Here is a 143,776-nt window from a genome sequence, read left to right as displayed (position 1 = left end):
ATCTTATCGCAGCTTTTCGGTCGATTGCCCGGTCAATAGAAAAATGGGTCGGTGTTTTGGTAAGCCGCCATCGGTCCCACTACAAAAGCCTCTCTCTAAAAACGGTATCTTAAGCACGCCTCCTGTACAGACAAACAAGAAAAAACGCTTGCTTTTACTCGTTTTTACCCACTTGTCACTACACACAAAAGGTACATCCATTCTTTCTTCTCTTTAACCAAGTCCTAATTTTAAAACCTGGCTGAAAAACTTAAGTCGGCTTACGTGTTTTGAAGAGGAAAGCCTGGTGACACTTATCAACAACTCCTATACGGTTAGATCTTATTTTAATCTTGCCTTTTGGCGCGGCATCTTGGACAGTCTTATGTTCTGCTACACTCTGTTTGCGTGTCTTTCTTCGTCTTAAGGCGCAAATAACGTCAGCAAGCAGAATGGCACATGCTACAGATTACCTGAACTCTGGGTTCTGCGAGGCTGGTAGACACTTGTTCCACTCTCGTGGCGTCACGCCCAGGTGTCATGCGGTGCCCTTTACGTTTCCTGTACATAACCCAGTCAAGCCTCACGTTTTTTGGACACTCTTTCGAGCGGGTATGCAGCCACAAAAAAAAATGTGGTTGCTCCTTTTTCATACGAATCGGTAAAACACAAAAGTGAAATGGGCCTTCACAGGAGAATTTGAATGTTCATTTTGCATCGATATGAACTTGCGCATATCAATTGAGACAAAATACGCCTGCTGGGGGACTTTCATTTCTATGGTAGATAACAATAAACCCATTCATTCATTCATTCTCTAGTTCACGCTGCGCCAATTTTTAAACTTAGGCACACGTATTGGTTGCTGCCATGCGCGGGTATCGAATGAACAGTAGATGTGAGTTCTCGCGGATTAGTACTATTGCAGCTTGTCCCTCATATGCCTTCGTAGCCGGACAGTCTAATTGAAGTAGGCATAGCTCGGCAAAACTGGATGCCACTCACTCACACTCACTCAAAAAAATATGTTTATACTGAAGCACTCACTCGCACTCACGCTCGCCACTCCGCCCTCACCACTCGCTCTCACTCACACTCACGCTCGCCCCTCCGCTCTCACTACTCGCACTCACTCGCACTCACGCTCTCCACTCGTCCCTACCACTCGTACTCACTCGCGCTCACGCTCGCCCCTCCGCCCTCACCACTCGCACTCACTCGTGCTCACGCTCACCACTCGTCCCCACCACTCACACTCACTCGCACTCACGCTCGCAACTCCGCTCTCACTACTCGCACTCACTCGTGCTCACACTCGGCGCTCGTCCCCAACACTCACACTCACTCGCGCTCACTCTCACCACTCCACCCACACCACTCGCACTCACTCGCGCTCACGCTCACCCCTCGTCCCCACCACTCACACTCACTCGCGCTCAAGCTCACTATTCGTCGTCACCACTCGTACTCACTCGCGTTCACGCTCAACACTCCGCCCTCACCACTCGCACTCACTCGCGCTCACACTCACCACTCGTAGTCCCCACTCGCACTCACTCGCGCTCACCACTCCGCCCTCACCACTCGCACTCACTCGCGTTCACGCTCACCATTCGGTGTCACCACTCGCACTCACTAACGCTCACGCTCACGACTCGCATTTCCTATTTACACTCCCTCGCAATCGAACTCACCCCTCGCAATGGCCACTCACACTCACTCATACTCACCACTCGCTTCCACCACTCACGCACTCGCCACTCCCATCGCCCGCTTACGCTCACTCACAACCGCCACTAATTCACATTACAACTCGCTTTGTTCCTTTGCCGAACGGGAATTTAATTTTAACTTCGCTTTGTTTGTAAACCAGATGAATCGTTCCATTTTGTGGAGACCTTAAATGTGGCCATATTGACACCGACACCACAGTGATGTCGTTTCATGAAGCGAAAAGGAAATTCGTTGTTTTAAGAGCTTCACATTGGCTATGGGGCGTGCCCCATAACAATCGCAAACTCCGAAAAACTTGATTCAACTGACAAAAAATCAAACCGTTCTCTTAAGAGAATTAAAACTCGAAGCTTTCTCCCGTGCAAACTAAGCCAAAGCCTCAGTTTAAAATCCAAACGGATTCAACAGTGTCGAAATGGCGCAATCGGATAGACGTCGGCTTCATATCGCGGGGGACTCAAGCGCGATTCGCACCATGGGAAAGGTTTTTTTCTTGAGGCGCTTCATGTGCCTTCGCTTATCATCATCATTGCTTTGTGAAACCCACTATAAAGTTCGCTTTCCTGCGGTGCTTTTTACTCAGACGCCGACGCCACCAGTGAGGAATGGAGAGCTTCATTTCAAAAATGGCGAAGCTTGCATTAGGTCGTGAAAGGCTTGAACCACATCGAGCTGGGTGATTTCTTTCTATGAAAGCATTGATTGGCCCACTAACACGCATTGCATTAGGTTCGAAATTATTTATTTACATGTTGCCAGAATGCAATCCGGGAGTTGTTTTCAAGATGTGCGATTTATGACTCTTCGGAGCACCCAAAGGTAGTCGTGCGTACTAGGATTAGGTCTGAAGCCGGTTAGCGATGGATGAAACCAACCAGTGCGCTCGAGATGGAACTGATGTCGGTTGTTAATTAATCGGTCGATGACCTTGCACATGATAGGAGTTAGTGAAATAGGTCGCAGATTTTCAGGTTTTCGCGGGCGTCTTTACTAGGCTTCGTGATGGGATGAATGATGGTCGTCTTCAAGTGCTCGTGGACTTGTCCCGTTTCCCATGATTCGTTGACAACACTCAGAAGGGCTTCATGGCCGTGCGTTGGCAGATTGCGGACATCTTGCCAAGTGATTTTAGATCTAGATCCGCCTGGAGCGGATCTAGATTTGCCTTGAGCGATGGCAACGTGAAGTTCTCCCAGGGTAAAAGGAGTGTTGAGTTCGTCTAGAGGGTGTGGTATGTCTATGTCGGGAAGAGATTTTAGTGCCGTTTTATCCTTCGTAGCATGCGGAAAGAGAGTCTTGATAATGGTTTCTTCTACGTCATAATAGTCAGACTGCAGTCTCATTTGTCAATGATAGGAAGCTTTGCTTTACCGCAAAGGCTGCGAAAGATGCCCCATCATAAGTGAAAAAGGCCTCTCCCTCTTGCCGGAGCCGATGGCAAAGATTTTGCCAGTTTTCACTTTGTAATGTATTTTGGTAATCGTTGATTTTCTTGTATAGTCGTTTCAGTTTAATGAGGTCAGGGTGACGTTTGCCACGTTCTTGATACTACCTGGTGGGACATTGAGCCGTTCGGAGCAACCTATGCATATGGATATCTGGGTTGTCAACCTCAACAGTGCCGATGACTGATTCGGCAGGAGATGTACGAGCATAGGAGACGTTAAGTATAAACACATTAAAGAAGTCAGCACGAGTGAATGCAACCTTGCCTTTGATAACTTTCCATGCTTTCGCTTGGAACGCGTGGCCGAACTATGCACACTTCGGGGAACAAAGTAGGGCAGTAAGCGGGATGCCTATTGACCGTCTTGACATTGCTTTTGGCGTCACTCGCGAAGTGCTGTGAATGCATATTCTTGTGCCGCCTTTTGGTATCCATTCGGTGCCGTGAACCGTGAATGGCTCTAAAAAAAGGTTACTGCTGATAAAACAATAGTGGCGGAAGCGGTAATACCTTGTGTTATGCAACTACTACGACGGCATGCGCTATCGCAACGCGTGATGTGTATGAACACTGAAAGCAAACGTTTTAGTTTTACGGGCCTTCGTGTCTGCGCTCCGCATAAACGGTAATCGTACTCATAAGTTTACTCCTTCCACTGACAAAAAATGTCATGACTTTTTTTATTTCCTTGACTTTTCTTACTGCTAAAATCATTTCTTGCGACGCTTATTCTCCCACGGCTGCCCGAGCGAGAAACCTGTACAGAACGATGGCATGCTGCCTTTCGCGATTGTGGCTGTCCTTCGCGCAGCAGTAGCGGCGCTGCCACTAATTCTTTCCTGCAGCCTTTTGATCCTTTCAGACCCTGCAACTTGCAATTATAACTATGTTTCTTAAAAAACTTCCGCAACACAACGTCGAACCGCACGCAGCGCGTGTGTTTTTACGTGCGCTGAACGTCCGGTCGCGACATCCACGACCCAGAGTTTCTAAGCGGCGGCGATAGGCGGCGCTGGAGTCGCGCGCAAACTGCAGTGTCCGGTGCGAACGCGGGTTTTCTTCGGCGGCATACTGGGCATACGTCGCGTTGGCGATCGCGGAGGCGGCTATGTGGCGGCGGCGGTAGCGACCTGCACTTTCTCGTTTCTGCCGCGCAACAGATTGCCGCGCCGTCCGGGCGCCTGGTTGTAGCTTACGAGGGCTCTCCTACTTAGGTTGGCTTCCGAACAAATGCCGCCAACATCTCCTAAAGTTATTCTCTTTCTCTTTGTGTATGGAGGGAGGTGGGGGCGCACAGTTTATCGTGTACGACTGCGCGCTGGGCTGACCTGCAGGCCTTCGGCGACCGTCGACAAAGTCCCGGGCAAAGGCGTCCGTGTGTCTAGACGGGGGGGGACAGTATTGCAAAGGAGTATTGGGGAGGGGGGGAGGGAGGAGGCGAGGATACACGGCGCGCCAGCCAGCCCGTATGCGCGAACAAGCGCTGTTTCGAATATGCGTCGGTGTCGCCGACTACGAGAAAAGGAAAACAAAAAAAAGCAAAGGGTGGGAGAAAGCAGGCGCCGGCTTGTAGGCGCCGCCGAGGTAAAAAAAAAGAAAACTTCGTAGAGCGAAAGTGGTGGTGGGATCCCCCACGACAGATACCAACGGCATAGAAGCGCGGTTACGCGAAGAATAGACCCAAACTTAGGACATAATTGCAGTACGCGCGTTGCGCAGAAATGTACCGTGCTTTTGATCAGTTGAGCCATGTTAAAAATACTGCTTTACCGTTAAATTTGAGGTTGTGAAGGAATTATAGTACAGCGTGACGTCGTTATAACAAAAGCGTGTAGGAAGCTGCCAGATAATTCTAAGCGTGCAGCTGTGGCAAAACTGCAAAACAAGAAAATGTTAGTTGAACTTGCACAGTGCTTGCGATATATTAAACATTTAAAATTCTAATATCTGTACAGTAGAAAGATCTAAACAAAATAACTAACAACTGTGCGGCCGCTGCAAATATTTTAATTTATCAATGTGTCTTTTTTATGCTGTCCGTTTCTTTACCGATTTCAACAACTTATTTTTTACCTCTTACGCAACCTTTTCTTTACCCTCTGGTATTCTTTAAGAAAACGTGTAGTGAAAAGTTGAGTTTTATCTGTGCCATAACTGAAGTTGCTTGTGTATATCTTTTTTTCTTTTTCGTCCATACTGCACGTGTTTGAAATTGAACGGTTTGGTTCATATTTTGCTTTATACTGTCATTTTACTACCAACTATTATTGCATTAACAATATAATTTGCCAATAGGTTTTACATTTATTTGCATTTTTAAAAACAAATCCTTTCGTTTTTAAGCGAAGCTTTCTTTGCCTGGCTGATGGAGACAGTTTGCGAAAACGCACTGCAGAAAAGCCAACTTTTTGACGATGATGATCGTGGCGGGTGAAGTGAAAGGAGTTTGAACCCCAGCGATCAAAATTGAAACCCCCAACGATCAAAATGCACGCCTCAAAAGCTTCGCGTTTCAACCTAATTTGTCGTTAGACAAATGGCATTTGAGTTTTACAACAGCGAATGCTGTTTAAGCTGGTGGTTGGGCCGGCGAACCTGCGCAGAAAAACCTCGCCGAGCGAGGACGTCGTCGTGCGCGCCGACACCGCTCGACCTTGTCGAACGCTCTGCCCCAGACTGCCAGTCATGGAGAACTTTCAGCGGCAAGTTCGGAAATCCATGTGTGATGCAAAAGTCCGGTCTGTAATGAAGGGAGAGATGGTGCAACAGAAGGAGAGCGCCACTCCCAAAGACGAGCAAGCGCGGCGCGAAAGCCGCTACGCCGCTACTCGAGAACGGAGGAGACGACTTTGGTACAATCCCGAATATCGCGCCGGTGAAGCAGCAGCGAAACGTCCGATCCGGAGTTACGAGCTCACGTGAATTGTACATACATAATGACCGAGTGTTCATTGCTCTTTTGGGGCTAACCACGACACCACGCAGAGAGCTTGACCGTGTCTCAAAGCATAACCAAGCAAAAAACGTGGCCGAGCCTCCAACCATAATGGCGGATAAACTTAACCGAACCGAAAATAAGTCGGGTGGGGCCGCCAGTTTCGCTGTTTGTCCACTCTTCGCGCAACTACAGTGCGAAGCTGCTCCATTTTTTGTTAATATTCTGCATTAGGCTGTTAGCGTAACTTGAGCGGATTTTCGCATCTGACCACCGTTATGTAAAAATACCCTTTCACAAGGGAATTTATTGAATTGTAAAACAATAAAGAAGTAAATAAAAGTCGCTGGTTTTGTGAGCAATAACTATGCGTTCCTGATTACTTTGTGTGTGCATACACAGTAATCCCTCGTTATAACGAACAGAGCGCGACGGCTAAAAATTTCGTTATAAGCGGTATTTTGATATAAGCGACCACTCGAGAAAACTAAACTCGTAGAGCTTTATATGCGCCACAACTGCGAGGAATCAAAGCACAATGTATTCTTTGAAACACAAGTTTATTCAGGTGCAAGGAAGGCAGTGAACTTTGGCTGTTTCATGTTCTTGCTGGGCGCGAGCAACCCCTTCTCCAATGTGACCAAGCAGTGACTGGCGTCCGCACGCATTGTAGACTGTAGAGTGAAGGAAGAGGAGAAGGCTGTGGCCGCTTTTACAGGGGGGTGGGGGCGCCAAGGAACGCTACGAGAGTTTCGCGCTGGAAAGCGCCGCAAATTCCACAGCTGGAATCTGAGGTTGTGTTTGTTGAGCTCAAAAAACGTTTACCCGCTCATTGTGAGTACACAGCACAATCATGAAAACTGACCGGTTTTAGGGGCTCTGCATGATTACTGGGCAATTTTTTCCCGAGGTGTGCAGCCGTGAAGTTTGCAAAACGAGTTTTTGGGCACCCCGCTCTCGACGACACTTCGCGCACCGTCGCGTCCACGCCATGGACCAATGTCTCGGAAGAAAATTCAACCACCCTAACACGCATATCGACCATTTGTCTTAAATCGGATGGTGCAAAACGAGTATGACGGGCTCGAGAAAATCGCCGGGGAAACACCAGCTTGTCAACTCGCCATATTCACCGCCTGACTCGCCGCTGGGTCATCACTGCTCGGCGCCGCCTCCGCTCGCCACTTCACTCTAAGCGGGTCCAGCTCTTCGTGCGCTTCGAGTAATGCGGCCTAAAATGCATGCGTTTGGGTTGGGACCAGAAGAAATTTCGAATAAAGCGATATTTCGAGTAAAGCGATTTCGTCATAATGAGGGATTACAGTATATGTGCGCGCGCTTATATTTTGTACGCGTGGTTTTACCTCTTTCCTGTAGAATTCCTCAGAACAATCAGACTAGTCGTCAAAGATAAAGATGTTAATTACATTCATAGAGGGCTAAGACAGCCTTAATTTACGTGGCCGGTGTAGCAGCTCACATGGTTTGTGTAGATATTTCGTCAATAAAAGCTGCCTCTTCTGTCCCGTCCTATCTCGCGTGGTGAGCAGTAGGCCTTTATTTTATTTTTTTTTATTTTGTTTGTGTCGACGTCCCAGTAGGATTCCCCGATTTTCACAAGTATCAATGCATTGATTTTGTTATGAGCGGCATTAGCCTTTTTGGCTGTCTACGGAACGAGTTTTCTGGGCATAGAATGCGTACTTATTTGAGCTAGAATTTAAATTTATCATTAATGGGGTCTCACGTTTTCTTAAGTCTATATACGGTTATTATACCCACCTGTCTTAATACCCCACTTTCAACGGGGTAAACTTCGCTTTTGGCAAGTGAAAAAAAAAAAATTCTCGCAAATTTTTCGCAAGCCATGAATCAAAGCTTTTCAGGACTTATGTAACCTAGTTCGTTCACGCTCTATAAAACAAAAAAACACTGCAAATTCTGACAGCGGTAGCAAACATAAAAACAAAGATCCGTTCGGAAGGAAAACTCGGTAAAGCTGCTGCCATCTTTCAAAGAACTGGCTACCGTGTGCGATTAATCCTATCGCTTAGCGCGCTATCCACGGCACTAAATTTTCCCAATGAATTCATTACAGACAGCCCTCCAAACAGTTTATTCCAAAGAGCAATCCAAGCTGGAACAGGGCTCACAGCGGGGATGTCCAGTAAAACTGGTAAAACACCGCCACGAAAGGATAGAAAGATGGGAGCAAGGTGTAGCAAGGCGGGCTTGGCCTTGAGCGCCGTTGCTTGAGCGCTGGGCAGAAGAGGCGGTTGGAGGCAGGCGGCGCCGTCGTGTCGCGGCGGCGGTCATGATGGCGACGATGGCGACGAGCTGCCGGGCAGCCGCCACCCTCCCCCTTCCCCCCACATTTTCCCATCCGCAAGCGGCGCCAGCCTGCCGCACAGGAGCACAGCTTGATCCTAAACTACGCCGTCACGTGTTCATTTGGAAAGTTTCCGCGAAATAAGGGGAAGGACGGGAGGGAGGATCGGATTCACTAACACCACTAAAAAAGTTATGTGAGAGTACTGACACTTCGTGCACCAGGAAGCGTCTGGGGCCATTTTGTTTCTGTCTGTCGTGCTGCCACCTCTCTCAACGAAACCGCTGCTGGTTGTGACGGGCAGAGTGTGACCGGGCGCTCTAGCGTCCGCGCTGTAGAGTAAAAGAGAAAGGAGAGGCGCCCAGAAACAAAATGGCTGCGCCAATGTGTAAATAATTATCACGTGGTGCCGACCGACCAATGAAAATGCTGGCGGCACACAACAATCAGAGAAAAGAGTGCCGCTACACTAAAATCCTTTATTTAGTAATGTTAGAATTAACCCGGCAGTCGGCACCATAGCACCGCACATTTCGCGAGTGCACCCGCCACTCACGAGTAGCGAGCGGGGCTCACTACTTGCGAGTAGTGAGTGCACTCGCACTCGTGAGTGGGGAGAGCACTCGCACTCGTGAGTGGTGAGTGGGGCTCACCGCGAGTGGAACTTGCACTCGTGAGTGGTGAGCGGGGCTCGCCGCGAGTGGCACTCGCACTCGCGAGTGGCGAGTGGCGCTCACCGCGAGTGGAACTCGCACTCGCGAGTGGTGAGCGGGGCTCGCCGCGAGTGGAACTCGCACTCGCGAGTGGTGAGCGGGCGCGCCGCGAGTGGCGAGTGGCGCTCGCCGCGAGTGGAACTCGCACTCGCGAGTGGCGAGTGGCGCTCGCCGCGAGTGGAACTCGCACTCGCGAGTGGCGAGTGGCGTTCGCCGCGAGTGGCACTCGCACTCGCGAGTGGCGAGTGGGGCTCGCCGCGAGTGGCACTCGCACTCACTCGCACTCGCACTCACCAGCCCACAACGATGGCGAGGCTCACTCACCACTCACTCATGAGTGGTGAGTGGGGGGTGTGTGAGTGCACTCGTGAGTGAGTTTGCCGACCTATGGAAGTAGGTAAGTTTTGCTCACAGATCACAAGAATCTGAAAAAGGTTCTTCAATTCAAACTAGTAATTATCAGAAATGAGTTGTTTGAGACGTCTGGCATTCCACTGAAGAATAGGCGCTCCACTGACTTCCTACCGCCTATCGCTGCGCGCTAAAAAGATTAACCGAAAAAAGTTGAACCCACCATGGGCACTGATAAATTAGAAACCGAAGTTGAAGATGAACTGAAGTTCAAAGCTTTAGAGACCAACAAAACCTATTTGCTTCTCACAGAGGTCGAATCTACGCGGAACTGAAGGCCCAACAACAGGATATGGAAGAATGCTGAGAGAAAACCGGTACTTCAGACACGAATCAGAATAATGCAGCAGCGAATTACACGCGCCAACTTTGTGAAAAAAGAAATGAACGCGAATTTGCAGGGTGTAACGCTACTGGAAACTGGCTATCTGGTGTACACTCCCGAAGAGAATATATGACGATCTGCAGCGATGGCTGTGGGGGCCCCACCACCGCTGTTTTCTGGACGGTCTCCGGGAAACGGGTGCCAACTTGTGCATTTAGGACTTCACAAATTAGGACTTTAAAAAGAGACTCACAATATGGTATCCGATGCAAGCTAAAGAGATAATTAAGGACTCTACCACAGACAACCTCACGTTGAATGGAATGCCCGAGAGCATCTCAAGTCTTAGAGCACCTCAAGTTACCAACAAAAAATCCCGGGCCATCTCCACTAACGTGAGACCTGGGGAAGCGTGAAGCATGCAGTGTGTAAGTCTATTCAAAGATTGTAAGTCTCTCTCTTTCCACGCGGCGCGCACTGATTGTGCGCCGGAGAAAGGGTCGGTGGGAGGAGCAATCGCGTGCTTTCTAATTCGATGGCGCCCTCTCTCGTGTTGAAGCAGGTTTAAGGGCACAGGGTGAGCCTTATACTTCCCATGCATTTTTGGCCATTTTGAGGTACATTTTTCCCGGCATATAATAAAGATATCTACATAATGTATATACCAGCTCCCTTCAAATTTTATGCTCTTTTAACTGCAGCTTAGTTAAGAACATTCACCAAAATTGCAACTTTTTATTATTTTTTGTTCGTTAATACCTAAATTATGGCTTTATTTTAGTATTAAAAGTTGTGTAACAAAAAAACGGTTGCCTGCTTATTTCCAGTTCTGGTACAGTAGGTGTGACAACTTATGTAGATGACAAGGAAAAGAAATCAGCTTGTTGTCCTGAAGATGTAGGATATAATGGTACCTATGTAATAAAGACATTGCTTTGAGATAATTGAGTTTAAAGTAAAAAAAAGAGGTGAAAAACAATACTTTATTGCCAAAAACACCACTGGAGCCATTTATTTAAAAAACACAAGTCACAAGTTTCGTAATCACCATCGAAGTCTTTTTTTGCTTTTCAGCTTGTCGTCTGTCCTTCCTTGCCTATTTTGTGCACCATCGTAGATCTCTGTCCACGAAGTATTTTCCCTTGTGGTCAACCTCTTTCAGCCGCTTGATGGTTTCGATCCGAATGATTTCAAAATGCTGTCTCGTGCGTTGCTATCATCATTGAATAAAAGAACAGCATCCAATGTTGCAATCTTGAGGCTGTAAAGCCCAAAAAGTCGTTTTTTTTAGTGCGCAGCTCCGAAGGGCAAATGCGAAAAATACGTGCAACAACGTCTTTGCATGGCCCTCGCTGAAACATAAGCCATGCAATGGTTGCTAAGCAATTTCTTAATACAACTGGCCCCTGCAGAAAAGCGTTTTGATGTGGAACTCGAAGTTTCTTGATGAAGACAAAGGCAATAAACGCGGAGAACATTCTTAAAGCAGATGTGGTCACTTGCTACTTGCGTGCGGATAAACTGTTTTTAAGCGAGAAAAACTACTTTCTAAGAAAAGTGTGAATATGGAAAATGTGCACAAGGAACTGAACTCTCTAATTGCGAAGAAAAAAGTTATTTTTTTGAAATTTCGCCTTACCCTGTGCTCTTATGGGCTTCTTACCCTGGCCGTAAGCCATTGTCGTGTCACAGCCCGAAGCATGCTAAGACGTATGCATCACAGCGGAACAACCTGGCGTTTCAAACCAATTCAATTTCAAGACAGAATTTAGCAAATCTCTCGTATTAGTACAACTAATTTTTTATTTTTTGGTATTTTAAATTCCAGTAGAATGTCGTTGAACCGTACCAGCATAAGCCGTCGTTTCTTTTTGTACGTAGTTAGGACGAATCCCCGACTCGGTTTCCCTTTCACCTAATGCATGTATTACCCGTTTAAGCCATAGCGGTATATCGTGTACATATCGGTTAATGCAGACTATTCACTTGTCGAATGCCGATCACAGTCCTCCAGAGAGCAAGCTACAACTTGGCGGCGTCTCCAGGCAAATACCTACCCACATCCCACCCGCGTCCACCTCATCTTCCCCACCCAACAACCTTCCCTCTGCGCTTACTGTCCCCAGCCTGCACCCTCTACCACATCATATGGGAGTGCGAACGAACTCCAGACTTGCCCCCCTACCCCCTTTTTTCCAACCCAACCTTCGATCAGTGGAGGGCTTCCCTGGCCAGCCCGGACCCGGGTATCCAGCTTAAGTTGGTGACCCGAGCAGGGACGGCCAGCCGAAGTCGAGGCATCCCAGACTAGGGACGCCTTCCACGGAGCGAGGCCCGCACGTCAGCCTCTGCTGGAGAAATAAAAATATTTTTTTCTCTCTCTCTCTCTCTCTCAGTTGCAGTATCCCGCTCCTACAGCCAACCGATTATGCACGGAGTCAAAAAGTGTCCTGAACACTGGTCGACTGCTTCGGATGATGATTATGATGATGGTGATTGCTATTGGTTTCCCCTTTGTAGCGGGGTGATGACATGTCATCTTGCCAAAAAGGACTAATATACCAAAGTTTTATCATCGTCATCACCAGCCTATCTACTCCCACTGCAGGGCAAAGGCCTCTCCCATTAATCTTCAATTACCCCGGTCCGGCGCTAACTGCGACCAATCTAATCCCTATGTTTTATACTTTGGTTTAATACTAGTTCTACTTAGGGCAGGCACAAAAAGGTTATTAGGCCCAAAATACTTTTTTTTCTGTTCTGTTACTTTTTTTTCCCCTGTGATACCCTTAAATCCTAGGGCTTCTGGAAGCCCAATATTCCCTTCATGTAGATTTGGATGGATACCCTTACATTCTAACACTATGTGCCTCATAGTTTCTGTTTCTTTTCCGCAGACCACACATACCCCAAAATTTTGTGAATACTTCCCCACAAAACTCTTAGTTCGCAGGCAACCTGCTCTAGCCTCAAAAAGCAAAGCACTGCCCTGGGAATTGTCGTAGGAATTTTCCTTTCTAATGTTCAATTTCTCAGCCCTGTACATCTCTAACAACGTTTTGGCTTCCATTTTTTCCCTCCATTTATTCGTTTCAATCTGCCTTGCCTCTTTTTTGGTTACCTTGGCTGTTTTGGATTCTCCACTGTTCTTTCCGTATTTCATTGTTAGCCTTCTAGTCTTCCTTAGCCACTGCGTGTCCACGCTTTTCAAGTATAGGTACCTAAAAACCTTAGCTGCCCACCTTCGTTGATCCATTGCCCTCTACCTCATCTCAAAGCATATTTTACTCTGAGCTTCTCTAATTATACCGATTATACCGTACAGTGGCGCCATCTTTAGACGACAAAATGAACTAGATAACTTGCGCCACGGCCTCAGCGATCGGCTGCCGGCGCCGAGCAACGGCGCGCGCCGGCAGCCGATCGCGGAGGCCGTGCTTACGCTGCTGTTGCACGTCTCGGCGTTTCAATCTTACTCTCAAACATGCCGAGCTTGACGACCGGATTTTCGTAGTTTCGGGGAGTTTCGCAACTGCCTATATATCTGTCGGCTACAGTGTATTTGTGCTGAGCCTCTTGTGCAATGTTGTTGAATGTGCATCTGCAGACGCGGTGTCATTGTGACAGGACAGCACAATGTCGAATAGAGAAGAATAGCATCGTGTGCTGATCATCCAGGAAAGCTCGCCGTCGTGAATCTAGGCAAGCTGGCAGAGCAGGACAAACACTGGTGAAATAAAAGCGATATTACTGCTTCGAAAAATGCTTACATACACGTTCGCGAAATGAAGCCGGATTGGTGATAGAAGGGGGCAGTCAGGAAGCGATGCAGTCAGCAAGAGGATAAATGGTAAATCGTCCCGAGCAAAACTTATCCTGCTGTAACCAGCTGGTCGATCTTGGGCCCGCTGGAAGATGTAGAAAAGGAAGACGACGAGTGGATGGGCGGAGTGACGCGGCATCGGGGCTTGAGAGCTTTTTTTTCTTTTTTAGGGCGTTTATTTTGCCACACGGCATAGATATAGGGTATGAGTTGATGGTGAGGAAAGCTGATTTGATGAACATGAAATTTTCGCTTCGCGGACGAAGTCTAAGAGGGAACGATGATTGGGCCCATATATACATGCGTTGTATGCGGATGCGTCGTCTACGCGGAGGCCAGTATCCCCAAGATGTCGCAGTCGAGGAGGACGCAAGGTGAGGCAAGACCACAGCAAGTGGTGTATGTCGGCTATTGCATCGGTGCGGTGGCAAACTGGCCAACCGGGGCTTGTAAAACAATCTTGGAAGTGAGGCCATTGGCGGGTCACGGCGGGAGTTAAGGCCACCCCCGCCCGGATCCTCCTCAGCGCAACCTCCTCGGCACGGGTAAGACCCGGCGGGGGGCGTGGCAGCACACGTGCTGCACCGGAGGTGTTCCTTTCTAGTCAGCAGGAAATCTGTATCATCCAGCTCTAATGGGGAAGTCGGATATTTCTTCGATCGAAGACAGTAAGGACGCACCGTGAACATTGCTTCGTGAACGGCTCTGGAGCCTTGACTCGCGGTGGTTCCACTACAGATACCACCACTCTTTTGTACTCTTGAACCACCCGCCGCGGTGGCTCAGTGGCTAAGGCGTTGCGCTGCTGAGCACGAGGTCGCGGGTTCGATTCCTGGTTGCGGCGGCCGCTTTTCTGATGGAGGCGAAAAGCAAAAACGCCCGTGTGTTCGAGATTTCGGCGCACGTTAAAGATGCCCAGGTGGTCAAAATTAATCCGGAGCCCTCCACTACGGCGCGCCTCATCGCCTGCGTTGCGTTGGCGAGTTAAACCGTACAATCAATCAATGATCATGTACTCTTGAACCAAGTCGTGAATTTAAAACCGTTCAGGAGCACTGAAGTCTGCTGAGGTGTTTTGAAGAAGAAAGCCAGGTGACGCTTATCAACTACTTCCACTCCGCTACATCGTATCTGAATGTCTTTTCTTGCTATCGGCTGCTCTTTTTTTTTTTTTTTTTTTGGAGTGAACTTCTTGAACTGGCTTATTTTCTAAGAAACTACACCATTTTTTGTGTACTTCTTCGTCATTTGGAGCGAATTACGTCGGCAAGCAGGCTGGCACATTCCACAGACTACTTAGGATATGGGTTCTGTGAAGCTAGTCTACACCTGTTTTTCTCACGTGCCATCAGGTGCAGTTGTCACGCTGCACACACTATTCTACAAGTTTTATGTTTGCAGTTCATGGTTTTGTAAATTTTGTGATGCGGCCACATTTCCCCTCAGTGCTCCCGATTCTTGCCCGTTGTTCCAAGCGTGTATGTGCCACGAAGATGAAACAAATCATACACACTCCGTCCAATGACGACGATGGTTGAACGCGAGGCTTTCTCGTGGTGGATTCTTTGGTTGGCCAATCCCACAATGCGAGTATGTGCTCCTCTGGAGGTGCGCATCACTTCTCGAATACCCGCAGCAATTTTCGGGTGTCACTCCGCGGACCTAGCTTTTCTGTGTGGGGTGTAGGGCGCGAATCGGTACCTGCGGCTTGGCGTTCGCTTCGGACATGTCGAAATGGAGCAATTGGATAGACGCCGGTTTCATGACGTGAAGAACTCAGGTTGGTAATGATGATGATGATGATGATGATGATGATGTCCGCAATGTGTTTGGAGCGTACCCACTATGGGGGATTGGCCAGGCCGAATCACTTACAATTATTTGACTTTAATAGACTAATTTAAAGAGAGGCCGTGAAAAAAGTTTCTTGTGATTAAAACCTTAATTACACACTATTTACGCATCCTTCAGCAATTCAAACGACCTGCAGAAGAAAGGATAGCGTGAATATATATATATATGAAGGATAGCGTGAATATATAAGCCCAGTAGCCGGTAAATTCTATCTTCTCCCAAAGATTCACAAGGTGAACAACCCAGGGCGCCCCATTGTTTCTGGCATTGGCACTGTTACCGAAAACCTCTCGCGCTATGTGGATAATCTCATTTGCGACATTCCGCCCAGCTTTCCCTCCTTCATTAAGGATACCAATGACTTTCTCTCAGACATCTCAAAAATTGAAATTCCTGATAACTGCCTTCTAGTCACCCTTGATGTTGCGTCACTGTATACTAACATCCCCCATGAAGATGGCATCGCCGCTGTATCCCTTGCGTATGAGCAGTCATCGTGCGACAAACCTATCGATTCTTCTGCTCTCCAAACATTCCTTAGGCTTATTCTTGAACTTAACAATTTTGAGTTCGACGGAGTTCATTACGTGCAAGTCAGCGGAACGTCAATGGGAACTCGAATCGGACCTAACTACGCTAATATCTTTATGGCTCACCTCGAATCAAACTTTCTTGACACCCAAAATTTAAAGCCAATGTACTATAAAAGGTATATTGATGACATATTCATGATCTGGCAACACGGTGAGGCGGAACTCCTCACCTTCATTGAGGCATTTAATCTAGCCCATCCTAGTATTTCCCTTGCTCATTCCTATTCGGAACACAGTGTAAACTTTCTGGACGTCACCGTTACTACCTTCCAAGGTCGGCTTCAAACTAAACTGTATAGAAAACCGACAGACACGCGGCAGTATTTGCACTTCCGAAGTAGCCATGTCAGACACTGCAAGACAGCAATACCTTACAGCCAAGCCCACCGATTTAGAAGAATTTGCTCAAACCAAGCCGACTTTGACTCAAACTGTCGAGAACTCAAGACCTCCCTCCTGAATAAAAAATACCCGGAAAAAGTTATCAACGACGCTATTGTGCGAGCCAACCAATTAGACCGTAACGAAATCTGTAAGAAAAAAGCCCCGAACGGGAACCCGCAAACTAACTTAGTTTTAACCCACTCATCCTCCGCTCCAAGAGTGTCAACCGTGCTAAAAAAACATCACAATATCCTAATGCAAAGTGACCGCTTAAAAAGCATATTCCCCGAACCACCACGCGTTGTCTACCGGCGTAATAAGAATTTAGGGGACTTTCTTACTAACTCTCGTATCAACCGACCGGCAACTACTGGCTGCATGCCCTGCAATAAACCCCGATGTAATGTATGCCCACACATGACCACTACACAGCGCGCCACCAGCACGGCTTCAGACTACTACGTAAATATAAAAGGTAACTTTAACTGTGACTCCGCTAATGTCGTATATCTTCTAGAGTGCACTGTTTGTAGGCAACAATATATCGGCCAAACTGAAACGCCCTTCCGAATACGGTTCAATAATCACCGCTCTCATGCAAAAAGCTGCCCTTATTTGCCCCTGTCAAGACATGTGAACAGTCCCGGGCATGCATTTGATCATCTTAAAGCAACGATTTTAGAATCCGCCTTCAAAACGCACCACGACCGCGAGGTTCGGGAATCTTATCTCATTTATAAGTTTGGGTCAGCCACACTTGGAATTAATGAAAGTTACGGAAAATTAACGTGCTTATCCCTCGAATAAACTTAGCGGCTTCATAATTTTTATAACTATGTTCATTATTCCTACCCTCGAGTTTGCCATCAGAATTCGCAGAAACTCTCCTAATACAGCAGCTTTGTTAGCTTAATGCGGCTCAACAATGCCATTTGTCCGGGAGAAGGAGGCCTCGTTCCCACCACCACTTAAGAATGTTTAACTCTTTGTGATCTATTCATGTTTAACCTTTTGTGACCCTACCTATTTCCTGTTCGATTGCTAGCTTCTGTGAAATGCTCTTTTGTGCACCCTATCTATTCTCTTCATCCGCGGGGGGCACACCCATCTTCGCTTTCCCTAGAACCAGTCTCCCCAGCCACTGAATACCTTGCTGTATACTCTTCCCTTTCTTTACAAACCGCGGTTGACCATTTTCCCCCATTGTCTGAACTTGCAACCCGCGCGGCATACGTTGACCCGTCATGGTGCAACCTTGAACGCTGCATTGTTAACACGACCCCTTTTTCTCTCTCTTGCTCCCCCCCCCCCCCTTTTTTTTTTTCTTTTTTTTTTTGTTTGTTGGTTGATGTTGTAACGTAGGCGTAGCCTGACTGTATGCACACTCTCCATTTGCGAAACATTTTCCATTCCTTCTTACAGTTTTATGCAAACCTATATAAGAAATGTGTTCAATGTTTGCGACACCATAATCATGTAACTTTACTCTGATGAAGGCAAGTCCCATTGCCGCTACGTAAGTAAACATTGTTTGTTATTGTTCTTGCTGTGTATCCGACTCTTTACTTATACTATTTCTGCGCGCTTTGTGAGTTTATCTTTCTCTAGATTTATATATATATATATATATATATATATATATATATATATATATATATATATATATATATATATATATATATATTCAATTTTGTATATCGCTAAATTTCTGGCCCCAATAAATTTAAAGAAGTGGCAGATTATACTGATCAACCTTCATAAATGCTACACAGATTGTTGTACTGTTGACGCAACAATGGCCGCCACTATACCAGCGCTACAGTTGTAGTCATAGGAGACCCTTTTTGTTCGCTGTTTTGCATCGTGCAGCCTTTGCTTTGTCTAGGGGAAGATACGCTGTTTCTGTTTTGTGGGGAGAATCTTTGTTGTTGAAAAGTCCTCACTTCCATCACATAGGAGTCGTTTTCGACGACCCCGGTTCGATTCCGGCCACGGGGAGCATTTATTTTCTCGTTCACTTCACCTACGGTAATTTATCCTCATTGAAAGAAAAGATTGTATTTCCTGCACGGCGTAGTGGCGTACAACGGCATCAAGCACCACATGTAAGCTTCGCTTTTAAAGCGACAACTTTGGTTCAGTGCCGCAACGTGCTAAGATAGCACTGTTGGCAGAGAACTGCGCTGCTACTCCCACTCTACATCTAATAGCATAGCTTCGACTACCAAGCGGTCTTGCCCGACGAGTATAAAACCGGTCTGCTCCCTTTTTCCTATAACGACACCTAAAACACTCCATGGAGATACACTGAAGACTCCCGACAAGACAAAGGCCATCTCAATTTCTGCACCCCACTTGACCTTCCCCACCCTTTTTCACCGTATCCCAACGGACCTAGAACCCGCCTTGCCACGAATAAAGGCGTTTCTGTATCTCTGTTTCTGTGTGCAGACCCGGGCTCGAACTTAATCGGATAACACGTGTTTATTTGTTTACTGTTTACTGCGGCGGCCAGTTTCTTGACTGGGCAACCACTACCAGCAACCGCCACGGCGATTTAACGCAGAAAATGTACTTTAGGCGACAAAATAACGATAATCGTTTTATAAGTCACTAGCACATAGGCTCAAGATGACCAAAAGCACCAGGACATGGGAACCTGAGTTACATTACCTAGCTGAATAACACGCCAGTCACCGCAACGACCGAAAGAATTCCGGTCACAATGTTACTGTGGCGAAAGATTATCTGGAGGAGGTGGAAGTGATAACAGAAGCTTGACAGGGAAAGTAAAGCCGACTGAAGGTATCGGGATGGGTAGCTTTGAAGGAAAGGTGCTCAAAACTAACACTTTTTTTTCGCCTTCTCCTACCCTTCCTGCCCCTTCGTCAGATTTTAATCTTTGACTATTTATCCTTTTACTGTTTATCTTATCCTTATCATGTGGGTGCCTCATGCCCACGTTGCGAAATTGGCTAACGGCAAATTTTGGGGGAAAGGTTTATCGGTGAAATAAAGGGACGCGTAAGCATAAAGGAATAAAGGTTTTCAAGAATTTCATGGTTTCAAGATTTTATTGTGTAAAGTTTGAGTTCGTATGACACAGATTAAGATTGCGCGCGCAGCTTGTCGGGTCCCAAGCCTTCACAGTGCAAGACGGAGGCATGGCCAAGCGACAATACAGGTAGAATTGCTGAAGCGCGAATACAAAACTGATACGACAGACTCACCAGCGTAGACATCAAAACAGTAATTACTGTGTACACCCAAGAAAATAATAGCCACGAAGAGCAGAGCACGAAAGTGTTTTCGTTTAATGAAAAACAATAGAAATATGAGCAGTTAAAAAGACACAAATTAAAAAGGCAGTTAAATTAATATGAGCAGTTAAAAAGGCACAAACGGCGACTAATTATCCAGCACAGACAAGCGAAGTGAGAATCGAAGGCGGCAGCGAAAGCTGCCTTATTCCCTGAATAACCCGAGGGGCCCGGGTTGCGCACCATGTTCCTGTATTAACTGTAGAATCGGCTGCTGCTGCAGCATACACTCCTAGCTATGAAGCTTTGTCTAATCCGCCATTGCGTGTGTGTGCTACTACGCCGGTGGTATGCGACTGTTATTAAAATAACTGTATTCTCGCCACGTGTCACGGACAAAACGTGTCGGAAAGCCGCCATTGTGCTTCATCGTCCTCTAGTACACCTACCTACATGGTCTTCTTTCTCCTCTGAGGAAAAATCCAGGAACACGCCATATCCCCTTCCTCGACCGCGTTTTTGGCAAAATAAAGTTATTGTCATTATCGCCAAGTTTGTATAAATTAAGGAAACGCCTTAATTGTATAAATTAAGGAAATGTTCCTACACTTTACCTCGGTTAGCCTGCCAGGACGTTTATTAGTTTGCATTCTTTTAGAACAACGGGAAAAAGGTAAGCGCGGGGGCGGGGGGGGGGGGGGGGGTCTAGGCGGCCAAGTTTGTACAACCACCTCGCGATAATAAAGTCTCAACCGAAAGTACTTACTACTATCTGGGTAGACCACAAGAAATATATCCTGTAATCCATCCAAAACGCGTGCAACCTCCGTCCTTTATGTATACGTAGACTAGTTGTGGTATTTATTCAAACTTATAATACTAGAGGATCTTTATCCAATGAAAAGGTCCCTTACAATTGTCTCTGGGACCTCCGAGAGCTTCCAAGGTAAATCTATAGCACTGTACCGAATGTTTACGCTGTATGGACAAGTCCTTGTCGGTAGTCTGCACATCGTACGTTTTCTATGGTGGTTCTTGTTGTAGTTTGTTCAAATAAGGACATGGAAAGGTATGCCCTAGTTTTTGTTCATTGGCGGAAAACATTTTGCTACTAACATCTGTCAGTGGAGCTCAAGCATATCGTTTTGCTGAAAAGGACTGTAGTGGTCAAAGAATTGAGGTATTGGTCCACGTTGCGAAAAAAAGCAATGCGAGCGAAACGCAACATGAGTCCCAAATTCCGGCACATCATCGCCGAGGCGTCGTACTCGATACCGTAGATTGCCAGGCCAAAGGGCACTTGTTGGTGGGTGCCCCTGAATTCGCTCACCTGCGCCAGGGCAGAAACCGAAAGCACTTTACTAAGTGATCTTCCTCCTGAAATGCGTCATGGGTGCGAGTCGTAAGAGAAGCGTCATCATCATTCACATCATCATTATCAGTCCAGTTTTATGGCAAACCTCGGCTTCTTCAAGAGCCCTTTCTTAGCACACAAAAAGGGTCAGGCTTCTTGCTGTATGACAGGGTTGTCATGAATACATAGTCGAATAGTCGAGCACCTACGAACCGAACTTTACGCCGCCGCCTTTTTGTTCTGCCGGCGCGGTGCTCGCAGAAAGGTGTGATGTGAGCGAGGAAAGAAGCGAGGTGGGTACCCGGTGTTTCGACCGCCTCACTGTACGCACACGGCACGTAGGCATTTGCGACTATGGTTCTCGCGTACGCACACCTGCCGCCGCCACTGGAGTAAATGACGCTTGCTTTGCGCCTGGCGTGTTTACGCACACTATGCGTGGTCGTTCCCCTGAGTACGGTGCTATTGACACCTGGAACAGACGCTCACATTCCCGTTGTGCACAGTCGGCCAAATCTTAACATTGCCTAAAAAGCTTTGCTCTGGCAAATTTGTCCTTAAATACGATTACGTCTTGCTGGATTGTGTAATCTCTGCTCTGATGATTATGCAGATTGGTCGAAAGAAGTCGAGTGCGGAAGATCATTCGCGGCAATTTAGACATTTCTAAGCGTGATATCCCAACAATAGCTCATATCATTTTTATTTATTTTCAGAATAAACAGGTCACTACCGTCGCTTTTCCAGCAGTCAAACAAAAAAAAAACACAAAATGCGACCTTAGTGTAAAACATGTGTGCTAACAGAGCTTGTGTTAGCTAAGGAAATTTTTTTAAAGTGTTCAATGTCTCGCTCTACCACGCAGTCACCAAGAACATCACACGCCATAAAAATATCATTTGGATAAGTGTATTTTGTAGATTAACCACAAATAGGCACATGTTCTAAATCAAATACTGATTTCGATTGCAAGCCTAAACGTCTCAGCACTCGGACATGCACATCGAGAAGGTTGGTGATAAAAGGAACCAATTTCAATATCGGCAGATTCAAAATAGTAGTGTGTGTGCGTATGTACCGTATTTACCTGATTCTAACACGCCCCCGATTCTAACGCGCACCCGATTTTCCTGGGAAAAAAAACGAAAAAACTTGCACCTCCGATTGTAACGCGCACGCGACTTTGTGACCCAGACAAACGAATGCGAAAGAAACGGGCGATTTATTTCCCGAAGTAATCTCACTCATCGCACTCCTCGTCGCTCTCCGCTGACCACAACATCTCGGCCTCAGTGCCTTCAAGCGCGTTCGCGATGCCACACTTCTGAACGAACGTTCAACCATGGTCGATTGGATCATAGCCCACGCCTCGCACGCCCATCCCGAGGGCTTCTCCAGAGGTACACGCTTCAGCCGACCGCTCGTTTTGAACGCGTGGGAGCCGCTGCTGCCATTGCTGTTAGCAAGCTCGCAAGTGAAACGATTTGACGATTTGTGTGAACGCCGGTAGAAAAACCTAGGCGCCTAGGCTTGCTGCTATAGAATACTTGCTGCGTCCGAAAAACCGTTGCTAAAAGCTTTGGCGCGATCTTGAGGTGGCGATGGCGATGGGTGGGACGAAATTTCCGCGGTTTCGGCAGTTTCGGTTTTGTATCTGATTCTAACGCGCATGCGATTTTTCGGCCTATTTTTTCGGAAAAAAAGTGCGCGTTAGAATCGGGTAAATACGGTACGTCTTAAAGCTCCAGGGAAATACAATTTACCCATACCTTTTACCTCATTTTGTGCAACTTCAAGAACTTTGCTCGTCATCCGCCTCCACAGCGAGAATAACTCGTAGTTTTTCGACCTTGCGTGTTCGCTGTTTGTTATTATCTTCTCGATCAAAAGTGTCGCAACGAGCACTCACGTAACTTTGAAATTTGGACGGTCGTTCCACTCGTTCTCTCTCCTGTCGAAGAAGTCGCCGTTGTTAGCGTCGTCTTAGCCTCCATGGTTGGTTTGGTCGCAGTGGGAATCCTAGGTCCTATATCAGGGGTCACCTCGTCTTCTAGCGGACTACGTGTAGATGGTGCGCCCTTGATGCTTCTGCCGGGACCTCCCGCTGTAGTTGGTTCTCCCGAAGCTGTAGGAATTTAGAAGCAGAAAAAAATGCCGCTTTTAGATGTTTTAAAAAACTTAAAACATAGACTCTAACAGGTTGCGATAAACGAAAATGAAATCGCAATCGTTTTTGAATTATTTTAGAATGAAAAGTAAAAATCGTGCAACCTGTTTTGTATAGATGTTGCATCTATACCACAATAGTTTAAACTTAAGTTTAAACCTTTGTTTAAACAAAACTAATGTTTAAAATGTTGTTTAAACGTCTGCCTTATTACGTAAAACCGATACTCCTAGCGCGCCCTAAGCTATACTTTACGCAATACACATACAAGACTCTTTCGCAAGAGGTTTGAGGCCTACATAAAATGCGAGCATCGCCTACGTGTACGAATGAGTCAACAAAACAACTCGACTGGTTCATTTATGAATATTGCAGGCAGCAGTCGCGTGTAGGGTTCTTTTTCTATTACCAAAATCAAATAATATCAAATTTTTAGCAACCATAAAAATGTACCCAATAGACATTAATTATTTTAAATAGAAAAATTTCACAATTAAAAATGAGGACAGAATATAAGGCATAACAACCGATTGATTTCCGTTTAACGAATTGCGTACAAGCGTTGCCCTTTCCTGTACAGCTCGACGCACGCGAGTAGCCAATGAGGGCAGAGGTGATGGCCATGGCTGGACACGGCTGCAATATATTACGTCGATTCACACCTCCGTATTTTGTTTTTCTGTTCGGCACTGCACAGAACTGTCATTTGCATGACGAAGAGGTCGACACTTCCTCACCGTTCCGCACGAAAGTGAGAATTCCAGCAACTGCAATCATCGTTCCAATGATCAGGATTGCGACCACGATGAAGACTCCGACCTGCCGGTTCCACCTCAGCGACCTGCGATTTAACAGTATACCCTCGTTGCCACCGAAGTTCCAGCATTTACTAGCACTATACAAGGAGGTCCTAATCCGGCGACACAGGGGAACCATATGCTGGGTTTAGTCTCTGCAGCCAAGCGCATAGGAGAAATGTGGTTCTACCACTGGTAATCGCACCAACGGCGCTCGAGAGCAGAATCACTTTAGGAACTGTACCAGGCAGACGCGGAAGACACATAAGTGAGCGAGCCGTCCCATTTTCAGCGCGGCTACCGGGTTGGATGCGCGCGGAAGTTGCCGATCCGGGGGTCTTCCAGAAGTCAAAGCGTTTCTCGTAGCAGAAGACGGGTGCGCACTCACGTCCTTTTCCAATGATGTTTCTCTCTACAGAATTTTAACGAAGGGCCTGGGGGCAACCTAAATAAGGTAGACATTTTTGAATTCAATCATGTTGAGTATTATTGGTCTTTTTTTGTTTTCTTTCATTTACATCTACAAATAAATTTTTATGGACATTTCAAACGAATGTGTTAACATCGCTAATTATGCATTTTCGTGCCGATACAAGTCGTCAGAGGATGGTGCTGTGCTGTTCTCGGAAAGGAATGCTTAATGAAATTGTAGAGAAATTTCGGGAATTGTCGAATGGTGCAATCTCGCGCAGCTTCTCTTTCTATTGTGTTTTTTATTGGCCGCACTCTAACACAATATTACGGTTCAGCTTCCCTACCACGCCCTGGATTGGCAAATTCCTACAACCAAATTTCGCGAATGACGACGTCAAGCATACAATGGGGCGCAAAACTTCGGGCCACGCTGTGACTTTATGCAATGCAATCATGACGTTTTGCATTGCGCAGTGCGACACCACAGAGCCTATTTTACAGCTAAACTGTAGATATGTTGAATAGCCCCACTTATCGCGCCCGTGTGAAAGACATCTTGGTAGAAATACTAAATAAGCTACGCTTCGGAGTAACGCCAATGACGCACGGCGGTAGCCATTTTGGTGCCTGAAGCCCGGTGACGAACGAGTTCGCAGAACGCGCGCAGACTGACACTGACGCGATAGCGAGTTCTCGTTGGCGTGCTGTTGCCATAAGCACCGACTGCTCGCGGGCAGTGGGCACAGGCCAGAATCAACAGACCCTTGGCCTGGTGCGAACACGCTTTTTACGGTACAGGCATGAGTGAGGCAAGCTCCAAATATGGGGGAAAAGCGCACTACATTTGGGCGTCTGCGGGTACGCGGAGGGCGTCCATGCACTGCGTAGGCCTCGGCTAGTGATTGCTACGATTCCAAGCCGTCTTGGGGGGCTTATGTTATTACAGACGACAACATAGCAGAAGCGCGATATGACGATTATTGAGATATCGAAAATGCCCATCCAATGATAACGTCGGATGTGAATCATGTTATTTTACAGAACCGAAACCGAAACTTGCTTGGAAGCTAATCTTGGACATCGTTCAATCACGGTGCACCTCCTCCCGACACGCAGCGTTTAGTTGGTGCGACCGCCGCAGACCGCACATGGAAGTTTTTTTTTTCTTTCGAGCTTTATGAAATAATTACCGACTTATCAACGGGATAAACGATGAAAATTGTGTTAATTTGAGCCAGTCTACGCAGTCCAAGCAAAAATGGGAGCTTGACAAATTCACTTCAGCGTCCCTTTAAAAGGGCACTGACACAAAAATTATGCATCTATTTTTTTTTGTTGCGATAAGTAGCTAATGACCTACTTATCACGTGTGGAAACCTCATTTGCTTCAGCGTGCGATGGTTCTTTAATTAGAGGCGTTTTCAATGCGGCCAGTCGCAGTTTCAGTTTCAGCGGGTGCCGCGAAACGCGAGATTTTGTGTAAACAAATCTGACCACGTGACGGTCGGACGGATATCACAGAGCAGAGCTGCCGTAGCACTGTCGAATCCGCGTCGCCGGAAGTTTCTGCGAATGCCCCCACGTACTGATCTCGTGAGCCGCTTAACTAAAAAGCGACCGTGGACGTGACGCAGGCGCTGCGAGTGCGAATTGCTGCCGCGGCTAAAGAACGACGCGGGACGCTCGAGACAGTGGGTGGGAAGGCCGGCGCTGGGAGTGGCCAGCCGGCCCGCCTACACGTCCGCCTACAGATGTGTTCGGCTTAGCACTGCGTCGGATATTCGACTGCCGGTCTCGTAGGCGGTGTAGATGACAATTTTTAATGCAACCCGCCATCGAACCATTACCTCCGTTCTCATATGTTCTGCCATATTTTGGGCTACGGTAACTTGGGTCCCATTTCGTGCAGCCGTAACAAGCTATCTCTCGAGCTACCTGCGCCGGACTGCGCCACTTCGCGGCCGTGGCCGCCGCTTGCGCACCGACCGTGTAAAAGCACTCTAAATCTTCGCTCTACGTCGATCTCAACTCATGCGTGCGATCCGGCAATATTTTTTTTAGAAACAGGGCTTTCGTTTAAACTACGCTTTGAGCACTTCCTGTAGTATAAAGGCCATGCGACACTTATCCCATGACACGAAGGCAAGCTCTTCTCTCGTCGAAAACCAGCCTACACTCCCTTCGTGAATAAAAACGTCCTTAGACCGCCTAGTTCCAGTGGCGTTCCCATCAGCCTCCCGGTCAGTGACAATTCGCAACGAGCACCAGTAGAGTACTGAAAAGAGGACCGTCTTGAAATAAGTCCTTTCCAATTTCGATCCTTCCCACACCACTCTACGCGTTCACTGACGCTACCTTTACTTTTACGGGTAATGGAAAGCACCAGTGCAAAATATTGTCTCTAAGGCGGGTGCATGCGAGATAACGCCATGGTAATATTAGGGGAGGTTGCTAAACCGGTTTAGACCGGAAGGTGTAAGTCAACGCATTGCGGAAGGGGCACACTTCGCCGGAGTGGCCCAGCAGAGTAGCAGGCGACCCCGAGCAGTGAGTGAACGCAGCGTGATTTCGCTGTGCTTACCAAATAGGTAACGAGCTACGTACCCGTTGCTTCGTTAGAACCCACACGAGATCCAGAAGCATTCCCCATCTCCGGGAGGCGTCTGGTGGGTGGCACCGACTTGGGAACAAGAACCGCGAGCTCACGAATAGCGTTGGGCTGAAGCTCGTTGCTTGCTGCGTTGATGGCGGTTGTTCCCCTCACTGCTGTTGACTGGCTGGATGTCTCGAAGACTGCGTCATACCCAAGGCAGCGATTGGCCAAGGAGTTGGAGGAGGAAGAAAAAGCGTTTCTGGGAGCCGATAAGAGAAAAGAAAAGGAAGGTGGGTGGAATCTTCTCATTCCAGAAATCTTCTTGGCCAATCCCCCGCCTGGGTATGCGCCATGATTTAAAGGGACACTGAAGTGTTTTGTAAACAATGTGGGATTACGAGCGCAAATTGTAGTCCGGAGTCCCTAGGCCCTGTTTCGACCACTCTGAGCGCGTTTACGCGAATTTATTTAGTAGAAAAATCAACTCGAAAATGATGTCCTCCTCTCTGCACTCTCGCCCATTTTCTTTGGCGTTTTCGTGTGACGTCAGCAGGAGAGGAGCTGGAAATTGGCTGCGCTACTGCACGGATCGCCGACCTTCCGCGACCGAGTAAGTCGGCCCAACGTTGAGTCCGCCGGCCGCCGACGGGTCATGGCAATTCGCTCGATCAGTTGAAACTAAGCCAGAACACGTTTGTGAATGGAAGAATGTGCCTTTCTTTACTTCGTTAGTTTGTACTCTGTATCTAGCTCCAAGTCAAGGTCGCTTCACACAAGCGCTGCACAAGCGCACATGTGACGCTTCGCTGACTGGTACGCCAGTAGGAAAATATAAGGCCTCTTGAAGGGGTAGAAGAGTCAGCGAAGTCAACATAGGTACTAAGGAAATAAAATCAACTGATATTTTTACAGTACAGCGTAAACTAGGGTGCGGGAAGCAGCTTTTTGCGCTGGGCGAACACGCACAGCGGTCAGCAGCACGACTACGCATCTGCGAACGCTTTTCCGTCTACGAAATGCAATTGCTAGACGTGAGCTATTGTGGGAACTCGGGGGACGCTTACTGCACGAGCGCAATACAACAAATAGTCACCTAAGCTGCTTGAAATACTAAAACTAAATAAAAGCGTAAACTGGTTATACATTATATACCTTATATTTCCATTGTCGGCAGCGCTTTCGCCCGTAGCCGTGTGGTCCGGGGCGCTAGGTATGTCAACGCAAGTGTTTTGCCCGTCACAAGTTCGAGTCCCCGCGGGTACAAGCTTTTTTTTTTATAAGGTAACTTTTTCGTTTTTCGCCGATGTTTTCTATACTGAGTTCACCTTTTTTTGGGCCGCAACATTCACTGCTCCACGAACTAGTCCGCAGAACTCGCGCAGCCTGGCACTGGCGCGCTAGCGAGTTCTTGTTGGCGTGCTGTTGCCACAAGCACCGACTGCTTGCGGGCAGTGGGCACAGGCCAGAATCAACAGACCCTTGGCCTGGTGCGAACACGCTTTTTACGATATAGGCATCAGTGAGGCAAGCTCCAAATATGGGGAAAAGCGCATGCATTTGTGCGTCTGCGGGGGCGCGGAGGGCGTTCATTGACTGCGTAGGCCTCGGCTAGTGAATGCTACGATTTCAATCCGTCCTGGGAGGCTTATCTTATGCCTTTTACAGCCGACAACATGGCAGAAGCGCGGTACAACGATTACTGGGATATTGAGAATGCCCATCCAACGATGCCATCGGATGTCAAACATGTTGTTTTACAGAACCGAAACCGAAACTCTTTTGATTGCTAACCTTGGGCGTCGTCCAATCACGGTGCCCCCTCCTCCCAACGTCACAGCTTAGTTGGTGCGGCCGCCGCAAACCGCGCATGGTAGTTTTTCTTCTTTCGCACTTTGTAAAATAATTACCGATTTGTCAACCGGAAAAACGATGAAAAGTGTGCTAATTTGAGCCAGTCTACGCAGTGCAAGCAAAAACGGGAGCTTGACAAATTCACTTCAGTGTCCCTGTAAGGGTTCAGCCAACCAACCAGAAAGCCGCCGGCTGCGGTTCGTGCTCGGGCCCGACTGACCACGAATTCCTGTTCCTCAAACCGCGAGCTGCTGTGCACGCCCTCCCACTGCTGTGGGCGAGGGAATAGTGCAGGGTGTGAGTAACGGGGTAATTCCCGCACGAGGGGGTATGTGGTTCCCGGTACTTCGCAGGCCGGGCAGTTGCCTATTGCAATTACGAAATAACAGGGATCTATTTCAAGGGGGAGATAAACTAGCAGAGAACTAATCTAGACTGCAGATTGAAAAAAAACTAATAAAAAATCTGTTCATGAACCTTTAAGAATGCGGAAGCACCTCGGCCGTCTCCCTCGCAAACTTGAGGCTATAGCTAGCCCGATGAACGCTGAGGGACGACATTCCATTTTCAAGTCAGTGCAGGCCGGACACTTCCTGTTAGGCCTCATTTTTCTAAACCAGAAAATGTGATTGATTGATGAAATTGGTTAGGAATCAAAAGAAGTTTTCCTTTTTTACGTCTTCCTCTCCCATATTCCCTTAATTTTAATATTTCCACACCAATAATGCCGACACTTATACTTGGTACCACCGCCAAGCGGATCTCTGTTTAAAACGCGAGCGGCTCGCCCGGCATAACTGGCTTCCACTTCTTCCTTCTCGATCTTCTACACACAGCTTTGCCTTTAAATAAGCCCCTTGAACAAGGATGATTGATTGTAGGGTTTAACGCGCCGACGCAACGCAGGCGATGAGGCGCGCCGTAGTGGAGGGCTCCGGATTAACAACTTTGACCACCTGGGGATCGTTAACGTGCGTCGAAATCTCGTGCACACGGGCGTTTCTTGCTTTTCGCCTCCACCAGAAAAGCGGCCGCCGCGGCTAGGAATCAAACCCTCGTCCTTGAACAAGAAAACGACTCTTCATCGTGACAAAATCCTCAACTTTGAAGAGGCGCTTCAAAGACAGCAACGAAAAGGTTGCTCTAACTGGGAATGCACAGTACTCGGGAGGAGATAGAGGAGGCACAGCACACCTCTCCGCTTGAACGTCTGAAGCCACCTCCCACGAGAAAGCCTACTTTAAGACAACTACGAAAGGCGACGCCACCCGTGCAAGACCGCAAGGTGCTTGTTCCATTACAGATTCGACAGCACATTCGAGTTCTACCGATGCCACAAAGCATGCACCCTGTTCATAATAAGGCACGCCGCATCGGTACAGCTAAAGCCATGAATGTAAAGTATGGAAATGAATGGAGACCGGAACTTTAAGCAAAATTATCCTTTTCTCCCTTGAGTCTGTATCAAGCCTATTTTACTTATAAGCATGAACTTGGAGAAATGTAATACTTTGGGTATACTTCATTGTGCCTATAAGAGCCTAATTTGTGGTTCCTGCCTATATAGGCTTTTGGCGCCTTTCTTTTTATTATTCCAAAGTTTGCCCTGTGGCATAACGGTGCACGATTCACAGGTACACGAACAAGTTTGCTTCCTGTATAAAGTCCAGAAGGTGCCTATGAAGTGGTCCATGAACCCAGCACTGAAGGTCTGGAGGGCAGCCAGGGTGGAGGCCGGTTGCACGAAGGTGCCGTAATCGGATCTGATGCAGTCCGGGGCAGGTCCACAGCAGATGCTACACATTCACATTCTGTACGGCGGAGTCGCAGAATGGGCAAGTAGAGTCGTATGGGCCGCGGTACTGCGATGGACAAGAGGCAGTCACCGACGGCGTAAGGGCCATCCCAACGCGTATTCTCCGCAGCGCAACCTCCTCTCGGTGAGTTAAGTCACCAGGGAGGTTTGAACTACACGGGGGTATGAGGGCGCGCGTGGTGCGCCGGAGAATTTCCTTCTGGTGTGCCAGGTTTCCACTTGGATCTTCGGGGAAAAGTAGTAGTGGTCGCATCAAGGTATGCGGGCGACTAGCCGTGTCTGCCTCCCTACTTCCGGGTACAGCTGAACGGGGTACCCATTCTATGCGGATCTGCAGTAGCGTGCTTCGTGCTAAGTTGTGAATGGCGTCTGCGAACGCTGCAGCTTGTGTTACGCGGCGGATGTCGTGGATGGCTTGCGTAGAGTCTGTGCGTATTATTAGTGGACAGTATGGCCCTGTCTGGACAATAGGCAGTACTGCGGCCATCCCATCGTGTATCGCTGTTAGTTCAGCAAGATACGCTGGTGGCATCGGGTTAGCCTCATAAGAGCAACATTGGTCCACCTCTGGTAGCTGGGTGCAGTGTGCACTCAGAGTGCAATGAGTGCAGTGTGCACCATGCCGTTTTTGACGCTGGCGTCTACATATGCAATTGCCGTTTCCGCGTCTGGGCTATGTAGGCGAGAGACTTGGGCCGTGGCCTGGCGAGGTACCAGGTCTAAAAATGCCTTTTTCAGTTATATGGCGTTTTTTGAGATCATGTTCATCTGACACTGTTCTCGCTTCAGAAGCCCGAAACTAGGCCTTTGTCTGACGCCGTTTGAGAGAAAGATTCAATCCACGCGCCGCGCCAAACACGGGGTCGCGGGAGTCCGGGCTTGAGCCGCCAAGGCAAGGTTACACCGAGCAAGTAAACTAGGCCACCAGAGGTACGAACTCATCGACACGGCAGCAAACGTCATCGCCGGGTGTCAGCATGAGCTTTTCGTTCTATGTTATTCTGTCGCGCTGTGTCCGGGTATCAATGGCGAAAACTTTTGCCGACATTGCCTCTGTGTCCGGGTATCGATGACGAAAGCTTTTGCTGACATACCTTGTCCATTGCAAACGCAGTAAAAATAAGTAAAGAATCGAATGAACGCGGCCCAACAGCGCATGTGCCGCTCAAACTCGAAAATGCCGACCAAGCTTGGAAGCCACGTGAACATCTGACACACGAAAGTTTCAAGGTGACGCCACAAGGTGGCGTGCACAACCAGCTGTCGATCACGGAGACATCGCCAGCCGTAAGGACACAACAGTCGCTGCCAGTGATGTTCCATACTGGGAAGAAAAATTCCCATTTCTAGGGAATTTCTCTATTTTAGGGTACTTTTCCCCGCAGGTTTGTTAATGATTCCCTACAAATTTCCCTGCATTCTCTTCTTGCATTCTCTTCTTGCACCAGAGCCACTTAGGTCGAGCTTACGAAGCCTTGGGGGCGCAGACGCCGTTCAGAAAATCAGAATTTCAGCGTGAAATAAATTATACATATGCCACTCAACAGCATTTGACTATGCATTGCATGTTTTGTACATAAGCATTGCACGTTTCCACCTTACTTCGCATGCTCTCACTTAAAACTGTCCGTATAAAAAAAGACCTTGTTGGGCAATTGAGGTAATTTCAGCTCAGCGCCGGGACTGCTGGTACCATCTGTTGTTGACAGCACGTACAGTAAAGTGCACTCGAAATACTATTTATGTATATTCCGCAGGAATACATGCGAACAGGCTTCAGCCCTTCAGCCATAGTCCCTTCACGCTTTACTAGCTCTTTCCCATGAGTATTCTTCCCTCTATGCTCTCTACTGTTTAATGAACTCAATTAGAAGTGGTCTCTGGTGCTTTTGGCTTGCTAAAACATGACCGCGGAAATTTGAACATTAATCTGACGAAGTGTTAAGAGCACGTTGTGAAAGAAAAATTAATAAATAATGCCAGGTGCACTTTACTGACATTATTTTCCTTTTTTATTCGACGACTCCTAAAATTCCCTGAATCTACTAAAGATTCCCTTTTTCCCTTTTGGCCAAAATTACCGCCGAATATTCCCCGAAAAAGCAGAAAATTCTCCACAAGGAGCATCACTGGTCACTGCTGCGTCTTGACGGCTGGCGATGTCCCGTGATCGTGTTGTGGCAGCACGTATTCCACGAAGCAGGAACAAGAGGAAGTGGTTATAGAATGAGCATCTCACTACTTCTTCCGTATGGTCGCTACAACCGTCCCATGCTCGGTTACTTTCAAAGTGGTTCAAGGAACACGCATTAAGGCTGCAGGGCCGGTTTTGCAGACGAAATGGCGTACGTCTACAGGGTGGTCACAGCTGAAGTAAATGAAGGTGATCTCGGGATCTGCATCACTGGTCGACGTCACAGCGAGTTTCCTCTCCTTCTCAGGTGAAACGCATCGTGAGGTTTGGGGTCGTGCCCATGCCACAAATAGTGTAACAGGGAGATATTTCACCCGTCCCATCATGGGTTGAAATCTATACCCTCGCACCTTTTCATTTTTTTTAACATGCAAACCCTCCATCAGGTACTAAAGGTGTTCCCCTTTCATTTGTAGGAATTAATTCGAGTGTAATGTGGTATCAAAGAATGTTTACGTGTGTGTTTGCATGCGTGTGTGCGTGTAAATACACACAATTTACAATACAAACATACGATGATGCGCAAGGCGTTACACGGTTGGTGCTTTTTCAAGATTTTTTATCCGTTTTTTGGTAGGTTTTTTGGGTGCTTTTCTACTTTTGTCTTCGTTATGTCAGGGTCAACGCTATATAAAACAGATATCTTTTTGTTTAGTAAGTTCATTTTATAATTCTTCTAGTCTTTTGTTATTGTAGGTGTCTGGTTCCTGACGTTTTCTTCTACCAAATATAAAAATTACGCTTTTGTAACGAGTAAATGTGGTAATTTCGCAATATGCGCATTTTTGTTCAAGTCCACGGGGTATAACGGATGGGGCGTTTGTAGAAGTTGTTATTCATGTGTAGAGGCTTTTTTACGGGGTTGTTTGATTTTTGTGTTTTGGGAGTGCACGCGGTGCATGGACAGGCTTTTCTTGCTTCTTTGGTTCATTTTATGGTACTTTTTGGTCAGTTTTTGTTGTTTCACATTTTTATCGACCAATTAGTCTCGATTCCTGCGAATGCTCCCCCGCTGAAAAGCGTTCTTTCCTCTGAGACGGACTTCAGACGTAGGGACTGAGTACATGCTACCAGCAGCGCTGACCAACGCCACTTTGTTTATTTCAGTTCGTTCTTTTTGTTTGTTTGTTTGTTGTATTCTCTGCGTTTCCCTCAAACACCACCGCCTTGGCCGCACGTGCACCTCCACGCCAGCGCGCTATCACGTGATCAAGGCACGCGGAGGTTAGAAGCACCCGATGCGCAGCTAGCCGCAAAGACGCAGACGGCGAACGCCGAATGATTGAGTTCCCGACGCTCCGCCAGCAACGCCTCTGCGAGCTCCAGAAACACGACAGGGTGACAAACGCCATTCGCCTTTGCCTCGCCATGGAGCCTACTACGCTGGAAGCCGCCCCGCAGCTGACCGTCGCGACGCAGCCCGTGCAGAAACCACGACTATCTTCGCGCAAGGACTGCGTCTTCCTGCGAGGCCTGCCCTACGAGGCCCAGGGCGACACAATCGTCCGTTTCCTTGGCGAGTGCGCCCCCTTCATAGTCCACGAAGGCGTGCACGTGATCTACATGGCCGACGGTCGTCCCTCCGGCGACGCCTTCGTACAGATGGATTCCGAGAGATCGGCCTCGTTGGCCGCTGCGCGTTGCCACCGCCGTTACATCAGGGGATGGAAAAAGCTGCGCTATGTCGAGGTGTACAAGTGCTCCATGCTCGACATAAGTAACCTTGGCGCCATGCCCGTGCCGAAAGCCGTGCTTCTGCCGCCGATCCTCATGCCGCTGGGCCCCTTCGACCGCCGCCGCGGTGCTCATCCTCGCCTGAACATGTTCGCAAGATCCCGCCTGACCGCGATACCCTTCATGGCGTCGCCGTTGGCCTTCCAGTTGCCCATCGCCTACTGGTCACGCCTGTCCATGACGCCGGTGCCTCAAGATGGCCGCCGCCCTGGTGCTCATCCGTGGGCTAACGTACAGCGCCTCGTCACGTCTTCGTAACAACCGTAAGTTCTGTTGTATTTTTCGTCTCGAGCTTTGCCGCATGAGCATGCAGGCAGCTTTGAAGTGTCCTCGAAGTCGCACAAGGGGTTCTCGCTGCTCGTTTCAGAGCGGTGTTGCACGAGCGCTGCCTGGGGCCGTCGGAGTCGGTGTCCCCAGCTCCGCGGCGTCGTCATCGCTGCTGTTACGCATAAAGGAACGGACCCGGGTACGGCCTGCTGAGCCACCGCGGAACAGTCTGCGACATAGCCATGGGTCCAAAAAGCGCCCCCGCGCATTTTTAATGAGTTAGAGCGTGGGCGTATCATGGAAGTTTTAGTGGCCTGCCCGCCGGACTTGTGGTTAAACGTAGTTAATTGTTGGTTTTCTTTTCGTTATTTCGTTCGTTCTTGCGCTTTTGTTTTCGTTTTCTCATCAAGTGCGCAATTGTTCTATTACTTCCGGGGGGTCTCATTTTTTTACGTTAATATGTGTTAATTTTGTAGAGTGTAACTGTACGGACAATAAAGATTGGCTCGCAGCGTTTATGTTGCGGGAAATTCGCCGCGTGCGTATACTTGGTTCGCTGCAACGAATGTTGAGGATGAGAGCGTCGCTCCCGAGCCTGCCACATAGGTAAGTCTCCCTCGACTCTTCCCTATCCAGTCAGTCTCCACATGAATACAGTGGAGGTATTCGGGTTCAGCTGGTGGTTTGACGTGCGGGAGTTAGCTCTTCACGCACTGTGCATTTTCGCTAATTTAGAATTGTATATCTTTCGAAAAAGGCGTCTTTTGTAGTGAGGTCGGTGTGGCTATAGGTGCGCATGGTTGCGAGTAATATGGGGTTGCTATTTCTTCTACCGTCTATTAGTCGGGCTGGAATTAACTGTTTTGACCTAGCTTAATTAGGTAGATGTGCATGGTTAGGTTGCAAAAGAGAAACTTTTGAGGGAAAAAGACGGGAGCACTTAGCAGTCTGCTACGATGTGGGAATGCATAATCCCCACTTCTCAAGTTTCGTAAGTGGCTACGTGGACGTCACAGGCGTTGGGAATCTGAATTGACCATGAGCGTCGTATGGCTTCTGTCATTGGCCAATACTCCAGACTGGGTATGTAAGAACTGTCGATTTGATTGAACTCCCACTCCCAGGGCGTCTTTCCAAATGCTTCGCTGCCCAGTGCACCCACGTGACATGTATGATGTCACTGCGCGCGCTATTCTTTTGAGCGCCTGCTGAAACAAGTCCACCGCTCGGACTCTGTGGCCTCGTTTTAGAGCCTACTCAGTACTGGCGCTGATGGCTTTGGTTCGAGCCCCAGCAGGTGCATGTTTTTTTTTTCATTGCTTAATTTGTTTAATTTACTTTTTTTCTATGAACTCAAATCTACGCGTTGTTTTTTGTTAATAATGGTGATTTGGTATGTTTTCGGTCGCTTTATGTTTGGGGCGCAGCCAATGACTATGTTTAATTACCAAGTTCTGCACCACGTGAACACACATGTCACGTGGGTGCTCTGTGCAATGAAGCGTTTGGAAATACGCACTCCCAGGTGTGACGATAGTGGCTTCGTGCGTCTCCTTCCTCCCGCTGCTGGAACTCCTGTGGTAGCTGGAACTCCTTTGGCCGTCTGCCCAAAGAGAGACGGCCGACAGCTCTGCAAAATACGGCATGCATGTTCGCCGTTCCAAGACTTTCGCTACGGAACGAGTTCCATTGCTCCTAGCCTGTGTGGGAACGCGGCGCTCATCAGTTGGATTTGTGCATGGTGTGATCGCGTTACTGCCTGCTCGTGCTGCTGGCATTAAACAGGCCATCAGAAGACAATACAAGTTTGGCTTATTCGAAGGGTTGGGTGTTTTGTAGTACCCTATACACTTACTTGTCCGACTGAAAGCGATAATTTATTCCCTGAGAAATTAAAGAATTTAAGCGAGAATTTCAATATTCCCGCTGTGTCGTGCGTTTGGTGAGGTGCACAATAACGTTTTTTTAGGCAGGTACCTAAACCAATAGTTAGTACGTTGTCTGAGGTTGCTGCTATCTGCAAACCGCCCCTTTGGTCGGGGCCTTTTAAGCCTGACGAAGTAGCTTTGTCGTCGTCATAGCAACGGGCTCGCGAGATCACGAGTGGTTTCAGCAGTATTTGTGTCTGTTACGCTATGGGCAGAGAGCGCGGGCATCCAAACTCCCTACGCGCGGAGTAGGTCGCGTACGTGTAGCCAAAAGGGTTTCAAACTACATGCACGTGGGCTAGTATACTTTTCACATTTGCGTACGTGAACTCTATACGCACGTGAGACTAAAACTGTATACAGGGTTGAACACATGGGCGGAAAAGCCCGCGTTCCCGCCCGCGTCTCCGCACTGAGAATCGGTTTGGCTGCCAGATGACCTGCCGCGTCGCCTTCTCCCTCGCGCATCCAACCTGCTCGATATTTTGACGCCCCGCGTCCGAAACCGGATTGCTCGGACGGACGTGTGTACCCCGCTTAATACTAACGGGAAGGCACTCGATTGCACTGGTTGGGTAGTCCAGCAAAATTGCAGGGGCTCGTTCGGCCAAATGAGCGTCGCTTCGCATTCGGTTCAACAGACGGCGCCATAGGAATTAGCATGCCGCAAATAAAACCCGACGACACGCTGTACTAAAATTGTCCGCGCGGTGCCGGCATAAGCGGGATTCACACGACGGACGAGGAGGCCCGCGGAGGCGGACGGATATGTGACGTCAACACAACGTCACCGGACAGTCCGGCTTGGCGGCGCATCCACACGTGCGGTGCGACTAGCAGACGAGAGCGCGGAGAAAGCGAGGCGGCTTTCGAGAGGCACAGATCGAGACAACTTAGCTCTTGATCGCCCACAGTGCCCCCAAACGCCAAGGCGCGCTTCTCCGGTGCCCGCACTGGCCACTTCCACACGTGTCAACCACGCCGCACCGAAAAGGCCTCCCTCACACCTGGTACGTCCTAAAACCGCGTGACCGTAGAGCCAAAACCAGCTTCCGTTCCCCGCGGAGGTACGCCGCCGTCGAGCGAAAGAATGCAGAGTCCTTTTCTTTGCCGGAGCACCCGCGGGCGTTCCCAACCAAGGGGCGGAGCCAAAAACTGGTCACGTGAGCGGGCTCCACGGGACAGAAAGGCGGTATTTCTCCGTCGTGTGAATCCCGCTATAGCATGCCACAAAAAATGTGACGTTTTGCGTACGCAAACGCAGAAAACGCAATGCTGAAACTCTCCGCTCTCCGGACACTAACTTTACAGCTGCGGGTGCCGGGTCCCGACTACGCAGGTGAGCATTCGTTCCGCGGGGCGGACGCGCATGCCTCGTAGAGCCCGCGCATTCGTTCCGGTTAGGGGCGCCCTCCTCGCCCTTCCCGCACGCGTATACGCAGCCGGTTTCGCGTAACCCGCCGCCGTAGCGTTAGCGTACGCTAGCCGCTATGCTAAAACTCTCTATACTTTTCTCTCACGCCAACCTAACGTGAAATATACACTCTTCTTCCGGCACCTGTCTCGCATAGTTTTCGTGACCGAGGTACGCTGGGGCCAAATATAACAAGTGTAGAGCTATGCGACGCGTGATTTACGGATTGTTAATCAACAGCAGCGAGCGGTGAGCGGAGCAGCACAAGTATTCTCATCTTTATTTAAGGTGTCCGCTAGAGAGTGGGTAAAGTAAATCAGCCAAAAATTGCTGTCTTATTGCCTTGCTTTTTTAGCCTAGCCATCCAGATAGGCAAAGCTCGCCACGGCTTTGCAACGCTGAAGGTGTATTGCTTTTCAATTTCATCCTGACAGAAAGGTGACAGAACAACTCCCCGGAAACCAAAAGCACATTGGCAGCAATGGAATGGCCGCTTTTCTGCAATACTTCAAAGAATCACAATTCAGTGAGAGAGAGAGAGAGAGAGAGAGAGAGAGAGAGAGAGAGAGAGAGAGAGAGAGAGAGAGAGAGAGAGAGAGAGAGAGAGAGAGAGAGAGAGCTCTTTATTAGAGGAAAGCAGAGAGGTCTGCCGGCAGGTTAACGCCGACATGCTACTCTGCGGGGTACGGGAGGAGGGAATAAAGTTGCAATAGGAAGAAAGGCGGAAGGGAGAGAAGAAAGAAGAAAATAAAAGAAGTAAAAAAAGGAGGTAGCGTGTGCGTTGGGGACCGTCAGTGCGACACGTGAAAAGTCTATAGACGGTTGTACAGTGCAAGGATGGTCTGGTCCTATATCAGCTCAGCGACGCCGATGTCATTGAGGTATTCAAATAATGCGGTTAGCACGTCAATAGGAAAATTGCATTCTTCATTGATAGAAGTACAAAAGCAAAAAAGTCAAAAGTACAATGCAATGAGGCCCTCCTACAGCATGGGCCTTAAAATCTCAGGTGTCACATCCTTACAGACAAAAAGTTTATACCTTCTTTTTCCATCATAACCTTTAAGAATGACCGACGTCTAGCCAAGAGGTTATAGCTGGGGAGGATGAGTTCTTTTAACCTAAAATCCGGGCAGAGGAATCAAACCCTTCCTTTGCTTCTGCCATCTCTTTCGAAGCTGCTCAATTAGTACAAAGTTACTAAAAGAAATCTCTCAGCCAAAAGTACCACCAGTATCACAATACTGAATATTCCCATTAATCAATGAGTGCTTCAAAAGAGCAGAGAGCTACAGTGCAGCTTCATCTCGCTCAGTCCGCATGTATGACGAGCACAGCGGTTACATTCACATCGTAGCCGAATCAAGCGTTGGCACCCAAGCGGTTCTTCTTTCTTCAAAGGGTCGCCAACGTCTCAGCAGCCGGTAGAGCGGCATTACTCCGACTCGGTGCTGAAGTTGAAGTATTCCTGCGACTGTTCCAGGATCCCGTCGAGCTTGTGCACGATTTCTACGAACGTCGGTCGGCAAATGGGGCTTGGGTTCCAGCAGGACGACATGATGTCATACCTGGAAATGAGTGGCATTTCAAAACAGAAGTGATGAAGTTGCTTGTTTTAGCTGGAAACAAACAGCACCATTTAAAATGGCCCTAAATAGGCTTCCGAAGGTCGCCATTCCAATCGCTGAATCGCTAGAGTACCCCTTCACGACAACGTTCACCAAATATTACACCTCTGAGTAATGCAGGGGCCACACAATCGCGCAAAAATATCGTTTCTTTCTTTCCTGGTTTGCCTACCGCTTCCTCGCCGCCATACTGCCGCACTCTGACGTAAATGTTTTGGCTCTGACGCAGCCTCTACGACGCACGAACCACTGTTCAGTACGAAACCGCTATTGGGGGGCCCCTTTAAAGGGACCCTGCAGCACTTACCATCGACTACTCAAAATTTATTGCGGTATAAAGTCTATTGTCCTAGCAATCTCCTCCCGCAAGAATTATGAAAATTAGTTAACTATCACCGAAAGTACGCGCGATGAGAAATCGCGCATAATTGTTCCCTTTCAACTCAACCGCGGACAACGCGACGAAAGCTGCGCTCTCTCTCCTGGAAATGGGGGCGACTCACGGCTTTTTATTCGGCGGTTTTCGATATATCACAGGCGGGGAGTTTTTTCCTTTTCTCCCTAACGGAAAGGGGCCTATTTCCGGTGTGGTACCACAAAAAAGTAGTCATGGCTGCCTGCTCTCAAGTGCGCGCTCATGCTGGTAGGGCGTTTTTGAACAATAAACGTATGTTGTCGAGTGGTCTCGTTGAAAGGGGAGTGTTAAGATTTCATCACTGAAACTCCGTGCGTACTCAAAACACAAAAGAAACTCCAAATCTGTGCGTACAGGTTCAGGAAAGGAAGAGGTTGGTACACAGCGCCGACGACGGCGGATCGTCACAGGAAATGCGAGAAATAAGCCGCGAAGTTGACCAGCGACAGCCAATAGGACAGCCATGGCCGCAATGACGTCATTTAGGCCATAACAGGGGTGCATAATGAGGAAAACTGAAGAGAACGCCGTTGGTTTTTCCGCGTCTTTCCCAGCGATTTGTGAGCTCACCGCTCCAGGTACACGTGTAATATTTGGCTCAGGTATTCCTGCCAGTGTAATCTAAACGTCGTGCACGTTTACTTGCGCTGTTCAAAGAGTGTTGCAAGGTCCCTTTAAATGCTGTAGACAATCAGCGTTCCCTGCTCTGGGGGAAACGCAGGTGCGGTCCCGGCGAGCGGTGCTCTGGCACCGGCGGCATGGTGTATCTCAGTATGAACGAATGTCTACCGTCGCTATCCGCCACACGAGCTTAGCTGAGTTAGTAGATACAGCGCGTCGTTTACAAGCTATGAATAACGCTGAAAAACACGGAGAGTCCCTGCAGGTGGAAACGCCGCTACACGCGCAACCGCGGCAAGCATCTGCCTGCGCCGCCGACAAGGAGCCCACTCTGCGGTGTATGCAGGATACGGCATGCACAGCAGCAGCTAAAACTTGTCACAGCCCGGCAGAGCGGGACTATTGCTGAAAATCAGTTTATAAATGTGTGAGAGGTGGTGATAGTGCAGTGAAAGATTGCGCTGGTGATCGTCGTCGGCGCGGCTTCGTAAAGCGGTGACTATTTGTACAACTGCGGCGATGCTAAGCCTTTTCCGAGCGTCGGGGACTTGAAGGGACCTGTTCGCCGCGATAGTGTCGCCTGAGGAAACGCCAGCGTGTCGCTTGTCGTCGGTGTAAATCTTCAGTTACGCGGGGGACACATGTCCGGTGAGCGAGGCATATCTGCACGCGTCTTCCCCCTCTGGAAACCGGTTCGGCGGCGGCCAGGAGCGCGCATGAAGGCTACAAGAGCGGTTTAATTGGGAGAGGGGAAAAATGCGCGCAGGAACGTGTCGCATGGCGCTCATGTCGTGCGTCGCATGGCGCTCATGACCCTTTACTGTCGTGCGCGAGCGAGAATGTTGTGTTTGGGACCTCCCTACCTGGCCTTCAAACGTTCGTTTTCCCTATTCAACTGACGTGCCGACGCGACCACGGCCGACGCGAGGAGCGAGGTCGCCGAGAAGTTCAAGCGGCCCGACCGGCCCCGCTCGGCAGTTGCACGAGCAGCCTGCACGATGGCTGCTAAAAAAAGCCTGACGTAGGGCAGACCGGAGCCAATGGCTGCGCGCGTCTCGAACCTTGCCCTGTTTCTCTAGGTAATCTCGCACCTGGTCGGTGACGTCAAAGCTTCCACAATGCTTTTGAGGCGCGATGAGAGGGTCATAGCTCCAGGCCTTATTGCTGGCCCTCTTTAATGAACGATGACTCGGCTTATACTCAACGCTTTTAAATCATTTTTGCTGCAGGACGTTCCTTGGATAGTACTCCAGCTTTTGGACACGTAAAATCGCAACCTATCGAACCTTGCTTAAGCCCCTGTGACTGGTTAGAACCTGTAATTTTGTTTCAAATGTGGATGATGTTCTTTTCGGTCTGTGCAAAGATGAGCGAACGCGCAAGGTGGTCGAGGCAGTGTTTAAAAAGTTTCGTTTGGACGAAGGAAACACTCCGAGAACCAAAAAACATTTATTCACTATTACAGCACTTCCCAATGCAAAATTGAGTGCTGCTTTATGGGTGTTTTAATATTCCGACATGTTGAGGAAAGAAATTTGAGTGAAACCTTCGTATACTCTGAATCCATCTCAGCAACTGCAGGCAGACCTTCCCTCTTGCAGTGCTGTTTCCAATTATGGTAGCGGCGGTCCGATTACGCTTACCTCATCGGTATGGCGCAATATTCTGGTGCCATGTCTTACAGGTCACCGCTACACAGCATGTAAAGTGCGGTACTCGGCCTTCTTCCTCATTTTTTTTACCGTACTCTCCTCATTATGCCCTGATCACTATCCCGATCATCAATTCTCTGCTGCACTCCGCTTTCGTTCTCTTTCATCCTCCCCTGCGCACCCATTTACTCGGTTACGCCGACGCCACTCAATGCTCAAACGGGTACTTAACAGCTTCGCACTCAGGAAGAATGCAATGTCTGTTTTCGCTATGCTAAATTAAAGCCTAACCTTTACTTGCCTATAAAATTATTGCATTAGAGGAGTCATGAAAACAAAATGAAACATTGTTCAGTTTGAAAGAACTAGCCTTTGGCAACTAACTCAACTCCATTCCAACGACTAAGGACGCTTTTTTAACCATAAAACCTCCAGAAATATTAAAATCTTGAAATCATCAGAAAGTAGCTGTGGAGTCGTCACCGCTTGACCTGTTTTTCCATCTTGATTATCCGTTTGAAGCTTGTGGTAAAATTGGTATCATTGTTATCGAAAAAAACTGCTGTTTGGGTCTTTTCTAATGAATCAAACTTGGTATTTTGCCTTCATGGCCCCTTTAACAATAATGCCATGTGCCATGGACTGTTTATATATCATACTATAGCAAGTAAAACACAACTGATTCACGCCCTTGAATGGACACTGCTATCACTAGTTCTGGCACCGACAGCCGAGACAGCACTAATTGTTTGCGCATTGCGCTTACTACATGAGACACCACGTTAAGACTATCACCATAGTTGTCATTACCATTATTACAAGTTTGCGCACATACTGCATGTTTGGCGGCCACTTCCCCAGAGTTGTCCTTGTAGATGCAATGGCACAGACAAGGAAGCTGGTGCAGCAGATAAGGCCAGCGACTCTCGTCTGAAGCACTTCTGACCAGTTTTCCTGCCTACCCTGCCATGGTAAAATCTGCGAAACGTCTTAAACTGGAGAGGAAAGCGGGTACCTAATGAATTCGGCTTTTTCGTTGTGTGTTTGTTGGAATAGACAAAAATCTTCATTGTGATAATCCAAACGATGCTGGCATCGCAATAATTTCACTCAGAAGGTCCGTCAACTGTGTTTTGACAGCAACTACACCTTTTAATTTCCTAATTCACTATTTTCGGATCCTACAAACTGACATGTCAATTCGGGTATACACAGTCGCTGGGCATTCGTTACAAAACATGTGCATGTGCAACGCATAACCCAAGTGTTTCATAAACTTTAAATGAATTTAAAGCACCGAGCAGCCACACAAGCAGTTCTAAACTTTTAAACATAATTCATTTCATTAAGATGTCATCCCAAAGGCAATAATTAGCAGTTGATGTGAATGCGTGGGTTAATCCAATTGTACATCACGAAAAGATAGCCACTGGCGGTGTTTTCGTGCCGCAACAGAAAGCTGACTTACGCTTCCATGGAGCAGTTGGATGGCTTGTCCAAGCGATTACCAGCAGCGATGTATTCAAGCAGCTGGTGGTTCTGGATGCCAGGGTACGGTACTGCACCAAGGCTCAAGGTTTCCCACATCAGCACTCCGAAAGACCACCTGGGCATGGTCCAAGCAAGTAAGGATAAATAAATACATGTGACATTGTGAATGTCAGGTATTCTTTTTAACACGCCACTAGATATTCCACATCGAGCCTTGACCAAATGTTGCACCTACTACTGGTGCAAAAGGGGCGAAGTATGATCATCGATAAGCAAACTAAGATGGCAAGAACTCGGAAGCGCAGGAAATTGCCGCGTAGTACCGTGAACCAGGAAGTTAAAAGACTGGAAACTTTTAACTTCATTAGATGAGCCTCCTGAGAGAAGCCTCAGAGCCCCCTTGTAAATTACTCATAAAGGCAGATGCGAGGTCACGTCATGGAAACACAAACTAGCCATCAGACGTATGCACATCGGCCAACGCAAAGGCATTATCTAGGAGTGTCTGCGGTGCCTGAGCGTAATCCGCGTTTGCAAACTGAAGTGTCCTAACAATTACTTATGATGGAGACAAAACATAAATATGCCCCAGTATTGAGATTCCTGCACATGCTGAATCCCATATGGCATGAACTTTTCTTTAGCCCATCACTACAGCACACCTCATCGCTAACATATTGCTTCAGCGGGTAAAACGGTAAAATTTTTTTTTATGCAGTATTCCCCTCTCCTGAGCATTGGGAGCGCGCGCTGCGCTGCAGCCAGCTCGAAGAACAGGAAGCCCTGATTCTCCGGGCGAAGACTGCAGCCACAGCCCGCGGCCTACCGGAATAGGATGGCCACCCAGTGCTCCACTTTATAACCCAACTCCCTTCCCCTCTTTTCTTAATAAACGTTTTCAACAACAACAACGTTTTCAACAGTCAATCTGCATGCATACTGGATGTCTTGGTTTCTGCATGTTTATGTTGTGAATAGAATTTCCGAGGTGGTGCAGTACCTAGTGCGGAAAGAATATGTGAAGTGCAACTACGCAGGGATAATACTAAGAAGCTGCGATTAAAAATACTATCAATGATATCACATGTAGCACGTGAAAAAATTTTAGAGCCCTCACTTCACTACTGTAAATATAGGTGACCAGCGAAGCTATATCGGGGGATAAATATATTGAGTAATGTATGATGAAATACCATAGTGATCGAATAAAAACACACACGCGCGACTTCCTTGGAATAATGCTACTTAGAAAAAAAACAGCGTCAAAAAACGATACGACAGGGAGTTTCTGTCGTACCGTTTTTTGGCGCTGTTTTTTCAAAGTATGTAGCATCATGCACCAACTAGCCCGCCTCAGTTCACTTGTTCCTTAGAATAAATTCCAAAGTTACTCTTAGATAATTTTATTACAGAATCGTCTTGCGAAAACAAGAGATACAGCCGGTTTCTGCAACCATTCTCTTTCAATTTGAATTGAAAGAGAATGGTTGCTGTTTCAATTTGAACTAACTAGTTATGACACGTAAAGGAGACTCGGCGTAATTATAGTCATCCCAGTGGCCAATTTCAGCACAATTTTTTTAAGATACCTAATTGTGACAAGCAAATGAAACTCGGCATAATGGTATACTGCTCCACACAGCCAATTTTAATTTGATTTTTTTCAAGATACCTACATTACATTGTCAGCTACAAAGTATTCACCGGAAAGTTTGCATTGCCGGAAGGTTAACTTTTGTCGCCGCAACTTTTTCTACGCAACCACCCGTCGACACACGCAGTTCTTGTCAGAACCTAACCTATAACAGCTCCGTTGCAAAAACATGAAGCGAGTTGCTCCGAGGCTCACGCACACGTCGCTCATGGTGGTGTAGGTCATGTGGGACAGCGACTCGGGGGCCATCCATCGGATGGGCAGGCGTTCGGCGCCCTGCTTGCGGTAGACCCCTTCCTGGTACATGTCCCGGGACAGGCCCAGGTCAGCAATCTTCACCAGCTGCTCATTCATCATGAGCACGTTGCGGGCAGCCAGGTCACGGTGCACAACACGCTTCGACGAGAGGAACTCCTGCGGGAAAGGCAACAAGTGGGCGGGAAATTCGAAATTGAGGCTCCGATTTGGCACCACGCGCACGTCTCGAATGTGCAGACTTTGCTTAAACGCTCTGGAATGTCTTTGGCACAAAACCTTAATATGGATAAATTCCAAAACCTCGTCTCAGTGCACGCCGCGCTTCGTAGAAACGAACTCCTGCGGGACAGGCAACGAGTGGGCGGTAAATTTGAAATTGAGGCTGCACTTTGGCAGGCCCCTGCGCGTCTGGAAAGTACACGGACTGTCTCCAAATGCTCTAAAATGTCTTTTGCACAAAACCTGCCGGTGAATTTATTTCCAAAGCCTTCTCTCACAGTGCATGTGGTTTCATTGATTCAATTTAAGGACTGCGATTACCAGTGGAGCGGTCCGGGGAGGCTGCTTAGTTGTCCGAACTTGCAATTTAAGCGCGAAGTCTTTGTGTTTTTGGCACAGTTGGAACCACTGCAGCACCAGACATTTTGTGCTGTTATTTAGCAGCACCCTTGAAATTAGCCACTTCTTCAATGTTTCTGATGACAATCTTATTTAAACAATGTATCTGGTGAGTAGGCTAAGGCAAATGCGTCTCACGTGACTACGGCTAATTATCTCATACATTTGCATAGCTAACAGCGGTTAACAGTAGTTTCCAGTATGCTAATAGTAGTAGCAATAGACAACAATTTTCCCGATACACGAACCGAAATAGAGAAAACCGTCACCAAGGAGAAGCAGTTCAAATAGAACTCACCCTAATAATATTAGGAGTGTGACAAGAAATAAAATTGCTGACAATTTCGGCACTCCTAGCGGGAAATGTAAGGTCAGGCCGAACTGCAGTCATCTCGGCGACAGCGCATGGCTGCTGCGTGTCAGGGAGTTATTGCGTAATCAGAGAACGTATGAAGGCGCACTATACCCTCGCATTCTCTCGTAGCGCGCCGCAGGCGAGCAGCATGTCTCTCGCCCCCTCGGCGTACTGCCCTCCCTCTCACACTTTCACCATACTTTCCGTCACCGCTTTCCCGCTCGCTCTGTCTCGTCTATTTTCGGTGCCGTGTCCTCCTCGTTCACAGGGTTAAAATGACTCCAACACCGAGGGACGAGATGGAACCACCGGAGCCAAACATTTATGCTTTAGTGAAACAAGGTACTGTTGGACGTTGTGTTTAGAGTCAAGAAATTCGCAGCTTCTCACTTCTCGTTTTACTCTTTCACGCTCAGTAAGTATTGCCACCAAAACGTTTCGTTGGGTCAGAATTAATGAGGCGATCCATGGTTGATGCGAAGAGGTTTATTTACAAAGAGATGCGATTGACGTATTTACAGAATGTGCATGGCGGCCATTAGATAGGTTGGTTGGTTGGTTAGTTGGTTGCCTCAGACCATGGCACATACCCACGCGGGGGATTGGCCAAGAAGCTTTGTACCTAATGAGGATGTGACCTATATTATTTTAGATCCCAAAATTTAGAAAAGGAAATACCAAACAGAATTTTTTAAATATTATAATATGAAAGTAGATTCAGGAAGAAAAATGAGATAAGTGTGAACGTTTAGCTGGCTAGCAGGAAAACGGCGTGCAAGGACACAGCCACTTCGTCGTCCTCGTCGTCTTGTCTTAAGCCATCACAGTATGGGGCATTGACCGCCATGTGTCCCTTGACAGTATGTTAGGCAAATCGGCATTTGTCTCTGTATAATATGGAATTTGTAGTGCGTAACATACCATGGTACCCACTATACACATCGCTCTCGGTATATACCATGCAACCGGCAACAGCGGGTGCACCAAAAATGGTGCACCTTATACCAGGTTCGATTAACTACTTCTGCAAGATGCCAATTTCTGCAGTAGTGCAAAACAAAAAAAATTGGCCTAGCTTCACTGACTTAACGTCGCGAACGCTGATGTTAGCGAAGCTGCCTGGCGCTCCCTAATCGCAAGGCTAGGCTTCATCGAATTCCTCAAAGCCAGCGGATTGCTTTCATTCGTGCCAATTCATTTTTGCTGTGTTTCACTGCTCGCGCAATTTACTGAATCTTCTGTTGCTTTTGAACTTGGGACACTGCTACAAAGGGGTGCACGAGCGCTTTCCGTTTTTTCCCAGCATATTTCTTTTGCTATCGTAAAAATCGGGCAGCCATGTATTTTTAATTAAAATAAATACGCAAATATCGCTTATGCATTGATGCCTCGCCTCAAATATGCTTGATTTTTTTCCTCAGTATTGTCGACTAGAGTATAAACATCGCCACCAGAGTTACTAGTTTAGAAAAGCTTTGCCTATATAAGCGTCTTGTTCAAGCATTTTTTCAACTTGCAGCATGTGCGCTCGGCGCTTGCTCTCCTTTTGGCTAAACTGTGCCCTCTCCACATCGCTACAACCACGTTACCATATTTTGTCCCATGAACGCGTCGACCAAAAAGAGCTTCGCTGTTAAAAGGCTTTCTTTTTGTCTCTGGCTCAGGGCAATTTCAGAGAACCTAGTGTATTGAAACACATCCACACTGCCCGCATATTGCTCAAGTAACAACTTCTGAAAAATGATCTTCTACCTCTCCGCATTCTGTCTTTACACTACTACTCCATGCAATGTCCAGCGTGCGCGTGTGCGAAATCTTTCACGTAAGGGAGTTTTATGTCATAAGTTAAATTCCTCCAGCCTTACCATTCCTTGCGCCACTTGTCGTGTGAGAGACAGAAGGTGCGGCAGCGATGGTGGATATCCAAAATCTGAAGACATAAACGATGGAAAAAACCAATAGAAACAGGTGACCTGATTAGTGGCAGTTGGCATGACATCTAGCACGTACTACATGACATTTAGACGGGTGGAATACCCTGAAGCCGGTTTCCAGGGCTTCAAATCAGGACACGGTTTTGATCGTGTTGACTTGTGGGCGCAAAAAGCTCTAATACTTTCACTCTAATGTTTTGCATGAACAAGCACCATTCAGAACGTAACAAATCTAAAAACAACACTTTCTAGCAATATACAGTGCGGTATAAATTACCTAATCTTGTTATGGTCGATGGATACGACTTTTATTTTGATGGGACACCCGGCAAGCATTGTGGGAGAGAATACGGCCAATTTAGCGCAGGACATTCAGTTACAGGCCTGTTCGCAACAGACTTCATTTGTGTTAGAATGATTAATCGACTGATGCGTTTGTCACACATTAACCTGGTGCACTGTAAACGCAAACTAGCCGGAAATGGAGTTTTAATCAAGTAATGTGCCCTGAAAAGTACCTATAGCAAAAAATGTACTCCCTAGGCATGATCTAAAGAAGTGGACGAACCTCCACGGTAGTACCGTTGCCCATCCGGGTAGCAAAAGGGAGGATTTAGAACGACTTAACACCATTTGTGAGATGGCGTTCGGTTCCTTGTATACTACCACGTCCACAATAAACGCCCTATCTGAGGTAATCATCTCAAGCGGGAGGTCGCCATGTTAGTCTTCTGTTGTCTCCGTGCACCAGCACTTCAACCGTGGCCTAATGCTAATTAGAACGAGTAAGCAGGACGCAACGGTTGCACGCAGCTACAAAACCAATACCGTACGTATACCCGTATAGATGCTTCAACCAGCGCGATCACAGGCAGAGAGCGCGGCCGTGTTGTCTCAATCTGTTTATTTTGGCGATAGGTGGTGTCAAACTCTGCTGCTAACGAAGAGGCAGCTCTCGCCGTTGCAAACAATTGCAACGTTCATCTGCTTCGCTTGCTTGCGCATACATAGACGATTTAAATTCCCGTGCCAGCGCGCCAACGCACCCGACTGCAGCGACTCAACTTGCCCTGGCGGCACGACTGGCTGCCCGGATGTATACCTCTGTGCTATCAACGCAGCGCGGCCGGTGACTCGGCGCGGCCGGAGCTTCAAGCCTCGCCTTGGGCCGTCGTTTTTTCTTATTTGTGAAGGACTAGTAGTGCCATTTGGTGGAAAGATTTTCATGTGCCCCTGTCACACGAGGAACGGCCGCAAACAGCATTTGGATACGGCGACAGGTGTGGACAGCTCGCTGGTAAGTGGTCTTTCATCAGTCGATGCGTTTGTCAAACGTTTGGATAGGGTTAACAGCGAAGTACCCGGGTACCCGTGCCGCTCACCGCTCGTACGCGCACGGGCAAAGAAAAAAGCGCACACTCGTATTATTTTACTTGTTTGTGGGTTTTGGGGTATGCGTTCGCATTCTTTTGTAGGCTGGTTTGTAACAGGGCATTCGAGGTAAGATCGTTTGTCGCGCGCGGGGTCGTTTCAAAGCAACGTGACGGTTACTTCGTGCTGGCGAGAATCAGCGCAGTCAGACGGAAGCGGTAAGGAAGGTAGAGAGGTCGGGGAAGAGGGCGCTAATATATAAAAGAAAGCGTAATGCAAGACGAGAAATATAACACAACCCGCCTGCATTTCTCCGAACTTCAGGACAGAGCCGCACACGGGTACGTTGTCACAAACTCGAGCGTACGACGTCTAAAAGTACCGTATATTTTTTTTTTTTTTTTCATTTTTCAACGTGACCTGAGCCACTTATCTTCTCATTGCCGCGCATGCAGACCTGATTGTGTCCCTGTGTTTGAGCGCACAGCCATCCTTTTGCGACATAAGAACCAGCAAACGCGAGAAATTGTAGAAGCCAGCCACATCAGAAAAGCTGGTTCCGAATGTGTCAGTCATCCCTCTATCGCCCTGCTTAATCGAGAAGTCGCATATTTAGACGCACATTGAGCGCTATTTCGGTGCTTCTGGGAATGCGTGTTGGGGGTGGGAGGGGGGTCTTAATCCATGTATGATGCGGTTATCTTTGCTGATTTTTCGCCTTTCGTGCGCCTCAAAGTTCGTTTTGTGGTTTTGTTGTTACGGTTTTTTAGTATTTTCGGCTGAGTGCGCCGAGAACTGTGACGCATTGGGGGCGCGGCAATTGGGCGCTTGGGCATATAAAGCTTTGAATTGTGCAATAATAAACTAGTTGCGAGTGTGCGCTTGTGCCGTCTTCATGTGTTCTTGTCCTCGTTAATTCGCGCGCAGTTTATTTTTCGCAATGCATAATTACCAACTCGCCGAACTCGCAACCCTTTTACAGATCCTATACTCCGTAAAAATGAGTTGCCTGTCCTTTTAGGTACGGCAAAATCTCGCGCAGCGCATCATTCTGCCAGGGGGCCATATCCTAATGTCAATGCACACACTATGAAAGCAGCTTGCACTTAATGCGTCACATTGTCTGCTGATAAGCATTTTAGATTCGCCCCTCTCATCATCATTCACTTCGTGGAGATGGCGGGATTTTCTTTCATAGCTTGTTGTCACTGCAGTAATTAATAGCAGAATCAGTCCTACAAATCACAGAAACAGTTCGTTTCACGTTATACACTAACACACTTTGCACCACACGGAGGAACAATCGGTTGCAGTGATGAGGCATAAGGGTAACTTGTTGTTAAAGGGTCATTGAAGACAACCAGCAAGTTGATTTCAAACGGAAGTCGGACCTCTGCATAGCCATTTCAGCATTGATTTAGTGCCAAGATGCCTTAAGTGCTGAGAAATCGCTGTTCAACTGCTCATCAAGCGTGACGCAAACACGACTGCAGTCGCTGTTTGCATCAGAATAAACTGGAAGCAAGTGAAGCAGCGGTGATTAATAGCAGTATATGAGCAACTGAATACAACATTACCACGTACCAAGCAGTTGGTCAGTTTCGGTCAAATCGCTCATGCTTCCCCAAACTCCCCTGTCATTTGCCGTTCGAGACCACTAAGCAAAATGTTTCTCCATTGGACCTGTGATCAGTATTTACGCTTCACTGAAGAAGAACATTGGCCTTTTGAGGCCTCGGAAGTTTTGGCGTCGAACGATTTTCTCATGCGTAGCTCGCATGCTCCCTTGGAAAGCGGTACTGCCACCCCAAGTATGGACGAGTAGCACCATCCAGCGGCAGCCAAGAAAGAAGTTGTGCGCGTCAGGCCACTTAAGCCCTTCCGGTGAAAACGTCTTTTTGCTAGTTTCAACCTTATTTTAAAAAAAATGCCAGGTGTAAGAGGGGTATAATAGTGTTCCCCGTGAGCTAATCTATCAACCTAGAGAGACTTGCATTTTAACTTCACTGTCATTTAAAGTTGTGCTCGAGTATATTGTGCGGAAGTAATATCTTTTTTTATTGCTGCAAAAGCCACGATGGTTAATGTACTGGCACTTGGTTTTATGAAGCCTTTGCATTCCTAATTTAAGTACTGAAATTCGCAGGGAACCTGGCATAACAATTTTATTACTGTGCCGAATTATTAAGTTCGTTTAACCATAGTGTCTGTTTTGAATTTTGCATGTGGGGCATTTTGTTTTTCTTTTTTGCTTTTTCAGGTAGATGTTCCTTTGACTCCCTGCCTGCATTCCGCGAAAGGGGAAATTAGCCTCCGCATCGATGGCCAGAGTGTCTTGACTGCATCATCTTTACTGGGAGGACTGTGTAGTCTGTTTGCATCGTTCTGGGTTTTCAACATTCAATATCCCAAGAAGGCACACAGAGCTCTAACGTTTGTGGAACATGCCTTTTTGGACCTTGCCAGCACCAAACCACGTGTGAAGGATTTAGAACTAATTAACTTTTATCGCATCAATATCCCTCACCAATATTTTATTTGTTTTCAATCCTGTAATCATTGGATAGTAGTTTAAAGAATTTCGTATTATGTTTCTGACGTTTTCTTTTTTTTTTACTGAACAGGGGATATTTGATGGGCCCTTCTGTATGCTGATAATACAGCTATCTTTTAGTGAAGCAATAATATTAACCAACTAATATAACTTGAAACAATTATCTAAATAATGTTGGCAACTGGTGCCAAATGAATCAACTCAAAATTATCGGAAAACACGAATTACATGGCTTTTTCTTCTCACTCTGAAGAAGCTGTCGCGATACCACCCATTCTGTTCTATATCCTTGCAATTAACTCCTCAGACTGGGTCACTTTTCTTGGCGCATTTGTGTCTTTATCAAAACGCACTGGTATTTTCCGCAGCATATTTCTCGTTCTTTATATTACTCATTTATCCATAGCCATCTCATTGCTGTCTGTCTCCTACATCATTTATCTCTTGTGCCTTTACCATCTACAAAATGCTCATTACCTTTCAATATCAAATCGTTACACAGCTCTCGCACATTTCACCACCAATTGAAAAAAAAATTTTGTTGTTGTAAACCACTGCAACCATTTTTTTCACTTTGTGTACTGAGTACTGATGCGTACTGATAAGTACTCACGCGTTCTCAATCCTCTAGTATTATATAATGATGTCACTTACCATGCCGTTGTGTTTGTGCCTATATGTTTTTCGCGTATTTCCAGTTCTTGTAGTAATATTGTTTCTACAGTTTGTTCAACTAGCACACAGATCGCTCATTTCACCACCAACTGAAATTTTTTTGTTGTTGTAAACCACTGCAACCATTTTTTTCACTTTGTGTACTGAGTGCTGATGCGTTCTGATAAGTTCTGATAAGTACTGACGCGTTCTTGATCCGCTATTATTATATAATGATTTCACTTACCATGTGGTTGTGTTTGCGCCTATCTTTGTTTTTCGCGTATTTCCAGTTCTTGTAGTAATATTAATTCTACGGTTTGTTCAACTAGCATTCTATTGCTGTCTTCCATTCCTAACTGGCGTGTTTTTAGCAATTTACCATTTTTGCTTTCTTATAGGAGGCCGCCCTAAGTTTTTATTTCGGAGCCTCCTTGTGTACACCATGTACCATGTAAACTTGTATGCGAAAGTTCGTTTGAAATAAACCTGAAACCGAGCAAAACCGTGTGAAATCAGTACTCCCGCAGGGAACTAGAAACTCTCCCTTGTGGCCTTGAAAAAACTCCTTTCGGAAGGCCTACAAAACCGCCCAAACTTTGCAAAACTCCATTCAAAAGAAATATATGCTTCCCTTGAACCTCCTAAAAACTCCCCTCGCGAGGCCTACAAAACGTAAAACTTCATGCAAAAAAAGTAAATGCTTCCCTTGAACCTCCTCAAAACGCCCCTAAAATAACATAAGTACTTCCCAAGGGAGCCATAATAAGCTCCTATTCAACCGCCTAAAAAGTCCATAAACATCACTTAAAAACGCCTTGAGGAAGTAAAGAATACTCCATTTTGATCTCCTTAAATTCTCCCTAACATTTCTTAACACTCCCTAACTACCTCCTTTCTATCACCTAAAAACACCCTGTTTTGAGGAGGTAAACAAAACCTCCCTGTTCCATGTAGTAAAAAAAACTCCTACAAGGAGGATCACTAGAGGACAGGCGAAAAAGAACCTCTAGGGAGTATATGGGTGGAAAAAAAGTTTAGAGTGTGGCTTTTGGGTGAAGCAGCCGCATGTGAGACATTATCTATGGGTTGGGAATTGGGTGCTGATAGCGCTAATAGAACGCCACAGAATGGTGTAATTTTCTCGCCGGCCTGTCATTTCTCGCTTTTGCTCGGACCAAGAAATGCCTCCTACGTCTCCTATGATGTCATTGCAAGGGCCCTCTATATGAATATCTCTCAACCATCATGTGAAGTACAGTTTTCGGCTCTTTTCCTCTCCCCTGTATTCTCCTTACGCATTTACTGCCATGTTTTGAACGGACACATATGTACAGTCATGGACAGTCTAGGCTGAAACAACGAAATGGCGGCCAAGAAAAAAATTAGGCAAGAACAATGCACTCCCGTAACAATGACGTATATTTGTTAAAGGGCAGTTAGTTTGTTCTTGTTATCTTTTTTATTGCCCAATTTGTAAGTGAAGTACTCTCCCACGGCCGTTGTTTCATCACTTCGGCTTAAGCTGCCCAGGACTAAACAGTCACAGAACCGCCACGGCAAAATACATCAAGGCTCTCACATTGCAATGGATTTACAATGAGCGTTTCCTGACGATTGTTAAGACTTCATGCCCCTGCTTCCTACACCACCTGTCTGGAACTACATGGTTGCTGTGAAACGTGTGTTTAAGTATTTGTCAGATGTTAAGTTTTTAAACCACATTTCCTATCATGCATAATCAAATCTGGCCCTATACACCAGCCATCACCATTATCTTTATTGATCTTACTATGTCCAGTTTACACGTTTTATACCTACCTTTTGTGGTAATCACTTCTTTTCATTAAATAACTTCTCTGGCGCTCTTTGCCCTCGTCGGCCTTGCGCCATTAAACACCAACCATCATCATCATCATGTCTGGAACTAACCTTCCGGAAGGCCGGAGTCGATGCTTGTCGGCGATCCACTGCCAGTGACTTCCGATCCATGGGTCTGCACGAGAGAAAGCTTCGTACATTACATCGACGAATTAAGGTTTTCAAAAATACAGCGTCTTTTACTGCACAAATTTAGTGGAATCCCGATAATGTGACTTTCAATTGAGCACGCGAAAGCGTTGTATGGCCGGGGTGTCGTATGATACGGGGTGCAGATGAATTCCGCCCTAGTAGACAGTCTCACGCTACAGGTTGGCTAGTAATTTTTTTTATATGTTACTCTGTTTAGCACGTTTTTGCGTAATTTGCGAACCCCTAACTGAAATCGGAAGTTTCTCAAGAAACGCCTTTTTGTGCCCCCCCCCCTTTTCCCAGCGGCACTGCTGGGATCAGGAGCTGCCTCGGTGGGTTTTTGGCAGCTCTGGAAATGCTTCTCGCCCGCCTGAAAACTTGCTTCAATCTCTTTGCGGGACCTGCTCTTGTCTGAGTTGCTGCAGATGAGGGATATGGTGAGCAAGCCAAACCCGAGTTTCTAGCATTCGGTGGGTGCCGTAGTCACCGTACCGCATGTCACCGGTCTAGGACACTCAGTTAAGAGCGAGTCATGGAAGCAGAGTTGCCAGACGAGTGAAATCACTTCGCAAAACAGAGAAGAATCCGACGAGGCGGGGATTGTCTGTACCACGGAGTCTCTACAACTCAGACAAATCGCCTCTGACCCCACCGGCACTGCTACCGAGGGCCCGCCGTGCGCGCCTGCGCCGGCTGCTTCGCTCGTTTTCGCACGGAGGCGTGACGTGCGGTCATGCGATACGTGGCGCGGGGAGGAAGCGGATAGATTTTATCCCCAGTGTTAAAATCCCTCTTAAAGGAAAAAACATGGATCGAGCGGACGATGAAAGCGAGAGTTCGTTCATTGCCGTAGGGTTTTTGCGTATGTGTTTTCACATTCGTCAGCTGGATGGGAGCTTCATATCGTTGCCGCTTCGAGCCGGCCCGCAAGTACCTGCCTATTTCTCAAGTCTGTTCAGCAAGTAGTCGGGCCCACAGCAGACTGTTTACCTTTCCACATCGAGCGGTATCAAACGGGGTTACAAAATAAAGCTTACGACGAGGCGGCGTAGCGGCGTAGCGGCGTAAAAGGTGGGGAAAACGCCGGTTTATCCCCTCCCCTTCAGCGTCCGTCGTGTGAAACGCACCGCGGGCACCTGAGCGTTGAATAATCGGAGTTTTTGTAGCGTGAGCTACACTGGCAGAGGTTGAGCAGTTTCCCGTGGCTCCTGCAGAGCCGTGCTGCGCAAGTGCAGCGCAGAGCACTGACGTCACACGGCGCACAGAACGTCGCTCGCTGCCCGGCGTCTCTCACACACCCCACGCGCCCAGCGTCCTCGCCGACCTCCGTTCCGCACGCGGCGGCCCGGTCCACTCGATCGTGCAAGGGGTGGCCGGGTGTGGAACCGATGGCTCGTGCGTCGCAGCAACACCGGCGTGCGCCTGTGGAACCAGCTTAGCTCTGGGGCGGTTGGTGACGCCGCGCCGGAGCCGCTTGATAAATATACAGGTGTCACATAATGGGTATACCGTGCGTGTGTCATTGAAGCAGCAGTAAGCATGATAATCAAGCTAATCCTAGACAACCAGGGAAGCTAAGAATAACCAGCGGAACCATAGCTCACGCTGCTTATATCCTGGCATAGCCGAGATAAGCCACTGCTAATTTTTTTAATGCATTGTTTCTATGGTGAGTTTACCAGAACCGTAGTGACCCTTCGTAAAAAGCGGCTCCTCGTAAAACGTGGTTCCACTGCATATTTACTGTATTCTACGCTTTTGAATAAGTTCGTTTAACCTATTTTCAGGTTTAACGCGCCGAAGATACACCTGGGCCTAGAAGTACGCCGTAAATGAGTGCTCAAGATTAATTTTGACAACCTAGGAATCCTTAAAGTACGCCAAAATCTCAACACACACGGGTTTTCACTTTTCACCTAGACCTGAAAAATAGCCTCCGTTGCCGGTATCCTACCCGCGTTCTTGGGCTCAGCAGGACAACGCCTTACCCGCTGAGCCATCGCGGCTAATACTTCATTTCATTTCTGGTCACTGTAGAACACAAAGCTCTAGATGAACATCGGACGTACACGTGTAAGTGGCAGAAAACGTGAGGCTCAATGAAGGGGCCAGCCTGTATGGTGAATGCTCGTGCTGCATGGTGAGTGCTCGTGCGTGTATGCGCGTAATACTTCCAAGGAAAGTTTGACATCCACCTCAATGTACGGCGACAAAGGAAAGCTGCACAGTTTTCTCAGAAAATTCGCAGTTGAAGAAAAAGTTTTCCTGGTCCAGGATTCGAACCAGGGACCATTGCTTAACCAAAGCACTACCAACTGATCTAACCATGCGGCTAGTCGTTTTAGCACGAGAGCAAATTGATCAACTCGAAGTGATGGACAGGTGTTCATCGACCAGATTTAGGGGAAATCCCCAAGGTGGAGCACGTTTCTTCGAAGAAAAGTTTGACTTCCACGTCAATGCAGCTGTACGGCTACAAAGGAAAGCTGTACAACTTTGTCACAAACTTAGCACTTGAAAAATTCGTCCTGGTCCAGGATTCGAACCAGGGACCACCGGGTTCTAATTCGCTCTTGTGCTACAAACGACTATCCTCCTGGTTAGCTCAGTTAGTAGAACGACTGCTCCGGTAAGCGGTGGTCCTGGGTTCGAATCCTGGCCCAGGACGAATTTTTCTTCAACTGCGAAGTTTCTGAGAAAGCGGTACAGCTTTCCTCTGTAGTCGTACGGTTGCATTGAGGTGGATGTCAAACTTCCCTTCAAAGAAACTTACTCCACATTGGGGGTTTCCCCTAAATCTGGTCGACTGATGCATGTAATTCTGCAAACGGTGCTGGGATGTGGAAGTTGGGACCCATCAGCAATGCAGAGCGGCTGCTCATGAGCATGCCTGAACATTTCTTATGATGAGATACGAACTGGCAAAGAAACAGTACCACACAACGCGGAGGTTCGCGGTGACATGCCAAGTCAATGCGCTTCTCTAAGTGTGTGCAGTCAACTTCGCAGTTAACTTTACTCTGCAAAAGTAACAATAGGCACAACGTGATTTTTACAGCGAAGCTCTCTTGTGCTAGGTTCGAACCAAGACTGCGTGCGTCTAGAAGGCAGCATTGACAGAGAACATCACAAGTTCTCTCCAGGGCTAGTCTAAAATTTTCTGCAGCTCTGAATCTAGTGTAAGTATCTTGGGGAAAACACACTGAAATGGACCGCTAAGACGACTCTATCATGTAGTTCACAGCAAAATTGTGAACTTTACAGATTTCCCGTTCGCTGTCACTACATGACCTTTCACTGAAGGAGTATGGTTCCAGAAAATGGCTATAACCCTTGTGTAATCAAAACTACCCAGAAACAAATTACATGAGAATTAATTCGAAGTAAGTTATCGGTACGTATCATTATTCGATCAATATAGAAAGTCAGCATAGATAACACAATAAACACCAATACAGTTCCGCTGCTTTTCCATCTTCGCAGTAGAAGAAGGGCTCTAAATTTTCCTCAATCTGTCATTAGTTCCAGTCGCCTCACTCCAACAGAGGGACTGTCTGTTTGGTTTGCCTAGTGTGCACCAATTTCACGGCCGTCCCTTTCCAAAATTACAGATTTACGGCGGCGTTATGTTTTTACGGTGCGCTACCTTCGCGAAATTCAGCCTACAACAGCAAGTTGTTGTAAAAGAACTCACTTCCCTTCCCAGCTGGGCGTATCTCGTCCGCACGAGGTACGCCCTGAGGTCTCCCAGGGGGCAGTACTCGACTACCAGAGCGACCGTGCGTCCGGTGGTGCAGTAGCCTCGCAGGCTGACCACGTTTGGGTGCTGGCCAACGAGCTTGAGCAGCTCGATCTCTCGCAGCAGGTTCCTCCTCTCCTCCGGAGTGGCTCCATCTGCATCGACGACGAGCCGAAAAAAATGGCATTTCGCGTATAGCAATGAGACATCACATAAAGAAAAAAATAAAGGTGGTTTGGGACGGCATCTCTTATTTCTCCACCTCCACAGTGCAGACATCCGCAACATTTTCGGTTAGAGAGAGAAACCCTATTTTGAATAATTTCCTGTCCAAGCTGTCAAAATCAAGGTGCTCCCAGTTAAGAGGCTAAAACAGATGGCTTCTTCACGACGAACAACAGTATCGTCCAGTCTGTCAGAGTACATAAAGCTGAACTGTAGAGCTCTTAAATAATATATTGTTCTTTTTTTCATAATTACCCCTTGAAGCCAGATATGTAGTTTTTATCATTCTATTTGGTTTGTTTTGACAAATGAAAATGTTTTTCCACACACTTGCAACGTACCTCTAGCGTCTGTGGCCAAAGACTGGGATTTTTGGCTTTTTAAGAATGGTTACTTATAAGGTGATACATACTAAACTAATAAGACAACGTGCATCATCATCTTCTAAAACAGTGAAAAAAGGAAACACACACTAATAGCTGCAAAAGATAGCCTTTCCTGTTTGCGCTCATAGTGTTGCATTTTGTCGAGTATCTTGATTGGAAGAGCTGTGCAACACTCTAGTTCAATATTGAAATCAATGCAGCGGCAATTTCTAAATTTTGGGCGTTAACCACAATTACCAAAAGTGAGACAGTCTACCAGTACACCAGCGTTAACCGATGGTAATCAAGGGATGATAAGTAAGGAACCTGTCTAGCTTGTCTTCGTCATGACACTATGCCATGTGTGGTTGCGATTCGTCAGTGTAGAGTGCACTAACACACCACAAAATTATGAAGCTGGAACTGGAGAAGCAGAAGCCATTGTATCCCATATTTCGGGACTGGCCTATGTAAATGACGCTACGTCTAGCCGTGTTCACAATATGCGACACCACGTCAGGATTTCGGCGGCTGGTGACCGTACACGAAACGTAACCTAAGCTGCTATTCCATGATCAAGACTTTTAGCTCAAAAATATTTGGATGAAGGACGGGCGGAACAGAGACATGCGCTCATGAGGTGTGCCAAGCTACTAAATGCAGATTTGGGAGCACCCTTGGGTGTCTACTTCACGTTGCAACCAATGATTACAGGCGACCGTTAATTTATCGTAAATTACAAAAGTTGCACGTCATCAGGGCAACTGCTACGGATTTTAGTTGATCCGTGGATTTTATTTGATGGATTTTAGTTGATCCGTGTCCACTGCCCAATAAAAGAAGCAGCGTATGCTCAAAGACAATTTCTGTTCCTACGCAAATACCCCACCTCGGAGTGTCTTGACGGCGACAGTCTCTTGAACCTTCCCTATCCAGATTTGCGCCCTGTGGACCACACCAAAGGCACCTCGACCTATGGACTCCTGGACGTCAAGCTCTGCGTAGTGGATCTCGAAAGGGTCGGAGGGCTTGCGAATAAGACGGAAGGCATGCTTTCGCAGCTGTCCAAACTCGAACGATGAGCCGAAATTCAAAGAGCCAGTAGTCTCGCCTGATTCCTGCATTAAAGGCAGTGGTAGCACATGTCAAAGACAATGAAACGGTCAAAGGAAGACAGTGAAATATGAAACGGGTACAAATAACACTAACTTGGGCATGCGACTGCCTAATGGGGCAGTTTGCGCTATGCACCACAACAAAATTTGAATATTTCGGTGCCAGCCACGATAGTAATTGCTGTAGCTCTTTCGTGGCCACAAAATTTGTTAGGGGCCAAATTCTCTATGTAGGGGGCGTCATTTTGAAACGACGGTGTAGAGCCACGCAAATGCATGTGTTTTGGGGTTGGGGCGCAGCTTTGAGTTGTTTGGGAATGTGAGTATCTCTGCAGAAAAGCACTGTGGCAAGGGCGCGAAGCGACAAGCGAAACGACGGGGGGCAGTGGGTGTCGCTCTGCGCCCTTGCCACAGTGCTTTTCTGCAGGGACGCTCACATCCCGAAACAACTGAAAGCAGCGCCCCAACCCCAAAACACATGCATTTGCGTGGCTCTACACCGTCCTTTCAAAATGGCGCCCCCTATTTAAAGAATTGAGCCCCAGATGTGAAGATTGAAATCCTGGCACACATACATCAAACACTTCTTCACGGTTTAATTGTGTTTTCATCCCTTGTGATGCTTCCTTGTCTTCGTTTTTTAGCGCAATTACGTCGACAGGTAACACTGGCGACACTTTATGCAACTGGCGCCCAAGAGTCAGAAGACTCTGTGGCTAGGCTCACCTGTTCTACTCACATTCCGGGATGTTCACCTGTCACGATACATGACGCCACCACCACATGAACTAGGCTTAACTCTTGTTTCGCCACTAGCGACGTGTTGTACAGCGTTGTGGTAATACCCACCTCCTACTCTCGAGATATCTCCTACTCTGGGGACGGTACAAAGTAGAATCCGTTTTAGGGGCGAAGCCCTTAAGGGACTCAGACTGTCGGTGTCTCCTGTCGTAATGGTCCTTTCATGTAGTCACGGTACTAAAACACTGGGACACTCGTTTTCCGACGCCTCGCGCTAGAACACCTCGTGCTTCAAAGACACGAGACGTTTTACACCACAGCTGTACACCCCTACCCCCAACGGTTTCATCTCCGGGGGAAAAACGCCAAGGCACCAAAAACACACGTATAAACTGCATGCTTCGCCCCTCCCCAGATTTCACGTAAGTGGAGATGGCCCAGTTTTTTTTTTAACCTTTGCCGCAGCGGCAATGATCTGCACTATACGAAAACACTAGCTCTTTGCTGAATGAGGCACTTCAAGCTGTCATATTAAAAACACACAAGAACGTTCAGTCATGAATTACGAAAGTTTTTACACGAAGTATCAGTCGGCCTTCTAAATGCATTTGGTGCGCAATTTAATCAGTCAGCATTAATTTCATTTGGTGCGCTATTCAATAAGGCGCGCCACATAAGAAAGTTTATTGGACCTGCAGTAATTCATAACACGACAGTGCCACTGTGGGTCCGTTTCAATTCACAAGACACCAAAGTCAGTGCCATGTGCCACAGGTGTTCATGACGTGTCACACTTCAAAAGAGTCACACAGGTACTACTGAGATTACTCACAAACCTATGAGGCAATTTGAAGCACGGTGCTATTTTAATGCTATTTCTTCTGACTGCAGAAATAACTCTTCCCGCTATCCGTTATCACTTTAGTAAAAGTAGTCTTTATGTACTTGTGTTTTTATGGAAAAAATGCCGTTGAACTTTTGATTTAGATGCCATCAAGAGCACACAATTTAAAAATTAACCTTCACACGGAAAATACGTTTAATTTAGAGCGTGCATGTTTGCGGTGGCAGCGGCTGCAATGTTTATGTTCTACGCATACGCAAATCGTTTCCGCAAAGTTGTCATACCAACACAAAAGTTTTCTCTCAGAAAAGTGAGAGCGAGCGGCTAGCCTGATCTGCAGAAAAATGGTCCACATTGTTCTGTGGCCTAGTCCACAAACGATTCACTGCCATTAATATACACGCTTCTAGGATGTTTGGATCATACACATAAAAAGAAGGCTTTATAATGAAGTTAATATAAAAATGACCGTTTTTTTGAGAACCCACGCAGTTTCACAGTGATGAGAATATACGCACCCAACCAAACCTCTCCCTGCGCTTGTGCCTGGCCTGCACAGCATAGCATGTAGCGGTCGCCGCTAACACAAGGACCAATACAGCGCAAGTGCCTGCAGTCCACAGCAGAACGCTGTTCAGGATGCCACTCTCTGAAAATTTGAACAAAAGCACAGCGAAGCATTGCGCGAATTTCAGTCGCTGTAGTGCGCACACATTGCAGTGTACCGACATTTTTCATTACTCACTGTGAGTGCGATATTCGGTGACAGCTGGCTGCCCAAGTCCCGCCAAGCTCTGCGCCTGCACAAGGACTCTATAGCGGGCTCCATTTCGGATATCGGTCACACTTACTTGTTCCGTGTCCTGCGAAGCCATGTAAAGTGAAAATTTATTTATTGTGCGTTGAAGTTAATCCACGTAAGATTTACATTTTTCCACACCAAGCTAGTGAATTACCACAAGAAATGTTGATATCATCTTCCAATAAAACCTCTTTGCAAGAGACACAAAGGACGTGGGAAGCATGTCTCTTGTAACCAAGGTCTCTCGTAGCCTGAAATCTTAAAAACACTTAGGTGTTGGACTAGTTCACTTGATGGAAATCAGAATCAGAGTTTGTTTAAACATTTCTACTGTATATAGCTGAGCATGGCTTGAAGAAGTCATTCATGGTAGCTTTAGTGACTGCAGATTGTATGAACTTCCTTCCCAACTTCTCGAAATTTATTCGTGTGCCATGACCCGCTGCTGGCTGGTTTATGAGCAAACCAGTCAGGTATTGAGTGAGCCGACGCCTCTTGTATAACATTGCCTGTCGTGTCAGCCACTTTCCAATGAGAGCAGTAAGGACGCCTGTGGCATGCCCGCCGGCGCACGCCGCACCAAGGATTAGCGGAGAAACTACACGCGCTAGGGGATCTCAGCATGGCGGCGTACGACTGCCACCTTTCGAAGGCCAGACAAACCCTGTAAATCGTTCATAGCAGCGTTTTTTGAAGTGGCGCTTCGCCGCGGGCTGTAGTCAGGCCGGGAGCACGAAGAAAGGCTAGCGAGCTGGGCAGGGCCGTAAAGAAAAGTGTCGTTTTCACCATTGTCAGCTGACACAATAGGCAGTGTTATACAGGCAGCACTGAGTGCGCGAACGAACACATGATGAGTTTAGTACAACAAACATTCGGGAAGTTAACTAAGTAGCTACTAGACAACAGCAGAAGGCAGACATGTTATTTGTTATCATTAAACTATCAACTTACGATGGAAGATGTGAGATGCTACAATAATCTGATAATGAGTTAACTAAATCTGAGCGAGAACCTAATGCCAAGAAGGTGTTACAAAGTAATCAGCGAAAACTAAAAAGAAGGGTGAGAATAGCTAATCAATCAATCACAGTGTGAGTCGGTCGATCACCCTCCATTTCTCACCGCCCCCACGCTTCTCCGTATCCTCGGTGCCGGCTTGGTGTCGAGGTCGAAGACAGACTTCTCCTCTTCCAAAATGACCTGATATCCCAGAACACGGTTTTCTTCTGACGTGTAGGCTGGTGGAGACCAGGCGATCTGGACCCCTCGTGCTGGTGGCGCCACCCATGTAGAGGCTGGCCGTGACACCTCGTGAACTTTCAGCGTGCTCGGGGGTCCCGGCGCTGGCATAAAGGTGAAGTAGAAAAAATGAGGAACTTTTGCTCGGAAACATTGCCGCAACTATAGGTCCTTACATGACAAGCCAGATATATTTACGTTCCAATCGAACGCCTTGCCAAAATACGTCAGTTGCCAGTGTAGAGCAAACTACAACTTCTCTAATTCCACGAACACTTCTGGCATAAATTATCTCGGGGTGTTACGCGCCGCATAGGTAGACCTAACAGAGTCACCGCCGGAACTCTTGTGTACTGCAAAATGTTACACTTGCTGCCAACATGAACATCACTGCCATTCCCTGAAACACAGGCTTTAAACCTACTAGGGAAATATTCAATTCATGTGGAGAAGAAGGGTGCACGTTTGCGACACTGGCGACACCGGTAGCAGCCCGAAAAGCTACGGGGACATCTAAACTTCGTATATGTGGGAATGTTCGAGCATCCCTTTTTGTCGAGTTAAGTTGCCAAGTTATGTTTGAGTTTTGTCCTGTTAAATATAGTGTTGCTGGGTGGTTTAAAAAAGGCAAGAACTAAATTCTTCTTTGTTAGTAGGCCTCACTACAACGACCGGTGTTGTAAAGCACGCCAAGCACGTTTAAAGTGAGCTTTTCAACTTTACTGAAATACGTTGCAGGAAACATTAGTTTTCAGAGGCAATGTAAGCCATATTATTTAAATATGGCGGCCCTATGGATTCTTTTATTCTGATTTTTATTTCAAAGGTTGTTCGGAGCCAATGAGAATTTTGACGGCAGGTTACCGGCTTTACTTTGTGCCTATGCAGATCTGAAACGGTGTGTTCTCCTCCAAATGAGTCAAATAACACGCGGGTGATGCTCATGCACTACATTTAACCAATTGTGATGCATCTCCTGTTCCCTGGTGAACCCTGTAGTAGCTAACTACAACAGGTTCTGTTACTAGTTGTAATAATTTCTCTTCACGCACCGATTGTGATTCGCAACCAGAATTTTTGTGCATGTCATTATTAAGCGACACCTCTCTTTGGTCGTACATTGATGACATCACGCGAAATTTTAATCTATGTATTAGCATAGCACCCTCCGTATCTGGGTTCTCGAATTAAATGTGTCCACAGAAGGGAAGCAACCACACATGTCTCACCGCACAAGCTGAAGTTGAATTGGTAGCAGTCCAGGCAACTTGGAGTCTTAAACCACATGGTGGCTGGATTTCCGGTCTCCTTCTCCACAGAATCAGTGCTACGGAGAATGACTGTGTAGTTTGTGTCGAAGCTCAAGCCCCGCATGTCGTAGTGGAACACTTCGTACGCCTGGACGACAAGAAATACATGCCCACGCATTAGATTAACTATAGGGTACGATGCTTCTAAAGGAAACCAGGTGGTTAAAATTATACCGGAAGCCCTCCATCATGCACACCCCATATCTCAGGAGTCGTTTCAGTACGTTATACTCCCCCCAATTTTAATGTCTGAAGCCACCATTTTCACCACTCCGTGAGTTCACCGCCTTTTATGGTGGTCATGAAACATATCGCTTTGCTTCTCTCAGTGTATTCAGAATGACCCTCAACCCAATCAGAGGGCCATATCTTGTAAAACTCTGAATACAAAGCACATTTGCAGCCATTTACAGCACTGCCTAATTTTTGTAATTAATGAAAGAATTAATCCAGCTATGGTTGACTTCTGATAATTTGAAGTCACTTGATTGGAATTTTCGGGCACTTAGAAGTGATGTGATCACCCCGGAATTTTACAGGCTATCTGATGGCTAAAATCGCTCCATAACTCGAATTTAAACCATATTTTATTTGTTAATTGTAAGTTATTTCGAAGAAAAAGCATGGGCGTGACCATCCTTTTTTGATAATATTTAAAATTCTCAAGAGCAAAACAGCGCTGTGTTCTGTACTACTGTCGCCGCCGTTGCAACTGAGGCATGTGCAGCTGATAAAGCGATAGGCCAGTTTAGACTCACGCCAGCGTGCGCATCTCTCTTTTGAGGTTCCCCAACTTTTTTGTTTGTTTGGTAGACGCTTCAGACTTCGATTTTAGTGATGAGACTTAACTATCATTGCGACACGTGTAGTACGCTCGATTTGGCGACGAAGGTAGCGATTTCGAATGTAATCAAGAAAAGAGGCGTGCTGCGGACTCATAACAATGTTGTTCTTGTACTTTTTTGTTTCACCAGAAGTTCAGTTAATTCCTCAGGGCCTTCAAGTCCCCGTGGCCTTCGTAATAACGGGAGTCTACTGTATTACAGAATGATCCGCAGCACAGGCATTCTGTATTAGTCTTAAAATACCTGGCGCTCATTGACCCGAAGAAGAAACCATTCGAATACATAAATATGGTGCAAGGTAGCATTTTCCTCCACCTGGCTTGTTCTATAGAGGTCAGATGTACCAAAACATTTTGTAATTTGCTTTGTCGCTGGTGAGCACCCGGTCTGGTGTCATTCTTATAGCGATAATGCCTTGCAATTGGTGACCTCCATAGATCTGGATTTACATGCCTTGCTTTTAAATTCCAACGCAACCGTTGCATTTTTAGAAGAGTTAGATAACATTTTAATGCTGTTGTTGTTCGTGCACTAAGATACAGGAAAATGGGGACATTTCAGGCAGCAGTTACCGCAACTTTTTTTCTCATTTCTTCGATACCAAATACTTGTTATGTCTGATTTACATTCTCTGCCGGTTTTTTATTCATACTACTTTCATGGAAATTCTATCCTACTAGTGCACTACGATGTTATGAATGATATCTGCACATTTTTATGCCGGAATATTGTAATTATGAAACCTTCTATTGAGTGCAAGCGAACTACCACCCAACTAATTAACAAAATAAGTAGCTGCCAATTATAAAGTCCACGGATTTTGAAAACTTTTTCAGCGGGATATTCATCACAAGGCGGCTTTACAGGGAGCCACAGCTGACATCTAAAACACAGTTAGCAAAATTACGTACCTTGGTCACATCTAACTGGCCTTATAGCTGTGTTGCTAAGGTGAATATGAAGTGGTGCGGGACAACAAACTTTCACTCCATCTGTAGTTTAAAATTGACCGTACATGATCTATGTGTTTATGAGGTCATCTCTCATGCCAAATGGCGCAACACACCCGTAATATTTTTTGTACAAGTTGTCCGAGGCTTCAGAAGCAGCAGGAGCTTGATGTGGGAGAGTTCGTGGAACATACTGAAGAAACCATAGCGCGAAAGACGAGACGGAGGAACAACAATCGGGTGCCCATTTGCTGGTACTGTGTTCCTCCATCCCGTCTTTCGCACTGTTGCATCTTCAGTATGTCTCAGGATTGGCATGGAGTGATATAAGAAGTCAACACGAGTATTCCGGGAGTGGAAGTGGGTATGTATGCGCAGTAGGCCAAGTTATCTTGGGATTGATAGTAAAAAAACACCCTTAACCCCTTTAAAACAAGAAAGATCTCAGTGCATGTCGGCTTTGTTTAATTGGTGGCGTGGGCATGCATGCTGTGAAATTTGTTTGGAAATACAGCTGTTTCTAATTTTAACCTGAATATTTCAAGCAACCTTATTGAAAACATTTAAATGAATGATATTGTCTTTGGCACTTTCTCGCTTTTTACGGTACCATTCGTTGAAGCAGTGCTACAAGCAAAAAAATCTTCTGGTCCTGGATAAAGCAGGCTAGTGCACCCTACCTCTGAAAGCCGAAAGTGCGCGGACGCAACATCGGGTCGATCAGGCAGGAGGTCGAGTGCGTAATTGCAGGATGGATCTGAGAGACACAAGCAAAAGCGAAAAGAATTGTGGATACGAAAAAATACAGTGAGACATTCATCCGTTGGCACTTTAGGCTATGCTTGCACGAAACAGTCTAACTTTTCTTAAGTTATGAAATCTGATATTATTTATTATCGGTACAGAGTGTCCTAAATCACACCTTGCGATAAAGAGAAATATGAGCAAAAATAATGCTTAGCCTTCAGTAATGACCTTCCCCAAATCTCAGCCGAAGTTGAGAATCAAGGAAAATATTACCAAGAGACGTCATGGGATTTTTGCTCATATACAGTATAAAGGTTCCAGTTATAATAATACCCATTTTGGGGGTGAAGAGATGAGGAGTAAAATATGAATGCGATTCAGAACAAATGGACCGGACGTTTCTGCTCAAAGTAGGTTGGCCATGGTAGCGAAAGTAATAGTACCTAAAAGAGGCGTGTGAGAAACGCTTATGTTTTAAGGAAATATCTGATGAAGAGGAATATCAGCGAGGAATGTGCTCAGCCCTCAGTAATTACCTTCCCCAAACCTCAGCCAAAGTTTGAAACCATAAAAAATATGCATCAATATCATCATCATCATCATAATTAGCGTGATTGTGTCCCCTGCAGGACGGAGGCCTCTCCCAGAGATCTCCAGCTATGTCTATCGAGTGCTAGCTACGTCGACCCTTTCCCACAAATTGCCGTAGTTCGACCCTCCATCGAGTCCTTGGTCGAACCCTATTGCGTGTTCGGTATATTGGCAACCACTCTGTTAAACGGATGGTCCCCCTGTTGTCCCTCATGTGCATCACGTGAACAACCCATGCCCGCTTGCTTCGCTTAATTTGAGCTAGAAAGTCCTCCACACGAGCCTGAACCTTAACCCACGCAGCTGTTTTCTTACCCCTGAGCGAGACCCCTAGCATTCATCTTTTCATATCTCATTAAGATGCAAGGGGAAAAATTTCCGGGAAACTTGCACTCGCGGGCATGACTTGAATGGCGAAACTGTTCCAGGTGAGCATTGGCGGACACATACTCAAGTTTTAATACATGGTTTAATTACATAGTTCTGGTGCTAGTAATCGTCTTCATATGCATCGAAGAGGTCGTCATCTTCTTCGCGGTGAGTGGTGAATGCAAAGTCATATCCTGAGCACTGTAGACTTTCACCAGCTTTTCGTCATCGACTCGAGGCAGCGGTGGCGGGATATGCAAGTCGTCTCGTGAAGGAGAGGCACAATCATAGCCAGGTCTTCAGTTATCCATAATGGCTTCTAGAGAATGCAGCGGCCACGGTGACTTCTCTCAAGCAGTGTGTCTTTTAGACGCTGCTGCGCACGAGGGCTCTTCCACGGTAACGAGCGCATGCGCACGACGACACGAGGACGAATGAATGACGAGCGTACGCAACAACGTGTCTTTCTCATTCGGAATAGGTGTTGCCACGATTACGGGGAACGCTGTATTTCTTTTTGTAGTATGATGGCGGATCGTTCACCCACTCTCTAGATGTCCCCCCAAACACACCCTTTGTGGCTCCTGAACGGCTCCTTTTGGATACCCCAATCATGGTCGTATCAGAGTGTCCTCGTCACAACTTTATCTGTGCATGTCGTGCTAAGTGAACGCTCACAGTGCAGTGCAGACTTTTGAACAATCTTCCCCTCCCCTTTTTCCCGTGTCCCACAGCAGGGCCTATTGGCCTCCTCCTATAATAAAGTCATCCATTCCATTCTATTCCATTGGCTAATGCCACTGCGCGAGCCGGGGACTCGGTGGTCGCCGCGAGGCACGCGCTCACGAGCGCTCGGAATTCGCTCGCTCCTCAAAGCTTTTGCCATTTTTTTCTCTTTCCTCCCCTTTCCCTTCCCACACACAGAATAGCTGGCCAGATATACTACCATCATGGCGACCTTTCTGTGTTTTTTTTTTTTCATTTCAATAAAGTTCCTATCTCTCTCTCTCTCTCTCTCTCTCTCTCTCTCTGTCTCTCTCTCTCTCTCTTCTTTTTTTTTTTTTTTTTTTTTTGCTGAAGCCACTGCGCGGGCCGGACACGCTCGTAGGTTTATTGCGAGGCAGGCGCTCACGAGCACTCGTCATTTTCTCGGCATATCTTCCTGCAACACCGAACTTATGGTCACTAACAACAGCTCCGCTGCCAATATATTACCAAACCCAAATCAGACGAAGAAAATGGGCATGGGCGGGTCAAGTCATGCGCGTAAGGGACAACAGGTGGACTAGGCGTTTAAAGGGGCAGACGATCGATTTTTGTGGAGTGCATTTCCTTCAGCTCATATGAAAGCCAACGCTTGGGTGACCGCAACGAATTTCTAAATAAACAGCCGAAAGTAATTTTAATTTTGCACTAAAATTTTTTAGTCTGGAAAGTGGCGACGTGTAGTGTCTGAACATGGCACTACCTTACGTGTCCAAACAACAAATTTTCAAACATCTCTTTTAATCTCACGTGCAGTTAAAAGTGCGTTACAGCACGGATCGCTGTCATGGTTGCCATCATTCCTTTTGGCGACACACGTAATGGATGGTACAAGTAAAAACTGCGATTTCAAAAGTTCTATGGCGCCGCCAGAAAACTTGGTTCTGTTTGAGGTGTTTTAAGTTACGCACTTTCATTTGGAATAAAGAAAATATACTCGGCCAACGTCGGTTCTCTGTCCCTTTAACGGAGTGGCTGCAAATACACCGTAAACGCAGTAGGGGTCCGCGAGAGACTCTGTCCTGCAGTGGACACAACGAGGCTGGTGGTGATGAGGTGTATGAACATGCTTACTCACTACGCATCAGCGCACCACACGTCACATAAATGCTGTACTGAGGTTCAAGAGAACAGGTTTTGCTAGCCTATTTACCATATTTTCTGGAGTATAACGCGCATGTTTGGGTCAGCCGGACCCCATAAACCAAACTCCCGATGAACGAGTGGTCGTATAAGCCACATGTTTATATCAGACGCATACACTGACTCTAACACAATTATAGCATGCACTTTGTAATTCCAGTAGGAGAGGCTTGCGCAGAGACACATGAAGACAATGGAATGAAACCTTCGATAAGTAATAACGAGTGAGCTCGACTGGACACAAAATTAAAAAGCTACAAGCGCCCCGTCTGCCATTGCATTCACTCACTGTGTGCGAAGGGCACTTGGCAGGTTTATTTACTCACCTCATGCAAAATATTTGTGGCCTACATTTTATTCTACAAAGCAGAAACACCAGGCCAAAGATGCTTAATTTTTAAGAGATGCCACGTACGCACGTGGAATCCCATTCCTACTATTTGGCAACACTAAAGTATTTTATTGCAGGGAGACTTCCATTCTCTCACATTGCCTTGTAAAACTAAATCACAGTTTAGCTGAGTCTTACTCGTTACCTAGCTGGCTGTACGCACTGATGTTGAGGCTACTAACCCGCATTCCCATTACAGGAGTCAAACTTGTCACTTACATTGGTCGTCTGCCGACCACGTGAGGCGAGAGATGACGGAGTGGCCATCTGGGGTTGACTTGGAAACGCTTACATTTACTGGCTTGCTCGACAAGGTAGTATCTGCGTGTTTAAGCAAAAGAAAGATATAAATTAGCACAAACATATGGAATTGGTTCAAAAGCTCCATTACACCTTCACACACTTAGAAAAAGCTGTTGCATTATACAAACAACCGCCACCTAGAATGTAGCGCATTTTCCTCAAAATGAAGAATTTTAAATTTTGAGGTTTTACACGTCGGGCTACTACTGGAATATGAGGCATACTGAAGTGAATGGAGTGCTACAGAATAATTTATACCACCTAAATTTTTTTTTAACGCGCAGAAATCTGGACGCACAGGTATTTTTATTTTTTGCCTCCACCAAGTGTATTCTTCTACGTAATCCCACACATAAATGTCCTAAGCATTGCTTAAAAAAGCGCGAAAAACTTGGACAAAGCAGAGGACCACCACGAGCTCTGGCGAACCACTACTCGATTGCCAGCACTCCTGGTTCCATGTCCTCTACTTCGTCCGAATATTCCGCCCTGTTTTTTAAGCAATGCGTACCCAACTAGTCCAATGTCAAGTTTTAGTGTGCTAGGAATGTTTGAGAACCAGACCATTAGGGTCAGAAACATAGAACCTATGCATACATGTCTGCTAGCAGTGAAACCAAGGCTGCTGAAACGAAGTGTAAGTTTCAAGGCACTTGGTCAGCGTGTCAGTGATATGCGGAGATCTTATGTAACTTGGACAATGGAAAAAAAAATAAAAGCCTAATTTTGTAGCTCCAAAGTAAGTAACCATAATTAGAGATCGACTAGACCATCTCACCGTAGTTTTACGTATTCGTTCGCTAGGATACAAGATGAAATAAAGTTACTTTTAACAAGTGAAATCTAAATATGGTGTGTCACAATTCTGAATCACCAAAAGTAACACGAAATTCAATGGTTATAGTAACGATTTCATTGCTGTGAAATATTTTTATTCCTTTAGAGAAATCGCAGCACATTGAAATAACTAGGCAGCGATCAATTCTGATTTGGCTACCATGGCAATGATGCATTCCTCCACAAACCAACATTGTTATCAGCATGCACGTAGAGCCGCAAAATTACACTGCACCTGAACTTCAACATTTCATTTGGACCAAAAATCCTGGCCCCATCCAAAGGCAACTCACAGAGACTTTACTATTCGACATAGTTTTTGACAGGACAGTTTTTAAATTGAATGCTTCAAATAGATTACCAAATTGAAGAATGTGAATTGTTTAACGAATGGACCTTTTTCCAGTAGCGATCTGCGCATGCGCGTGCTGCCGGTCCGCCATTCTTGGCAGGCACCTCGGGCAAAATAAACAAAAGCGCGCCCCTCGGTTACCTCGGTTTTCTGCTTAGGGAGCGGCTATAATCTGCACGTTTTCTTTTTTTTTCTCTTTGGACTTCTCGTGGTGGGTTCCTACGTGCATACAATACTGGCTTTCTAAGAAAAGGGGCGAAGACGCTTGAGACTGCCCATGCTGCCAGCACATGGCTGCCAGTGAGGGGGTTACGAAAATGAAAAAAAAAAGGGGGGGGGCGCTTCGAACACGTCAAATTAGTCACGATAACGTTCGCCTGCTACCGTGACATTCAGGTGCGGGTGACGGGTCAGTGCGGGAGGGGCTGCAGGACCTAGCAGGACCAGGTATATTTTGTGCACGAGTTCTCCGAAAGCCAAACTTTCTTGGGGGTGGGCCTTACTGCCATTTTTAGTTCGCCGTGGCGGCCGCTACAGGGACCGGTACTGAAAAAAGTTCCATTTCTTAATTAAATCTTCAAAATGTAAAAATAAGTCAATTACACTATTTATTCAAAATTACATGATACGCCCTGTGTATGAGCTGCTAAACCACAACATATATGGCACTCGTATATGCACCAGACATTTGTGTGCAAGTGTGGGCACTCAAGTACAGCACCGTTAATTCATGTACAAAACCAGTGGGCACTTACTTCTGGAATAAAAGCTCCAAGAACTTGTCCTGGCCTGACCCTGGGGTCCACTGCTCAAAACAGCTGTCACACGAAACTGGTGTTGTCCGTCCTTGAGTCCTTTCACAGGGATGAGTCCGTGGTAGCGCTGCGGCATTTTGCCATTTTACCTCTAATCAGGGGTCTAAATATGCTGCTATACCATCGTTTTGAAAACGGTACAAAAAACACAGTTAAGAAGTTACACACAGAGCTCCTTTCAAAGTCTCAACGCCAACCCTTCAGTCATAAAACACTCCGGAAGTGGTCTACGCTTTTTTAGTTAATAAACATAGCCAGAGCCAAGGAAGGAAAGAATTTACAAAACCAAGATTATTTCAAGCTAACCATAGCTGTTCTGTGTAAGAAGCCTGAACTGAATAATTTAAAGCCAACTCAAATATATTTCCAATATTTTTTGAAGGTACGACAATGGAGGAGTGGTGCATTTGGTATCTAAATTAAGACTGAATGGTACCACGTTTACACCTGGTTGTTCGTTTTCGTAAAGAAAGTATCAGCCAAAAAATAAACTAATATGCAATTTCCAGAACACTACTGCAATTTTCAAGGCGATGCTCATCTTATATGTAGGGCCACAGTACAGCGGCCAGAACTCAGATAAAATAATGACATAAAATTGACACAGTAATTCAAACAAAAATGGCATCATGATTTTTTTTCTATGACCATAGGCGTAGTTATGCAAAATCAACATGAACCATTGAGGCGAGCGCAATTTAATTTTCTTAGACACCAGCTGCCATGGGATAAAAACGTTTGACGAAAGCTGTGAGCTTCAGTATTTATTCAGAACATAATGGTCGTTAACTTGGGACACCCCTCATCACCCAAAATTTTAAGCTATTCAGAGCACTCTTCAAAGCACCCATGTAACTGCTTCGCAACATTGCCCCCGTATAAGCAATTGTGATGATGAAAAAAACACAGGTTAATAACAAACCATAGCACAGGATTCTACTTGAAAGGTGCGATAAGCACTATATGTATGCAGCAGTGCAAAAAGTATTTGCTTTATGTACCTGCACAGGTCACATTTTTGAGGTATAAATGTCAAATTCATTTCCTTTGGAACACGAATTTACCTCTTATGGAAGACTTTACATTTGAGGGTAGCAATTGAAAGGAAGTAAAGGTTATATCGATCAGCAAAGCACTCTTTGTGGCTGCAACATTGAGGTATTGCCAACTGTCAAAGTAAAGTAAAAAAAAATGAAGCGGGCACTGGCTATTATTCAGTTTTTCTTCCACAGATTCTTTCCTTGAGTCGGATAGAGATGAAGCCAGAATTCTTGACAAAGCCTGTTCCACCAGCATACCTCATACACAACAAATGCAGTTGGCGTGTAGAATGTTGACGCAGTTTCGGCCCCCTTACCGTCCCCTCACCGTCACCACGTACTAGGCAGGTGCAGCGATCCTTATGGTATTTTTCCTAATCGCGGTGATATATCCAAGAATGTATTCATGCGATGAATACACGCTGCGTCAAAAAAATGCTCTACCGTTCCCAGTGTTATCCAGGAATGTGGGTCTTGTGCTGCCATGACGCGTGTTCGCATCTGCGTCACGAACAAAACAGGCAGCGCATGGCGAACACGTCTTCTCGTGCTGTTCATTCTCAGCGAAGCTGGGTCGTCTTCGGTCAGCTGCCACTTTAAGGTCAAACTATGGATGCCTGCTCCATCGAGCGAGTAGCAGACGATCTCCGGCACCGACAAGGACCACGTGACATTGCCTGCTTCAGTGGTTTTCCTCTCTGAAAAGTGAATGGTGAGACAACTATGCAATCACGCAAACGCAGTGGAACTTTGCTCGAACAGAGTCTCAACAAATATTTATGTACTGTGGGATTCCAATTGCCACCTCGGAGAGTAGAAGAAACTTTGCGTGCAAAATAAAAGCCAGTGCTTGAGGCACATAAATGATTTAGAAATTTCTCACTATCATTTCCCTTCCTTTTTCTTTGTTCTCTATACCCTTGCCTCAGCGGGAAGTAGCCCCATAAGAATTTCAGCCTTCGACCAACTTCTTTTATCACCAACGCAGTGTCTAGAGTGCCGACCGACGGCACTCTAGCTGATCGTTGCAGGCACGGCTAGGGTGCCGTCCGACAACATTCGAATATTTAACACTAGGCTAGCACTGGCCAAACAGTCTGTCGTTGTAGTGTAGAGGATCCGTCTTAGCTTCTTGATCCCAAAGTGGGTGGCTTGATACCAGCTTTTGCCTCGGTTGTTTTTTTTTTTCATTATTTATTTCAAGTGTAATTTTTATACCTTACGTTAGTTTTGGTGTTTTAAATGATTTCTTTGTGTACGTTAGGTTATCTTATGTTATCTAAGGTTAGGCTGCCTAGCTTTGCGTTATCTAGAGCGATGTACTGCCAGACGCGGCAATTTCGCCACAAAACGCCGGTGGATGTCGATATTGTGGAGTGCTTATAATACCGTCGTACGGCACTCTAGACACGGCCTATGACCAAACCTACTTCTTTCTTTGTCACTATCTCACTTGAAAGCAGAAACCTAGAACACGTTGATTATTGTATGCATTGTAGGTAGTTTTAATTTTCTGGCAAGCACTTTGTCACAAAGAACGCTACGTTGTCACATAAATGCAGAACTAAAAATTGCATGCTATTCCGTTCCAACTAATAAAAGAACTGAATAAAACACAAAACTCTAAATCAAATTCCTTGAGAACCAAACCTTGAAAAAGGCGCTAAAAACTTATCGAACAGTAACTGTTTACAGTTATCGCCTTGCGTTGCAGTAACTTTACCGCTGTACAATGCAACGTTACCAAAACTGATCCACAGACTCTTTGTAGAAACATGGACTCACCTTCACTTGTTTCATTGAAGAATAAGCAGCCACTTTTACACTGCTCTGTTGTCTGGAACAACAAGATCACAATGCGAGGTGTTTTGTTTTTTGCCAAACTGTGAAATTTCCCCGTTTGCGAGTAACCTGTCGCAACGACAATAAACGCTCGAGTCCTAGAGCGTCTCAGGCACTTTGCCGGAGGCTGAAAGAGCGAACCGTCTTTCAAGAAAAACTACGGGCTCTAAATAAAAGAAAAGTAGCAGGCCTACATGACAAGTGCCGATAAGTTACAGCAAAATGATTGGCCACAAGTTTGCTGTGGCAATCACATATTTGAAGGGTACTGGACAACAGAGCGAAGTACCGCAGGTTATGTAATTAAATCTTGGTTTCATATGGCAATAAGTTTACCTTAAAGGGACGTTGAAATTTTTTGTGGAAGTTTTATCTGTGGCTGCATTTTGTAGTTTAAAACATCTGTTACCTAGCTAGTTCGTAGACGTCTAAAGAGTTAGCCTATGTAATGGTCAGCAGGTGTAAAATGCTTCTATCTGGTGCAGGATAAAAATGCACTTGCGGCATTTCGCAAGTACACCTAAGTAATGAACAGCATAGGCTCCCTCTATCACTGGAATTGAAATTATAAAACCAATGCATACTTCCAGTAATGACTTAAAGGCCAAACTTGACGCCTTCAATGATAGGTTACACCAGTCTTTTTTTTTGGAAAAGAGCGCTTAGTGCCATACCTATGCTACTACTCACTCTGATCAACCTCGTACTGGATGGCCATGCGAACTCATACAGGCATTTTTAAAGGGGTCAGAAATTTCCCATGTCGAGCCACGCCTGGCAATGGAATGCAACACTGTGGAGGGCTGTGGATCAGTTTAGCCCATCTGGGAACTTTTACGAGAACCGAAATTTTGTTCACACAAGTATTTTTTTTTTTATGTGTAGCCTCAATCAGAAAGATTGGTGTCACGGCCGGGAAGGATTCACACTGGTTCAAAGCACTAAGAAAGTTCCCGTCGTTCGACTTTTAACAGTTTGGTGGGAATTTGTTAGCAGAAGCTTTCACTGTTGCGCAAGTTATACCGTCCCTTTAAACGTGCTAATCAAGCAGTCCCTTTTTCCTTAAAAACGCGGATATGAAATACAGACAAATCTCGTTGCTACGAACCCAACATTAACAAATTTCTCAAATTTACGAATATTTGAAGAATACCCGCCAGATTGCCTATATTTTTAATGTAAAAATATTTCAGAACTACGAATTTCATGTAGCGCCTCCTTCAGAATAACGCACGTAATTTATTTTCCCTGTTATAATAGAGGAACATCAGTATTACGAATTCGGCTAATAGTAACAGCGTCGCAACTCTCGCGTGAAACAGAAACCGCTATTCTTTGCGTATTCCCTGAGTGCAGTAGCTATCATCATCACCATGTCGAGTTCCAACAACTACCGCGACCACAAAGCGGTGCAGTAGCCCAGTAGGCCTGTCCGCGTTTGCCTTTTTTCTCTCGTTGTGTTGGGTGACGGTGGCCGGAAGGTTGTTCTTCACGCCAGTGCCGTACCCAGAGGTGGGGGGGGTTCAAACCCCTCCCGAAATGTTTTCCAGGCAGCACGTAAACAATACTTACTCTTTCTTTCAGAAAAACTACCCCCTTCCAAAAATTCATACCCCCCCCCCCCCCCGCCCCCGAAAAAATTTTTCACGCTAGTCACGTGTGCGGGCAGGTACTTCATTGTTGTGGGCGATGTTGTTGCGAAGTTCGTGCGAGATTTAAAGGTGAATGCAGCTAGCGACAAAGGGCAGTCACCATATTTAGTGGCGATGAAGACGCGAAAGAAGACGACTGTGGTTCACCGAGCGGAGAAGATGAGATTGTGTTGAACCATAGCCTCCTGTGGTTGAACATTGATGTTTTAGTGCACATGAACAAATTCCGCGCTTTCACTGCTCGGTCCAATGACGTACCCGTTGAGGTGTTATGCAAGGTGGAATATGTAGAGGCAGTCTTAAAGGTGTTGTGCCACCAAATTTGTTGCTTGTGCATTCTTTGTTGCAAACGTTTTATAATTCGTTAGAAAGCATGATACATGCTCTCACACGCACATATTCTGAGTGAAAAATTTATTATCGCACGATTCATGTGAACAGGATTCGGTTTCGGTTTCTGGGCGCCGATTCAAGCAGTGACGTCGCAGTGTTGCGAGGAGGCTCTGCCACGGCGGCGCTGCGGTACGTTGCGACTTTACTGCGGCGTCTGCTCCCCCACATACGTGCTTCACCACGGAAGTAAACACGCCGACTCGTCACGTCAAGCCGCGACAGCTCCGACGCGGATTCTTTGTCTGCATCCTCGGATGCAGACAAACGGAAACCAATGGATTTGCAAACCATAAAAATGCTAAAAAAACGCTCAAGAAAAAAAAAAAAAAAAGAGCTGCCCCCGCCGCGAATCGAACCGGCAACGTTGACCGGATGGGCGGAACGCGCGAAACCACTGAGCCAGCGAACAAACGATTCCCCTCTGCGATATAGCCGGTGTACTAGATGGAGGCCCATCCTTGGAGTCTTACGTCGGTGTTTACTAGCTAGTTTACAGAATTCCTGGCTTGTAAACTCACATTTTTTAAATAGCGCTTGCGCAGCAAGGTTCCGCGAAGCCCCCGCGACAGCTTATCGCCATCAACTCTGCTCTTCTGCGAAAGCGCTCGCAAAAATAAGTGTGCCCGGCTGCGACTGCGATTTTGCACTGAAGGGATAGTGCTTGCCGTACTTTGGTTTTACGTTTTACGTTAAAAACCTTTGCCGATACTGATCTCTTATTGCCCAAATTACCCTACGTAACTGTTCTTCTGCACGAAACTGACCTTATATTTTCTACAGGCGAGCCGATCGCACACGCATTCCGGGGTAGCGGCGTCGCCGAAGAGCACGGCCGAAGCGTCGAACGCCAAAATACGGATCGCATTAGCGCTAGTGTTGAGTTGTATGGGCTTCATGGAACTTACTGAGTTTATTACCCTCCAGAAACTAACAAAATAGAGCCGCGTTCATTGCGGCACGAATGTTGTCGGGGCGCAGTTTTCGCTTCTCGGTCGATTGACGACGCGTCGTGCGACCAGTCAGGCGACCGGTTTTGTTGGCGTCTTCGGTCGGCGAGTCAGTCACACTACGGCGACTTTTCATCGGCCGACGTGTTTGTGTCGCCGTCGGCGTGGTGTGACAACGCGGTCTGGCAATTCGGCAGTTGGCCGATGTTTTAACGACTCGTCGGCGTCGCGTCGTCGTCGCCGTCGTATCGGTATAGTCACAGAACAGGGAGGTATAGTGTGTCGATACGACCAAGCGACCAAACAAACTGTGGTAACTGGAGTTCACGTTCACGTCGCTCGAGTCGCTAGCGTTGTATGACGTCACAAACTTTGCTGCGCTGGCAATTCACTGACGTCATGGTTAGTGGCGCTAGCGATGGGTCCGGATTTCCAGAAGAGCATTTAGGTAATTTTTAGAAGCGAATTAAAATATATATTAAGCGCTTGCTGTACCCAGCACTTCGTGTTGAGGGTCGTTGCATGCAGAGGAAGCCTACAGCAGGCTTTTTACAGACCTAAAATTTGGTGGCACAACACCTTTAATCGGTCGTGCGTGCTGCACGCGCAAGAAGAAAATGACTGATTTCTCCAAATAAAGTAGCTTTGAAGCGAGCGCAACATTTTTATTTGAAAGTTTGCCCGTCTGCACACGCGTCTACTGCTAACGTACGTCATTTTCATTCCTAAGTTCGAGCACTGGCTTTTATTACATTTTCATTCACAGTCTGTCATTACAACGATATTTCAAAATAACCAACCATTCTCGGTAATCTCGCGTGATTGAATATATCGATATTTGACTGCACTGCGCAGCAGCGGTACAAGAGAGTAAGCTCCACGAGAATAACTGAAGTCTGCATTTCGAATTAGCGAAAAATTTGGCTGACGATTACGATACTCCGCAGTGCGAAATTTGAGAGCACCGCGTACTGCAGAGTTCTCGGCAACAGCGCATAGGTACTGATGCTGCAGTGCGCACTTCTGGGTTCTCCTGTCGGCAGCGCTGAGCCGCTGCTAGTGATCGCGCCATCGTAGAAGTGATCGCGTCAAGGCGAATTGTTCGTGTCATCGTAGAACGCACCACGGCGCGCTTTACTCCGGCTTTCTCGCAAGGCGGCCTAGGCGTACCGCCCTGCCACTCACACTTTCATCATATTTTCCTCCTCCGCTTTCCTGTTCGCTCTGTCTTCGGTGTCTTCTTCGTTCTCTCAGCTACAACGAGGCCGATGGCGAGGGATAGCGCGAAACCAGGGGATCGGGCGCCTAAAAGCTGCGCTCTAAAAAGTGCAGTAGTGTAGAAACCAGGTAAAATCTTTATAATATTCACTTACACACGCTATCTCGCAAGTCTCGTTCAACTTGAAGGCGACATGGCATCCCCCGAAACACTGGAAAACAAAATGTCAGAGGAGGAGGGTGCGCTTGTGAAACATTTCTTCGCTTCATTCAGCAACCTTCATCAAACAGAATGAGAAACGCAAATTTATCTTGTAAGCTGACGTGTTCTGCAGCATTACTTCTTGTAACGTCTTTATACGGACGTTAAGCAACTCAACCAAGATGTATCCTTGTTTTCGTAAAATAAGTTATGGAACAATTTTACCTATTTTGATTCACTTCGGGCTGTTGCTGCTACTGCTTAGGCATTGTTATGACATCTGTTTGGCAAAATGCACCCTTAAGTGACTTGATTGTAGTTTTAAGACTAAAGATAAATGTAATACTCCTGTCACACGGACACTTTCAATCGCTATTGAGGAAACCCACCTTGCGGAAACCCACCTTGCTTTTGACCTTAGTGTGAACTCATTATGGATGTCTTGTGTGGCAGTAATGTTTGCTAGGAAATAAAGGCAAGACTTTATTTTTTATTATCTCTAGTTGATGACGTGGAGCAGCAATTCGTGTGTGTTCTTACATGGTTTCCGTCAGTAGTGCCATGTTGATAGCTCCAAAATTTTATATTTATGTTAGTTTTATGTACAGTACCAGTTTAAGTAGGTTAGCTTTCTAAGTGCGTGGAGTCATGAACAATTCTTTTTGTCAGCTGTTGTGGGCATCATAAGTACGAATTGTGGCGCCGTAATATTGTTTTGCTTCATCTCAGACAACTTTTAGATGATCTTGCTCTCCTCCCATGTAATAATATTCTCAAGCTCAAAAAGTTACTGTTCACATTGGTTTAAAGAATGTTTTTTGGTCTGTATTACTTTCGGAGCAGAGACATTCGAAACTGAATTAAAAATTTGCGGTGCTTTTGCAATGGTCATGCCCGCTTCTATTTCCAAAATTCAACACTCGTACACATTTACTCGGTAGATGAGTTTGCGCCATATTATATGCGCACCAAAAAATCCACCTTACATTAAAGCACTTTTATTGCCAACAACGGCTTTGTTCGCCGTACGTGCATACCTGTCTGCAGGGCTCTTTTTTGCATTTTGGGGGCTCAAGGTACTCGTCCGAGAGGTCGTCCATCTCCACTTCTCCAGTGCTGGGCTCCATGAACTATTGGGAAAAAAACATGACTCGTTTTTCATGTAACAATCCTCCGAAAAAAAACACAAAGAGGTGCAAATTAAGTTTACTCGAATAAGGCTTAAAAGAGCTGGCCCATTCATGTTTCTCAGTAGTGTTTTCACTTGTAACTGAGTCCTGATCTACTGGGTGCTATTATTTTTAATTCATAGAAGATTTTTTTTCTAAAATACAGATGTTTGCATACAGATGCCTAAAACTTGAAGGCATTTTACCGTCAGCGGGGTGTCGAGCTGATCGTTCCCCAAGTACACATGGCATGTTTCAAAGCGTTCTGAAGAACTTGTTATTAACCTCGTGGCAATGTTAAAACAAACCCCGCAAACGGCGTTCAGCACAGATACCCAGCGCCACCGCCTGGGTTCTTGTCACTAGCACAGATGAGCAGCAGGACAGTCTCTGTGCACGATGATTCCCAGATGGTGAGCCCTGAGTAATAAATCACTCGTGCCGTAGCTCGCTTTTCCAAAAACTTCGTCCAAAAGAGAAAGTGGTGGACAGAGAAACTCGTGGAGCGCGGTACCACAGTGCCCACCGCCTATACGCGGATTAAAACTTGGGGATACACAGTCGGCCATAACAAGTCACCAAGTCACAATAAGTCAGCACAACAAGTCACCAACAAGTCACCAATACCACCGTGGATCTAGCATGCACACTGGGCATAAACCCACCCTCCCCTTAATTCATCCGGAAGCGAGAGAAACACAGGGTTGATCACAACAGGGTGTGCAGTGGTGAAAGCGTGCGTGTTCTAGTGCAAAACCCTTGCCACCTGGCGCTTTTTGCTTCCATCTGTGCCACCAGATCGCCTCCCATGGACCGACGAACAGACGCGCCATATACAATGTAGGCGCAGACAGTCACATCTGATTTGTATTTCTGCCAAGGTTTCGCGGGAAGCTAATTCCTTAATTGCTGCGCGCTTGCCGTCTGATGGTTTGATATTTTTGCAGCGTTCAAGAACTTGACAAGCCGGAAAATAAGACAAAAAATACCTGTCCCGCGAACTAACTTGTCACAAAAAAACTCCCCCCACCTCCCCGAAGGGGATCGTGCGGAAATGCGAATGCATTGGGTGCACCGATGAGTGCGCTGCGAGTAATTATTATTAATGGCGTCCATCGCTATCAAGGCGCCAGTCGGCAAGCAGTCACGGAGAGAGGCGCGCGCTCCACTGCATTTATATATATTTTTCCGAGTGCAGCGAGCGGAGAGAGGGTACGCGGGAGGAGAGAGAGATCCGCGCAAACACGCCAGCCCGCGCGCGAGCTCTGTCTCCTCTCCACTCACTCTCCGCTACTCCGCCCGAGCTCCGCGATGCGAGCGCCCTCCCACACCCGCGCGCGCTCCTCCTCTCCCCTTGCCCTCCTCTACTGCCGCCCGAGCTACCACCTGGCTCCGGTTGCTAGGCGCGCCACAGCTGTTGCTAGGGGCGAGGAGGAGCGCGGAGAGATAACACCTGCGTGCGGACGCCGGCACAGACCGCACGACAACCCCCGACTAAGAAATGCATTCGCATTTAAAAAACTAGCAATTTATGTCCGGACCGAGTGGGTCAGAAAAGGGAGGGGGGCGGTGCTGTTTAACATTTTCGAGAACAGCGACAGCAGTGAGCGACAGCTCTACACATCCTCCTCGCCCTTTCATCGCTTCACCAGCAAAGGTATATGCACGTTGGGCCGATGTTTGCTTCTAAAGCAGCAGCGCCGCGTTCAATATCCTGGTGGTTCAGGGCGTCATATCTGTGAGAGATGCCACGCGCACGACAGCCTCTGTTGGTAGCACTCAGTTTACGCAAGTGTCGGCGCCCTGCCCGAGATTCTAACAGCCGGTTCTAACGGGCGCCCACACAAATGTAGGCATCAAGGGTGACGTCATGATAACAAAGGCCGAGACGAACGAGCAGTTTAAGTGGCCCAGATAAAAAGACGTGAGTCGCTGATATTGTAGCCGACCAATCAGATTGTAGATAATAAAAAGGCAAGGAAGGAATCTATGCATTCATCACGGCTGTCTTTCTTTATGCCTTGTCTGAGTTTTAGCTGACCGTTTTTCACGGTCCGCTGCGCTCCGATAGCAAGCGGGAGGGCCATTGCGCATGCGTGGCGCGCTTGCCCGCGAACGGGTTGCGCTGAGCGGGCCAGCGATACCGGAGCGGAGCGTCGAAAACGGTCAGCCCCATAAACCGTCGGGACGGCACGCTGCAGGAAGTGGGTGATAACTGGTCTAGATAGAAATCGCCACTTTTTTATCGATGCCCTAGCGTGCTATACAGGCAGCTTTATTATGACAAGCGCTGCGCTCACGGCGGTCCCTGTCCGGCGCAAATTGCCTGTAAGCGCGTCCACTTGTCACAGGCCCACTCGTCATAGGGCGTTTCGAAGGAGGAATTCTCGTGTTGCCGGAATATTCGTCACACGGAAAACTTGCATTAAGAGCTTGTTTTGGAACGTCAAAGTGATGTTACCGGCTGCTATGAGTCGCCTTTTAAAGGAAGGTGTAGGCGAGTGCAGGGACGTAGCCAGACGGGGTGTCTGGGTGTTCGAATCAAATACAAATTTTTTTTTCCGGGCAGCACGAGAGCCAGACTTTGTACTTATTTCGGCAAATCTTTTCCCTTCCAATAACCCCCCCTCCCCCCCCCCCCCCCCCACCCAGAAAAATTTTGGCTACGGCCCTGGGCGAGTGGGCTTGAATTTTTTGCGGAAGAATTAAGGTTTATTTTCCGTCACACCTCATTAATTATGTTACAATTATAATTCGATTCAAACTAAAATCACATGACTAGCTTTTATACCCGGATGCTTCTTTTAAAGGGGTCACGGGATTTGAACGCAGACCATTCTTCCTGGACCTTTAAAACCAATGCTTTGTATGCAATGTCACGGAGCAGTAAATTCCAAGCGACAAAAGGGGAATTCGAACGACAAAAACTTTTCTGTGACTAGATTTACATGGCGAAATTGCTCTAGTATCAGGCCTGCTTCCAAAACACAAGTGCGGGGCGCGCTGATCCTCGCCGTCCTCCCCCCCACCCGCTGTCCTGGACTACACTTCAGCTGTGTCTAAAGTGTTCAAACATATGTACAGGTGACACCATGACGTAGTCACACAGACCTATCCACCACGCTGCCCAACTATAGTTCGTACCACAAGCTAGCTGCAGCACTGTGGCGGCTAGATTGTTGTCCCCCTCAGGGCGCGTAACTAACCGCGAAGGAAGCGACAAAAGGCGCCGGGGCCTTGCGTGGCCACTTGCCGAGAGGGGAGAAGGGAACGGCCTTTCAGGTCCCCCTTCACGGTGAGTTAGGCGCCCTCAGTGGGCGCACTATTATTAACAATGTAGCCTCCACAGTGCTTCAGCTAGCTTGTGGTATGAACTATAGAGGTATAAATTCAAGTACCATTGTTGGTATTACCTTTGGACCCAACCTCCACGCCCCTGTATGATCAGACCTTCAAGCAGTCCAGGTCACGCTGACTTCTCCATCTCCCCCCCCCCCCCACTTCCCCAAAGAAAAAAAAAAAGCAGCGCTTCAGGGCGTTGTACACGCGAGCAAGTCGCAGCAGCCTCAGACCTGCTTTCAACACCAATTTCCGACCTCAAGGTCTCAAGGCGTGAACAAAAGCCTCAAGGCTTTTGTTCACGCGGTCGCGGTGCAACGAAGTCCATGCGATAAAAAGGCACCTTGCCTCAGAGTTCCTCTTTCGAGATGGCACTGTACCAAAAGGCCGGTGTGACGAGTTGGCCTATGACCAGTTCTCCAGTGATGAGTGGGCTCGTTTCCGTCGTGCATCACAGGACGCGCTTTTGAAATGCATCGACCATGTACGTCTTTGCTCCTCACATATGAAAACTTGGATAACAGAAAGATCGTAAGATTGGCGACGCCCACACGCACTCAGACACTCGCCGGGAAACGTATTGGAGAAACAAAACCGTGAATCTTTTAGTTTTATACGCGGTGAGCATTAATTTGATTCATTGTAAGGTTTAACGCGCCGACGCAACGCAGGCGATGAGGCGCTCCGTAGTGGAGGGCTCCGGATTAATTTTGACCACCTGGGGATCTTCAACATAAGCCGAAATTTCGCACACATGGGCGTGTTTGCTTTTTGCCTCCGTCAGAAAAGCGGCCGGGAATCGAACCCGCGTCGTCGTGCTACGCAGCGCAACGCCTTGCCACTCAGCTACCGCGGTGAGCAACTGTGTTGAATTCCAATGGCACATCCGGAGCACTTTCGGAGCAACTTTTCTGCTCTCTCTCTGGAGCAGACGCGTTCCAATGGCAGACCGGGAGCAACCAAATCCTGTTCTAATGGCAGAACGGGAGCGCCGTCGCAGCCGAGATCACTCCGTGGAGCCAGAAAAGTTGCTCCACCGAAATCTGCGGAGTCGGCCGGAATTCACTAGGGCACTTACTTATGCCGCGTGACGTCGCCAACGTCGCCGCCGTCTGCGCTTACGGCTAGCGCTCGCCTTCTGCCTCCTTCAGCCGCCCGGCGCGAGATGAACGCACCCGCGGGAACCATAGAGTTTCTCATTATAGCTTACCGGGAACCAGACGATTTCGGGAAGGCGCCACGCAAAGGATTCTGGGAATTTCCCGTTCCCGTCATGGTTCGGGAGCGGCTGCGTTTCAAAGGCAGCTTCGGAGTACCTGCTCTTCGCGGAGTCGGCGCGCTCTCGGTGGAGCACGGTGACCGCTCCGGATCTACCATTGGAATTCAACAGGCTTCTGTCGGCGAAATGGTTCATACATGCAGAAGAAACCATGGGTCTATTTGGGGCAAATCGTGTTTCACAAGGAATACCAGTGTTCCGGTAATTAAAATTTCCCATTGCATTTGACAGACGACCGCCAGCTTGGGCCTAAAGAAGGCTAAGATTAGGGCATTGCTATAGTGAACTAGAATACTGTAGCTTTTCTTGCTGATGATGATGACATTTTGGCTGTACCCTTTGAATCGGGTCGGTGTGCACCGCACAGACTGGCCAGGCCGCTCCAGACTACCCCCGCTTTCCTGTGCAAGAAATGAAAAACCTCCACGCAACAACGCATATGAAAAAAAAAAAAGGTCACGTGCTCATGACGTGATGCTGCGGGAAGTACTTCAGCGGCGCCACTTTTGAAACTTCAACCACAAACATATCGTGGTTGCGAATATTTCTAGAGGCGAGGTACGCAAAGCGCACAAACCCGCTCGATTTTATTGGCAAGTCTGGAGGGGTAGAGTTTCAGATGACTTGGTGCAATAATCGGTGGCCTCGTAGCCATAAAAATAGCCGCGGGGTGAGTTGCTTATTATAGCCAGTTGGCGCCACCGTTCAACGTGGGTGTAAACGTATTAAACTGCTCATTTTCGAAAATGGCCGTTGAGTGTCGCTTTTACGAAATCTCTAAAAGCAGGTAGGTGCCGCCGCCGTTATGGTTGTCAAGCTAAATGCCACAAAACGTCACTTACATCTAAATCGAGCGAGGACAAAAAAAAATGTTCCTTCAGGAAACATCTTTAAAGACGCTCATAAATAGTTATAGCAGAGCGGAGAACCGGTCCCGGTATGGTACCCATACACTTGCGCAACCCCGGTCCCGGTACGGTACCCGTCAGGCGACCGGCGCTACTGCGTGTGGGCAGAGGCTGAAAAAAGTGGTTGTGCGCAAGTACAGGTGTGCCGGGTACCGTACCGGCGGCGGTTCTCCGCTCTGCTTTGACTCTGTGGGTGTCTTTCCTCCTCTACCCACGCCCAGTAGCACCGGTCACTTACCGGGTACCGCACCGGGACAGGTTCCCCGCTCTGCTGCAATTCTCTATTACATAACTACACAATACAGAGTTATAGCAGAGCGGAGAACCGGTACCCGCACGGTCGACGCGCGCTTTAGGGTATTCCAAATGGAATTACTTTACACCAACCAAAACAATGTTTCCACAGCCAAAAACTGCCGCATGACCTCGTCTTTCCTCGTAAATTCTAAAAAATGTTGGGAGCGCTGAGTTTTCGCACTATTTTTCGCAGCTTAGTAGTTTAATCCTACGGACTGACCTTTTCGAGGCAGCGGGCTTCACACTGGGCCATTCGGACTGCATCCTCGTACGTCGTCGAGTCCAGGGCGTCCCACGAAGTTCCATTACGGAGGGCTGTCACCGAAGCATAACTATGCACCACAAACAACGAGATCACGGCGGTCACCGCCAGGCATTGTGACCGCATCGCTTATTCACCGCCGATGTTTTTGATGCCGCAAACGGCCTCAAAAACAACGCCGACGAGATGTGGACGCGTGCACGGAGTACCGCAGGCGGCGATGCGAGGCCTTGGCTCGGAACGTCTTGCCTGCTCGGAGCAGGCCACGACGTTCGAGCACTTTCAGAATACTCGGAACTCCGTGACGTCAACGAGCCAGGAAGAGCTCGTTTCCGGCCCTGCGTCCAGCAGAAATGGCGATGGTCGGGTGCAAGCGGCGCAAATTTCTGCTGCGGTGTGCTTTGATCTACGATGAGTGGACGACCTCACGCTAGCACCACAGAGTCGTACAGAGGAAACGGGAGAAAGGGTTGCCGGGGGGGAAAAGGCCCTGCAGTCACTTTTGTCGCCGGACGCCGATCTAGAGAGAGAGAGAGAGAGAGAAGAGGCGTCCATCGACTGACAGGGTCAACCTCGCACTGACCTTCCCCATGTCTCAAACAGCAGGCCGCTGACCGGTCGGGAGGGACGGGAAATCAGCGAGATGGCGGAGATAGCATCTTTCTGCTGGCATTTTCTTCGAAATCAGTTTTGAAAAGGAACTGGTCAGGAGATAAGAACGCGTGCGTGGTACGCGAGTCTCTCTCGCCTTCACGAACGTTTTATGTCGCCGCCGAGTTTGTTAAACTTTTTTTTTTTTTTTTGCGGGGGGAAGGGGGTTGTTTTCTGGCTTTTGAAGCATGCGTGCCAGCGTGAGCGTTCGGTATCAATCGCGAAGTACGGAGTACAAGAAAGAAAAAAAAGATATGCAGGTTAAAAACGTCTGACTGCCTCTCCTGCCTGCACCAAACGCAGCGGAATGTTTGCCGTGAAATAAATTAACGCGATGCAAAAAGACTACACCTTGCTTTGAATGACCAAGTGGCTGTACAAATTTAACTAGGTGGTTTACCGACGAGTGGCCAAGAAAAGCTTTGGTTAGTTGAACAGACATAGATCTAGTCTTTTTCGTCACATTGTTCAAGGCAGTGTTGCGCACTTACAAACCCCAACATGTTTTCTAATGTTACCAAAAAAAAAGCGATTTATTTCTACTGGCGTGACTGTACAGTAAACTGCGCACTGAACTGCGATAAAATTTGAGGTCAAGCCATCGTTGGGACCGATTTGTCGAAACGTGGAATATGCGATGGCGGTCAAGGGTTGTATTTCTGCGCGCACGAACACACATACTTTCTTATTCTTTCTTACTGTTCTAATCATTCTTATTCTATTCGTTCTTTCTTATGTAAGCCCTAATTACTCTCGAACGGAGTTTTCCCGTCCTTCGGCGAGGCGACGGACCAACTCTGCCCTCATCGCGCAGTGAGTAGTGGTTTGGGCGAGTTGGTACATAGCGGCTTGTCCAAGCACTGTGCGAAGAAGAAGCGCACTGTGTGTCTTATTCTGCGTTTTTAAGTACAGAGCACTTGAGGGGGTCGCCTTGTAGTAGCTCGCTCGCTATTGCGCTGCTTTATCTCAAGCGACTGCCGGAATCAGGCGACGCAGCGAGATAACGGACCTAAGTATGACAAGAGAATTGATTATAACCCACATATCAGAGCGCAGCGACCAGTGGTAACAGCGCTGCCCTAAAAACAGAGAATTATCCCATCAGTTTTCATGCAACATGGTCATTCTACACTCTGCACAACAATTGTATGGAATGGGCAACAAGATACTACAAAATCAGTTCACCGAGAGTTCACCAGCGTAACAGAAAGAGTTCATGAACTATACTGATCTCAGTACGGCACTAGAGAAAAGCTCATGATGTTGCTCCTGACCACTTTAAAGCGCGTATACCAGCGCAAAAGGACTTCTTCTCCAAGAGCCACCAACTCGTGCTCCAAGTGACTCATAAGAATCGATCGGACACGCCACAGCAGTGGGAACATCGCCCGTTGCGCCCGCGCTCGAAAGCATGCAGCCCCAGGATTTCTTTACAAAACAAAAGCACTAGCACGCATCAGAAAGTTCACCAACGCATCATTTGGACGTGTGCTCATTCGAAGTGCGAGTCCGGACAGACTGCTTAATACAGTCCAAAACGTTGCCGCTACACGGCAGTGAAACAAGGCGTGTTGTAATTTTTCAGTGTGGCCCCAGTGCGGACACCGTGAAGCCACACGACGTACCGTAGGTGCGTAACACAGCGGCTTCAAAAAAAAAAAAAAATCACGCCATATCCACGGAATGAATGATGATAAGTGGGGTGAAGCTCGAGAGGGGGAGATCATCGGTAACCGTAACTCTCCCGTGAAAGTTCGCCCATTACATCATTAAGAAAGACGTAAGACTGTGTGCGTACATTGTACAAATCAAATTTTATTTTGTTCTTGTTCGTTTGTTGTTGTTGTTGTAGGGTTCGTGAGGCTGCAAGCAAGCGCTCGTATCGGCAGGCAAACCCCGATGCAGTGAGAGCTCGCGAGGCGGCTGCAAAACGCATCAAGCGAGCTCAGCCCGAAGCTGCCGACGCGCGGTTTAAGCGCGACTTTCTCGACGAGATGCTTCGGCCTCTCTTTCGCGCACGGCGGGATCCTGTCAGCGAGCGCGCGCTGCCGCCGCCCTGCGCGCCCTCCGATCCGCAGCCTTGTCAACAACCACCTCCTCCACCCGGTGACTCGTTGCGAAAAAGGAAGCGCGTCAACAGCGATTGCCTTTTATAATGTCAGTCACGCGCGAGTGACGTCATCATGACGTCACTTACACCAGCGCCACCTGCGAGTGAGTCATCGAACTAGGCGGTCACGTACCACGAGACACAAGGGATGGACAGACCCACGGCTTTAGGAGCTTCGCCCCTAAAACAAGCGGTTTATGCAGTCATAACTTTTCGGAACTTGCGAACCGCTGGCGCTTGTCGTAAATCTCCCCGTAGGCTAAGCGCAAAGAAAACTGCAGGCACATTCGAGGCGAAATATATACGTTAAAATATATACGTAATTAACCGGCAGCTCTCGCCTTCATTTAGTTAGGAACGCTCGTTTGGTTAGTTTTTACGATAGTAAGCGAAAAAAAAACGGCACTGCAAGAAAAAAATATGGCGCGCGCCAAACTGCGCAGTAACGCGCAGCCCGTGCGGGTTGAAAAGCAAGCGCAAAAAGAACAGAACTTCCGCTGGCGCTATTGCAGGCAGGGGGCACGCGAGGACTTAGAAAGCGGGAGATTTGAAATGCGTTGGACAAACCACCGTTCCATTCATCAGGAAAGGGGTGAGGCAGGGAGGCGAAGAGCGTGGTTGATGGTAGCAGTGAGAGGATAACGGCGCCACAGCCCATTATGGCGAATCGCGGCTCTGCAGCTTTCGCGTTGAGTGGAACGGCTTTAAATCTTTTGTCCTTCATCTTGTGCTGAGCTTCGACACGTCGCTCATCATGCGGGGGTTCACGACTCCACGCCACCAGAAAGACAACGACGCGTGTGTCATTTCCTCGTCATCCGCTATCTGCCCCCGTTTTTCGAAGGAGCAGGGCATATCCTCCTGTCAGCAAGGGATGAGTCACATTGCTGATCCAGTTATCTAATACTAGGAAGGGAAGGTCATTTTTTTCGCAAACGAGGCCCGAAGTGGTGTATCATGGCCAATTTCCCACCAGATAACAGAGAAAAGAAAAACCGCAGTGTGTAGAGTACGTCCGACTGCACTCCAGCTCAGCGCTACAGGCATGGCTAGAAGTTTTAAGACTGGGCTGACACAGCCAAGAGCGTCTGCCGTTGTGGTATAGAGTAGCGGTTCCGATTTAGGCTCGTGCTTTTAATCGCGGTGGTTCGATCCCGTTCGACTTTTCGTTATTTTTTAACATCTTCTTAAGTTTTATTTGTAATTTTCATGGCTTACGTTACTTCTGTGTTTTTGAATCATTTTTCCCGTTCGCTGGGTTATGTCAGGTTAGTTTAGTTCACGTTACGTTAATCGGGGGCGCATAAGTGCCAGACGCAGTATTTTTTCATCGAAACGCCAGTGGACGTCGCTACAGTGAAGTGCTTATAGTACCGTCGGCCGGCGCTCTAGAGAGAGAGAGAGAGAGAGAGAGAGAGAGAACAATCTTTAATGAAAACTGGCGATGTCAGCCCAGCTAAGATGCCTGGCTTGCTACGCCAGATGAATGCGATGACGATGATGATTATAATGATGAAGAGGAATACATATGATTTTAACTAATTACAGAGTCTGATCAAGACTTGTGTCTATTAGGTATGCCAATAAGGCTTTCGTTGCACGAGCGGCACGTTTGGAAGAGTTCCAAGGACCTAATACGTCCCTCAGTTCTAGTTTTGCGGACAGCGGCCGGCCCAGGGACACTGCGAGAGACACTCTTTGTGTAGTAAAGCGCACACAGTCACATATTAGGTGTTGGAGGTCTTCTAGACACAGCCAAAGGAAAGATCATGCAACCTTCCGTCTCACGACGACGATGGTTGAACGCGAGGTTTTCTCGTGGTGGATTCTTCGGCTGGCCAATGCCACACTGCGAGTATGTGCTACTCTGGAGCAGTGTTGTACACGTTCCTCTGAAACAGGAAAAGCTCGTTCCTCGTTCCTTCCCAATTTTTAAACGAGTTCCCGTTGCAAATTCCTTTATTGCGAAAGGAACGCGTTCCAGTTCCACTTCGAACATTGGAACGTGTTGTTGCATCAAGGTTACATTTAATTTTAAAAAATTAAAATACGGTGTCGGATAATCCTGAGGCGAAATAAAGTAAGAAAATTAAAACTAACATAGAACTACGTATATTAAACGAGTATGAATATCGCCAGCAGCAGATTATCTGGAGATAAAAAGAATCCAAAGAAACGCTCCTAGACGAATTTTTTTTCAGGGAGCACCGGACAAACTCCGGACATGTCTATCTGCGCCCCTGATATACTAAGTTCACATAAAAAAACAAATGCTTAAACGATCTCTGCTAAACATATCTAACTCAGGAGGGGCTCCACGTTCACTCTCGTTCGGTCAACTGACCGGACTCAAGCTTCCCTAAATCGACTTTCTAGCTCTCGCTCTGACTGTCCAAGAACACCAAACACTTCGGTTTTATTAAGTGCGAATGCACTTCTTAAGCGACCCTGAATCACGCGTCCACCGCCGTCCGTCCGTCCGCACCACATACCCACTTAGGGCGATTGGCCAAGAAGAGTTCCTAATTTCTTTAGCACATACCCACTTAGGGCGATTGGCCAAGAAGAATTCTTTGGCATCACCCGTGCATTCCCACTTACTTGGCACATACCCACGTGGGGGATTGGCCAGGAATCGGGCGTGAGAAGGGCTAATGCACCCGCCTAAAGGAGTACTGACACGAAATTTCAAAGCTGAGATCAGCTCTAGCAATCAAGTACAAGGACAGCACAAATAGGTCTGTGAATAAATGCATCTTTCTTTCTTTGTAGTTGTGTGTGTGTGTGTGTGTGATCTCTCTTTCGCGAACATTACCGACCCGCGCAAATTCAATTCGTGCATTCGCACTTACACACTCTCCCCCTCGGGGAAGTGCGAGGGAATTTTTACACAAAACCACGCCTTGGGGACCTGCAAACTAACACACACTGGGCCGCTGACTGGTCAGGTCAACAAAACCCAAAGATTTGTATAAAAAACAATCCCGTGATCCACACTCTAACTCTCACTCCCAGGTATTCATCAAAGCACAAGTATAACAGAGGTTGAAACCGACCAACTAAAGCAACTCTGAACGCTGGCAGTCGACCTTCGGGCGGCCTCTCTCAGGTATTGGCGCGTGACGAAATTATGCCAAACTATGACGAAATTCCTGTCCTTTGTCGACACGACACGTGAGGACCTGGCCCTCCCGTCGACCCACTCCAGCCAGATCGGCTTAGACCGCGCCGTCACGAACTGTGCGCGTACTCTGCAACTTCGAGCAGTAGAGAGTTTTAGCAGTCCGTCCGTTCCGTCCGGTACGTAGCGTGTTGACCGGGACCCGTCTGGGCACTCGGGCATTCGTCACGGTAGGGGGATTAGTTCCGCTGGCCTGCCTTCGCCATATCCGCGCCTCCTCGCCGGGACCCGTCTGGGCACTCGGGCATTCGTCACGGTAGGGGGATTAGTTCCGCTGGCCTGCCTTCGCCATATCCGCGCCTCCTCGCCCTTCCGCGCGCGCAGGCGCAGACGGGTCCCGGTTACCCGGTAGCAACGTACGTGACGGAACGGACGGGCTGCTAAAACTCTCTATTGACCTCACAGCGAGCGCAACTCCCCCGACAACAACGCACCCCCGCCTTGCGCACACTAATGCGGTAATTACCCCTGATAATATACAGATACGGTGGCTTCACGAGGGACCTGCAGCGCCGATCGGACTTGGACAATCTTTCCCCTGCTTACCCAGACTTACCCAGACAGTCTTGCCCAGACAAACGATGAAAGCTGAAACGCATTCTTGTGGCTGCGCTTTTCCCCCGTCGAACGGAGCCGCGCAAGCTAAACCGGCATAAAAGCAAGCACAGGCTGCGGCCCGCTGCCCGGTTATTCTTCTGCCCTTGATCTTTAGTGCCGACTTGTGGATTTTTCGACTCGAGCCTTGGCATCAAAAACAGCCAAATCCTAGGGATGTAACGCTTGCAGTAGGAGCGCCGTTCCTGCCGTTCCTTCATAAACCTAACGAGTTACCGTTACAGTTCCACCAAAGCACTGACACGAAAATTTTATGTTACACTTTTATTGCTTTTATCGATGCTTAATCGCCTGGCGAACCTGAAACAGCACTTCAAATACTTCAGCGCACGATAGTTAATTACATTGAACGGCCTGAAAATCGCTTGTTTCAAATTCCCGCGCTTTCATCCGAACGGCGCATATGACAGACTCCCTGCCTGACCTCACCGCTTTGTGCAGACGTCACCGGCGCCCGCTTGAGAGGGTGTTGCGCCCGCTCGCCGCTCGTGGGGCCGCGCGAATGAAGTGACGTCACGAGCTTTTGACGAGCGCTGCCGCGTCACTTCTTTTGGCTCTCCCTGGATGATGTCACGCTGATGTCCATTTGCTGAGTGCCGCTCTGCGCGCTGCTCCGTCGGCGCGATAAATGAGATCCAATTGAAGTATGTTCTTCGCGTCGCAGGCCGCTCATATTTCAGCCAGGGTATTCTGTTGAGTGAAGGAAGCGAACTGTGCAATAATATTAACGCCGAAAATTGGTGTCAGTGCTCCTTTAATGTAACGGTGGCCTTCCTCCGTTCCTCTCAGCAACCACAGCAACTCTCGGGCGTGCACTCGAGCGTGCCTACCGTTTGAATTCGGGGTGTTCGACGCGAATCGGTACCTGCTGCTTGGCGTTCAGTGAGCAGTTTTTTAGTGGGTGCCGGTTCGAGGTGTTAAACACCAAGATGTGACGTTAGGCCTGATGTCATAAGCCTGAAATTGGGAAGTCAGGCCTAACGTGTTGGTGCTAACAGCCTTACGGCACGTAGAGCAACGTCATTCTTCTCGTTGCGGATTCTTTGATTGTCGTCTGAGTTTTCCAAACAGCTTAGATCATGTCGAAATGGAAAAAATCGGGTAGACGCCGGCTTTATAACGCGAAGATTGGATGGTTGGTTGGTGGTTTGTTTGGTTGCCTCAGAGCATGGAACATACCCCAGCGAAAGATTTGCCAAGAAGCGTTGTACCCAATGAGCATAAATTAGGAAATGAAATAGATCACAGAAAATATTTCGAGAATGGGAAAGTAGAGTCAGGAAGAAAAATTAAATAAATGTGAGCGCTTAACTGACTAGGCGGGAAACCGGCCTGCCGCCGCCACATAAGGGTGAAGGGCGGCCACAAAATGCCTGCGGCAAACTCCTGGTGCGGAATTGTCTAGTGACAGAACATCGGAAGTAGATATCGGAAGAAGGAGCCGAATAAAGGTTGGCTCCAGATGCGTGAGTAGCATTGGGGAGAAGCCACGGCAATTAGTAAAAAAATGTTCTATATTTTCCCGTTCACCGCAGAAACGGCATTGCGGAGATGGAGCCCGACCAGATTTATGAAGACAAACATTTAATGGGGGAAATTTGCATCAAAGTTTAGTGATTGCTATCTCGCATATCCTTGATTCAGAAAACATCGGTTGCCATGTAGGATGAAGGTGGTTATAATCCCTAGAAGAGAGAAGAGCGCCCTGCCGATAAGTCCGAAGTAGTAAGAAATGCCTAAATCTTACCCCCAATAGAAAGCTGTCATTTGGACATCGCACGATTAAGGGCGAAGGACCCAGGTTCAATTCGGGCTACGGGAAGTGTTTTTTTTTTCTTTCACTTCACTCACGATCCTTCATCATCATCGTCAGATAAAGTTGGTTTTCCTGCAGGGCATTTCCGCGTTAGAGACGCCATCAGTGAGAACACAAAGGCTTCGCTAAAAAAAACGGTGTCGTGGTAATGGTTTTGGGGTGGTATACTAGGGACACGGGTCCGTGTTGTGGTGTAGTGGCGCCCTCTAGTGGAGCGCCCGCTCACTGTGTGCGCTTGGTTGTATTAATTGTAACTAGATGTCGTTGCTGTGGACGCACGTGACGGGTCACGTGCGTATGCGTCTCGGTGTCGTCTTGTTGAACAATAAACGTTCTTTGGGTTCTGGTCTTGGTACGAGCGGGCCGCACTCTTTCTTCTTGGGCTTGTGCGTGGGCCCGGCGGCCGGCCTTCGCTCCCGTCGCTGCCGAGGCCGCTCGTCGTCGCCCACGACACAACATCTTTTTGGCGACGAGGATGGGATGCTTTTCTTCTGCTGCGACGACATCGTCGACGGGTCCGGCAGAATGAAAACGTGAGTGCGTTTGACCTCGCTCGAGTGTGACTGTCCGGCGCGTCTGGCGTCGCGAGGCCTAGCGTTCTTTGTGCTGACGCTTGTCGAACCGTCGTTTAGGCCTCGCCCTACTTCGTTCTTCTGCTTCTGCTCCTGCGTCTCTCTCCTTCCTGCTTGGCAGCATGGGCCTCTTCGATATACTGCCCGTTTTCCTCGAATTGCCGGGGCCGCCTCCGATTCCGTGGCATAACTGGAAAAAATTGTTTCAGGCCCATCTCGAGGCGGCTGGCGGCAGCGACTGGAATGACGGACGACGCGCGTCGGCGCTCGTCAGTGTTTTGGGTAGGGAGGGGCAACGAAGGTATTTTGCTGAGGCGGAGCAGGACGAAGCAAGGAGGGACGCCGCCAGTAACGTGACCGACGCTAATGTAACCAGCCCTATCGTGACCGACTCCGCGACCGACTGTAGTGTGACCGCATCCTCGGCTCCGGTCATTTCGAAATTCGACCAACTTTTGGAGCAGCTGGACCGGCTCTTCGCTGCGTCCACAAATACGCTTGTTGAACGACATGAGTTCACAAGCCGTCGTCAATTTCGGGGGGAAAGTTTTTTAGAATACGTGACCGCTCTAAAGGAGAAAGCCGTACGTTGCAAGTTCGGGCTGACGTACGCGGAGCGCGTCCGAGATCAAATCATACATGGAACGTCTAACCCCCAGGTTAGAGAAAAGCTGCTCGCACATGGCGAAAGGTTGTCTTTGGAGAAAGCTGAAGAGATTGGTCGGAGTTTTGAATCTTTGTCGTTGGCGAACCAAGCCTTCGGTTCGCATCATCAAGTACAAGCAGTAGGTCGACGAGGAGAAGGTGGCGTCGCGGAAGATGACAGTCGGGGAAGCCGCCGCGCTCAAGATGGCGGCGTGGAAAATCAAGATGGCATGGGCCGCCGGGGAGGCCGGCGCGCTCAAGATGGCGGCACAGGAATTCAAGATGGCCTGGCCAGCCGGGGAGGCCGTGACGTCATTCCACCGGGTTCGGGAAGGCAAGATGGTGGCCTCCAAGATGGACGTTTCCATCCGCAGTCAGCTGTAGAGTTCCGCGGTACAGTTCAGCAGAAGAAGTTTGCAGGCAAGCTTCAGTTGTGCGAACGATGCGGAAATAAATGGCATAATTCAGCATTTCGAAATTGTCCAGCCCGAAATCGGCGCTGCAACTCTTGTAATAAGTGGGGACATTTCGCATCGATGTGCCGTAAGCCGGCACCAGTGCATCGAGTTTCTTCGAAGGAAGCTACGGGATCCGCTTCGACACCGGAACCTGTAGAGCATCCAGCATCCACGGAGATCAACGCACCCGCAAGATCTTCCGTCTTAACAGTCAGCACTTCTTCTAGAAAGGACTTAGTCGTCCAAGCGGAAGTCAGCGTCAACAATCCTCCAAGAAAGGACTTAGTCGTTCAAGCCGAAGTCAGCGGAGTGACCATGCAACTCTTAGTCGATACCGGAGCATCCGTGTCGTTGATGACTGTCGAAGATTTCAAGCGTCACTTCAGTAAACAGCATGCGCTGTCCAAGACTTCCGTCAACTTGTGGAATTTTTCCAAACAATGTATCGGCATCCGCGGCTCATTCCAAGCTCCTGTTCAAGTCTTGCAACGGTCTTGCTCCGTCACATTCTACGTCACCGACAAAGGGACATCTCTTTTGGGGCTCGACGCCATCCAGCAACTGGGCATTCAGATCGACGGTGCGTCTCTTACGTGTCGACTAGCATCGGTGTGTGCAGTGCAGTGTCCCGTGAACGTGCCCCCGGGTTTCGAACATCTCTTCAACGGCGAGTTGGGTCTTGTCAAGGACGTCTCGCATAAGATCCAACGGCGGCCAGGTGTGACTCCAGTTGCATCTAAGCTACGAAGATTGCCTCTTGCTCTCCGTGATCCAGTGTCCAGCGAGCTGCGACGCCTCGAGGACAATGATGTCATTGAGCGTGTCGACGCCTCGGAGTGGGTTTCGCCACTCGTCGTCGTCCGGAAAAAGAACGGGGACATTCGGCTGTGTGTGGACCTCCGGGAACCGAATAAGGCAATTATCATTGATGGGTATCCTTTACGGCATGTTGAAGAGCTGTTGCAGATGTTTCATGGTGCTGTTTGTTTTTCTAAGCTTGACTTGGCGTCGGCTTATCATCAGTTGTTGCTGGAAGAGGGCAGTAGGGACTTAACTACTTTCGTGACTCATGAAGGTTTATTCAGGTTTAAGAGGGTGTGTTTTGGTCTGGCGTCGGCGCCTGCGGTTTTTCAAAAAATGATGTCTCAGATCTTAAAAAATTGCAAAAATGTTGTTTGCTATCTTGATGATATTCTTGTGTGGGGAAAGACTCAAGCTGAGCATGACGCGAGCCTGGTTGAAGTCTTAACATGTAGAGCAAACAGTGGCATGAAGTTGAACGACAAATGTCTTTTTTCGGTCAAGGAACTTGATTTTTTGGGTCACAAGATTTCGGCTGAGGGCATCTCACCTTTGGAGAGCAAAGTAAAAGCTATAGTTCATGCTCCCGCTCCTACGGACATAAAGTCACTGCAATCATTTTTAGGTCTTGCAGGATACTATGCTAAGTTCATAAAGAACTATGCAGAGATAGTTGAACCACTTCGCCTCATGCTCAGGAAGGGTCAGACGTTTTGTTGGTCTGATGATGCTCAGCGCAGTTTCGACCAGTTGAAAGCGTGCCTCACATGTTCCCCGGTTGTGAAGGTCTTTAATCCTGACTTGCCTGTAGTAGTTACTACCGACGCATCTGATGTGGGGATTGGCGCGGTACTACAGCAGCGGTATGGTTGTAGGCTTGAAACAGTAGCCTTTGGTTCTAGAACTTTGTCCGAGACTGAGAGAAAATACTCTGTGGGAGAGCGCGAAGCGCTGGCTTGTTTGTTCGCGTGTGAAAAGTGGCACATTTTTCTTTGGGGCAGACGGTTCACACTTAGAACTGACCATCAGGCTATAGTGGCTTTGTTAGCCGCAGGAGACTCAGGTCGGAGACCTTTGAGGATTTCACGGTGGTCAGCTCGTCTGCTGTACTACAATTTTGACATCGAGTATTGCAAAGGGTCCGAAAATCTGGTGGCTGATGCTCTATCGAGATTACCCATTCAGACCGGTCAAGAACTTGTTAAGGAGGAAGAGATAGTGTCATTAGTAACATCAGTAGTCGATAAAGAAACCGTGCAGCTGGCAACGAAGGCCGATGTGACGTTGCAGAAGGTAGCAGAGTATGTGTCAAAGGGTTGGCCTGATAAGAAAAAGGTACACAGTGATTTAACTGCTTACTTTCATGTAAGGGATGAACTTTCTGTTGTGGACGGATTACTCATGCGTGATGACCGTGTAGTCATTCCTTGTGTACTGGTACCTACGTTTCTCGAGTTAGCACATGAAAATCATCAAGGAATAGTACGAACGAAGCAACTTCTCCGGGAACGTTACTGGTGGCCTCAAATGGATCGCAATGTTGAAGAACATGTAAAGCATTGTCACGTTTGTCAGCTGGCAGACAAGTCTGCTAAGCCTCATGTAGCTCCGTTGCAGCCAGTGGAATGGCCTGAAGGGCCTTGGCAAAAGTTGGGAATGGACATCGTCGGTCCGTTAGATGTGTCGTACCCCCGATTTCTTGTTACACTAGTCGATTACTACTCTAAGTGGCCTGAGGTTCTGGGCACAAATTCCATTTCAACTGAGGATGTCATTAAGTTGTTGGACTGGTCTTTCAGTCGGGAAGGGCTCCCTGAGGTTTTAGTGACGGATAATGGACCCCAGTTTGTCTCCAAACAAATGCAAGAGTATCTAAAGGAAAAAGGTATCCGCCACGTGTTCTCGTCGAATTATTACCCTCAGGCTAACGGCCAGATTGAACGGTTTAACAGAGTCCTCAAAGAACATTTACAGGTAGCCAGACTTGAAGGCAAGGATGCTTCGAAAAGCATTACACAATTTCTTGGGTCGTATAGGGTCACACCACATTCAGTGACAGGTCTTTCTCCAGCTTTTTTACTGCATGGACGTCAGCCTCGTTCCAAAGTGGATATTAGCAACTTCAGGATACGTAAAAAGGCAGCAGAATCGGACTAATTCCTGCCTCATGTTCGGAATCAGGTCTTCACGAAGCAGCATAAAGCTAAACAGTACTTTGACAGAAGGAAAGGTGCGCAGCCGACCCGCATAAAGGTGGGAGATGTCGTGAAGGTAAAATTCCGTAAGCAAGGATTTCTGAAGTATAGTAAGCCGTTGACAGTGCAAGCTCAGGTTGCACCTTTCACCTTTAAGCTCAGTGATGGAAAGATCTGGAACGCTTCGAAACTCACAGTCGTTCCGAAAGGAATTGAGATTGGCTCGGCACCGTATTCCTTTGAAAATGTTGAACTCTCTTTGAGGCATAAAGAGTTTTTATACTCTTCGTCTAACTTAGACATTTGTGATAGTCAGTCCCCTAGTCTACCGTTGACAGATGGGGCAAACCCCAGTGTCCAGACAGACTCTGATCTGTCAGAGCTTCCTTCCAGTGCAAGATCTGGATCCGTTGTTCCTCAGGAAACGGTAGAATGTCAGGAAGAAAATAGTGAACTAACAGATCCAAATAGCCATGTAGACAACACAAGGGAAAATGAGGGGGCGTCTGGGTCGTCAGATAATTCAAGTTCATCGTCTACGCGTCCACGCCGTAAGACTAAGCAGCCTCAGTGGCTTCGCGACTATGTGCGGTAGGGGGTATACGTACGGTTCATGCTTTGCGTCATGTTGAACGTGTCATGTCTGTGTTGAATCGTATATCATCATTGAAAGTGTTTTGGACGGGTTTTTTTTGGGACTTTAGAGAACTGTCGTGAGCGAAAATGTTTTTTGGACGGGTTTTTTTTTTGGGGGGGGGGGACTTATAGAACTGTCGTGAGCGACTGATAGCCTGTTGTGTGAGTCAAGCAAAGGAAGATGCAAACATTCTTCAAAGCACGGGAGAATGATGTGGAGTGTGCATTTAAGATGCTGTATGTATTTCGCAGAGCGTGCGAACTTCTTTTGCACGGGAAGATGATGTGGTGTAGTGGCGTATTTCGCAGAGTGTGCGAACTTCTTTTGCACGGGAAGATGATGTGGTGTAGTGGCGCCCTCTAGTGGAGCGCCCGCTCACTGTGTGCGCTTGGTTGTATTAATTGTAACTAGATGTCGTTGCTGTGGACGCACGTGACGGGTCACGTGCGTATGCGTCTCGGTGTCGTCTTGTTGAACAATAAACGTTCTTCTTTGGGTTCTGGTCTTGGTACGAGCGGGCCGCACTCTTTCTTCTTGGGCTTGTGCGTGGGCCCGGCGGCCGGCCTTCGCTCCCGTCGCTGCCGAGGCCGCTCGCCGTCGCCCACGACACAACACGTGTACCACGGCATGATGGAATTTTCTTTTCCTTTTTGTTTTCCGGCTACTGCCTTAGCGGCAAAATTCTAGGAAGTAAGCAACAAAATTCGCGTTAATTCTTTTATTTCGGGAACTTTCGTAGCCTTTACGTCTTGTTAGCTAAACAAGGAATGCCTCTTATCGCGGCGTTTCGTCTTTCCGAAATATACTCAGGCGTTCCAGCCTCCCCAGCGCTCCCTCTTTCTACCTTTCCCATCAGCCCCAAGACTCGCATCTGCCGAATGGTATTCGACAACAACCTTAAATTTTACAAATTTTTGCTGCGAGCCAGTCGTGTGCCCAACATGGCCCGCTCAGGCGATGGCACGGCATTTCGACACGAGGCTTTTTTTCGTATTCAGCGGGGTTTAATTATTTCAGGAGAAGAGGAGGAAGAACAAGCGAAAAACTTCAGTTCTTCTTTCATTCGGTGCTAGCTGCCTTGGCAAAGCAAGTAAAGGAATTTACTTCCTCCTTCACGAATTCATCATGGCTACCGGAAGACTTGTATGCCAGCGGATTCGTACAATCATTCGTCTGGCCCCGCCCCTAGGGAGTGTATACTTTTATCATTAATTTCCAATTCTAAAGAACGCTTTTCGAATTATTAGACAAACCTCAAGCCTTGGCCAATCCCCCTCAGTGGGTATGTGCCATTACCAAATAGAGGAAAAGAAGTCCGCATGCATCATCGCTCTCGTCGAAGAGCACGCGACTCGTCGTTTTTCACCCCGCCATCTTTGACCCCGGAAGCGTATACCGCTGCCAGTGCTTCCTGACCGCCGCCTGCCGTCGGTGCAACCCTTGCAAGAGGACACTCCGTGGTCATTCGTCGCGTCGCCATGAAGAAGCAACCGGCTGCCAGGTAAGTCACTGGACGACCTCAGCATTTGCCTGCTTCGACAGGAGGAGATATGCGGCGTGTAGGTGCTGGTTCTTGTTTGGCTGCGTGTAATCTCACGGCAGCCGTGAGAATTACGTCCGGGAAATTCTCACGGCAGTTTCCATAAAATCTGGCTGTCCTAAAATTTGCTGAATAATATTACGTCCCAACGTAACCCAACGTAACATAAGCTCACCGAACCTAGCGTAACCTAACCGAATGCGTCATAACCTACACAAATCCAGCCCAACTGAAACAAACCTAATTTAACCAAGCTCAACGACACTGAACACGACCTATATTAAACGTAAGTCAACGCATTCTACAACTCTTGTGCGCCGATCTCTTCACATAGTAAAAAGCATAGTAAGAAAAAGTATTAACAAAATTACCATGACTGAAAAATTCTGAAAGCAAAAAAAAAAACAGGTGCAATGACGGACTCGAACCCGAGCCTTCTCTTTTAAATCCAAGTAATATTCCACAGCACTACAGGAGCAGATGCGAAGACGACTTTAGATAACATTTATCCCATTTAATCTCCGCGTAGCGTGCTTAGCCAATGAGAGGCGACTGCCGTGAGAAATTTCTGACGGTAATTCTCACGGTTGCAAGCCGGGATAACAGACACTACCTTCTTGTTTTGCTCGCTTGAAGCCGTGGTAATGTGGGATGCTGAGAAGATCGCCCTCACTGCGACTCCCTGCTGCGATCATAGCGGCGCTAAGCCTACTGTCATCCTTACAGAGAAGTTGTTTACCCTCTAGCCTCGGTATCCATTCCCGCATCCGATCCAGAGGGGGCTTTCAGCAAGGCCGTGTCTAGAGTGCCATCCGACTGTATTATAAGCACTCCACTATATCGACGTACACCGGCGTTGTGTGGCAAAATTGCCGCGTCTGGCAGTACATCGCTCTAGATAACATAAAGCTACGCAACCTAACCTAAACATAACATAAGATAACCTAACGCACACAAAGAAATCATTTAAAACACCAACACTAACCTAAGGCGTAAAAATTACACTTCAATTAAATAATGAAAAAAACAACCGACGCAAGAGCCGGCCTCGAACCACTGACTTCGGGATCAAGAAGGTAAGACGGATACTCTACACCACAACGACAGACTTTTTGGGCAGTGCTAGCCTAGTGTTAAATATTCGAATGTCGTCGGACGGCACTCTAGCCATGCCTGCAACGATCAGCTACAGTGCCGTCGGACGGCACTCTAGACACTGCGTTTCAGCAAACCCGTTTGGGTTGAAGGTTTTCATATCGGAAGCTTTCTTAGAGGGACCGGTGACATTCTGTCAAAACACTAAGGCATTTCTCCATCGACCGTTTGGTAGACCGAAAAGCTCTGATAAGATTTCTGGACACACGGCGCGTGCGTGAAACCGGGCTTCCATAGTGTCCAAAATATTGCTTGAAAAGCGCGAAAAAGCAAGAAATCCTCGCATGCGTTCGTTCCCGGTTCGCCATTTGGACCTTGAAGGTTTCACGATCGATTGTACGCTCTTACAGCGAAGTTTGGACGCACTTTTAGCGAAGGTCCTGTCGCAGTCTTGATGTTAGTAAGATTTCGAGCTTCTCAACTTTTTAGATGCAGAGCATCTCATTCACTCGCCTTGTCCCTCCGGCGTCGTCGGCGTTGTCCGCCCCTCCCCCATTCTCCTCGCCGCACCAGCTGCGCTCTCCGCCGCTCACCCCCTCTCTCTCCGATAGCGAACACTCTCTCGCGAGGGGCATTGGATTGGATTCGATTGGATTGGCTTGGCTTGGCTTGGCTTGGCTTGGCTTGGATTGGATTTGATTGAATTGGATTTGAATCGGATTGGATTAAAGTGGATTGTGTTGGATTGTGTTGGGTCATAGCCGCGGCACGTTGCGTCATAGCCGCGGCAGACGCGCTGGGGCCGGCGCATGTGCAGTACTCTCTCTTCCGCGGTTTCCTCTCCTTCAGGCGCGCTGCGCATATAACCGGTGTGCCGTTCTCCGGCGAAGCAACATCCACACTTGGCTCAAACACCTAGAGTCCACGCCGCTTTACAAGTACGCCAACGTCGTCATCGACTGGGACCGGCTTACGCAGTCCCCTCAACGTTATGCGCGCTATAAAACGCGGTCCCTTCGCCGCTCCGCCTATGCGTCGCATCTACACAGGGGTTCCCGCGAGGGGAGGTGGGAGTTTTTTTCTTTAAAGGGATGGTAACGAATTTTTAAGCGATGTTCCTCCATTTGGAATATATCATATGCTGCCCCAAAATCGTTTAGACGTCCCTTTAAAATGTACTTTAGTCTTCCAGTATGACTCCTCCGGACTTGTCACTCGATCAATTCTTTCTGAGATCAATTTTGAGCTTGAGACCAATTCTTTCAGCGCCTCCTCTTAATTGCCTCTCGGTACGCAGTGCTGGAGTGGCGAGGCAGCAGCCGCAGCAGGAGGAGGCCGTGAGTGAGAAGATGATGACCAAGTCGACCACCTTCAGCCCGTCCGCCGAGGCGACCCGGATCGCTGCCGAGGAGAGAGCCGAGAAGAAAGCCAACGCGAAAGCCAAGAAGCGTCCCTCGACAGGAATCGTCGCCGCCATCATGCGCCTCAACGTGGTACGCGCCGTCATTATTTCCAGGGGGGCCGACCGCCCAGTTCACGTCCCTGGTCTATGAGGCGCGCCGTATTGAAAGGCTACGAATCAATTTTGACAATGCGCCTGGGAATCTTTATGGCTGCCTCTAATCTCACGGCAGCCGTGAGAATTACCTCCGGGAAATTCTCACGGCAGTTTCCTAGGTGGCTGGCCTAAAAATCACTGAATAATATTTCCTCCAAGCGTAACCTAACATAACCTAAGCTCACCAAACCGAGCGTAACCTAAGCGAACGTATCATAACCTACCCAAACCAGCTCAACGGCAACAAGCCTAATCTAACCGAGCCCAACGACACAGAACACAACCTATATTAAACCTAATCCTACACATTCTAGAAGCCGTGTGCGTCGATCTCGTGATATACTAATGACGAGAAAAAAAAAGTAGCCGCGTATCTGCTCCTTTCGTTTGCAAATGTCGACAAAAGACGAGAGTCTTTGCCGACGTTTGCCAAGTAAATGCCTCCCTCTGCTTTCCCGCTTCTTCTCATGATGTTCCTCTTCCGTCGCGCTCCTCCCAAGGTAAACACACTAAAGGTTTGCTTAGGTCAATTTAAATCTACCGCGTTCCACTGCTACAGGCCGGGTTCCTCGACGCCAGCGCTGCAGTATACGGCGGAGACTCGCATGAATCGAGGCGCCCCACTTCAACGTTTATAGAACCGCGTTGCCCTAGTCCACGTGCGTTCCAAGCATAATGTGGAACCTATCTAGAGGAACCTTTCGTAACTGCTGGTGCTTCATTTTTTTAAATGCCGCCAGAAGCTATAGTGGCGTGGGCGACAGCAGGCGACAGCGTGAATTTTTTTTTTTTTCTGCAGTGGATGTAGTATTTCATTTCGTGAAAATCAAGCATCTATGAATTTTTTTATAAAAGAACACTGTAAATATATTTTGTGTATTAATTTTCTCTCTTATATTTGCGTAATGTCTTGTTCTTGTTCAAAAATCTTGACGAATATGAACATATAAACCGGACTTAGACGTTTAGATTTGGCTTTGAGTATGTAAGACTATTGCGCAGACTTTGTTCCACTTTGAGCGGGTGGCTGAATCGAGTCACAGACGACAGAGACAGACAGACAGACAGACATACAGACCAAAATGTCTCGGTTTAAGTAGCCCAAAAAAGACTATCGTCTTTAAAAAGATATTTGGAAAGCTTGAAAAATAAGAAAACTTCTTCAATGCCGGACTCCAACATGGGCCCACGGGGTCAAAAGCAAGTGCCATACCACAGCGCCCCATGAGCAACTGTAGAACGAAGATTTTAAGGAATATTTTGTCCACAAATCTCCAGGTGGCGTGTTTAGCCAATCAGGGGCGACTTTAGAAGAACTGCCAGTTGGGCTTGTTGGTGTACGTTCATGATTGAAAAAGCGCTACTTAGACACTTAGACACGAAGGTGCGACTGCCGTGAGAAATTTCTGACGGTAATTTGCACGGTTGACGTGATAATAGACACTACCAATCTTTATTAACGAGCGCCGAAATCTCGACACAGGTGTTTTGGCTTTTCTCCTTCACCTGAAAGGGAGACACCGCGGCCGGTCTCTCAAGAAGACGCGGAGGAGCAAGGTCGGACGGCACTGCGACCATTCTAGTGTTAAAGACGATAGTCTTTCTTGGGCTACTCGAACGCGGAAATTTTCGTCTGTCTGTCTGTCTGTCTGTCTGTCTGTCTGTATGTCTGTCTGTCTGTCTGTCTGTCTGTCTGTCTGTCTGTCTGTCTGTCTGTCTGTCTGTCTGTAACTCGATTCAACCATCCAGCCAAACTAAAACAGAAACTGCAATAGTGTTACACACCTACAGCCAAATCAAAACGTCTAAGTTTGGCCACGGCATCGAGGCAATTCAAACACCGTGGGAGGCATAAATTGCGCTCCTCAACGATATCTACGACGGATGCACAAGAACTATACGGATCCATCACAGGACTTGTAAATTTCCCATACAAAAGGTTGCCCGGCGAAGGGACACAATATCGCCACAATCATTTACAGCCTGTCTGAAGGGTGTGTTCATAAAGCTTAAGTGGAGGAAAACCTGGGTGCGAATCGAGGGGAACATCTTGGCCACCTAAGGTTTGCAGATGACATTGTCCTGTTCACTCAAAGCATCCGGGATTTGCAGCGCGTGCTTTACCAATGGTGCTCTGAAAGTATGGCTGCAGGCTCAAAAATAAACACGAAAAAAATCCAAGGTAATGTCCAATCAGCACGCCAAGACACGTGACTTTAATGTGGGTAATGAAGCCTTGGAAGCAGTAGGGGAATACGCATATCTTGGGCAATTCATGTATTCAATAACCCCCAGAATGAGCATAGGGTGGGCTGCTTTGAGTAATAATTCAGATATCCTGATTAATAAGCTTCCTCTGCCACCCAAAAAGCATGTATTCAATAAATGTGTTCTTCCACTAATAACTTACGGGGCAGAAAGTTGAGGTCGCACCAAGCGACTTGAACGGAAACTTAGATTGGCTCAACAGGGCATGGAACGGAAAATGCCAAGGGTCACGCTATAGGGGATCGGAAAACAGCCGCATGGATTAGGGAACAGGGTAAACTGGGGGACATTCTAGTTTAAATTAAACTAAGTAAATGGGCATGGACAGGTCACGTAATGCGTAGGAGGGACAACAGGTGGGTCACCCATTTATTAGAATGGCTGGCAATAGACCGCGAACACAATAGGGGTCGGCCGAGAACTCGATGGAGAGATGAGGTATACGAAAATTTGTGGGGAAAGCATGGACTCAGTGGCCGGGGACCTTTACGAGAAACTTTCGTTCTGCAGTGGATACAACCAGGCTTATGATGCACGCGGATGACGCAATGGGAACTGGTTTCAGCGTGAAGGAAGAAATGCGAAGGAAGAAATAGTGCAGAACATGGGAGGCAGAGGGGAGGAGTTAAACAATTGGGGGTAGAAGAGAGAGGACGTGAAGGAAGGAAAGGGGAAGTAGCAAGAGGGTAGAAGGAAAGGGGAGGAGGGACGAAGAAATGAGCTAAGAAAAGGAAGTAGAGGTGGGGAGGCTCGGGGGGAAAAGGAAGAGAGGAAGGGCAAGATTAAGAGAGGGGTGGTGACATGAGAAGAAAGAGGAGCTGGGGGGTTGTGAAATAGACGGACAGGAAAGGAAAGAGGGTGGGGGTGGCTCACCTAGGAAAATTGATTGATTGATTGATTGATTGATTGATTGGTTGATTGGTTGATTGATTGATTGATTGATTGATTGATTGATTGATTGATTGATTGTAGGGTTTATAACGCGCCGACGCAACGCAGGCGATGGGGCGCGCCGTAGTGGAGGGCTCCGGATTAATTTGACCTCCTGAGGATCTTTAACGTGCGCCGAAATCTCGTACGCACGGACTCATTTTGCTTTTCGCCTCCATCAGAAAAGCGGCCGCCGTGGCCGGGAATCGAACCCGCGACCTCGTGCTCAGCACCACAACTCCTTAGCCACTAGCCACGTTTACATGAATGCGACAAGTGGCGCATCGCATCGCATCACATCAATTTTCTAGCTCATCGCATCCATGTAAACGGGGCTAATGCGCTAGGAAAGCGCGTCGCAATAATGCGCCAGACCGGGCTGGATTGAAACGAGTAAGTCGACTTTCGAAGTGCATGTAAACGCGAGCGCACCGCATTAGAAATTATGTCGACAAGAAAAGTAAGCCCTGCAAACGCAGCTTTGCATTTAAAAACGTCTAAATCGAGTCTAAGACGCCAGAAAATGCGAGTTGTGAAAAAAGAACAGAACCAGCCGTGCCGGGAGCTTTGGAAGCGCCAGAAACGCTGCTTTACCTTCGATGTGCGACACCGTATGGCGCCACCATCGCGCCAGGGGTAATGCGCTGCATGTAAACGCTAGGACATCGCATTACTCATGACGCGCTAGGAAAGCTGACGCGCTGCTATCGCATTCTGTCGCATTCGTGTAAACGCGGCTACTGAGTCACCGCGGCGGGTACCCAGGAGAATGGGAGAGGGTGTTACGTAATAGGGGCGGTTTGCTGCGACGCTAATGCTATCACTTGTCTGTTTGTTTCATTTTCTCCTTTTCGTCACTCTTTTTGCGCAGTTTGGTTTCGGTGCCAAGCGGACGAACACGGGAACAGTCGACTCCCTCGAAGTCACACGGTAAGTATAGTCAGAGTCCTTCAATAAAGCATTGAAGGACTCTGGTATAGTTTTAGAACAGCTATATAACGTGTTTCGAGTGCGCAGACAAAAAAAAAAAGCAATCACATAATGAACTGGCAGTGGACCCAGCTCCTACGCGTTTGAACGTTTTGAGAACCTGCCCCTCGACGGAGGCACCTTCTCTAAAAGCGTGATTTCGCAGTCGTGCACTGAAACCATTCTCTGGCGGGAAGGGCGCCATTGGAAAAGAGAGCTTAGGAAGAACACAGGATGAAGCCTTTTATACGAAGCGAGTCTGCGTTTTAAGGTAGGATTTTATTCTAGCTGTTTATCCTTTTCATTGCACGTTCCTTGAGATAGTTTTCAGTGTTCCGGTTTGGTGTAACGCGTTGAGTTCTAACAGCAGCACCAGCGCTCGTCAAATAAACATTTATTATTTTCCTCTCTTAACAGATGGCGACAACGTATGTGGTGTGGCGCAGGTTTTTTGTTTCATGCATGTATATATATAAAAGTGCGTTTTAAATTATATTTATGGTGGCAGTAGCGCCTCGTGCTCTGTTCCTGAGTAATCTTAATTTCGAGTAGCACCTTTCCAGTCATGAACATATTCGAACACGCCCAATTAATTGGCAGTTCTTTTCTGAACAGTGTTAAAATTTTTGCGTTTGTTGGCGACTGTTAGCGTCTGCTAATGTATACAGCGTCGAGAGAATTTTTATGTGTGGGCCCGGGCGCATGCAATCGAAATGCGGTTCTACGGGCTGAAATTCCCGAAAATGTTTCTCTCGCGTGCACCGTCGTCTTTGCAGCAAGCGCCGTGACCAAATGACCGAGGCTCCCGCGACCCCGTTCCCGGTGCAGCCGTGCCTGGCGGTCGCCATCATTCTCATCCTGGTCTCCGCATTGATTGCCTACTTTGTGATCGAAAGCTGTGAGCCCCCCCCACCACACCACTGCGTGTGCATGCTGTATAACGAAGCTAGGAGGGTGGTGTAACCTCGCTACAACGAATCGGATGAATAATTTCGTTGTGTGAGTGTCACGGTCGTGTAGACAAAATAAAGTTTTATCCATTACAAAATGGCCGTCTAGTTCCCGCAAGAATGGTGCCAATTTAATTGATAAACTACAAGCAAGTAACTTAGATACTAAAGAAAACGACGAAGAAGTGGCCACTGCTCAGTTACTTTCTTTATGGTAACTTTCTATATAGCAATCTTGATTGTTCGATTGGCGGCCGTTGACCGAACCAAACGCCATGAGACATCACTGCCGGTTCTAGTGGGGCCTGTAGTTTCGTTTGATCACATCCCTTGAATGCTACTGTGCAGTTAACTCACTGATCAGTGTTTTGCTGTGCAGCAGTTTGTCTCTAAACCCCCAGTGTTCATTCCGGTGAAGCCGCTGTATACGCGGCGCCTCTGCAGCGCTCCTTTTCGCCACCGCCAACCCCGCTTTCATATATGTTATTCCCCTAGCCACCACCGATACCTCGGCAGCGTCATTATCAGGCGTTACCAGAGCAACTTTCCCGTTTAAAACACCGACGTGAGGCCATACTTCTTCAGCATGAAAGACTTCTCGCGCGACGTTTTCCGTGAATTTCTGGCGTAAACACGCACCCATCACCGGTTGCCGGTTTATGCGCGCACTGCTTGGAAGTACATGCACAGCACAGCTAGGCTTCATGCCGCTACCGATGACATGCGCGTTGTCCTGGCGGGAAATTTAAACGCGGAAGTATCGTGGCTCAATGCGACCTGTCAGCTGTCCCCAATGGTCGAGCGGTTTAGGTTTGGGTTGGTGTGTTACACATGCAGTGAGATGCCTACCTACCAAGCGGGAGGGAACGGACAGCCACATGTTTGTCAACTAGAATAAAGCTCTAGTCCTTCCAGGTTTTACTCCCTACGGGACAGACGCGTGTATCGTTCACTAGGAGGAAAAGCAGCGGAATCGAAGGAGCATCTGCCGGAACAGAAGCGTGCATAAGTGCGAAAACAACAGAACGGCCGCCTCTGTTGCCGCCGGAAATTCCAGTTCGTCGAGTAGCTGGGAATCTTACCCGTATGAGCAATAACTTGGACGTGAGCCAATATTTTTTTGTTCAGCTTGAAGGGCTTTCAGGGCGACAATCTTAGCGGTGAATTTCATTTCTAAGCACGCGCACATAACCGGTTGTCGGTTTATGCAGGCACAGGTTCGGAGTGGAGGGAGGTGGGGGGGGGGGAGGGCGCGCATGCGCAGATACAAATTTCATGCCTTCACTGATATGTCCGTTGTACTGGTGGCTGGTTTAAACGTGTGCGCCCACCGCCCAAAACAATCTGTCCGGGGTGCTGAATTCATGGTCGAGCGGATTGGGTTGGCGTGTTACGCAAACAGTAAGGTGCCTACGACGCGAGATGGAAGCAGACGGCTCCATGTTTGTCCGCTAGAATAACGCACAAGTCTTTCCAAGTTTAATTAGGGTATTTGCTAATTGCTCAAAACAAGCCTGTTTTGTTTCGTGCATTTCGTGGACTGCGTACAGCTTCTCGATCAGGTCACCCGTCGTTGAAGGAAATTAATTTGAAATCTGAGCTTTAGTGGTCTCCGTGATGAGTCTGTAACAGAAAAACGCCCTGCAGGAAAGCCAACTTTTTCTGACGATGATGATGAATGATCGGGTCAAGCGAAACAAACGCTTGCGGTGGCCGGAATTGAGCCTGGTTCCTTTGCGTTATGACGCCGGCGTCTATCCAATTGCTCCATTTTGACATGGTCGAAACGGTTTGGAAAACTCAGACGACAACCAAAGAATCCCTCACGATAAAGCTTCGCGTTCAAACATCGTCGTCGTTAGGCGTAGGGTTCCATGAGTCTTTAGTGCTTGCCCATGTTACGACTACCTGCCCATGTCACGTCACTGTAGCGCAAGAGTTAAGTTTTGTAGTGTTTTTTTGCGCATTTCTCTTAAAAACTATTTTTTCGTTGTACTCGTGGCAGACTGTTTTTTTTTTCAGACCGGACGAAGTTATATGTTATCTTTATGGCCGCTTTAACTATTTTCTCGCAGTACACAATCGCAGAAATGCGACGTGACGCATACGCCATGGCGCGCGCGTCAGCAACGATTTCCGAGGTGTTAGCAAAAGGTCGAAGACGCAGTCGTAATTTTTTTCAAGTTGTTCGGCACGGCTTTCAAATTACGCCAGTTCAAGCAACGCAGACTGTGGGCAAGAGACGTAAACGTCAGGTCGCGCTTGCGTTGATGACGTGCTTATCCTAACCATAGAGTTTCTTAGCAAGTATACCCTAACATACGACTATCGGCATTCGACGACATTTGGGGAGAAGCGCGAGCAAATGCGCAGCCGATTTTTTTTTTTGTTTTCGAATTCCGCATTGGCGCAATCAAATTACGGCAGTTCGTTATTAGCCGGAATGACTACTGTGCGAATCGTACCGTTGCACATTTGGAGGCATGTGTACCGTGTTTCGAGTCATTATGTAACTTGTGAAATGTTACACATGCAGCAAGATATATACATTCGTTGATAGCGAGTAACACTGGCTTTTTGCACACATTACGCGCGTGCAGCTAGTGACGGCGCTTCTACCGTCACCGAGACGCACTCCCGTGAGCCAGCGGAAGATAACGGTGAGGAGTTTCGCTTGTACTATGGAAACAGAACGCGACGAACCTTGCTACACAGGGACCTTAGACCGGCAAAGTTCACATGGTTTCGCATGTTTTGAGCTATCGTGTCAATAGGTGACCGGTAAAAAGCGCAAAGGCTCATGGGTACGTCGTCTGCTCCCGCCACTTCCGGTTCGAGATCTCGCCTGGCCTCCCGTTCGCCGGCGGCTTTCACGCGCGTGTGTGCGTGTTGTCTATTTGTCACAGAGTGCTTACCTTTCAGACAAGCCCCTAGTAGGATTCATCGTTGTTGCACATTGAATGTGCGATGCATGAGCGTTTTTTTTTTTTCAGTGGAAATAGACAAACAAGCACACGCGCACGTGAAAGCCGTCGGCGTACGGGAGGCCAGGAGAGCTCCCTAACCGGAAGTGGCGGAACTCCGCGGGAGCAGACAATGTACCCATGAGCCTTAGCGCTTTTCACCGGTCACTTTGCGGTTTTTACCGGTCACCTATAGGTGACCGGTAAAAAGCAAAAAGCCTCATGGGTACGTCGTCTGCTCCCGCCACTTCCGGTTCGAGATCCCGCCTGGCCTCCCGTACGCCGGCGGCTTTCACGCGCGTGTGTGCGTGTTGTTTACTTGTCACAGAGTGCTTACATTTCAGAGGAGCCCGGGTAGGATTCATCGTCGTTATTCATTGAATGCGCGATGCATGAGCGTTTTTTTTTTGTTTTGTTTTCGATGGAAACAGATAAACAACAAGAACACCCGCTCGTGAAAGCCGCCGGCGTACGGGAGCTAGGAGAGCTCTCGAACCGGAAGTGGCGGAGCTCCGCGGGAGCAGACAATGTACCCATGAGCCTTTGCGCTTTTTACCGGTTACCTATATACCGACGGCAAAAGCTGCCCAGGTGGCCATTAGGGACATATTTACCTGAACCGGCTGTATTAGTCTAAACACCGTGGTTCGTGATCATTTTTAAGGGTATCGAAAGGTGAGTACATTTCATATATCACTTACGAACGATCAAGATGCAACGGCAGTTTGTTAAATTAGATCAAACGCTGCTATAATGCTTAAAACAGCTAAATTTTGATCTAGGGGCGTGTTGTCGTATACAGCAAAGCGGAAGGTACAAAATATTGAACTCAGACATACTAAAGATGCTGACATTTTTTGGCCCATAGGTTTCCAGCGTCATCCTTTTTAGCGTTTTTTATTGTTTTCGTTATTGACGTATCCATGGATGGCGTCTGAGCAGCTACGGATACTCTACTTCGCTTACCTAACTATTTGAGCTCAATAAAAGTTCTCTCTCTCTCTCTCTCTCTCTCTCTCTCTCTCTCTCTCTCTCTCTCTCTCTCTCTCTCTCTCTCTCTCTCTCTCACTGCGGTGCGTGTTTGAACTTTTTACAGATACGTAAGTATTTTCCCCTAATCTCATTCTAATGTGCCCCTGTCACTGTTGTACTAAATTATAAGAAAACGTCGTCCGCTTAGTTAGGATTCTACGTTGTCGAAACCGCACAGGCAGAAGACAGTCTTTAGCGGCAAAGATATCCGAACCTGCATATGTGAACATTTCATACACTAGCTACACAGTGCCGCGCTGACGTTACTGCTGATGGTGTCACGACCAATCGCGTCACCTCCTGTATCATGGTTACAAAAATATTGGGATTATGAAGTCGTCCGCAATGTCGCACGTACATAAACTAAAATGCCCTTCGTAGCTTATCTTTTCTGTCCCTTAATTTCAATCTGCTTATTCATCATACCCTTAAATAACACTCACATGTCGGAGCATAGAAACATATGCCGCATAATCTTTCACCGAAGGCCTTGCATATTGTTCTAAAGTGCCGCAAAGCTTCACATACGTGTGGTGCTGTTGCTTGCACATTCGCAATGTATAGCCCTGAAGCGCACTGTGCTCGCTTCAGCTTGGAATAATAACTGTCGTTGCGTATATGGCTAAGGCACGGTACTTTGTTGTGACCTATCAAATGCAAAATTGTATAAATAAAAGTACAATTTAAGTGTGCGAAAGCAGCTGAACAGTATAAATTTCTCACGGAATTTATTCACGTATTTCAGAACCGTAAGTACGACTGTTTACTAAGTCTTCGCATACCGCATCTGGCCGTGTCGCGGACGCGCCGTGATGCTTGTGATACAACCGTTACTGCATGGCTTCTGCAGCCGATTTTTTTTAATTCATGGCCAGAATAATATGGATGCCATCCATGGCTTTCATTTTAATTTCCTTATCCGCTCAAATAGTTGCTGTATACCGGACTTCTGGCCACGCTTAGCAAGTCCAAATTCAAGCGGTAACACCCCTCACAGCACTCCCGCCAATGATGAGGGCTTATCGGTAGCTGGAGATTTGCAGGGCATGTAACGCACACTGGAAAAAAAGCAGACAGCATTGCCTGTAGATGACTCTAGTGTTGAGTAGTGCTTGGCGTCAGTGTGTTTTGCGCTGAAAATTTTCAGGCATGAACTATATCAGCCCAACATCGACGCTTTATCTATGGCTTTAGCCAGTGAGAGCTCACAGATTGGAAAGAAATGAGGTATTTTCCCAGTATATGGGTCCTGTTTCTCAAGGCAGTTTGGATACACGTAAGCATGCCCTGCTAGCAAGGGAAGCACTTTCTGAAATGTATCCCTAATATTAAGGTCGAAGCCCCTTAAAGGCTGGGGTTGTTGGTGTCTCCTGTCGTCGTCGTCGTCGTCTTATGTAGTCATGGTACTAAAACAATGGGAAACTAGTTTACGCCTCGCGCTGGAGCACTTCGTAACGCGTATTAAAAAAATTACGCCCACCTCCCCTCGCGGGAACCCTGGTGTGATGCGACGCTGAAGGGGATTCCATTGTGCGTTTCCGTTGGGTCGATTACTCGAATTGCGTGAGCAATCGTCGGGTAATGAGAGAGAGAGAGAGAGAGAGAGAGAGAGCAAGCGTAGCGCGGACGACCGTCGACTGAGAGACCGGCCGGAGCGCGGCATTCCGCTTATATGCGCAGCGCGCCCGAATTGAGGTCTTGAATTGAGGGCAGTCTTGGGTCCTTGGTCGGACCCACGCCTGGCCGTACCAGCTACCAAAGCTCTTTTGATGTTCTTGCGGAGCACACACGAAGAGACTAACTTCGTTGTCAAACTCTGTAAATATGTTCGAAAAAAATTCGCGCGCATCACGGAGCCGCTTTATAGCCGTTTCGCGTGGCTCCTGGAGAGCCGTGCTGCGCATGCGCGAGAAGCAGTGACTGGACTGGACCGGATTGGATTGGACTGGACTGGGTTGGATTGAATTGGGTTGGATTGAATTGGAAATCGTTGTAGCAGCAGTAAGCATGATAATCAGCTAATTCTAGACAACCAGGAAACCTATGAATAACCAGCTGAACCATAGCTCACGCTACGTATATCCTGGCATAGCCGAGCTAAGCCACGGGTATTTTTTTTACACGCCGCAAGGCATCCATGCAAAATCTGCATCAAATTTCTGGGGACCCCCTTTGTGAAGCCGGCCCCGTATCCCCGCAATGTGTAGAAGACGACAAATGTGACATGTGAGAGAGAGTGAGACGCCCAAGCTACCAGGCCTGAGGATGATATATCTGATGTAGCAGCAGTGAACGTTTCGCTAGGACAAGAATTTTGGGTTTGTTCGGATGTTCCTTTCTAGAGCACACCAGGGATGGAATTCTCAGTTTTGTCCAAAAGAACACCAAGAGAGCTTTGGTAGCCGGTACAGCCTGGCGTGGGTCCGACCAAGGACCCAAAACTGCCCTCAGTTCAAAACCTGAATCGTGCGCCATACACAGAAGTGTTACAAGAGTTTGCCTTAATTGGCACTGCGAATTTTGAGCATATATACGCAGTTTACATGTTTCATATGTCCCCTTACGTCACATGTTATTATCAGCATGCTCTTTATCTTTAGCTTAGGCCTGATTATGTCCACCGCAGGACGAATGCCTCAGTTTGTCGTATTTTCTTCGTGTCGTGTCGCGATTGTGATGTTTCGTTGTGTGTCGTATTCCTGTGCTGATTTTGATGTCCTTTTCATTAAGTGGTCATTTCGAGGGATCTCTGAATTGCTAAGAGCAGACGACATGCCTGTGACTCATGACAAACGAAGGCGGGGGCTTTTTGCAGCAGTGCAAGTTCGAAACCTCGCGAGTGCAACGAGAATGCGTCTTGAAACGGCCACGAAATTGGCCTTTCTAAAAGGGACACAACTCAGAATTCCACCCCAGGCCACAAACCTGTTTCAATGTCTATGGCCGTGAAAAAGAAGGCGCACAGCGGCACCGAAAGTGTGTTTCAGCGAACTGCAAGTCTTCAGCAATATTCGTGTACAACTATTTCTGTGAACCCTCTATGGTAGTTACGCGCCATTCATGCAGGCTATGATATAACAGCGAAAGCCGTATGCCTATGTTCGCCTGGAGTATGTTAACTGGGACCTAAGCACCCGCCTGCTCGACCGGTGTCCCTGAGACACATCGCAGTAAACATGCGATTTTGATGACTTTAAAGGTCGCTCTTCAAAACCCTAAACTATGCAGTGAATGCCGTACACTATCTTTTAGGGCGCAGCTCTTCGGCGCCCGTTCGTGGGCGAAGCCGCGTCGCCATCGTCGTGACCGAGCGAACGATGGCTGGACCGACGAGTGAAAGAAGCAAAAAATAGCGGTGTCTTATCTCGCCTATGCAAGGATATACGTAGCGTGAGCTTTGGTTCAGCTGGTTATTCTTAGCTTTCCTGGTTGTCTAGGATTAGCTTGATTATCATGCTTACTGTTGCTTCAATGACACACACACACACACACACACACACACACACACACACACACACACACACACACACACACACACACACACACACACACACACACACACACACACACACACACACACACACACACACACACACACACGGTATACGATTTTGTGACACGTATTTATCAAGCGGCTCCGGCGCAGTGTCACCAATCGCCCCAGAGCTAAGCTGGTTCCACAGGCGCACACCGGTGTTGCTGCGACGCACGAGCCATCCGTTGCGCACCCGGCCACCCCTCGCATGATCATCAAGTGGACCGGGCCGCCACGTGTGGAACGGAGGTCGGCGAAGACGCTGGGCGCGTGGGATGTGTAAGAGACGCCGGGCAGCGAGCAACGTTCTGTGCGCCGTGTGACGTCGCTGCTCCTCGCGCATGCGCAGCACGGCTTCCCAGGAGCCACGCGAAACTGCGCAACCTCGGTTAGTGTAGCTCACGCTACAAAAACGAACGATGAAAGAAAGAAAAGGAGAGTGCCCGCACGAGGCGCTCGACGGCGCGACATTTGGCGAAAACGTGAGGGAGGCGTGCCGTGACTAGGATGTGCGTTCGCTTTAGACGCAGTTCGCGGTCCCTTCCTGAGACGCACTTCGCGCCGCCTACACAGAGACTCATGATCGCTGCCGTCGGGAGAACCCACGAGTGAGTACTGCCTCAGCGCACTGCTGCTGTGCCCTAAAATATCGAATTACGGAGTGTCGTAATCGCCAGCCAAATTTTTAATTAAGAAAAGATACGCGGGCCACACTGACAATCGATCTGAGATTTGATATGCTCCCGAGATCGGTGCGAGCATTCAGGAAATTGACGCACTGCTGTAGGCGCTTCAGCGGTGCTCAGGAGTGGTAAAGCCACATCTTCATGCTCTTTGTATCAGCTGCGCATGCGCGCTTCGCAGGGGAGTACTGCACTGGTGGCGCCATTGCGCGAAGTCATCGAAGACGGAAACGAGTTGGAAAAGTTGACTTTGACCGCTGGCGACGCCGCGGAAACGACTAGCGACGACGTCAGCCAGGCTGCAGTCGCGGAAGTCGACGAGACAGCCAGCGCCTCGCTCAAATCGACGACAGAAGCGCCGCTTCGTTAGGCCTACATCGCTCCGGCTCGCACACTGCATGCATTTGCGCCCGAAACGATTCCCGCGTTTTCACTTTATTTTTTGTATCTCTTGACGGGCGTAAATTTAGGGTTTGAAATTCCATTTGGTGTTGCGAATAAAGATATCCTACGCAAGCGTTTCCATTTGATTGCGGTAGACTTGACCGGGAGGGAATTTAAGCAATACCGACGAAGCGATCAGCTCAGGTGTAATGTGTGCAGCTATAAGCCTGAATGTTTTTCAAATTTTTCTCAAAATATGAGACAACAGTGGTTTCCACTCGGTTTTGCATTGTATCTGCAGTATACTCATAACGCACTCAGAAGAGAACTGTAAGGAAGCGAATTATGTTTATTCTATAACAAAATAAATTTGTTCATTCCGTGGCCAAAATTGTATTGCGTAGGGGTATATCGGCTTTGATGCAGCATGAGGAATGGTCCTACCCAAGAGTCGACATGAAACGACTTTGGATTTGCTGTGGGATTTTGTGATTTATTGATTGATTGATTGATTGATTGATTGATTGATTGATTGATTGATTGATTGATTGATTGATTGATTGATTGATTGATTGATTGATTGATAAATCGAATGCTGTACTCTGCTTAAAATCAGACGTTCTAGCAGGCCTTGAAGTGAACCGGAGAAAGGCTAACGGTAAAATACGGAAAGAACAGTGGGGAATCCAAAACAGCCAAGGTAACCAAAAAAGCGGCAAGGCGGATATAAACGAATAAATGGAGAGAAAAAAAATAGAAGCTAAAACGTCGTTGGAGGTGTACAGTATTTTTTGCAAAGACACTGCGCTAAATTGAACTTACGAAGACGAAGGACGGCGGAACACACGATGGAGACTTACGAAACCGCATCCGCCGTGTGTTCAGCATTTATAATTTATAGCGTGTGTTCCGCCGTCCTTCGTCTTCGTAAGTTCAATTCAGCGCAGTGTCTTTGCAAGAAATAATGTACCAACTAGCCCAGAAGCAAGCTCTCATTGAGATGTACAGGGCTGAGAAATAGGACATCAGAAAGCAAAATTTCTACTACAATTCCCAGGGCAGTACGTGCTTTGATTTTAGATGCGAAGCACCTTAGGACCTCGCAATGTCCGCCCGTTGGCGTCCGTGCACACCGCATTCTGGACGAACGGCTCAAAGGGAGTCGCAGAAAAAAAAACGAAACCAGCACCGGCAAGATTAGAACCACGAGAAGGAGAAAAACATTTATTGACAAAAAAAAAACGCTGGTTGTCCACCTCAATTCATTGGAAGAGACGAGAACGCGACACCTTCGAGGCTCAGGCCTCCACCCTGGCAGACCACCTGACCTCCATTGGTGGACATGGGGACCCCACCGCCGCTCTCTCCTTGCGCTTCTCCGCGACACTGTAGTTCACTTATACCTGCCATGTAGTTATGCCATAAGGCATGCTATCGCAAGAATAATAAAAAAAAAAACAGAAGGCCGCGCGCCGCCGCTCCTCATGTGACCCGCTGGATTAGTCTGAGCTGCTCCTGCAGGTCCAAGCTGGTAAACAAGCATTCCCACTGCCCGGGGGTGGGGGAAGGGAGAGGAACGGGGTGTTGAAGGCACAGGAAAACGAGGTGAGCAGTGGTAGCAGGATCGTGACAGCTCTAAGCGAAGCGTGAGGGTGAGATGTGGGAGAACGAATGAATAAAATCCTTATTGAGAACAAAAGGTGCAGTTGTTAGGGCACCCGCCCGGTGGAGGATTCCGAGTCAAGAGGTCCAACGAGTCAGAAGATTCAACGCGTCAAAAGGTCCAATATTGGATCTCTTGACTCGTTGGATCTCTTGTCTCGTTGGACCTCTTGACTCACCATGGACCTTTTAACTCGTTAAATCTCTTGTCTCGTTGGACCTCTTGACTTTCCATGGACCTTTTAACTCGTTAAATCTCTTGTCTCGTTGGACCTCTTGACTTTCCATGGACCTTTTAACTCGTTAAATCTCTTGTCTCGTTGTACTTCTTGACTCAGCGTGGACCTCTTTACGCGGCTGAGGCGAGTCAAAAGGTCCGAGTCGAGAGTTACAAGCTGTAACAAATCCCCACAAGCCCACGGGTAAAGTAAAAGAACCAAGACCAGACAACCAAGCTTTCCAAGAAATCCGAAACCCGGGACGCACCGCGCAGTGCCGGCGGGGGTCGACCCAGACGGGAGACAGTTCCGCCCTCACCCGTGAAGAGAAGCTTCGCGTGGAACACTCTGCCTTGTGACCTCAACGACGAAAACGTGTTGCTTCATGTACGTGCGAAAATAATGTAGTTTTTTTATATTTATCCCCGTACTCTCGTGCCGACGTCGTTGTTTTACGTAGTTCGGTCAAAGGAACCGACAACATAAACTTTGAAAGCACACCCAAAGGACAGACAGCGCTACAGTTACAGTGAAAGCAATTTTCATGCCACTTTGTTACTCTTTGCGGCAGATTAAGTCAACCCCACCGCCACCTTTCATTTAAACGACCAAATATTACCAGGACATTTTATTGGATCAAGCCATTTTATAAAATGAGCTTAAGGGGTTAATGTTTTAAGAATGGCTGAGGGGTAAATTATAAATGAAGAAGACAAAAAAGCAAGGCTCGTTGGACGTTTTGACGCGTTGTACCTTTTGACACAAATTTGACCTGTCGACGCATTGGACCTCTTGACGCGTTGTGCCTTTGACTCGGCTGTCACGTGACTATTGGACCTCTTGACTCGTTGGACCTCTTCACTCACTGGACCACTGGACCAGAAGCGCCGGACCCGGTGGAGGGGGATCTCTAGTCCGGGATCCCCATGGCTGCGGCTGGCTGCACGGGCCCTTTTACCAGGTCAAGCTTGAACGTAGGCTCGCGGCTGGTCAACCGCGCCGTCCACTGTTGCATGAAGGGGATGGGGACTGGGGAATAGGGGGCGGGGGGAGGGTAAACCGAACTCAACGTTACTAGCTGTTCTAGTAACTTTGGCCGAACTGGCGTTAGCAATCAACGGAATTCGGAGCCGTGCGGCGGCGCAGCGGACAGCGCCGGGCTTCCTCATTTGAATGGCGTTAATAGGCTTGAAGGCAGCTGGTTGATGAAGCAAGCGAAGCTCATCGATCTTTTCGTGCCAAATATAGTGCGGTAGTCTTCGCGCGGTGTTTCGCATTTTCCGTGCTTTGAGGAACAAATGGGGAACATTGGGGAATGAACAAATGGGGAAGCTAGCGTTTGTCGCGATCACGGAAAGCTGTCGGGGATGTGCGCAATTTTCGTATAAGCTTCAGGTGGGAATATTGTATGTTTTGGATTATCGATATCGAACTACACTAATCCCTCGTTGTAACGAAATCACTTTACTAGAAATATCGCTTTATTCGAAATTTCTTTTTGTCCCAACCCAAACACATGTACTGAAGGACGCATTACTCGAAGCGCAGGAAGAGCTTGACCAAGAGCAAAATAGCGAGCGGAGGCGTCGCCAATCGGCGGCGACTCAGCGGCGACTCAGCGCTTAGGTGCTGCTGTCTGGGCACCGCCCAGACAGCATCACCTAAGGCTCGCATAAATAAAGTTCATTTCTTCTCCTTTCCACCAATGCGATGGGCCTAACACCACAGCTCATCTCGTCTGGACGTGCCCCACCAACCCTCCACCACCCAAACAATAAAAAATACTGGTCCTATAGTGCCTTTTATTGCCCCTGGAAGACTGTCTGCCCCAGCAGTGCATTTCTGTTAAGAGGTGACGCTGACTTTAATGGAATCCGTGTAAGCTGGCTCTTGCAACGATTGGCGTAGCCGCGCTATAATAAAACATCCTTGTTTCTGCACCCAAATCGTGGGTTTCCTTTGTCTGTAACGTAGCGATCTCGCCACTGTCCTTATTATTCAACATATAGCAAATCCCAACCCCAACATAGCAAATCCCACCGGAGAGCTAGCGTCACTGCAATTCCCTCGTCGCCGCTGGAAGCCCTGATTTTTTATTGCAAAAATATCCTGTGTTAATTATCTAGAGCTGGAAATGCGTGCGCGTAACGTCTTTTTTTTTTTTTTTTTTGATGGAGGCGAACAGTCGTAAATTAATCCGTAGACCTCCATTACGGTGCGTCTAATGGTTCAGGTCTAGCTTGGGGATACAAAGGAAGGCACAGCGCACATTTTGACGAAGGAAGGACAGAAACAGACGTCTGTTTTCAACAAGCTTCTGTGCATAGTAAATGGACGAGTCCATTTCTGTTGATTGATTGAGTGAGTGATTGCAGGGTTTAACGCGCCGAAGCAACGCAGGCGATGAGGCGCGCAGTAGTGAAGGGCTCCGGATTAATTTTGACCACCTGGGGATCTTTAACGTGCGCCGAAATCTTGCACACACGGGCGTTTTTGCTTTTCGCCGCCGCGGCCAGGAATCGAACCCGCGACCTCGTGCTCAGCAACGCAACGCCTTAGCCACTGAGCCACCGCTGCGGGTAGGCCATTCGTGTAATGACCCTCACCGATCACTTCGGATAGCTTTCGGTGTGCAATGGACATTTTTAATTTTTAAAAGGAGGGTCCGCTGTCAGAGGTGGGGAAAGCATGCGTAAATGGAAGGAGGTATGGTGATCAAGAAAGTATGAGCTGCAGAAATGAACAGAAACAGCAACACATTCATATTTGCCACGCCATTTCGAAGTGGCGCCTCTAGTCATCATCATCAAACACTTGAATGCCTCACTACATTTTGTATTTTATATTGTAACAACCATTAGTAAACTACGCTTGATAAGAATTAGTACAAGCCAAGGAGGTTGAAAAGTCATTCAAGCATGAAGTTTGTATCTTACACCGCCGGCGTCAGCGCCAAAGTCAGTGCTGTAGCGCGTAATTTTCGAACGCGCCGTCTATGACGTCATGACAAGCGTCTGGGTGCAGTTTTTACGCTAATGCAATGCGTTCGTAAACGAAAATGGCGTGACGGCAGAGCTGCGTCGCCCATCTCGTGTGGACTACCTGCGCTTTCTTCGCTCTGCACGGTTTATCGTTGTGTTTGGTCGTTTGCACTATTTGTTCACTAGGCTGGTGTCTACGCACGAAAGAGCACCGTTTTGCTCGGACGTCTCGAGGACGTAACCTATCCGTGGTCGTGGAAAGCACGGTGAGTGGAATCGATTATGTCTCGATCGTTCTGTAAACAGACGCGATTCTGTTTGTTTTGCTAGGCTGCGCCATGTGAGAGCATTCAGTTTTCTGACCTGTCTTTTCTAGTTTACAAAAGTAACGACCGCGATCATGAAGCTGGAGCTGGAGAGCCCCGCGGATGTCAAAATGGAACCGGGAAGCCCTGCGGACATTCACTTTGCCGTCACCACGAGTAATATTGAAGCTATCGTGAGGCACGTCTCTTCGGGAGGGGACGTCAACGCCAAGCTGCAGGGCGCGACGCCCCTGGGTGCTGCGTTGTCCAGGTACGTGTTTCTCTTTCTTGTCGATTGCGTGCGATCAGCTGTTGGTACCCGCGCGCTCCAATGACGGATAGCAATGACGTCCGAGCCGAGGGCCATTCGAATGTTCTATGACAGTCGTGCCCATAGGCTTCCTTTATACTTGGGAATGTGTGAATGCGAGAACGCCGTCAACATTTGTCTTCTCAACAGAATTCTGAGGCCAAAAGTTAAACGGGCTCTTCTTGAGTGAGGAGCGAATGTGCAACTTTACTCTGAAGTGAAATTAGGAGCAAAAATCGCTAGAGAACAAGTTTACAGAATGAGACCGTGCTCTCAATGGTGTGGTATGATGAGAAGCACGCAGACTTTCACTGTCAGGCCTTTCTGGCCGTGGCGCACTCCCAGTGTCGGCCTGGTTTCCGGAATATCTGGGAAGGAGCATAGTAATTTATACTATGATAGCGTCTGGAACATACTGCGTCGAAAGGAAAAAGCGCGGATGAGAAATCACCTTTCTTCCAGATATTTTCAGTTTGCCATGCTCGCATCCGGGACGACGACCTCACCGTTTCAACATCAGAAACTGATGCTGTGGAACTTACACCCCTTCCTCGGATGAGGAGCTCTCAGAATGCGAATCCGAGCTCGGCTCTTATTCGGATCAGAATCGGAAGAACCATCGGTTTTGTCCGCAGTCGAAGGCCGTGTGCGGTCAACAAAGTAATCGTGGGCATGGAGGGAGCACTTTCAGCAGCTCGCACAATGCACAGAAATGACGTGTTGCGAAATCATGATAACAGAGAAAAAAGAGGATACAACATTGTTGCAACAACCTCGTTGCTGCTGCTGACAGCGGCAAGTGAGGGCGTGGCGAGCGAGTGAAAGCCGCGATTGAGTCATGTTTTGGTCAATTGGAGAGGCAACGGCGCGCTGGGCTAACCTGGCACACCGTAGCAGACGCAGGAACAGAATAATAATAATAAAAAAAAAAAACCTAGAAACCCCTTGTGGATGGCACAACAACCCCTGCACCCGTAATCGCACACGTGCCGCATGGTCACTCATCCCATCAGAGTACAGTGCACGGAGCGACCATGCACCCCAGCAACGAAGGGGGGTGCGGTCGCTCCGTACTCTTCAATATACTGTAGAGGGCTTGCGAGTGAAAATGCGAACTACTAGAAAGATTCGACAGATGGCGCGAACAGTCCAGGCGCACCAGCTTTGTGCTATGGCGCAAATTTTTGAATGCACAATGGAGAACGTACCAGTGTGTCAGTTGCACTGTGGAGGGGAAATGCGGAAGCATACCGGTACGTCAGTGACAGTTAACGGGTTAAGCATCGAGGTACCAGTAACGCGTGAAATGATGCTCTTGTAAGTGCGCATCTCGTACGCTTCGAATTACTCAATGCACTAGAGGTATAAAATTTGCTCATACCTTTCGCCTGATTCCTGTGTCGCCTCTATGTCGTGCGCTAAAACATTTTGCCGATCATTAATCTCCTCATAATGGAATGGGTCACGATTATTTTCGCCCACATTTCTTGTCCTTGGATGTGCAGGAAAGCCTGGGACATTGCACGCATTCTGCTGTCGCTTGGCGCTGATGTGAACCAGATGAGTCGAGACAGTGTCGGACGCGAGGAGCCACCCTTGTGCACCGTCTGCCGGCTGGGAAACGTCCGGCTAGCGCAGCTTCTCCTTCGTAACCCAGGTAGGTTAGATTTGCCTGCATTCACGTGTGCGCGCTTTAGGGGTGAAGCCCCTTAGGGGCTTGGGCTGTTGGTGTCTCATGTTGTCAACGTAACCGTCGCCTCATGTAGTCACGCATACTAAAAACACCGTGAAACGCTTCATAACGCGTACTAAAAAAACATTGGGACGCTTGTTTATGCCTTGCGCTGGAACGCTTCAAAACGTCTAATAAAAAACACACCGGAGCACTCGTTTATGCCTCGTGCTAGAGAGCTTCGTGCTTCAAAGACACGACACTTTTTCAGCAAAGCTGTATACCTCTACCCCCTAACGATTTTCATATCCGTGGGCAAAAACGCCAAGGCACCGAGAATACACTTATGCACTGCATGCTTCGCCCCCTCCCCAGGTTTCACGTTAGTGGAGATGGAATGGGATTTTTTTAGGAAGTGGCTCTGGACCCATTATAATCGACAGGGACAAGTGTTGCCTGAATTGTTTACATTTCATTGGAGAATTGTATCAGCTCTGCTGCTGTGCTTGAGGTCGGGGTGTCCTAATGAAACTTCTTTCGTTCTGGTTTCTGTTTCGTTCTGTAAATAAAATTTACATTTCCCTTCGGCTCCGTAATGAAAAAAATAGTGGTTCGTAACGGTTCATAACGGTTCCTTTTTGTGTGCAAGCAAAAAATGAAATTTATGGAATTAGGTTGAAAACACTAAAATTACGAAATTGCAGTGAGAACATAAAGTGATGCTTATTATCTTTAGTAAAGGTGTCATTAAATAGCTCAACTGCGCACAACAAGATCCGAAGACATTTATTGAGCACTGCTTGTCGGATACCTTTTGACGGCGCAGCTGCAAATGGCGCTCGAAGTTACCGCCCTGGTCCCCAGAAACTACACTCTGGCAGTCCTCAACCTGGCGCCCAGGTTTGATACCTGTGCCACACGAGGGTTTGAAAGCACATTTGAGTCAAGTGACCTTTGAAATTTCAAATGCCATTTAAACTGGGACGAGTTCTGCCAACCTACACGACAATTCTCAAAGGACGTTGGAAGTTTCCGCGTTCACCCACCATGTTTTAAGTGCGAATGCACTTCTTAAGCGACCCTGAACCTGTGTCCACCGGCGATGTCCGCGCACGTGGAGATGGGCACGCGCAGCCTGGCCGCTGACATAGCACATACCCACGTGGGGGATTGGCAAGGAATCTCCTCGTCTTCCTTGGCAACGGGGGAGATGGGCGCGCACTGCCTGGCCGCTGACATGGCACATACCCACGTGGGGGATTGGCCAAGAATCGGGCGTGAGAAGGGCTAATGCACCTGCTTAAAGGAGTACTGACACGAAATTTCAAAGCTGAGATCCGCTCTAGCAATCAAGTACAACGACAACACAAATAGGTGTCTGTGAATAAATGCATCTTTCTTTCTTTGTAGTTGTGTGTGTGTGTGTGTGTGATCTCTCTTTCGCGAACATTACCGAACCGCGCAAATTCAACTCGTGCATTCGCACTTTCACATTCTTCCCCTCGGGGAAATGCGGGGAATTTTTGGTGTCGCCACTGCTGCTCGGTTTCGTTATTGACATAAAATTAATTTCTGAATTCAAATGAGCAAAAAGACAGTTATTGCCGATCAATTTGGCAGCAATCTACAAGTGCGCATTAAAGGGGCACTGACACAAAATTTTGAAGGCGAGATAACGTCGGAGATAGATTGGTGGGAACACATATACATCATCTGCAAAATATCAGCGGCGAATACAGCCTAGAACATATTTAAAATCAATTTTGAAGTGTGCGAAACGCAACCGAGCAGCCAGCAGAGGACCACGCGCAATTGTAAATAAACAACATCCAAACACGTCACGAGTTTGTGTTTGCCGCTTCCGCACTACCGGCGTTTTACGTGGGCTCGCCCGGCTCGCCGCTCCAATCGGAGGGCCGGAGGGCGGAGCTTCGGCTCTCGAGAACGAACGACCTGATCGTTGGCGGCGGAGGCACCGTGATTTCGTCAGCTAATCGGGCAGCTGGCCGCGACCAAAGTTCTACAGCGATTCTAGGCACTCTGTTTCTATTACTGTTTATTACCATTGGATGCGAAAACGCGCCGGAGGCACGAAAAGACCACTGAGCTAGCCGCACGGTCGCTGTGCAGGCGGCGGCCACGGCCGCGAAGTGGCCCAGGCCGGCGCAGGTAGCTCGAGTGATAGCTTGTTACCGCTGCACGAAATTGTCCCCAAGTCCCGACCATAGTGGCTTAAATGAGAAAGGAGTTAATGATGCGATGGCGGGTTGCATTAAAAATTGTCATCTGCACCGCTTACGAGAGCGGCACTCGAATATCCGCCGCAGTGCTGAGCCGAACACATCTGTAGGCGGACCTGTAGGCAGACCGGCCGGCTGCTCCCAGCGCGCGTCTTGCCACCCACCGTCTCGAGCGTCGCGCGTCGTTCTTTAGCCGCGGTAGCATTTGCACTCGCAGCGCCTGCGTCGCATCCACGGTCGCTTTTTAATTAAGCGCCTCACGAGATCAGTACATGGGGGCATTCGCAGAAACTGCCGTCGATGCGGATTCGACAGTGCTACGGCGGCTCTGCTCTGTGATATCCCTCCGACGGTCACGTGGTCAGCTTTGTTCACACAAAATCCACAAAATCCATCGTTTCGCGGCACTCGCTGAAACCGAAACTGCGACTGGCCGCATTTAAAATCCCTCTAATTAAACAACCGTCGCACGCTGAAGCAAATGAGGTTTCTACAGGTTATAAGTAGGTCACTAGCTACTTATCGCAACGAAAAAAACAAGATGCTAAATTTTTGTGTCAGTGCCCCTTTAAAGATGTGCTGACAGCCAGTTTTTTTTTGAAGCACTGGTGTCAAGAGTACCAAGTTACTTTGTGATCGAAGAGCGATTGATAGAAAACAAAAAAAGAAGCGAGAAATTATGAAGATTGTGCACTTTAAAACCCCAACTTTACTCTTAAATAATTGTTTTTGTAATTACGGCATGTGGAAACTACTCGAGAGTACGACCGCTCACGTTTAGTGCTCCTTTGACTCAAATGGCATTTCAACCAAAAGTCTTTGAAAAACGTCATGTAGCAGCTCAAAGGTGTCCTTTGAGTCAAATGACATTCCACTCAACAGCCTTCTCAACGCTCGTGTAGCAGGGGTATGGGATTCTATCATAGACGAAAAATCCTCGAGCAGTATTTGTTTTGGGTGCCCCATTGGGGTGAAGTGCTGTACATTTGTTAGGGGCGAACACTCAAAGTTCCAAGTTCCAGAAAACCAGTGCGCTGCACGCGTACACTCAATTTTTGAGTATGCCGCCTTGGATCTGGGATCAAACACTGAAGTTCTTATGAATCAGAGGCAATTCGAAATCCGGCTCTGCGCTTTGTTACTGACTTGTGTATAGGTGTGATACAGTCGTTACAGGTTTACACTCTTCTGCCTTATGGAACATTCTAAAATTCCTGTGTTTAATCTTAAAACAGATTGTGTGAGAGGAGGTAGCAGAGGACCAGCATCAGTACCTTCAGCTCCCCATGTATACATCCGGAGAAAGAGATAACAGGAAGAAAACTGGTGAATATTAGAAAAGCATTAGAAGCGTCTTTTTCTTAGAGATAGGAATGCCTGCCTGACACTGTTGCTTCTGCCTCTTATGAAATGTTTTCTTCTGTGCTCTGGCAGCACTTGTGCGCAAGTGCAACATGACTTGTAGCTGTTTCCACCTCCACAAAAATGCTGTAGGCTAATGTGGGTATTTCAATAATGAAATGAATAAATATAAATTTATATATATGTATAAATAGATAAAAAAAAAACTGCGTCGTCCGCACCGCAACCAGATGCACGCAGCGATCACGCGGGGAGCTCAGCACTGCACCTATCGACACAAAGAGAGTATGGAAACAGGCAGCAAGCCTGGTGAATGAGAGAGGGTGCCAGTGAGACAAAAGACGATTTTATGGCAAAAATGGTATCTCACGTTGCTGCATGGAAATTGAAATGAATCCTGAAATAACTTGCCACTCAAACCGAAAACCGAAATGGAATTTTTTTGGTTTTTCTCCTGAATGAAATACTAATAAATAATGTTACGTTTTCGTTTTTGTGCTGACCAAAAATATCCTTTTCCTTGTTTTTCGATTCTGGTTTTTGTTTCGTTTTCGACACCCTGCATGAGGTATTCTTCTGGAAACTGGCCTTGGCCATGTTTTCGGGCTTACTGCTACTTTAGTCTTGCGAAGGTTTGCTCGTTAAGGTGTTGATTGTTTACACGTTTCATTATCTGAATGTCTGTAACGGAGGTGCAGGCTTGCGGGGGGGGGGTGTTGGCCCCTCTATTTGTGGGGCTAACTGCCTTAGCATTCATTAAAGCCCTCTTTTTCTCTCTCCCTTCCTCTCTCATTAGCTGACACACGAAAGATAAAGCGAGACACTCTACACCACTCTAATTAATTTCACATTCCTCTGTTGCTGGAATTGGGGCGAAAAAAATGAGATTCCTGCACTAATCGAGATCTTTTTAATGAAGCAAACTTGTATTGGTCTTCATGTCCTCTTTGTGGGGGGGAACATTAATCCTAAGGAGATTTTTGGTATTCTTCTCCCTGTGTGCTTGACATGTACACATTGAGCGTGTTTTAACATCCTGAGATCAAATATTTAGTCAGTTTTCGTCTACGCGGTGTGAGTTCAGAGGCAACATGTTGTGGCATTCCATGTAGGGCAATTTTTTCATTGTGTCCATATGAAATACTTGAATTCTTTTTAACCCTTTGTGCTCTAGGAAGGACCAAGGAGTGCAACTGTACCACATCAGTAATTTTAGCATTGTTCCTGCAATTCCTGCAAACTTATTAAATGTGTGGTGATCAATTGCCAAAGTTCTCGTAAAACTGACTGCGTAAAAAATTGTGCTCGCAAAAAGAATTTCTGTGCGGTTTGTTTAGATAATAAGCTTTCAAATGCAGCAAAAATGATACAAATCTGACCAGTATATCCCGAGATATTGTACCCGGCAGTTGGCTTCACAGGAAAAAAGTTGGCCCGGAGAAAACAAGACATGAAGTTTGGAAACATATGTGAAAGTGGTCATTTGGGCAACTCCAAAGGGCAACAGCTTTGCAAATACTCACGGTACGGCTGTAATATTTTGCAGGTACATTCTTCGGGACCTGTAGACTGTGAATAAAATTAACGCAGAAAATTGATTTTTTTGACCAATTTTCTGTCCTCAAGAACAGTGCGCCCCCTTAACCCTGAACCTCCTTTTCCGTACCCGCGCAGCCATCCGCACCTGCCGTCGGGACATGTTCGGCAAGACGCCCCTGTGGCTGGCCGCACAGCACGGCCGGCCGGGGCTCGTCTACGTCCTGTTAACGCACAATGCCAGTGTGCGCGTCAGCAGCACCTTCTACGGCGACTGCCCGCTCTGGCTGTGCGCCCGCTACGCCGGCCGCTCGGTCATCGGCCACATGCTCCTGGCCGCAGGGGCGCCGCACGGCTGCTGCGACAAGGCTGGGCGCGACGCCGTGTCGTGGGCCGCCCAGCGCAACGACCGCCAACTGCTGGCGGCTTTCCGGCAGGCCGGAATCGCCGTCCGGTCGGAGGAAGTGTCGGCACCGAGCCTCTCTTGGCTGGCCAGGAGAGCATACTGGATCGGCAAGGAGTTGAGCAAGGAGCCCAAGGGATGCGACAGGGACCTCGAGGGACTGCCGAAAATCATCAGGGACTATGTCATGCTGAGAGACATCTACACACCATAGGCGCCTCCCGCCCTATCGATGCCCGGTTGTTTTCGAGGAGGGTTTGTGGGATAGTTGGGGGTGCATCTGAACTGTGGAAAGACTGCGATGGTCAGGTTTATTGCGACTCTACGCGCCGTAGATGTCTCTGGCTCTGTTTGGGGCCTGGTTGGATTTTTTGAGGAGGGCCTGCAGGCTAGTTGGTCGTACATCAGAACTGTGGAAACGTTGCGCTGATGAGGTTTATTACAAAGACGAAAATTTGGAGGAAATTGCATTTCCCTTAGCAAAGAAATCGTTGGGACAGTCCTTTAAGAATGGGTATTGGATGGCGGGGGTTGGCAGGACATCTACATGCCGTAGGGGCCTCCAGCCCTGTCATTCCGTGGGCTTGTTGGTGGTACGTGTCAACTGTGCAAAGACTGCGATGGTCAGTTTTATTACAAAGGTGAAAATTAGGAGAAAGCAACGCTTAGAATGCAGCTAGTTGGTAATGGTTCATGTTGGACTGCGCTGACTACTTGCACTTGTAAATGTCCCATGTGTTTTCATTATCTTGTGTAAACATTCAGTGCAGTGCAACATTAAGTTGGGAGGAAATTGCATTTTAACAGCGATGTTGTTTATGCTGCTGGTTGGGCTGGCGATCGTGCACAGGAAAACCTCACCGAGCGATGATGTCATTGCGTGCGGGCACTGCAGCTTTACGGTAGCTTTGCCTCACTGCGCTCGGGCGGGACTTGTGCCGCCACCTGTCGGAAGCGCGATAAAGCTGTTTTAAAGAACAGCTTTAAAAACGCGTCGTGGGGTGGCTCACTCTATCGCTTGCTGCGACGACGAGTTTTGACTTTGAAAGAAAGAATGAAAGGAGCCAAATGAAAGAAAGAAGAAAAATGAAAGAAGCCAAAAGTCCAAGAAGTGATTACATTAATAAGTTTCTTAATTAGCGTCTCACACGCCAGACCACACAAGTGGAACGGTGGCCACCGAACAAGTTGAAAAATTTTGAGCAAATGCTTGTCCTGCTGTGCCCTCCGCTACTCTTGGAGCTTCACCACAAAGCCGGTTGGCATGCGTGCATTGTTCACGTTTTAATGACCGAGTGTTCATTGCTCTTTGGGGGGCTAACGGCGACACCATGCAGAAAACTTGACCGAGTCTCCAAGCATAACTAGTATGCATAAACTTATCCGAACCAGGAATAGGCTAGGTAAGGCCACTAGCTTCGCTCTTTGCCCAGTCTTTGCGGCACTAGTACAAAGCTGCCCTATTTTTTTCTCAGTAAAGAACATTGGTACAGTCCTGCTATAACAGCATGGAAATAGGTATTCAGGGGGCGGTATCAAGATAGCAAAAAAATACAGCCCCAAATGCACAGTTTTGGGCATGAGAAGCAATACCTGGGCACGCTTCTGTATTTGTGTGTAGCTTGTTTCCTCCTTATTTTCATCTTTTTAAACTTGATCAGCGTGGTATTTCTACAGTTCTGGTTGTTGTGTTGCAAGTTGGTGCAGCTGAGGACATTCTTTGTCCTCGATGTGTGATAAGGTGACAGGTGCACGATGGGACAGAGCTCTGTTTTATCGACTATGAGCACTCCCTTGATTCTATGCAGTCTCCATCGTTCTCCAAAAACAGGAAGATGCAAAAAAAAGTCAGCATTGATATTGATGTGCTTCAGGTGTGAACACGTGTCCTGATTTCGATCAGCATGGGTGCTAAAAAGGGTTTTTTTTTCATCGAGAAAGGACAACAACACTCTTTCGATGCAATCACAAGCAAGGTGATGGGGTGCAAGAAAAAACGACATTTTTTGTGCTTTTCGGACATACAGATCTACTGACTGATTCAGTCTGCAAGAGGGGACAGATTTCTGTCCCCTCTTGCAGGCAGTATGCTATTTGGTTTGTTACCTTTGAAAAAAAAACCATTGAAAAACGCATGGCCGCTGCTTATAAACTCGTTATCGTGATCAGGGCCATAAGAATTTAATGGGGCAATGAAGGGGTGGTGAAGAGCATAATAATGGAAGCCCAGAAGTGGAGGTTGTGTCTTACGGGTTCATGTATCTACATTTGTACCACCTTGGAAGCGGGTGAACCTAGGCTGGTAAGCTGTGATCCGTACCACCTTTACACACATCGAGGCGTTATGAGCTCTGAGTTTTGGATATCGTTAATACCCAGTGAGCTAAAGTTGTCGCACGCACTTAATGTGAGAATCATCTACATCGTTGATAATTTTTCGTTTGAGGTTGTTTATGCACTGCTCCCAAGTGCACTGGGGTTGCACCGGGGCTGCACCAGGGCTGCACCAGGGCTTCTTTCGTTGTTAGATCTCAGAATCCACTGCATCTGGGTAATGGGTTCATATCTTGTGAAATTGAATGAAAGCTTGGCCTTATGTTTGGCAGCTAGTGGTAGCAGCTGTGTGGATTATGCCACTTGTGTCACGGTTTTGTGTGTGGAGTATTGGTACCTCATCAACAGTTGAGTTTTTTTTTAGTATCGTCCTGAACCGACGTTTTGTGTGGTGACAAATTGAATACACATGGAAGAATACCTTTCGAACGCATAAACTGTGAAATGTAATAGAGAGATTTGTTCGTGCAATCCTCTTGTACGCAAAAATGTGGTTTGCCTGTGTGTTACGGGATGAACGACCTCAGGTGGCTAAGCCGGCAACGAGAGTGCAATATTTTTGTCACCCTGATGTATATTTTCATGTAAGCAAGCACTATTTTGTCACTCTACGAGAAACGTAGTTTAGAGGGGCCACATTGCCACATTTTCAGCTTAGCTTGCGCTTTGAGAGACGTCCAACTCTCTCGGCATCGCTCGTGGTGATAGCCAATTGACTTTAGAATAAGTGCTTTGTTTAGCTAACTTTGCACGGTAAGCCATGGGCCGGTGTGGTTGAAAGTTGGTTGTTTAGGAGGTCACATGACAGGTCGTTGAACTTGCATATCCACCATTAATGCTTTTTGTATCAAAGATGGGGAGGTAGTTTGAAGGAGTACTGACACCGAAATTTTCGCGATTTTTTTTTTTTTTTTTTTTTGCTGCTGTGGTTGCCTACGAGCTTACCAATCGTGGAATGGAACATTAGACGGTCGATGGCAGAGTAAATATTTACAGCCTCGTTTATGTGTGTCAGTTTCGGTTTTGACTGAACACCGAGGCAGCCGCCATGACAGGAGGGCGCTCGTGACGGCACCGTCCTCGTTGAACCACAGCCAGGGTGGACGCATGCATGCCCAGCTGGCATCATGCTGATGCCGATTGCGAAAGGGTATCCGTTCTGAGCTTTCTCGTGCGTGCATAGATTTAAATGGACTTAAAATGTGTTACACTGTACGATTACTGTTGAAACTTGCTGGGAGACATCCCTGTATACAAAGGAAGCCTTTTACGTAGGCTGTGTTCCAATTTCGTGGACAGCTTGGTAGACAGCTTATGAAGCAGTCTGATTAGACGTCTAAAGGAAGAAGAATTGGAATGGCACAGCGGTCATTAACGCAGACGACAACCTCGTAGCAGACATGTTGCGAAACGCAGACCACAGGTTTCGTAAATGATATTACTGTTATTATTACAAACATTACCCGATGTAAAAGTTCAACAGGAGCACCTTCACCACTGGTAACGTATACTAAATATTTCAATAAAAGGAAAACTTAGTGTGTCACAGCATTAATATGCGAAAAGGTAGCGCTGGCGTCACTTATTAGTTCAGACAGGAAGGTAGCCTGCATCGTTGCTGACTTCGATGCTGTGTGCTCAAAGCAGTCTTCGTTGACTGATTTGTTTGAATTGGAATGGGGCTTAACACGGCGGACTGTCCGCGAAGACTGCAACGAAGCCATCTGAAGGGTAAATTGGAAAACGCCGATAGTTACCTCAGCTTCAAAATTTTGTGTCAGTACTCCTTTAACCCCTTAAGTGCTTTATTTTTTTTAGAATTTCCCGACCAAGAGTGCCTATTTTTTTTATTGCTGATTTCGAATCTGATTGTACTAAAAAGTAGCTAGTCGATGTTGAAAAATTATTTGTACCCCACAGTTAGTCAAATCAACACAATAAAGTGTATTTCTGAAGAATACATAGGAAACCAGGTACCTGCTGCTAACAAAATTAAAAACTTTATTAATAGAACAGTTGCAGATGCCACATCTTTATTCACTTGTGTAGGCTAAGCACCTTTGCAATAGCTGGAGTGCAAGGAATACCCACATCTCTTCCTTTGTCACTGGTACCCATTTTTTGAGGCGGGAGTGATCACTGGGAGGAAAGCATTTCAACTTTTCAACCGCTTTGCGATTGGTTTTGTCTACAACATATTATAAAAGTTCCTCGTCTAGAAACTGCTGAATATATTCCATAATGTCACCCGGCGATGACAATATGAAAGTCTTGCTTGGAATGGCCAAGAATGGAAAGCGATGAGCCTTCACAGGAGGATTGTCCACATAAAGCAGGATCCACTCGCGCGCAGTCGCGATGTTCGCTTCCCCGCTGTCTTTGTTATCACCGGAGGAGCTGCTCAATTCACCGTCATCGCTGTCTTCACTTCCAGAGACAAGATAAACATCTGTATCCGAATCAGCATCACTTGAAGAAGATGACGAAAATGAACAGCTTCTTTTTCTAGTTGACGGGCCAGCTATGCATGGGTCGGCGCCAGCGCACGCCATATTTTCATAAAAAAAGCGCGCCTTACCGCAGGAGAAAACTAATTAGTCGAGCAAATGCTGCCATCTAGTGGACGGCACGCAATCTAAGCCGCAGACGAGCGCTTCTCGTCCTGAACAGTATAGGGCAGTAGCTATTCCGCTAAGACGAGCTCTGCTCGTCCAAAGCAGTTTGGTGACAGTTTGGGCAGGACGAGCTCTGCTCGTCCAAAGCACTTAAGGGGTTAAGCCGCAGCGCATTGTTGCATTCGCGAGCAACAACTGTTACAAAGTGGCAGTTCAGTCCTGCCAACCCAAAAGCTTTCGTTCCGACGTGAACAGCGATTTGTGTGGCCAGTGTCCACCAGAGCTGAATCCACGCTGTGTGTGATATGGTCAGGTCCCGAGCTAGCTTGCTGAAACAAGTGTTTAGCCATGTTAGGAGCAAGTTTAAAGTGCTGTGATCAGCATAAAAGCATAAAAGTCTGTCGAGCGACTGGATTCATCAAAATGTATTTTGCATAAATTGTATGGGAAATTCACTGCCTCCTGTAAGGCCACCAGGGAAAAAATGTAAGTGACAAGTTTGTGTGCGTGAACTGTACTGACACCTGTGAGTGTGTTAGCTTATTTGTGAACACTAGCAATTATATATGCAACGAAGTCAATTGTACGCCTTCTAGACTCTCGAGAGGGAATGTCTTAATCGAACAAGGCTTGAAATGTGGTGTGCGGCGAGTTTGTGCAAGTTTGCTCGAGATTTTGTGTGTTGGACTTTCTAGTTTGAAGCTGTCTTTCAACGTTTGCATTCTGCAGTCCATTAAGGGACCTTCAAGTCGTCTGGGAATCTCACATATATTTATATCCCGCCGTCTCATAGTGCACGAGGCATAACCTATAAGGCAGCAGTATCGTTGGATTTAAACGTTTCAAAAACCGAAGTCTATGCGAGGAACGGTAATAAACATAGCACCAATATCTGCACACAGCAATTAAGTATCCCGTGCAATCATTTACAAACTTCTTCGGTATTCAAACCTTTTATTTTAGCCGCACCTTTTCACAGAGCTGGTAAGAGTACTACATAGCAACTAGCAATTGTGTGTAGATTTCTTGAAGATAACAGCGGTTGAACATTTTAATCGCTCAAGACATTAAGAAAGGGCATCATGCAATGCAGCTATTTTCTGAGCAGGTTAACCATGTCACTGGAAAGTTCCTTGCAACAACTACAGTTACTAATGTGACTTACAATTTTGTTGTACACTCCTGCGATGCACGCCATAATGGTACTGTTGGGTAACAACTGTTTAGAATATTTGACACATGTGTGCCTCTTAGTGATAGTGCAGTTTTGGCAGATCTCTTAGAAGCAGGTAGAGGTTACTATTTAGTAAAAAGCAATGCCTCTACACAGTCATACTGTTGACTCACGTTTTGCAATCCAGACATTATTTACTGTTCTGACTTGAGAAACAACTAAACGAGCTAGAAAGAATCTCGCTCGAAGTGCACAGTGTTGGTTGATGATATTTTCAAAGATGGGGGTTGCTGAGATTAGTGTCTTTGTTGGGCTCTGAATTGATAGTTTCTGCTGCGTTTTTGAAGATGCGTCGCAACATTCATCACAATTCGCTGAAAACAGGTCACTATGTTGCATGGGGATAAATAAAACAAAACTGACTTTAATTGACTTTAATAAGCCAATGAAAGAGCAGCATCACCATGCAGTTTTTATTTGAAGGCTGCAAGCTATGCTCCCCCCCACGTTTGGTGGACACACTTCTGTCACAGTTATGTCACTTTGGTCATGGTTTAACGAGTGAGTCCTTTTTTTTTTCTGCTTCGAAATTTCGTTGCAGCAGACCAAAGACTGATAGTGCCTGTATGTCTGTTTGGGGTGGTTTGCTGGACAGATGTCACCACCGTATTTTTTGTCAACTTTGGGTTGCGTGAAACGACACAATGGAAGCTGTCGCCGACGTCTCGTTTGTCACGACACAGGCTTTGAGAAGCTGCTGCATTCTCTAGTCACGAAGATGAAGCCGTAAGGCAAAGCAGAGATGAGGGCAGCAATAGCGCGTGCTGAGATATTTACATTGAATAACATATCATAAGTGTGTTAAGCGATTGCGCGTAGCTGCCCATGGAATTTTGTCATCCGTCTGGGCCTCTCATTTAGAACATGCAAATTCAAATGATAACTGCAAGCAAACCTGTGACTGAAAATTATAACTGCTAGCAAGACTATAACTTCAAGTTTTGTTATTAACTGCATTATTGTATTATATTAACTTCAAGTCAAATTATAACTGCAAGCAAGAGTACAAGATTGTTACTTCTCTTGCCATTGAAGCCCCTCGTTAGGGTTAACTTTGAAGGTTTCAATTAAAAAAGAAGGTTTGTTCAGCAGGTGCAAATGGTTCACTAAAGCATGTTTGAAAACAAGTTCGCCTAACCTGGTATTACCATGCATTCTAATTGAGCACTGTTTCAGCATGGCACAGTATTTCCTAACAGATGTAAGTTTTTCAACAGTTTATTCGCAAACAAGCGAGAGTAAATAACATAGAAGTGCAGACTGATCGGTGACTCCACTGGCAAACAGGCCTGCTTAGATAACGTCCCATTGTGTACTGCCTAACTGTATCTATATAAAACTTTATCCTTGTTTTCTGTATGTAGCAGATTTTGTGCACTTGAATCTCTTCACATTGAAAAAGCCGAGTTGCTGTGCAATGTATCTCTCAAAGTGCCGCAAAGTTGGTGCCAAAGTCTGGGTTTACTTTTTTTTTTTCTTGCCTAGTCTTCGTTACGCCGATTGCATTTCCGTTGCTGTGAGGTGTACATCGTATTTTCGTGTGTTGCACAAAGCTGCGTGTTGGCGAATAAAGGTTTTTGAGACCAGTTTGATATGCGTAACTGCTGTTTCCTTCGTTGAACACCCTTGCTTCGTTTTGAATGCCTTTTGAAAGAAAAAAAAAATGTATGCATATTATTTTTGAAATTTTTCGGTGTTTCCCACAGCAGCAGCCCCAGGGGATTTAATTTTGTTGCTAAAGGGCAGTTCAGTGCATGTTCCACATCTTTGATTATTATGCCACTAATATTCATCTCGTCTACAAATATTATTCGTATAATTCTATGAACTCGCGTACAAGTATAAATAATTATGCCCTGCCAATATAAAGGTGCCTTGAAACGTAATTGAAACTAAGGTCTGTGAATATAAGCAAATATTTCAACAAAGTGGCTTTCCGCCAGCTGTTGCAGTACTCAAGGTTCCTTCGAATAGTGCCATTTTTGAACAAGTGTGTGTTGATATGGGACATACAATTGTTTTTGAGAGCACCTACACATTTAAATTTTATTGCGAAGATGAATAAGTGTAGTGCCATCTTTCTGGCACAGTTAACTTTTAGCTCATCATGGCTAGAGGCTCCCTTCAGCTGCTCATTTGGCTAGGGAGCCTAGATATTTGCTTCCATCCTGAGTGTACATACACTTTCTAATTATAAATGGCACTAGTGCAATGGAAGTGCAAATTCACTTTAAAATTTGCTTACAGGGAGTGCATTTGTAGTACATTTGTGCAATTAGTAGATTTTAAAAAATACTTCGTTGGGTACATGGCAGGCTGCAGGCCTCTTTGGGAAAGGGGGTTAAGGGATGGTTGCAAATAAGTGTACTCTTCAATCGGGAGTATTTTGGGAGAAGCCCCATCGCTCTAAACTGCTCCTGGTTAGACTGGTTGAAGACCGAATCGTGAAGTGTGGTGAAGGGTCCGTCGAGTGAGGGTTGATGGGTGCATTGGTGGGAGAGATGAAGTTTATGCAGTTGTAAATAGGAAATCACTATTGTATTAGCGTTCGATTGCCTAGTCCACTTATTATTAAATGCTTACTTTTCTCTTTGCGCCTCTTTCTCACCGTTGCAATGACTAAGAGCCTTAGCTAGTCCATGAAGTTAGGCCTACATTTAGGCTTAACGGCACTCAGCCATAGCGCTTACCGTATTTTCGCGCGTATAATTCTCGCCCTGCATATAATCCGCACCCTTACTTTCAGCCCGCCGGAAAAGAAAAAAAATCCTCGCGTATTGCCCGCTCAATTGATACAGGAAAGGCTGCACCAAAGCTTACTGCTCAAGCAACACATCACATAATATTCAGGCAGAAAAAGCGTATATTTAGCAAGTAGAATACACTGACTGCAAGGCAAAAGTCACAATTACTAATAAAATTCGCTTGTTAGAGTGCGCTCGTCCTTTATTTTTCTTTCTTGTCCTTTTATGTTTTGTGCAATCGTTGCCATAAAAGGCTTAGTCAGTGTTACTGCGTAGCAGCTTCAAGCACAATGCGCATTGCCGTGAAGCTGCACTAAAGGAAAAACCCCCCGTATAATCCGCACCCCTACTTTGCCACTGAAATGCATTTTTGGTGCGGGTGATATGCGTGAAAATGCTGTATCTTTACAACGTGCCGAACAACATAAAACTCATTGTATGAAAAGCGTGATATTCAGTTACGAGATAGGTACAAGACAGCACTTCTGGTAAAATGAAGAACATCAATTAAATGTGTTCACGCGCCGCATACCTTGTTCTGAAACCGTCCTCAGATACCAAACCATCCTTATTTACGAAAAAAGTGTGTAGAACTGAGCGAAAAGAACATCATAAAGTAAAAAAAAAAAGTAATGCGACAACTTTTGCGCTACTGGGGCTAGAGCACAGGCTATATGCGTCGAAACCCACGACCGATTGGGTCTGTGCTTTGGCGTACTGCGGCCAAACCAGCAGGTCTTTTTAACAGTTGCTTCGAATGAACTGGTAGGTGGCGTTGGGTGTATACAGGGAGTCAAGGGAATGGAATCTCGCATGCCAAGCTGTAATGTTAGGCCTAACACCAGGGCAGCATACTTCATGCTTTCACATTACTTGCGCACCATCAGATGGGGCAGCACCATACAATTGCGGGTTTCATGGGATGCCGCTGAAGGCACTACTGTTGCACGACCGGCAAAGCGGACATCTTGCGAAAGCATAGCTACTTGCCTAATTACTACTTCTGCAATTAGCGCGCTCAAATTGTACTCACGTGTAGGCAGGTGCGGGAAAGCAGGTGATATATAGCCTTTAATCACAAAATGCCACCATTTGCACTTTTATTGAAAGCATTGCTTTGAATATCCGCCACAATGGTAGGCCTATGCAGCTTGAGTGGCTGAACGGTCAGCCATTCTTCTCAACACAAACAACACTCTGCCAGCTTGCACCAGTTGGTGCAATGCTGGAGAAATGGCAGAGCTGGCGGTTTCTCCCCCTTCTTCGAAGACCCAGATGTCGCACCTTACATGGATTTTCTAAATTGCTGCTGAAAGTTCTCCATGACTGGTCCAGGCACAGATCATTTTGTCTGCAGGCTTTCACGTCTCTCCCAAAGTGGACCGCCTTAGCACATGCTAGACCCGGAAGCGGTTGGCTTGGCAAACTCCGCGTCTGTGCTCCCCACACCAGGCGGACACACACGTGAACTGGCGAGAAGAGCATGCGAGATCACGCCACGAACGCTGGGCAGGATGCCCTCGAAGGTCGAGCAGTGCAGGCGCACAATGTCATCAAAGCTAGGCGAGGGCATCGAGGAAGGAAAAGCTTAGGAAGAGGCCCTGACGTCACCTCTTCTGAAGCCAAAAACGCTATTTTTTGCTTCATTTTGCACGCACGCGCCATCCCTTCTGCCTCCGCTCGCTCCAATGTCTGCTTCATCTTGGACAACCACTTTTTGTGGAGTGCATGTCTGCTAGCTCATATGAAAGCCAGCATTTCCTATAGTGGGCGAACCACAAGGAATCTTCCTGTCATGGTTGCCACCATTCATTTCGGCAGCATTGTAAGGCTGGTAATCTAAAAATCCCACTTTCACACGTTCTAGGGCACAATCGGCATAACCATTCCTATTCGAAGTGTGAAGTGATGCCCTTCTTTTGAGATAAAGGCGAAAATCGGTTAGCTACCCCTTATATCACTGCAAAGTGGCCACCGAGACAGCTCATAGCGAGTTGTAATT

The 143,776-nt window shown here is 47.4% G+C and overlaps 4 protein-coding genes and 1 long non-coding RNA gene across 5 annotated transcripts; 4 read left to right on the top strand and 1 right to left on the bottom strand.

Moving 5' to 3' along the window:
* Positions 1-34,230: 34,230 nt before the first annotated feature.
* LOC144139058 (RNA-binding protein fusilli-like) lies at positions 34,231-35,478 on the top strand. The gene is made up of 2 exons (XM_077671547.1): positions 34,231-34,970; positions 35,075-35,478. The coding sequence occupies exon 1, from the start codon at positions 34,252-34,254 to the stop codon at positions 34,963-34,965; it is 714 nt and encodes a 237-aa protein (XP_077527673.1). The 5' UTR covers positions 34,231-34,251; the 3' UTR covers positions 34,966-34,970; positions 35,075-35,478.
* Positions 35,479-38,916: 3,438 nt separating this feature from the next.
* On the bottom strand, positions 38,917-89,083 carry LOC144137897 (uncharacterized). The gene is made up of 19 exons (XM_077669914.1): positions 88,529-89,083; positions 82,354-82,446; positions 81,270-81,326; positions 76,848-76,899; positions 75,507-75,760; positions 73,963-74,089; positions 71,935-72,036; positions 68,390-68,466; positions 65,834-66,002; positions 64,488-64,708; positions 63,309-63,426; positions 63,082-63,212; positions 60,753-60,981; positions 59,229-59,428; positions 55,454-55,517; positions 48,874-48,938; positions 45,977-46,191; positions 44,101-44,238; positions 38,917-39,884 (listed from the first exon to the last, which is right to left on the bottom strand). The coding sequence occupies exons 1-19, from the start codon at positions 88,694-88,696 to the stop codon at positions 39,752-39,754; spliced, it is 2,613 nt and encodes an 870-aa protein (XP_077526040.1). The 5' UTR covers positions 88,697-89,083; the 3' UTR covers positions 38,917-39,751.
* An 8,272-nt stretch (positions 89,084-97,355) lies between these two features.
* Positions 97,356-99,764, top strand: LOC144139056 (uncharacterized). Its single transcript, XR_013316027.1, has 2 exons — positions 97,356-97,476; positions 97,725-99,764. It is a non-coding gene; the product is annotated as an uncharacterized LOC144139056 (long non-coding RNA).
* Positions 99,765-110,416: 10,652 nt separating this feature from the next.
* On the top strand, positions 110,417-120,415 carry LOC144139055 (uncharacterized). Its single transcript, XM_077671546.1, has 4 exons — positions 110,417-110,572; positions 111,388-111,509; positions 114,162-114,221; positions 119,956-120,415. Exons 1-4 carry the CDS (start codon positions 110,457-110,459, stop codon positions 120,054-120,056), a joined length of 399 nt encoding a protein of 132 aa, XP_077527672.1. The 5' UTR covers positions 110,417-110,456; the 3' UTR covers positions 120,057-120,415.
* Positions 120,416-125,049: 4,634 nt separating this feature from the next.
* LOC144137896 (ankyrin repeat domain-containing protein 55-like) lies at positions 125,050-140,620 on the top strand. The gene is made up of 4 exons (XM_077669913.1): positions 125,050-125,285; positions 125,396-125,595; positions 127,140-127,291; positions 132,583-140,620. Exons 2-4 carry the CDS (start codon positions 125,420-125,422, stop codon positions 133,059-133,061), a joined length of 807 nt encoding a protein of 268 aa, XP_077526039.1. The 5' UTR covers positions 125,050-125,285; positions 125,396-125,419; the 3' UTR covers positions 133,062-140,620.
* Positions 140,621-143,776: the final 3,156 nt, after the last annotated feature.

The sequence above is a fragment of the Haemaphysalis longicornis genome, unplaced genomic scaffold, assembly GCF_048455015.1.
Source record: "Haemaphysalis longicornis isolate Haplotype H1 unplaced genomic scaffold, Haemaphysalis longicornis Haplotype H1 scaffold_5, whole genome shotgun sequence".
NCBI classification, from domain to species: Eukaryota; Metazoa; Arthropoda; class Arachnida; order Ixodida; family Ixodidae; genus Haemaphysalis; species Haemaphysalis longicornis.
The sequence above is the reverse complement of the archived record's forward strand: the minus strand, read 5'-3'. Positions and strand labels throughout refer to the sequence as shown.

Excerpts from the sequence above, each read along its gene's own strand:
- LOC144137897 (XM_077669914.1), bottom strand. The coding sequence starts at position 88,696 with ATGCGGTCACAATGCCTGGCGGTGACCGCCGTGATCTCGTTGTTTGTG. Across the intron at positions 75,761-76,847 it reads CTTCAATGAAACAAGTGAAG|AGAGGAAAACCACTGAAGCA; the intron begins GTGAGTCCATGT and ends TTCACTTTTCAG. Across the intron at positions 55,518-59,228 it reads ACGCCCAGCTGGGAAGGGAA|ACCCATGGATCGGAAGTCAC; the intron begins GTGAGTTCTTTT and ends TCTCTCGTGCAG.
- LOC144139058 (XM_077671547.1), top strand. The coding sequence starts at position 34,252 with ATGATTGAGTTCCCGACGCTCCGCCAGCAACGCCTCTGCGAGCTCCAG.
- LOC144139055 (XM_077671546.1), top strand. The coding sequence starts at position 110,457 with ATGCTATCACTTGTCTGTTTGTTTCATTTTCTCCTTTTCGTCACTCTT. Across the intron at positions 110,573-111,387 it reads GACTCCCTCGAAGTCACACG|CAAGCGCCGTGACCAAATGA; the intron begins GTAAGTATAGTC and ends TCGTCTTTGCAG. Across the intron at positions 114,222-119,955 it reads TGAGCCAGCGGAAGATAACG|GGGAGTACTGCACTGGTGGC; the intron begins GTGAGGAGTTTC and ends CGCGCTTCGCAG.
- LOC144137896 (XM_077669913.1), top strand. The coding sequence starts at position 125,420 with ATGAAGCTGGAGCTGGAGAGCCCCGCGGATGTCAAAATGGAACCGGGA. Across the intron at positions 125,596-127,139 it reads CTGGGTGCTGCGTTGTCCAG|GAAAGCCTGGGACATTGCAC; the intron begins GTACGTGTTTCT and ends TTGGATGTGCAG. Across the intron at positions 127,292-132,582 it reads GCTTCTCCTTCGTAACCCAG|CCATCCGCACCTGCCGTCGG; the intron begins GTAGGTTAGATT and ends GTACCCGCGCAG.